General features: G+C 35.3%; 2 protein-coding genes across 2 annotated transcripts; both read right to left on the bottom strand.

Annotated features, from left to right (window-relative positions):
* Positions 1-10,884: 10,884 nt before the first annotated feature.
* On the bottom strand, positions 10,885-74,752 carry ASPM (assembly factor for spindle microtubules). The gene is given in 29 exon segments (XM_021682500.1): positions 10,885-11,151; positions 15,807-15,976; positions 16,904-17,080; positions 18,489-18,643; positions 18,797-18,989; positions 19,441-19,632; positions 20,488-20,637; positions 21,808-22,017; positions 23,140-23,236; positions 24,673-24,839; positions 28,266-32,555; positions 32,557-33,018; positions 42,401-42,595; positions 47,808-47,936; positions 48,038-48,180; positions 48,278-48,485; positions 49,601-49,822; positions 50,287-50,372; positions 50,463-50,608; positions 53,101-53,276; positions 53,778-53,908; positions 54,469-54,610; positions 57,093-57,160; positions 57,685-57,927; positions 59,078-59,224; positions 59,628-59,732; positions 68,950-70,432; positions 72,488-72,631; positions 74,459-74,752. Coding segments are annotated over 29 exon segments (10,428 nt in total). The 3' UTR covers positions 10,885-11,048.
* An 8,122-nt stretch (positions 74,753-82,874) lies between these two features.
* Positions 82,875-125,925, bottom strand: ZBTB41 (zinc finger and BTB domain containing 41). The gene is made up of 10 exons (XM_021682499.2): positions 124,691-125,925; positions 115,994-116,201; positions 115,205-115,274; positions 112,968-113,115; positions 109,098-109,227; positions 104,086-104,181; positions 102,612-102,718; positions 100,670-100,775; positions 95,237-95,325; positions 82,875-83,733 (listed from the first exon to the last, which is right to left on the bottom strand). The coding sequence occupies exons 1-10, from the start codon at positions 125,811-125,813 to the stop codon at positions 83,078-83,080; spliced, it is 2,733 nt and encodes a 910-aa protein (XP_021538174.1). The 5' UTR covers positions 125,814-125,925; the 3' UTR covers positions 82,875-83,077.
* Positions 125,926-130,135: the final 4,210 nt, after the last annotated feature.

Here is a 130,135-nt window from a genome sequence, read left to right as displayed (position 1 = left end):
GGGGGGGAAAAGGGGTAATAATGCATTTAGTGGAAATATCAAAAGATAATAAAGATGAAATTATAAATGTGTCATTCTCTCTAATTCTCTTTCCTTCTTTCTTCCTTCATTATCTCTCAAACTTACCTGTTGATAATAAAAATCTAAAATCTCTCTACTTCATATAGGTTTTGAATAGCCAACTATAACAACAGTTTCTTTTTAATTATATAACTGAGTATATTCTATGGACTACATACATACTTGACAAAATATCATTTCTACCCAACATTTTTCCAAAATTGGCACATTAGGGATAAACAACGAAAAGTTTGGCTCACTTCTCTTATTTGTATCTCCTGTAAAGTTTGCTTAATACATGCCAAAGTACACTTCCAAGACTTTAGGACACCGCAGCTCTTATACCAACCTAGATTTTACCCAGTAGATGCATGCTCAGAAAAATACAGATGTCAAAAGTGAATATCATAAAGCAGAAGCCACATTTATGTTGGTTCTACCATTTTGCCTGGTTTGAACAATCCTGGAAGCACATGGCTTTACTGAAACTGGTGCAGCAGAAGCCTGAGACTCTAGTATCTAGCTTCATGGATGTCAAGGGGCAGGTTATGCAGTATTTACTGTTGATAACAATTACAGTAAATATGGTATGGTCCTGACCCCAGCATTGTGCAGGTGTGTTCCTAATTCAACTTCAAGATCTTGGCAGAAACAGCACATGCCCAGGCCAGTTTTGTGGTGTGCTAGTAGGAGTACTGGGAGCATATATATATATATGTGGGGCAACATCAAAAACTATATCTTACATCTAATTGGAGCCTCAGTATAACACTGATGGAAATTAAGGGAAAGGGAAAATCTTGATATTATTAAGAGAAAAAAGTTACCTTCAAACAAGCAGTAATAGGACTGATGAACTTCTTAACATAAGTGATGAAAACAAGGAGAAAGTGGAATAACATCTTTAATATGTTAAATGAAAATAATTGCCAACCAAGAATGCTATAACTACTAAAAATATTTTCAAAAATAAAAGAAAGATGTTTTCAAATAAATAAAAATATAAAGAGTATGTCAATAGTAGAACTCTACCCAAAGAACGGCTAAATGGAGTGCTGTAGACTAAAGGAAAATGAAACATGAAAATTCAGGAAGGAAATAAGAGCAAAGAATAAGGGGTCGGGGAAGGAGCTTAGGTCTGTGGGTAAATATAAGAGAATATTAACTGCACAAAAGAAAACTAATAATGCTTACATAGCAAATAGATATGTAGAATTAAAATGCATGGCATCGGTAACACAGAAGCCAGGAGGGAAGAAATGGACTCAGTGTGCTTTGTTTCTAGGACTTTCAAAGAAGTTGGAGAAGTAATAATGTCTACTTAATTATCATTACTCAAGGTTCAGTATTAAAATTTCTAGGTTAACCACTACAGAATAATGTTTTTAAAATGTGTAATTTAGATTAAAGGGATAAAAATAATCACAAAAAACTCACACATGATAATCCTAAATAAAGACCAGAAAGTAGAAAGGAAGGAACAAGAACAGATTTCTGCCTATGGCTAAGATGGAGTAACAGGAGCTGGATATATCCTCCCACCTGAAACAACTTAAAAAAAAAAAAGACAAAATTTAAAAAACAGTAGTTTTTAATACATTGGAGATTAGTCAATGAGATGAACCCTGTGATCACCCCAGCCTAGTGCCTGAGGGTTTCTTGCCACACTACACAGTATGGTGGTCTTCCTGAGGTGAGGAGATAGAACTGAGAATTATGAAACCAAAGCAGGTAGGATTCAGAGTGCAAAGTACAGGAGAGAAGTGAGCTGCCCAGACAGATCTGCAGAGCGTCCACATTAGGTTTTTAGCTGAGTACTGACCAGAACATCTGAATGAAAAATGTATCAGAGGCCAAGAAAGGTATCACCTGGGAACGTTAAAGGGGGGGATGCCTGGAGTCCACTTGGGACTGGGGAGAATTCCTGTTCTCACAGGTCAGAGTGGAACTCTTCATGATTTACATGGCATTCATAGTGCTCTCAGGAGGTTTTTACCTTAGTAGTGGGGAAAAGCTGAGCTTAAAGCAATACCAGAAAGGATCAGTTCCCAAGTAAAGTAAATGAATTCCAGAACAAACTCAAAAGTATTTATAGGAGTACAAAATTATCCAATAACCAAAGAGGTAAGATTCACAATGTCCCCAAAGGAGAGAATGGGAAGGAAAGAAAATATTTGAAGAAATAATAGCTGAACATTTTCCAAATTTGAGGGAAACTACAAGAACATAGATCAAAGATGATCAAACACTAAGAACAAGAAGCATAAAGAAAACTAGAGTAAAACAAAAGATAACCAAATTGCTTAAACCTAGAGATAGAAAAATTTAAAAGCACTCAGAAGAAAAACACCCCAGAGGAACAAAAACAAGAAGAGAGTAGACTTTTTGTCAGAAACATTGCAAGTCAGAAAACAGTTGAAACAACATCTTTAAGTACAAGAAAAAAAAGAAGAAAGAAAGAAAGGAAACCTGCAACCTAGAACTCTATACCCAGTAAAAATACTTTTAAAAAATGAAAGCCAAAGAATAGATAAGCAAAATACGTTTTTCAGACATATAGAAGCTGAAATTCTTTACTAACAGGCCTGCATGATGAACCATATTAAAGGAATTCCTTCAGGCCCAAGGAAATGATGCCAGATGGAAATCTGGATCTACATAAAAACTGAAGAGCACCTTAAAATAGCACCTATGTGAGCAAGTTTAAAGATTTTTAGATTATTTAAATCTTTTAAAAAGATATCTGATGGTTTAAAGCAAAAATGATGAAAATAATAACAAACTATTGTGGGTTTATAATATACTAAAAGTAAAATGTTGACAAGAGCACAAAGATTGGGAAGGCAGAAATGTAGTATGTTACAAGGTCTTTATACTATATGTGAATTGGTATAATATCACCTACAGGTGGATTCTGATACGTTAAAGATATTTACTAAAAACCTGAAAGTAACTAATAGAATAACATAACAAGGAATTATAGGTAATAGCCAACAAGATAGATAAGTTGGAATCATTAAAAAAGAAAAAAAAGAACCTATTTAATTAATCCAAAACAGATCAGAAAACAAAAGGGTGGTAATGAGGGAAGCAGATGGGATGAATAGAAAATAAACAGCAAGAGGACAGATTTAAACTCAGCCATATCAGTGATCACATTAAGTGTAAAAAGTCTAAATATCCAAAGTAAAAGGCAGAGATGGGCTGACTGGATTAAAATATAAAGGCCCAACTATATGCATTCAACAAGAAACCCATCTTACACAAATATACAAATAGGTTAAAAGTAAAATATGGATAGATATATCATACTGTAGTGGGTTGTATTGTGGCCCAAAAAGATGTGTCTATAGCATAATCCCCACAGCTTATGAATGTGACCCTTTTTGGAAAAAAGGGTCATTGCAGATGTAATTGAGAATCTTGAGATCATTCTGGATTATCACAGTAGGCCCTAAATCCAATGACAAATGCCCTTATAAGAGTGAGGCAGAGGAAAATTATATAGAAGAGAAGACAAGGTGGCCACAAAGGCAGAGATTGGAGTGATGTGGCCAGAAGCCAAGGTACATCGGGAGCCACCAGAAACTGCAAAAAGCAAGAACAGATTCTCTCCCAGAGCCCTCAAGAGAGAGTGCAGCCCTGCCAACACCTTGGTTTCAGATGAATGGTCTCCAAAACCATGAAAGAATACATTTCTGTTGTTTTAAATCAACAATTTTGTGGCAATTGTTACAAAAGCTCTATGAAACTAATCCACATGCTAACAATGATCAAAAGAGAACTGGAGGGCGACTGGGTGGCTCAGCCAGTTAAGCGTCTGCCTTCTGCTCAGGTCATGATCTCAGGGTCTTGGGATTAAGTCCTGCATTGGGCTCCCTGCTCAGCGGGGAGTCTGCTTCTCTCTCTCCCCTTCCCCCCTGCTCGTGATCTCTCTCTTACTCTCCCCCTCTCTCTCTCAAATAAATAAATAAAATCTTAAAAAAAAACAGAGAAAGAGAGAGAGAACTGGAGTATAGAACAATGTAAATGTAATAAATACCAATGAACTTAAAATGATTAAAATGTTAAGCTTTACGTTATGTATATTTTAACACAAATATGTTTAATGTAAGACAGAGAGAACAGGAGTTGCTGTATTAAGTCAAGTGAAATGGATTTTACAACAAAGAATATTACCAAGGATAAATAAGTTCATTCTACAATTATAGAGTGATCAATTTATCAAGACAACATAATAATCCTAAAGATTTCCACAACTAATAAAAGAGCTAGAAAATTTGCAAGTATTTGTTATTTAAACACATGTATGGGGATGCCTGGGTGGCTCAGTAGGTTAAGGTCTGCCTTTGGCTCAGGTCATGATCCCAGGGTCCTGGGATTGAGCCCCACATCAGGCTCTCCACTTAGCAGAGAGTCTGCTTCTCCCTCTACCTCTGTGATCTCTCTCACTTTCACTCTCTCAAATAAATAAATAAAATCTTAAAAAAAAATAAACACATCTGTAAATAATCCATGGATCAAACAAGAGATCAAAAGAGAAAGTATTTTGAACTAAATGAAAATGAAAAACATAATAACAAAATTTGTGAGATATAGCTAAAGCAATACTTAGAGGTAAATCTAAAGCACTGACTACCTATGTTAGAAAACAAGGATTTCAAAACATTGACTCACCTTCTACATCAAGAATTAGAAAATGGGGGCACCCGGGTGGCTCAGTTGGTTAAGTGTCTGCGTTCGGCCCAGGTCATGATCTCAGGGTCCTGGGATCAAGCCCCACATCATCAAGTCTGCTCCCTCTGCCACTCCCCCTGCTTGTGGTCTCTCTCTCCCTCAAATAAATAAAATCTTAAAAAAAAAAAAGAATTAAAAAATGAGGACCAAATGAAATTGCAAGTAAAGAGAAGAAACGAATAACTGATCTAAATTTCATATGAAGATGCAAAGGAAATAGAATAGTCAAAGCTACTTTGAAAAAGAACTTGGAGGACTTATACTACTTTGATTTCAAGCTTTATTATAAAGCGACAGTAATCAACACAGCATAATAGTGGCAAAAAAAAAAAAACACACAACAGATCAGTGGAAAAGAAAATAATTCAGAAAGAGACCATTACTTATATGGTTAATTGATTTTTGACAAATGTGCAAAGCAATTCAGTGGAGAAAGGATAGTCATTTCTATAAGTGATGCTGGAACAATTGGTTATCCAGATGTAAGAAAATAAACTTTGATCCATACTTTGTACCATAGGCAAAAATAAATTTGAAATGGCTCAAAAAACACAACAAACAAAATGATACAAATTCTAGCAGAAAAACATAGTGGAAAATCTTTGTAACGTTGAGTTAAGTAATGAGTTTTTAGACACAACACTTTAAGTATAAAGAATAAAAGAAAAAATTGGTACACTAGATTTCATCAAAATTAAGAAGTTCTACTCTTTTTTTTTTTTTTTTAAGATTTTTATTTATTTATTTGAGAGAGAGAATGCGATAGAGAGAGCATGAGAGGGGGGAGGGCCAGAGGGAGAAGCAGACTCCCTGCTGAGCAGGGAGCCCGATGCGGGACTCGATCCCGGGACTCCAGGATCATGACCTGAGCCGAAGGCAGTCGCCTAACCAACTGAGCCACCCAGGCGCCCAAGAAGTTCTACTCTTCAAAAGCCACTGTTATGAGAATGGAAAGACAAGTAACAGACAAGGAGAAAATATTTGCAATCATTTATCTGATAAAGGCCTTCTATCCAGAATAAAGAATCCTCAAAACTTAGAAAAACAACCCAGTTTTTAAAAGTAGACAAAGACTTGGGGTGCCTGGTAGGCTCAGTTGGTTAAACGACTGACTCTTGGTTTTGGCTCAGGTTATGATCTCATGGATCATGGGATCGAATCCCCCAGGTCAGTCTCGGCACTCAGCAGGGGTCTTCTTGAAAGATTCCCTCCCTTTGTCCCTTTCCCCCACTTACTTGCACTCTCTAAAATAACAAATAAATCTTAAAAAAAAAAAAAAGTAGACAGGGTGCCTGGGTGGCTCAGTCGTTAAGCGTCTGCCTTCGGCTCAGGTCATGATCTCAGGGTCCTGGGATCGAGTCCCGCATCGGGCTCCCTGCTCCTTGGGAGCCTGCTTCTCCCTCTGCCTCTCTCTCTCTCTCTGTCTCTAATGAATAAATAAAAAAATAAATAAATAAAATCTTTAAAAAAAAAAAAAGTAGACAAACACTTGAACAGGCTCTTCATCAGACATATGGATGGCAAAAGAACGCATGAAAAGATGTTCAACATCATTAGAATTAGAGAAATGTAAATTAAAACACAATGAGATATTTTTAAAATTATGTCTGACTGTAGGAAGTGTTCCTGAGGATGTTACCAATGTATAAATATACAAAGAAACATATTGGGCAGACATACTGCATTGCTTCACCCGCTCAGAGCAGTGGTCTCATTGAAAATTGTAATGGACAATAAACCAGGAGGAGAAAAGATGTGAGGAGCTGACAAAGTCAATTAAGTGAACTTGTTCACACACTCAATATGATATAAAGAGCAAAGAGGAGACTCTACTGGAAAAGCATCTAGAACCAGAGGTGAAAATGAGAATGAGGGGTGATGGATGGAGTGATACCACTTTTTATTTTTTGTTCCTCACAAAATTTTCTTTTCTGTTGACTGACCCAGTTGTCTCCAGACCCGCACTGCACTGCTGTGTACTAGTGGAGCTCGCTATCAACGCACAAGATGCAACGTTCATACCATTAAAGTTGACAGTACGTGCTCCTAAAGGAATGTCAGAGCCATCACACATTTCCCTTATGTGGCCAAATTAGGGGTATCTGCTGTCCCATTACTGAGCAGCAAGGACAGTCCTATAATTCTTTATCTGTCAAATCTAACACTTCTCACTGGGAATAGGACAAATGGGAGGCCATGGTAAGATTGATGTTACTGTCTGCTTTACTGGTAATTAGTAAAGCTGAGCCAGGGGAGGAAGGTCTGGGTTAAAACAGCAGGCAAGAAAAGGAGCAGGAGTTCTGGCAAACAAGAGGGTTTTACCTGAAAATACTCTTAGCTGTCTCTCTCAGCTCTGGTGCTAATGGCTAATGCTAGAAGCCACTTGACCCCGTTTTCCCAGAGAAGAAAAATTGGACTCAAGCTGATTTATGAGTCTGCCCAGTCTCCACTTGGACAAACTGGAGATGTGATGCAACACTGTCTGGGATTTGAATACCGGTATCTGCCTGGAGCCACCTTTTGGCTCACCATTTGTGGTCTAAATTTCCTTGATTGGTTTCCAGGTAACCTGAAATTAACAGTATCCCCAAATTGCACAATATCAGAGATCTGCAGGCTGACAGTGAGGGTCTGAATCAAGACGAGTGTTTCCTGGGAAAGCTGCTTGGGCATGATGGAAAGGAGCTTGCTTCTGCTTACCAGTAGTCAGTACCTTGAACACAAATGGAACTGAAAGGTCTTTTAGGAAAATGGCAGTGGAATTCAAATGGCCTCAAGGAAAGTAACCGTAGAAGGAAGACCCTGAGCAACATTGTAAATCAATGTCTTCAGTAACACTGTGAAAGTAATTATGTTATTGGACTATTCTTTTGATGTACCTTGATAAAGATCAATCGTAAAGATTGATAGCAAGAAGAATTTATTTCAAATATTCAAACAATGTTCGGCAGATATGAAACTTAATGATGCTTTGGCAAAGCAAGGGCAAAGTTTAGATCAAATTCATTTTGTTTTCATTTAGATCATAATTGTAAAATTGTAAAAAATACCACTATTACAAAGAAAAATACCACAATTACAAATAAAAAGTTATCTGCAGTAATAATGAAATATTATTCATAGGATAAAACTCTATATTCTGAAATAGGCTTCTATAAATTTATTAGGTAAAAATGTGTCCTTAATTTATACAAGCTTCAGAAGCTGTTTTATTATTTATTTATTTTTTTTTTTTAAAGATTTTATTTATTTATTTGAGAGAGAGAGAATGAGAGACAGAGAGCACGAGAGGGAAGAGGGTCAGAGGGAGAAGCAGACCCCCCGCCGAGCAGGGAGCCTGATGCGGGACTCGATCCCGGGACTCCAGGATCATGACCTGAGCCGAAGGCAGTCGCTTAACCAACTGAGCCACCAGGCGCCCCTCAGAAGCTGTTTTAGGTGGTCCTCCACAAACATTTCTTGAAATGAGCAAGTTTTTAGAATATTTCCTTCTTCCTTTACATAGGTTGGAAATTTTAACGCACACTCAAATATATGTGCCCTCAAATGTAAATTGAAATAAATATTTCTCTGCATTATTTGAGAAATAATAAAGAAGTTATAACCAAAGTATTTTCATTGGGATTCTCCCTCTGTTGAAAACAGAACTATAGAAGATTATTATCACTCTTTCTTTACAATAAGAATCAATGACTGAACAATATGTAAGTTAAAAGCAAGCCTATTAGATGGGGCACCTGGAAGTCTCAGTCAGTAGAGCATACTATTCTTGATCTTGTGTTGGGATTTCAAGCCCTATGTTGAGGGTAGGGCTTACTTTAAAAAAAATAAAAAGCAAGCAAGCCTATTAGCAAATTTAGCTACTGGCAACAAGCAATCCAAAAGATAGCATTTTCTTATTCAGTAAATGTAAATGTACTAGGTTTTCATTGCTACAGGCAAAATTTAGAAGTTACAAAGATAATAAACCTGGAAAAAAATCACCTATTGAGAAAAATTCAACAATTTTGAATATAGAATGCCTAATGTGAATTTATTCCTCTCAAGCATGAAGCCAAAGTACAGTAGGAATAACAAGCTGTATTAGGGATATATAGATAAAATTTTCCAAGGATCTAAAAGTATGTATTTTATTTGCAAAAATCATAGCTATATAACAATATATTTATTTATACATTTAAAACTAAATTAAAAATGATACTGTATGGGCATAATGACATCTACTGGACATTTGGGTTAATAACAGTTAACAAGAAGGTTAATTTGAAACTCACCAACTTCATCATTAATAAAATCATGTAAAATAAAATTAGATTGCAGTTAATACATTTATTTTCCTTCTTTAATATAATGTAATATCTCTGTGGAAAATAGTTACTTCTAAAGTAAGAAAGGTTTAATTACTTCTCAACCAGTCCTCCCAACCATCAACACAGACACAGACAAGCCTTTTAGCCTTTAGGTCTTAGAATCCTGATATGGATTTATCACATAAATTTAGGAGGAATGTTCTTCATATAATATATGAATGTAGGCTATTATATAAAACTCATAAAAATTTAGTTTGGGGCGCCTTGGTGGCTCAGTCGGTTAAGTGTTGGACTCTTGGTTTCAGCTCAGGTCATGACCTCAGGGTCTGGGAAAGAGCTCCCAACTCAGTGGGGAGTCTGCTTGAGATTCTCTATCTTGCTCTCCTTCTGCCCCTCCCCTCCCGCAAGTACGTGCACGCTCTCTTTCTCTAAAATACATACTTTAAAAAATTTAGTCTGAGTTTCAACAATGGAAAATTTTTTAACATCTGGAAGTCATACTACTATATAGAAATACTTTTTGGTTAGAACCATCTTAGGCGTGGCTAGGTGGCTCAGTCGTTAAGCGTCTGCCTTCGGCTCAGGTCATGATCCCAGGGTCCGGGAATCGAGTCCCGCATCCAGCTCCTGGCTCCATGGGAAGCCTGCTTCTCCCTCTCTCACTCCCCCTGCTTGTGTTCCCTCTCTTGCTGTGTCTCTCTCTGTCAAATAAATAAATTAAAATCTTTAAAAAAATAAATAAATAAAAATAAAAATATTTGCTAAAAAAAAAAGAACCATCTTAAAGGAAACTAATACCAATAAACATTATATCCTAGTGGTATAATTTACCAAGGTAAATAGATTGCTTATACTAAGATTTTGTTAAATGAAAGAGAAAAGCAAAATATTTGGGAAAATCAACAAAAATGATGTTTGAAAAATACTGAGTATTGAGAATTCCTAAAACACTTTATTAGAAAGAAAAAAATGGCAAAGAAATACCAAAAATTCTACAGTTAATTTCAATGTATTCTAATACACCAAAACGGTCTTTAGAGCTATCCTAACCAAATCTCAGCCAATTTCAGACTAATTAGGTTTAATCCTTATTCTAACAAATTCGTAAACTAAGTGGTTAAATGATCTCTGCATTTTTAGCTACTCTTTATTCATTTAAGAGAGTTAAAAACTTTTATGGCTTCCATATATGAACAGACTTTGGGATGCGATCAGATTTCAAAGAGCCACTGGAATTAGGCTTCTGTGGTCCTGAAACCACATGGTTTAGTACTGGTAATAGTGACCCAAAGCTGTTGAAAATAACCAATTAGGTTTCAACACCTAATCATTATCAGGACTAGGCGACAAGTGTCTCTTGTAAGCAACAGCATGCTCTTTTCAGGTCAAATTATAACTCTAATCAGTTCAAAGTTAAGGGTTTTTAGTATATAATGGGCAGGTTGAATTTAATTTGCCTAGAGGAGCTCACTTGCCTATCTGGATGGTCCAGTCAGTCAGGGAGATAAATGGAGATGTTGTTTGTAGCATTTGTGAGATTATTTTGTCCTCTTGTCACTTCTAAGTGTGTTGGCAGAATCTTATATTTCCAAAATTAGTTTTAGAAAAATGCTTCACCTATAAAATGAGAGTAATAAGCTATTCTTTCCCCTTTTGGAATATGATTATATTCAGACTAACATAATATTTTTAAGATAATAGACATGAATAATAGTGTTAGAATCATTTTTATGACATAGTGGTTTCTTACATGCATAAAGCCATAAAATAATAAAAGAAACAACAAATATGAAAACAGTTTATTGTTACATATATATTTTTAAATTTTAATACAAAATCAGATTTTAGAAGTTGTACAAAAGAAAGCCAAAAACACTTTACACATTCATGATTAGCTTTAATATTTCTTTTTACTGTATATACTGAAAATGTTTACATTTACTAGTAAGGAATGCCAAGCGTGTCCATCACCATTTGAATAGCTTGTAGGGGATTTGTGATTTCTTCCATTTTATCTCTTCTCAAAACCCAATCTGGTTTAAGTCTGTGAAAAGAATAAAAATCTTGGATTAACAAAGTTCTTCTCTTAAAAGAGTTACCTTCACTATTTTGTCTTAACAAAAATGTGTCTCCTCCTGAACACATCACTTCCCTTACAACCTTCTCAAACAGGTGAGGGTTTATTGCCATTTACCACTGTCAGGCTATTTCTCACCATCCTTCCTCCTTTGAGGCTTATGCTATTTAGCTCACCACTGCCTTCTGGTCAACTATCAAACTCCCGGTATTTTGTTCTTTGTAAACTTGGTTCTTGGTCTTCTCTCAACTCCTGCCACCATTCTCAGTAACTTCAACATCCATGTAGCTAGCTGAAAATCCAACAATCTCATCTGTCAGTTTTGCACCCCCCTTCCTTCTGTACCACCTCAACCAACTCCTTCTTACATCATCACATGATAGCCTTCATCATCATCAGAAAGTACCCCACCACTGACATCTCAATTTGAGACTGCCATTCTCCCACCACTTCTGATTCATCCATGTCATTTGATTTAATACATCTACTGCACATATTCTTCCACCCCACTGAGATCTCTAATTCACTGACCTCAACACGTACCCATCATCCATCAGAATGCTGACCTCACTTCCTTCCTTGTCTAGCTTAGGTCCATCAATATAATCTCCTTGGCAAATTTCATTAATGCTACTGTTTCTCTTTCTTATTAATTTCTAATGGAAAGTTCTATTTGGATTCCAAGTTGAATCCAAATATCTGCCTTCTCCATTCCTATACAGCTGAACCGGAAGAAAAGAAAGATCGCAGAACCAGGCTGATTGATTTTACATCAATAATTACAGAACTAAATGGGTGCCTGAAATTGCCTAGTATGCTTCCTTCCTCTTTCCCCAAGATGACCATTTTATTCCTTTCTTCTTTTCAAATGACCTTGCCCACACCCTCTCTGGTCTGCTTTTGAACTGATGCTTATAATCTCATACTTCATTAAGAAAATAACATCCATTGGAGGGGAGCTCATACATCTTTCTCAAATAACTCCCTACTATGTTATGCATTTCCATCTTCTTAGTCTTCCCATTTGGTTAAAAATCCAAATATCTATTAGTTGGTAAATGGTCAAAGTGTGGTATAGCCATACAATGGAATAGTACTCTGTGATAAAAGGAAATGAAATTCTAATTCATGCATCAATATAAATAAATCTCAAAAACATTAAGCTAAAAAAAGAATCCAGTCACAAAAAGCTATATACTGTATGATTCCATTTGTGTAATAATATAAAAAAGACAAAGCTAAAAGTATTGAAATAAGATCAGCAGTTGCCAGAATCTAGGGGTTAAAAGGAGATAACTGATTGCAAACGGGTACAAGGTAACTTTGGTGTGATAGAAATATTTTATCTCAGCTGAGAAAAAGGGAAGCTGTTAATTCATGTTAATCACAGTTTTAAATATTTTATTTATTTATTTGAGAGAGAGAGAGAGGCAGAGCATGAGCAAGGGGAGGGGCAGAAGGAGAGGGAGAAGCAGGCGCCCCGCTGAGCAGGGAGCCCCATGCAGGGCTCGATCCCAGGACCCTGGGATCATGACCTGAGCCGAAGGCAGATGCTTAACCAAATGAACCACCGAGGCGTCCCATGTTAATTATAGTTTTAAAAACATAATTAGCATTAAAATTTCCCAATTCCTTAAATAGAAATCAAATGTAGAAATGGTACTCATTAGTAAATTTCAAGCAAGTAGGCTCTTTTTTATGTTATCCTGTGAAATATGTAAGCATAAAACCAATTTACAACTACTACATAGTTTATAATTATGAGTAATTATAAAGCTAACTGCTATGTAACCCAGGTCAAAAAATAGTGCACTGTCAACACTGTAGGATTTATGATTTGTAGAGAAGTGCTGAGTCATGGAGATGGAGATAGGCAGGGAAGGAAGGAAGTGGGAAAGGAAAGAAGGACATTAAACATCATCAGTTAACTTAGTTCATCAAAATCAATTAAATCTTTTATTAATAAGGTAAAACCAGAAAATGCTAAATTAATCATTTTTAAATAAAATTTTAATTGCCTCAGCAAAATATAAAAGTCATACCTGAAGTTCTAATGTTATAAATTTTGGACCAAAAATGAATTCATAAATAATAACAATTTTGTAGATTAAATCAGTATTACAATTCTAATTTATATCATCTAACTGAAGAATGTTGCTAGAGTTCTCTACAACAGAAGACCAATTTTTGTCATAAGAAAATTCATCAAATGTTACACTTAATAAAAAGGATGAATTTTACTTATGTAAACTATATCCCAATAAACCTGACTTTAAAAACTATGTAATAGCATGTTTAAATTACTATTTAAGTTTCTAAACGTTGACTCCACGCTTCTGAACTTCTAGCAACACAGAGCAGTAACTGAGTTTGCAACCGGGCATGGGTCCAGGGGTAACACTTAGAACAGTGCAAAAAGGCGTGAGGTGATTCAGGTGTGCTTTTGTGACAATAATCATATTCAGATACTCTTGTGTACCCAGAAAGACAATATATCGTGGTCTTATCTTTTTGTTATGTCAAGATTCATCAATAGATTTGATTATTGTCACCTACAAAGATCTAATTAATCTAAAGCTTTGTTATCAAACTTGCATGAATTGTGGCCTAAAGTAGACCTATTATTTCACTGGGGCTACAAATAATAATAGTTTCATATTCCTTCTGCATTTATTAAACAATTTTTTTAATAGAAAACTCCTACATCAGCCACTGGATTGCCCTAAGATACAGTATATATAAGAAAAATGGGACATACTTGATTTTTTCCTTTCACCCATAGTAAGCATCACGAGTTGTTTCTCTAGTATCCTTCAAGGGTAACCAATGATTTTTTTCCTTAGTATCATCATAAACTCATGAATTTTTCATATGATGTGGTCCATTTGTTTTTCAATCCTCTTTAATCTATACGTGTCACCACTTAACCACTAACCTCCATCTTGCCAAGTCCAACGGGCATTTTTCATACCTTATCTAACAACCTCTCGGCAGCATTCCACACAGTTGATGTGACACCACTTTGGAATATCTTCTAATTACCAATTCCTTTTCAGAGCTGTTGGCTGGTTCTTTCTCCGAGTTCTGGAGAAAGTGGGGTTACCCTGAGGTTCGGTTTGGGAATTTCTCTTCTAGGAATTCTCTTCCCCTGAGGTGATTAGATTTATTACCATAGCCTTAAATGTGATCTAATGATTCCTGAATCTAAGGATTACCAAATTTAAATCTCTAAACTGATTCTTCCTAGAACCTAGAATCAGGCCTAGAACCACAGCCCTGATTTTCTAAGAGCTTGTTTGTCTCTTAACTGTCACAGGAACCTCAGGCTTCCCAAAACAAAACTCATGATTCAATGCCCCTTCCCACTCTATCTTCTCCTGTCCTTTCTCACTTTTACTTCTTGTAACTACATCCCAGAGACAATTTCCCAGTTACACAATTTTAGCAGGTCCTCTGAGTTATTCTCTATCCTAGTAGCTACCACAATCTTTATTACTTTATTCACTTATTTGCCTATTTACTGTCATTCTCCTGAAGTATGTGGCTCCATGCTGTGTCATAATCACAAGTTCAGCACTTTAAAGCGTAGGGTGCAGCTCCATACCATACTTACTCTGACACTGATAGAGGTGTCTACTTGGTTAACCAGATAAGCTAATACCCATTTTTTAAAAATTTCTAAAGGTACATGTCTTAAACTAGTTAAGCTACTATTATCTCTATAGGTTTGCTGTTGATTGAATGGCCACCCCCCCCAAAAAAGGTATGTCCACATCCTAATCCTTAGAACCTGTAAATATTACCTTATTTTGAAAAAGGGGTCTCCACAGATATGCTTAACTAAAGGATCCTGAGATCAGCTCATCCTGTATTATCTGAACTGGACCTAAATCCAACACACGTCCTTTTAAGGAGGAGGGTGGAGGAGAAGAGGCCCATGTGAAGACAGAGGCAGGGAACGGAGTTGTACAGCCATGAGCAAAGGAACACCTAGAGCCACCAGAAACTGGAAGAGTCAAGGAAGGATTCTGCCCTAGAGCCCTCAGAGAAAGCAAGGCCTTGCTGACACCCTGATTTTGAACTTCTGGTTTCAAGAACTATCAGAGAATAAATTACTGTTGTTTAAGGCCACCAACTTTGTGATAATTTGTTACAGAAGCTCTAGGGAAACTAGTACAGGGTCTCATAAAGAACTTCTTCAGAAGGAGAAATTTCAAGTATCAGGATGATTAGGAGAAGAGTTGGAAGTTGATACTGTAGCCAGGAGGGATTTTCGGCAGCTTTCGAACAGTGTAGTTTGTTCTACATGCAAGGAAAAAAAAGTTTATACTGCAAAGCTTATAAAAAGCTAATTGTTACACTTAGTACTTAACTATTTAATTCAAGGAATTTATCAAATAACTATTAAACACCCAAAGCCACAGTGTTATTATTACTTCATTATTTCCTGAGATTGTCTACTTTAGATTTACCACAGATTCTATTTTTACTCATATGTTGTTTCTCCATTGTCAAGTACAGTATCTTGCTTATAGTATGTACTCAAAAAATGTTCGCTAAATGAATGAATGAATGAATGAATGAACAGTGACACAAAACTATAGAGTACATTTACTGCTTACCTTGAAACAATTCTGGTTCTTACAGGTGTTTCTGGAATAAAGGGGATACTTATAGAAGAATTCATCTTTTGTTTATAAAGTATTCTTTCAGTATTCATTTTATGTTTACGAGCTGTAAGCTTGTAGAGACTATAAATACGGTCAACAACTTTGGACCTACTTCGAACACCCTAAAAAAGAAAATATACATTTATTAAAACTAATAAAAATTTTGTATCCGTTCTATGCTAGTAAAATCAACCATAAAAACCACCATACAGTGAACTTATGAGTCTTTAACAAAAAAAGCCATGCTTTCCAAGTTGAGCAGTTAGACTGGTTTAAGTTATAAACTAATTTATAAGACAATTATAAAAAAGGTAAATATTTAAAGATTGTATACCTAGCTCCATACTGAATAAAAGGGTAAATATTATAGTCAATAGACCTATTATATCCAGTTGCCAAGTCCTGTGAATTTTCTCTAGATTTCCAAAGTTATCTACTTATCTCTAACAACCCTAGGTCAAGTACAGTTTTTTGCTTAGACCTCTACATATCTATACGTCCCTCCTTCCTGGATGGTCTCCCTACCTCCACACACACTTTCCCAAATCCATTCTTCAATCAGTAGCCAAGTCATGTTGGACCTTAAACTAGAACATACTCCCTCACGTAAAATCCTTTAGTGGTTTTGTTCTATCATAGCCTGTGGTCCGCCCATGTTTGATTGTAACACCTAGAGAGGTCTTACCATAGAAAAGCTTGAAATGTATTTATGGTTACAACAGGAGGATGAGGAGTCACATATATGTGGTATTCTACCTTGCTAGGATAATTTGTTACTTTCCTCGTAAATGGGAAATGGCTACTTATATAACTGTAATAAACTATTTTTAAAATTCAGTTTCTTTAATACATTAGAAAACCTCCTATATCAACACAACACACATAGCACACAACACAACACGCAAACAGCTCCTATATCAACAAAAAAGGCAGGTTTGAACATACACAAAACCCTATTTAAATTGTGACAATTACTGAAGGAAAAATGTAAAAGTCTTAAACCTAAAAACCAGGAAAGATAACCTCAAAGGAAGATAACTAATACTTACAGAGGCTCGATTTGTTGTTTTCAATAAAACAGCTAACAAACAACAAGTTTTTGTAAAAATGCTTCCACCCTTGTCTGCGACTTTGTCACCAGGCTTTTCTCGGTACATTTGCAAAAGGTCCAGCAATGTATCTATGCAATTTTCTACATCATAAACTGCTGCAGTAGTTTTCTCATACTTGAAGAGAACAGAATGAAAGCAATATAACAAACACATGTTAGCCTTAGAAATAGCCCAAGCAAAAGAAAAGCTTACTGCCAACTTTTTGGACTATTAATGGCAAGTCCAAAGGACTTCGGGAAATGACTTCTTGATATTACTATCATTTCTGGATCCATTTTATATGCATATCTGCATTTTAATTGTTTTCTTCCCAACTGACTTTAAAGTTCCACAAAATATGAATCAAATCTAAAATCTTTGAACATGAACTCCCTAAAAAGCTTAATGACAAGGCAATTTTACTGAGAACCTCGCAGGAAAAAGATAACTTATCTGTGGTAGTTAATCACAGGGTAAAATAATGATAAAGACTAAGAGTAGGATATATTTTTCCTGCTTCAAATACCTAATTGTATCACTAGATTCATACTGAAATTTGCATGGGAACAAATAATGCTAATGATACTAAGATAAAAACAACAATAAACAATATTAACAGTTAACAATTGGCACTTTTATGTATGAAGCACATTCTATATATTGACTCATTTCATTCTCACAATAACATTATGAGGTGGATACCATTACTATACCCATTTTACAGTTAAAGAAAGTAAAGCACAGAGAGGCTAAGTAACCTATAATAAGCTGCAGAGCTGTGATTCAAACCCAGGCAATTTGGCATCAGTCTGCGTTCTTAACCACCACTTCTCAGTAAGAAAATATCAGGTCAAGTGTTCTAAGTTGTGGCTAAGGGGTCGGGTGGGGAAGACAAATCTGTCATCTCAGTATTTTTAAATGCATGCACTACAGTTTATACAGATATCTGCTACCAGTCCAAAGCCAAAAATCTTAAATGCTAATACCTATATAGAGTCTTACATACAGGGTGACTAAGTGATAGCAATATCTTCATCATGTTTTGCCCGACATGATTATAAGAGGTTCTCTTGTTTTGATACAATGCAGTGGATAAGAACACCAGCTCTGGAGGTGGACAAAAATGGATCTGAATTCAGCTCCATCACTTATCACACTCAACTGTTTAGGCAGGAGACTTAACTTCTATAAGGATTATTATTCCTTCTCTATAAAATAGGAATAACAACATGAACTGCCCGAGAGGATTATTGTAAGAAAAATTAAATGATGCATGAAAAACACTAGCACGTAGGAGGTACTCAATAAATGTTAGTAATCATTGTTATTAATATCATAAAGACAGAAAAAATAAAATCATAAAAAATTAGTGTTTTTACGTACAATTATGTTAACAGAGTAAACATTTTCCCCCCTAAGACTCTTGTACATAAATGAATTCTAACTGGGCGATCTAAGTTCTAGTGGTGAACAAGCATGAACTTAATTTGCTGGGTCAGATTTCTTGACCAATGAAAAATTCATTATTAAAATGGAAAACTACCTTAGCGACATTAAGCAAGACTTGTACAGCGTATCTGATGACTTCCATACAAGGAACGCTGCGATTACAACTTCGGATCAAAACAAATATTTTAGAAACTGCTCCACTCTGGGCCATGTTCTCACAACAAAGTGGAGACAATCTAGTAACTACCTCTGAAAGGAGGGAAAAAAAAAAAAGAGAGAGAGAGATAAATTCATAGCAACAAAATGAAATTTTAGCTAATATTGTATTATAACATTCTTTGTACACTCAAAGGTAAAAATGCATTTCTAACCTTATACAAGCTATTGTTAAGAAAAACTAACCTAGGTGCTTTAAAGCCTCAAGAATAGCAGAAAGGTGCTTGTAGGTCAAAAGATAATGAAGTGCAAGTGCAGTTCTTTTGTAGAGTTTGTTTTCTTCTCGAATCTCCCTGTTAACAAGTTGAAGACTTAGTCGTATAGCTTTAATTTTTGTACAATCATTTTTCTTCCTCCAAGAGTATCCTCTCCATAATGCCTTAAGGAGACAAAACACAGTAATTTTAAGATTAACCCCATGATATTTTGAACTTATATCTACATCTATTTCTACAAAATAAGTATTTTCAGTAAATTTATAAGATATAATCAGACACTTTGCAAATAAAACCTCAATTCATGTTCTAATAGTTAAACCAATTTTTATAAAAAGAAATATATATAATATTCCTGTATATAACCTGAAGCATCACTCGTTGACCAAACATGTCTAAATCTATACAAAATGCTAAAATACTTTTTCACCTCAATCCTAAATGTCTCTAGGGAAATTTGAAAGTAAAGGGCTTAATAATGATATAGTATTTATGAGTTATTCAACTGGCAAACCTCAGCTTTTTAAAATGTGACTGTGTTTTTAAAATGTTAGATATCATGTAGGTAAATTATGAACCAAAGTCTGGAACTAACATCATAATATTTCCAGTTACCTGAATTTTACTGATTCCATTATTAAATTTTTCCTGTTTTTTACAGAGGAGAAAACGGCGTACTGCTTTCTGTATTACTGATGCAGCCCTATTTTGCTGGCTCAGACATTCTTGAATTTCATGCTGACTTCTGATGATGCTATTATACTTCTGAGCAAACCTCTTTTGCTGTAATTTTGTTCGAAACCAACTCTGTTTAAAACATATAGGAATTTTCTTTACTTCAGGTTTTTAAAACAAATAAATACATATATACACATACATACACAAACGAAAGAAACAGAACATTATATTGAAATGTCTTTCAACCCTCCCCAGTGGCATTACTTCTCCACTCCACTGGGTGCAAATCTTCCAGGCCTCATTGGGTATGTGTGAATTTAACCCTGTACAACAGAGCCTTCATTTCACAACTTATTCAAATTCTAGCAAGCTGTATGTGTCATTCTGCAGTTTGTTTTCTCACTCAGTATTTTACATATAAGTCTATGTTAATGTATGTAAAGAGAGTTCATATCCAAAATACATAAAGAAAGCTTATAAATCATAAGAAAAAAGAACATCCAAAAGAGGAAAGGGCAAACTGTATGAAAAAAAAACACACACACACAAACATTAAGAAAAAGCACACAATACACAGATAATAATTTGAATAGCCAACACATGAAACATTTTTTAAAACTGCTGGCAATCAAAGGAAATCCAAAGCAAAAATGAGATGCAATTTCCCATTCATCAAAATAGCAAAAATCAGAGTCTTTAACACTATGTGTTGGCAAGAATGTAGAGAAACAGGTACCCTCAGACTTTGCTATGAGTATAAATTAGTATAATTATTTCAGAAAATAATTCATAGCTTTATTCCTGTGCCTTAAAACATCAACCTACTTCTAACCCATCAAGCCATCCTAAATACGTCATCCTATAAGCAAAAGGCTACATATTATATGACCTTAGCATAAGGTATTTGGAAATTATTTATTAAGATAGAAAATTTGTAACAAAAATTATACCACATAGTTTCACTGCTGCAAAGGAAAAGCTAACCTGAATACAGATGACTGAATTAACTTGCTTGTTAGCATTCTTCAAAGCCATGTGAAGTTTATATGCTCTTTGAATTCTAAAAGCAGACAGGTGATAATATGCAGCCGCTGTGAAGTGAAGAAGCCTAATTCTGGTTTTCTGTTCTAAAATCTAAAAGAGAAATAAAAAATTAACCAGATATTTGACTCTTAAGACAATGATCAATGTTTATTTTTGTATTTCCTCAATACCAAATTATGTAAATTAGCAATAAGTTAACTTTTAATTATTAAGATTATTTACATTGTAACTCAAAGTGATTATAATCCTTTACTATACAATATTTCCACATGTGTAACCCCTAACTCAAGGTATAAAAAGCAAAATTATATTTTGGGCACCTTACTAAAGAACAGTATTTAATTTAACTAGGCTACACAAAACAGCTAATTAGAGCTTTGAATGTACTAACTATAATGAGAGAAGTATATGAATACTAAACTCAAAACAAATTACAGTACTGGAGATGGTCATAGTAAGTCAGACAAATTTATTCGAATTGATTTCTCCAGTTATTAGGCAGTCTTGCACAAATCTAGCACAAGACTCCTGTAGCAGAACCTCTCAATAGTGGGCCTTTAGGCTTCCAATTTATATTTAATGAACACAATATAAAAGATTTCCTTTTTCATTTCAAATTTTTTTTTTTTTTTAATGAGAGAGAGAGAACACATGAGAGGGGATAGGGTCAGAGGACGAAGCAGACCCCCCGCCGAGCAGGGAGCCCGATGTGGGACTCGATCCAGGGACTCCAGGATCGTGACCTGAGCCGAAGGCAGTCGCTTAACCAACTGAGCCACCCAGGCGCCCTTCATTTCAAATTTTTTTGTCTTTGCCAGTGCTTCATATATTGGATGCTAAAAACATCATGAACTCTCTCAGAGGATTCTCTCTTGCTGAAGATGTGGAAGTTATCACAGGAATGGTAGCTCACAACACCTCAAAGAGTTGCTTGGTGGTAGCATATGGCTACCTGAATCACAACCTCCTTCATGTGTGGAGCTCTTCCCTCACTCTTTTTTTAGTTCCTTTGTTAAGATTCATTACAAGAGAAAATTTAGTTTGCATTTTTGGTGAGCATCTATGAGAAACAGGCTCAAAGAACAAAACTCGATAGCAGACAGTGATCTTGTTACATGGCTCTGCAGAAGCTGAATAAATTCAAGTTAATGGTTATATTAGGTCTGAAATTATTCTCCAAAATCTAAAATTTCTTAACACAATTTAACATCAAATACTTTCATTTCATAGGACTGAGATATTCTATTTATAAATACTTACTCTTTTTCTTACTAACCAACCACGCACTAGGGCTTGCAGAACAACTGTAGATTTTTTTAATTCTACATATTTTATCCTTTCACACTTTCCGTCCTTCCTGGCTCGTATATATCTCTGTATGGTCAAAGCAGCAGACTTTTGCCGAAGAAAAGCCTGCCTTCCTTTGTATCTTCTAAAATTCGCTTGGATCAAACAAGCAGCTCGATGTCTCTATAAGGAAAAATGTGCAAGTGGCATTAATAGAAAGGCTTAATAATTTCAACCCACTGGAGGTTTCTGAATTTCTCCATGTAAAATGAGATGGTATAACTGTGATTTTTCCTTACATTTTTAGCTTAAGAATGTCATATTTCATATACAAGAAAAGGTGATGGTGTATAATTTCTAAACCTATATAGGTCTACAGCTAAAAATTAAATTTTTATGAAGGTGCAAGCCAAGGTCAATAGATATCTGGTGCTCTTTCCCTCTCATCTTCTTGATACCTCTCATTGTGAGGGAGAAAAGGACTAATATTACCTCAGGACAAATGCACTTAATAAAAGTGCTAGCAATGTAAAGAACAGAATGGGCATTGTAAACAGCTATCAGGGAAGCTGTTTGTTGCTTCAAGAACCATAGAGTACATCTTAGAACTAGCACATCTTAGTTTCAATTACATAACATCTCGACAACCAAATTCTAAGACACCTGAAGAAGTATATAAATTAAAATGGGAACTAGGTTTGCTTTAAAACATAGATTCCCCCGCCAACTGGCTGAATGACCTTGAGCAAGTCACTTTATCTCTCTAGACCTCAGTTTCCTCATTTGTAAAATAGGTATGCTAATAATAACTACTTCAGAGGGTGACTATGAGAATCCAATTAGCAAATACACACTAGTAGGTATAATAATAATGGCTATATAATAATAGCGAATATTACATGAATGTTGAAATTTATAAGTAGAATTTTAGTTTTGATTTCTTTAATAAAAGGCTATACGTACTGCAGCTATTCTAAACTTTGATGTTAAATGTTTTTAATAGATCACCAATTGTAGTTTAAAGAACATATTATTAAGGTTTGACTTCTAGTAGACAAAATATGCTACATCTATTAGGACTTCCTCCAAATAAATTATTTACTCTAAAATTAGTTACTTCAAACTTGGATTTGAGAATATTTTATAAATATACAAACAAAAGCATTCATAAAAAGTATTTTTATGAGTGAATACAATTTTTAATTAACTGCAATGATGTGTTTAAAATGTATAGTTAACAAAAAACAATTTTTGTTTCCTAAAATAGTTCTTTGCAAAGGAGCTATTTTTTCTTTCTGCACCTACTTTCATCATTAAGAAGTATTCACGAGCTATTCTTCCAGCAAGTGTAGCTCTCCATTTTCTCTGAATGATAATTGTTGATGCTCTCACATTCAGAAACCTAAAAAGTAGTTATTGGAAAGCAATTACAAATGTCTTTAATCTACTCAATAAATATGTATTGTACACCTCACCCCCCCACCCCCCCACTAAATATTAGAGAAAGAAAATATAAGAAAGATGAGAATAAAAGAAAGTGGAAAAGTATAATTTATATTTAAATTGTAGCCATTAGAATTCTATACATACACATACACACACCCTGAACTGACACAATGAAAAAGAAGTTTTGCAATTAGCAATATTGGCAATATTCCAGTGGTAAGAAATATGAGTTTCTAGAATGAGAAAGAATTCTGAACAGGATCAAAAGAAAGTACAATTATGTAGACCTAGACAAAGCCTAGATAAAGGGGGTGTGGGTAGAAATAATGGCAGAGTATAAAATCTGAGTCCATATTGCAATTGAGTCATTGAGCAGACGGGAGGGGGTCACAAAGAGAACTTGGGAGATTAGAAAAGCATCAGGCAAATGAGAAATGGACACTTGTTTGAAAGGAAAGCTAGGCATCATGTAAATATTTAAAAAGAAATATTCTGTAAGTAGAACTGGAGAAAAACTTAGAAAGTGAGGGCCAGAGATTAAACTTTAGGTGTCAACATGGTGTAATACATAAAAATTGAGAATGGATTTAACTTACATGTTGCCACATTTCTTAGAAAACAAAGCTGAGCATTAATAAGAAAAATTCAGCATTTTGGAACAGGAAACTTAGATACTGGTCCTTAACAGCTGATAGCAGCAACTATATCTTTATATGGTAAGCCCTGAGCTTCTACCCATGGAATCTATCAAGAAACTCTTCTAACACTAGTGTGTTCTCCTAAAACAATCTTTAAAACCACCACTGATACAATAATTCATCAATTCTGATAACTGAAGAAAAATTCTTACACTATGAAATAAAAAACAGTATCGATAATCTGGTAAGAGCTTTAGAAAAGGTGTTTCAAAGAAATGAACAAGGAATAGGAAAATACAATGAACATAAATTTAGGTCTTCATCATTAAGGTAAAAGAGTGTGGGGGCTAAGTTAAAAAAAAAGAAAAGAAAAGAAAAATGAGTGAGAAAACAAATTTTACCAGTAGCTAAACTGACAAACAAAATGGACTAAAATGCACTAATAAGGAAACCAATATTTTCCTGGATTATTTTATTCACTTCCCCTTACCCTCATCCCCATATGAAACCAAATCAACTTTAAGTAAGTACTTTTTACTGAATTATATCAAGGCTCTATCTCAAAAAATAAGACAGTCTTAGAGATATACTTTGTTTCATTAATGGCGATTAACACCAACAAAACAAACCATACAAGTTAGGCATAGCAAATATTTAAAAGAAAAATCAGTAAGCACTATTATTTTATATAAAGACTTGGCTACCACACACACACACTCCCCCCTGCCCCCCGCCAACAGCTATCACATATTACCGTGTTCTCTCCTGTTTGGTATAGAAGCAACCTTGAATGATTTTAACAGCTTTTAGTAGAGCTAGATATTCTTTACGTGCTTTCCAATACCTATACCAGGCTTGAATCTTGCAGGCAGCTTTCACTTTATGTAAATATTTTCTGGTTTTATAGCTCTTCCACATAGCCTATGAAACACATAAATATAACAAATATGCAATGAGATATATTTTCCTGTAAATTGAAAAAAAATCAGTATTAAAGACAGCTAGTGTAAGATTGGTTAAGTAGACAAAAATCAATTGCAGAAATATAGTCATACAATGACTCTTCTTTCGATTAGGCTCATTCATTCCTGACACCTATGAGCCCTCTGAAAACAGATGGGCTCACCATAGTGAACACCTACTATGTACTTTATCATACATAACCTGTGGCTGCCTGAGAGCTAAGACTAATATAACCCTAACAAATATTTCTAAATTGTAATATATGTACAATGTCTGAAAAGCCAGATATGTGCACTGTCCTCACTATCTCAATCCATTTGGAAGAACAGAAGGAAAAGGAACACACTGACTACTCTACTTCCTGGGAAGGAAAGGAATCCTTCCCACCTCCCAGTTTGCCTCCCTCACATATATCCTGGGTTTTGTGTCCAGGCTGCAGCAAATTCCTGAGAGCAACTCTCTTTCAGAGGACTATCAGTTTTTCCAATTTCTGTGACCTTGAGGCTGACTAAATGTTTAAGTGAAAATACAACTTATTAAGCCGTTAGCATTGTACTAAGCGCTGTAGGTCCTTACAACACCATAGGTAGATAATATCATTACCGAATTTAGTGATGAGTAAATCAAGAGAAATTTAGTAACTTATTGATGCACAGGTAATAAGTGGAAAAGGTATCTTATTTTTTCTCTACAAATATTTCATGAAATGATTAAGATCTCTGTTTTACAAAACAGAAACTGATGTTGAGGAAGAAGAGACCCGTTATACCACATGGCCAGAAGGCAACAGAGTCAAGATCCGAACCCGAGTCTTTTTGACCCCAAAATACCTAAAACAAATACTGCAGCCACGCCTTACATGGGGATCAGGATCCAAAGTCAGCTGAGAGGCAAGAATTATATGAATGTCAAAATTACTCTTGTGATGTCCTTAACTTCCTCTAAGTATTTATGTGTGGTTTTTATGTAAACTAATCTGAATATCAACATACTAGTATTCACACCGGGAGCCAGGCATCAGTATTTCTAAAAATTCCAAGTGATTCCAATGTGCACTAAAGTTTGAGACCACTGATTATATGTTAAAAACAAGATGTGTAAAATATAATTTTTAAATTTAATTATATACGAGAAAAATAGCCAAAATTTCCTAAGATTGTTATTTTGGCTTTTCTGTCATTTCAGTTGAATATAACCCTAACTAATATATCCAATTAACATACTTCAAACATTGACTTCTTGGCAGCTTTCGAATTTGAGCATTCTTTTCTTCCTCCCTCAATCCTTCGTTTCTTTTTTTTTTTTTTAAAGATTTTATTTATTTATTTGACAGAGAGAGAGAGATAGTAAGAGCAGGAACACAAACAGGGGGAGCAGGAGAGGGAGAAGCAGGCTTCCCGCCGAGCAGGGAGCCCGATGCGGGACTCGATCCCAGGACCCTGGGATCATGACCCGAGCCGAAGGCAGACGCTTAACGACTGAGCCACTCAGGCGCCCCCCTTCGTTTCTTGATACCATAAATCTTTCAGTTTTGCTTGTTCTCTCTTACTACCATGTTTTGGCTTCTCCTCTCAGTATTCTCAAATGTAGACGTTCTTCAGGGTTGAGTTCCAGGCAGGCTCTCTTCTTTTACTCATTTTCTACATTATTCCTGGCTGATCCCATCATCCCCACGACTTTAATTATCACATGTATGCCAATAATGTAGAAGTCAAATTCTGAAATCTGTACTACTCTCCAAACTCTAGACAAACACAGCCAACTGCCTTGCTAGACATCGCAACTGAGACATCTGTTAGGTACTTCAACCTCATCATGTACCCCAGACTGAACTCATCATCAATCTTCCAATCTGCTCCTCTCCTCACTCCCTGTGTCAGAGAACGGTAACATCTGCTGAGTTACTTAAGCCACACACATGGCTTGGATGCTTGTTCATGCTCTATATAATGCAAATACTACCCCTTCCACTCAAACCAATCCTCACAGTCCCATCGTCACTACACCTTACTAAACTATCTTTCACCTGACCTAATGCCAATAGCCTCCTGGCTGGTCTCCGCTCCCCTTCCAGTCCCTCCTCCACATTCCTGCCAGAGTCATTTTTTAAAAATAAAGATAGGATTCTGGTTTTCTCCTTTTTAAATTCTTCTAGAACTTCTTTTAATCCAGTAGAAGAGACTAAACTTGTGTCTATATCTTACAAAGCCATGCACGATCTCACTCCCGGTACTGCCAGCCTAGTCTCCTGTCATTCTCTATACTCCACCACACATACTCGCTCTCTCATTTCTGAAGTCTGTGTTATCGCTTACAGCTGCATACATGGGATACATTTTACTGGGCTATTTTAATTCATCCTTTGGCTTAACATCTCAACTTAAATGCCACTTGTCCTGGGAAGCCTTTTCTGAGCACTGGGACTAACTTAGGTTTCCCTTCTTTATGTTCCCAGCAACATAAACCTCTCATTTTGTTTTATAATTAAGCTTCCTTGCTCAGTTAAGTGCTTTAAGGACAGCAGCTAAGTATATCTGTTTATGCCAATCAACCATGATAGCATTTGAGCACATTGCCAGCACTGGACATTTATTTGCTGAACGAAAACAGTATATCTAAGTTCAACAGCAAACCAACAAGATACCAACATATCACACCAAGGTTCAAAGCCCAGGTATGAACAGGTAGAAAATAAATTGCTGAAGTACCTAGATTCAATTCCTGGATCTGCCTCTCCCTTTGTGACATTAGCAACTTATTTAACCTTTCTCAGTTCCTTCATATTTCAAGAGAGAGAATACTCTACACTTCTCACCCACTGATATATGTATGTGTGTAAGAAATGCAGATATAATATTTTTGTTATATAGAATATATATATTTTATGTATAACAATAATAATATAGTGAAAAAATTATATAAAATTGCTTTGGAAACCAAAAGTCTAAATGCTCTGAATAAAGTACACATGTCTATCTAGCTTAAAGTGGTCTTATTAACAGATTGGTAGGGAATAAAGTTATACCATTTGGCCTAAATTTTGCCAAATCTCCCTTTACCTTAGCGTATATTTCTCACTTAAAAAATTTTTTTACTCCGTAGAGAACTCCCATTTATCAAACTATATCCTCAAAATTAACACCTATTGAAATGCATCAAGCATAGAGTGATCATGTTCAAAAGAATTCCAGTTCTGTGTTGTATTAGCTGAATTATTATTAGTGCCCTTTTCCCATTCTCAAAAATGTTCCGTTTTGGAAGATAAATGAAATGGTCACATAAACGAAGTATTATTCTTTATGACCTGCTTAAGTTAATTTTACAAATTCTAACAAGTATTGGTTAAAGAAATAATTCAAGCTTTACATTTAAATATACAAGTACCTGGATTTTTATGGTGCTATCTTTAATTTTCTGAAACTTCCGTTTCTGTATAAATCCTCTTGTTCTAGCTTGAATAATGATAACGCTGCTCCTAATTTGTAAATACACTTGTCTTTGATGTTGTGCAGACAAGAAGGCTCTGTGGTGATTTTGTAAAACCACTGCGGCCTTCCTATACAATAAAAACTGCCTTCTTGTTTGCCATGTCCTGAAATACTGCTGGAGGGTCACAGCCGCTCTTTTCTCCTGAACAAATCTTCTCCGATACACTGCCATCTGAAGGAAGGACTGAATTCGCAGGGCAGCACACATCTGCGTTTCCAATTTTCTTGTGACCATTTCACAAAAAGCTTTTTGATTTGTTACTGCAGCCCCTCTTTGAGGATACTCTGCCTCCTGGGAACAAGCCACTAGAGAAGCTCTATGCCACTTCTGAATCCTTAGTGCCGAGCTGTGAACAGCTCCATGCGGAGTTTCCATTCTGTGAGGGCAGAATGCAGATTGCTGGGCAATGGCTGCCACGTTTGCCTCCGATAGGTTTCTCAGTGTCTGTCTAACTTTCATGCCTCTAAAAGCAGCCTGAATAATTAGTACAGATTTCTGAACTGCTAAAAGTCTTTTTCTTTCCATTTTTACTCTGACATATGACCTATAATAATTCTGTATAACAATAACGGCAGTTTTCTTTGCTTGATAATCAAGTTTGGCCCTGTGCATTCGGTAGACTGCCTGAATTAGTGTGGCAGCCAGGTGCATATGCTGGATATCCTTTCGCACCTCAAAACCTCTGTATGGAGACTGTAGACAAATGACTGCTTGGGTGCGCACTGCAGTTAGCGCTCTGTATCGTCTTTGAACAAAAACTACTTTTGCTCTCAAGTGGAGATAACGCTTCCTTATTTTGGAGGCTTTAAAATGCTTCTGAATAATAGTGGCAGCCTGATGCTGTTCCTGAATCTGTCTCCTCATGATCAAGTCCGGGAAATCTGCCTGAATACAGGTTGCTGCTTTCTTGATGGTATAGTGTTGAAGAGCTTTCTTTTTATTTGCTTTGTATCTTTCTTGTATTACTTTTGTAGCCCACTGAATCTTTTGGTAAAATAGATACTGTCTATACATTCTATATGTGCTTTGTATTATGATAGCAGCTCTGTGTTTTTCCCTTAAAAGTTGTCTTGCCTTCATTCCCTTATATGCGGCCTGAATGACCAAAGCAGAACGTCTTTGTCGGACATAATTTTCTCTTTGCAATTTCGCAGCCCTGTGTGTTCGGTAATGTTGCTGAATTAGAACTGAGGCATGTTTCCAAGTCTGAAATGTAACATATGTTCTGTGCATTCTGTAAGTGGCCTGGATGAGAACTGCAGCCCGGTGCATCTCCTCTAACTTCTTCTTTGCCACCAGCCTTCGGTAAGATGACTGGATTGTAATGACTGCCTTTTGTAATTTCAAGAATTGGTGCAAGTGATGCTTGGCACAAATGGTGGCCCGATATTTCCTCTGAACAAAAATAGCAGCTTTTTTGAGGGAAATGAATCTTTTCCTCATCACTAAAGATCTAAACCTGCTTTGAATAAGGGTTGCAGAGGAATGCATATTTTTCAAATGTCCTCTAGCTTTCATCCCCCTAAAAGCAGCCTGAAGGATCAGAGCAGAATGTCTCTGTCGGAGAGAACGTTGTCTCTGTAGCTTTGCAGCCCTGTTTGCTCGGTATTGCTGCTGGATTATGGCTGAGGCACGTTTCAAGGCCTCGTACCTCACATATGCTCTGTGCATTCTGAAAGCTGCCTGGATGACAGTAGCAGCCCTGTGCATCTCTTGCATCTTTTTCCTTACCATCCATCCTCTGTATGATGACTGGATTTTAATGATCGCCTTTTGTAACCGCAGGAATTGTTGGAAGTAATGCTTTGCACAAACAGTTGCACGATATTTTCTCTGCACCCAAAGAACAGTTTTCCTGAGAGACAGGAATCTTCTTCTCACCCTGAGAGTTCTAAATCTCCTCTGAATAAGAGTTGCAGCTAAATGCATAATTTTTAAATGTTGTCTAGCTTTCATCCCCCTAAAACCAGCCTGAATGCGTATGACAGAATGCCTTAATTTGTTATACTTTTGAAATTGTACGTTTCTTTCCTTCACTGCCTGGTACCTTTGTTGTACTGTTTTTGTTACCTTCTTTAACTTACTAAAATAGGTTTGCTCTCTGTGTCTTCTATAATATGACTGAATGAGTGTGGCTGCACTTTGCATCTTTCTGAGAGTCTGTCTAACTCTTATTCCTCTAAAACTTGCCTGAAGAACAGTAACAGCTTTCAAAATTGTCAAGTACTTTGCACGCTGAATTTTACCTTGACAATATGCTCTGTATCTTACCTGAATTATGACAGTGGCTGTTCTCATTTTATGGTATCTCATTTTTGCTTGATGCATTTTAAACATGGCTTGAATAACAGTGGCTGCCACATGCATGTGTTGGATTTGTCTTCTTACTCTAATACCTCTATAAATGGCTTGAATTTTAACTGCTGTCTTCTTGAAATTAAGATATTCCTTACGTTGATGGCTTGCAATTTTAATACCTCGATACCATCTCTGAATTATAACAGCTGAAGCTCTGCAGGTTGCATAGTTTTTTTTGGTTTTGTAAGCTCTATATGTGGACTGTATGGTGACTGCTGCTTTGTTGCACTCCTTTATTTTTTTTCTTACTCTCATACTTCGGTAAGCTGACTGTAAAATGACTGTAGCTGCTCTGGTTTTCAAATACAACTGACGCTGTTTCCTTCCAACACTGTAAGCCCTATAATACATTTGAATCAGACAAGCAGCTTTTTTCATGATTTCCCACGTCTTCTGTTGCACATACATTCTACAGTATGACTGTATGATGACAGCACATGCGTGTTGCTTTTGAATCCTCCTTCTCACTGTTTTTCCCTTCCATGCAGACTGAAGTGTCAGTGCTGCCTTACGGAGTTCGATGTACTCCATGCGTTGTTTCTTTCCCGCAGTCCATGCTCTCAGATGTTGCTGGATGACTAATGCGGCTGTTTTTAACAATCTAAACTGTTTCTGGGCTTTGGCCATTCTAAAAGCAGACTGAATCCTCACTGCAGCTTGATGTTCCCTTTTGATCTGCTTTCGAACTTTCCAGCCACGATAAGCAGATTGGAGAGAAATCACAGCTGCCTTGGTCTTTAAAAATTGCGTTCTAACACCACAAACAGTCCTGTATGTCCTGTACCATCTCTGAATCTTGATAGTGGACTGAAGCACATATTGATATTTCTTCCTTTTACTATAGCCTCTAAAAGCAGTTTGAATTTTAAGAGCAGCTACAGATTGTTGTTTGATTAGCTGGCGTACTTTATAACCTCTGTAAGCTGCCTGCAAACAAGTAACAGCTCTTTTGACTTGCAAGAAGTTCTTCCTCTGACTGATCTGTGCTTTGTGTGCATGATAGTAGTTCTGAATGACAACAGTTGCTTTATAAATTTCCAGGTATTGCTGCCGTGTCTTTCTCATTCTGAAATAAGACTGTAGTGAGATAGCAGCTTGTCTTTGCACCCGCATCTGCTTCCGAACCAGGTGACCTCTAACAGAAGCTTGCAGTTTGATACAGGATTCCCGCATCTGCGTGTATTCTTGTCTCTCTAGTGTGGCCATTTTTGTGGACCGGTACTGTCGCTGGATACATAGCGTAGCTGCTCTCAAATGTAAATATTGTTTACGAGTTTGTTTCATCTTGACAATTGACTGTAACTGTACTGTAGCACTTTTTAGTCTCAGAAATTTTTTTCTGGAAATATAAGCTCTGTAACATGACTGAATTTTTATAATGGATGTGAGGATGTGAATAAATCTTTTCCTGGCCTTCATCCCTCTGTATGCAGACTGTAGAACAATGACAGCAGAACGTGTTTTCTGGTAAGATGCTAGAACTTCCTTTGCTAAAACATAAGCTCGAAAATGAATCTGAATTACAAGGGCAGCTTTCTTTACCTTCGTATATTTCTGTAATTGTTGCTGTTTTCTTACTTGCGCCTGCAATTTGGTAGTAATTTTCTTAAGGTTTAGAAATCGAAATCTGTCTTGCCTCATCCTCCAGTAGGACTGAAAAACACAAGCAGCTCTGGTTTGTCTATGTAGATTGCGAGCTCTCATCCTCCTGAAAGCGGCCTGCAGTCGGATGGCCGCAGCCCGTTTCTGCAAATAGCTGGTGCGCTCAGTTTTTCCTTTCAGATAGGCTTTGTAGTACTTTTGAATGGTCAGTAGAGCCTCTTTTTTTTCTTTTATATAACTTTTGCGCTTGAAGACACCGGAATCTTGTCTGAATGATAACAACACAAGATCTAATGTGAATATATTTCCGTAATTCTTGGTGCATTCTATACCATGATTGTATGACAAGAGCAGATTTTTCTTCTTTAGCTCGTTTCCTGCCATGCCATTCTCTAAAAGCTCTCTGCAATATTATTGTAGCTTTTATTTGTAATTGCATTTTACGTTGCTTCCATCTTCTGAACACAGATTGGATTATGAGACATGATGACTTTAGCATCTTATACCTCTCTTGATCATGTTTTCTTCTTAAATAAGCACACCAATGTCTCTGAATTGTAACTGCAGCCCAAAGATGTCGTTTGTAAGAAGTAATAGCAATTATCATTCTTATCCTAGACTGCAGGATGATTGAATAATATTTCAATTTCAGAAACTGTTTTCTAGTGGAGTATCTTCTCCAATACCTCTGAAAAAGGTAAGAAAGGACACAAAGTAAAACACATAACTTTCTATACTCAACACCTCTGCAAGTATTAATTTTTCTAACCTTTTGCTTAAAAATAAACATGTTAAATTAAAAAACAGTATTATTTTTGGAAAATACTTGTCTCTTTTGTTTGTAGTTTATTTTTTTTATTGATATAGCTATAGCCAATTCAGAAATCCTTGTCTCAATCCTAGTGGTATTTATATTTGTATTTGCATTTGTATTTCAGAGAGAAAAGAAATATAAAGCAAGTTTATATTCTAATAGAATAACATATAAGAAAATAGTCAAAATAAAGCTATAGTAATATTCTGCTATCTATTGATTCTAAGTAATTTCCTATGAATGTATCTTTGGATTTTGTATTTTCCCCTTAATATCAAGGCTGCTAAACTATCTTGTAATGATTGGAGTGTTACGTGAGGGATCCTACACAGGTCCAATAATATAAACAGAGGAATCTGAGAAACAAGTGAGCTAGATCATTCTTAGTCATATTTCTCATTAAGAATTAAATTACTACTTCTTCATAAGTTTAGGAATTATAGACACATAGTCAAAAAGTAGAATTCTGAAAAGATATGAGAAGTGATAAACCATTTATCTCTTGAATAGCCAAGGTTGCTTTCTTCCCATACCACCCACATTCCCTAACTCCTTCGTTAGGGCAAGAGTGGGGGGAGAATTCCCTACTGCAGCTTACTTTCTCTTATAAAAGTGAAACAGGATAGGGGCTAGGTACGTCTGTCTCCTGGAGCCCTATACCCATTGTTATGCGCCTGTGCCTGGTCCAAGCACACCTATCCACAGGAGAGGAGAGTCAGGAACCCTCTAAGTCTTTCCTAACAGATATTGCCTTATTCCTTTACTATGTGTGGATTGTGATTTTGTTCCTACTCTTCAGCCTGATAAGAAATAATGAGTATATACCACATTACTACGAAGAGATGCACAAGTAATTGAAACATTTATCCAACTATATTTAAGCGTATTAATGCAAAATGGTGTTGAAAACTGTAAGCTTGATGCAAATGTGAAGTATTTTATTAAGCTGCCTCAAAAAAGTAGGGAAAAGTAAAGCAGATACTATTCAGAGTTGCAGTGGCCATTCTTTTTCTTTTCTTCCCTCTAGATGTTTGTTTGTGAAACCTTCAAACTCAAAAATCAAAGTGTCAGTGTGGATAGTTTATTCTACACTCTGATAATCATTTGTTCTGAATACTGTTACCAGTGGCTGTTACTGAAGCGTCAGTCAGTGTTGATATGGATCATGGGAGATAAGTTCATCCCCTCTCATCACAGTAGAGATTTAGCAGCACTGCCAGGGTCTATTAAAACTAAGTAGCTTTTACTAAAGAGCATTACATATAATTCTCTCATTTAATTCTCACAAAAACACAGTAAGTTAGCATTCTTTGTTCATCTAAAGAAAAGAAAACTTATGATGTAAAACTTTTTCCAAAGTCACATAGCCAATATCAACCAAGAGTTGATATTGGGGCCTAGATTTTAATATCTAATAAGGTGCTCTTTCTTCTCCACCACAGATATCTGTGGTAGATTGCTTTCATAGCTCCAATTCTTCATTTCTCCCTATCTCCACAATGTTTGCCATATTTTGTACTTCCTCTTACTAAAGATACAGAGTCTTTGCTTCATCTCAGCTAGGGTAGTCACAGAAAGAACACAGCATACCAGTGTAACCAAAGATTTAGCTTTCTCGCCAGAGAACCAAACAGGGCAGCCCTAAACACACCTGCAGAGTCCCAGGGAGACTGAAGAGAAGGGATAGCTCAGGAAAGCAATCCCTTAATGTTATGAATTCTTGGGTTCACCATTAAGCTGTGTACGTGTGGGTCTGACAGCAGACTAGCCTTTGAGTATTGAATTAAGAAACACAACACCACCTAGATCCCAAACTGGCCACTCGGTGACATACACATGGGACTGATACAAATATCACTGTAAACGCTTTAAAAAAGGAACTGATGTTGAAGCCATACCCATAGAAGGTTGATAAGAACTTGTGGCCTGAACCCAACAAGGCAGACCACCTCATAAAACTAAAATATCCACATTCACATAACTTTTAAAATATTCAAGATGTAATTAAAAATTACTTGGCATAATAAGAAAAGGAAAATTTCAACTTGCATAGGAAAAAATAATCAACAGATGCCAATGAAGATGACCTAGACATTGGAATTACCTGACAAAGACTTTAAAACAGCAGATGTAAAAATGTTCCAAAAGTTGAAACTAATGGGAGAATAGAAAGTCTCAGTAAAAACATCAAAGATACAAATAAGAACCAAATGGAAATATTAGAACTGAAAAACACAATAATCAAAATAATAAAAAAAAAACCCAACTCATTGGAATGGCTCAATATAAAGATGATAAAAGAATATACTGTAAGATCAATACAAATTATCTAGGCTGAAAAAGAAAAATGATTTAAAAAAGAAATACCTCAACAAACTAAGAATAGAGAGGAACTTTCTCAATATGATAAAGAACATCTATTCATACCTATAGCTAACATCAAACTTAACAGTGAGAAACTAGATGCTTTTCCCTTAAGATCTGGAATAATGCAAGGATGTACCCTCACCACTCCTATTCAACATATACTGAAAGTCCTGGCTACTGTATTAAGAAAAGGATATAAAAGGTATACAAGAGACAAAAATCATAAATCTTTCTTTGTCCACAGGTGACACGATCATCTACATAGACAATCCAAAGAAATGACAAAAAAACCTCCTGGAACTAATAAGCAATTATAGTAAATTTGTAGGATATAACATCATTAACATTATTAGCGAAAAAAGAGAAACACTTCAAAATGCATCTAAATATACACAGTATCTGTATGAGGAAAACTAAAACTCTAATGAAAGAAATCAAAGAAGATCTAATTAAATGGAGAGATACATCATGTTCATGGGTAGAAGACTCAATGTTGTCAGTTCTTCCCAACTTAATCTATAAATTCAAAGCAATCTCAATCAAAATCTTACCTAGTTACTCTGTGGATACCAGCAAACTGATTCTAAAGTTAAATGGAGAGGCAAAAGACCTAGAATAGCAAACATATTATTAAAGAGGAAGAAAGCTGGAGGACCAACATTATCCAACTTCAAAACTTACTATAAAACTATAGTGATTGAGACAGTGTGGTATTGGCAAACTAATAGACAAACAGATCACTAGAATGGAATAGGGAGCCCAGAAGTATACCCATGCAACACAGTCAATTGATCTTTGGCAAAGGAACAACCCAACTGAGTAGATAAAGGATAATTTTGTTTGTTTTAAAAAAATGATGCTGGAATAAGCAGACAACCATATGAAAAAAAAAATGAATCTAAGCACTGACTCTTTACCTTTCACAAAAATTAACTAAAATAAAGCATATATCTAAATGTAAAATGTAAAAATCATAGAACGTATAGGAGATAACAACAGAATATCTAAGTACTTTGGGTTTGGCAATGGATTTTTAGCTATAATGCCAAAAGTATAATCCATGAAAGAAAAAAAATTGATGTCAGGCTTCATTAAAATTAAAAAGTCTGCTCTGTGAAAAACTGTTAACAGAACAAAAAGATAAGCCACAGACTAGGAGAAAATATTTGCAAAATACATATCTGATAAAGGATTTGTATCCAAATATACAAAGAAGCCCTAAAACTCAACAAGAAATAAAAAATGGACAATAAGAATTAAAAAAATGGACGAAAGATCCAAACACATCATGAAAGAAGATAAACAGATGGTAAATAAGCATATGAAAAGATGCTCAACATCATATAGCATTAGGGAATTAAAAACTGACACAATGTGATTGATGCCAATATACATCTACTAGAATGGCTAACATCTAAAACACTGAACACCAAATGCTGGCCAGGAAGTAGAGCAACAGGAAGTCTCATTCATTGCTGAGGGGAATGCAAAATGGTACAGCTACTGTGGAAAACAGTTAGACAGTTTCTCACAAACCTAGTTTTATTGTATGATCAGGCAATCCCACTCCACGGTAACTATCCAAAGAAGCTGAAAACTTAGGTCCACAGAAAAACCTGTACACAGATGTTTATAATACCTTTATTCATAACTGCCCCAAATTAGAAGCAACCAAGATAGCCTTCAGTAGGTGAATGGATAAAAAAAAAATACTGAGGTACATCCTACAATAGAATGTTATTCAGTGATAAAAACAAGTTATCAAGCCAAAAGAAGACATAAAAGCAACTTAAGTGCACATTGCTAAGTGAGAGAAACCAATCTGAAAAGGCTACATACTGATGGATTCAAACTACAGGACATTCTGGAAAAAAAACAAAACTAGAGAGACAGTAAAAAATATCAGGGGTTGCCAGGAATTGTGAGGAGGGGTAGAATACAGAGGATTTTCAGGGCAGGATTTTGATCAAACACACATAATGACACCACATAAACAGTGAATCCTAATGTAAACTATGGACTTTAGTTAATAATAATGAATCACTATTGGTTTATAAATTGTAAAAAATGTACTACAAAAAAATAAAGCAAAGCAACAGAAATGATAAACGTCTGCATTAACAGCATAGAATATTATTCTCATCTCTTGTTTAAAATATTTATTATGGGGCACCTGGGTGGCTCAGGTCATGATCCTGGAGTCCTGGGATCGAGTCCCGCATCGGGCTCCCTGCTCGGCAGGAAGCCTGCTTCTCCCTCTGACCCTCCCCCCTCTCAGTGCTCTCTGTCTCTCTCATTCTCTCTGTCTCAAATAAATAAATAAAATCTTTAAAAAAAAATAAAATAAAATAAATAAATAAAATATTTATTATGATTGAAAGCAAAAAATTATAACATTCCCTGATGTGATTTGAATTGTATGTAGATGTAGTAAGCAAGACAACTAAACACAAAAGTGGGAGATGGGGCACAAAGGGACTTAGATAGTGGTAAGTTTTCTATATTCAACTTTAAGTAATAAAATATTAATTCTAAGCGGATTAAAAGTTACATATACTGTAACCCCTAGAGCAATTACCAAAAAACAAAACAAAACAAAACAAACCTGTACAAAGGGAAATAGAAAGAAAACAGACTAAAGTGGAACACTATCAAGTGTTCAAAGAATTGAAAAGCCAGGAAAGGAGAAAGGGAAGAATGAAAGAATGGAAACATTCAGAAACAATAAAAAGATAGACCTAAATTCACAAATATCAATAAATGCTTGAAATATAAATAGTCTAAACCACCAATCAAAAGAGATTTTCAAAACATAAAAACTAAATGCTGTCTAGATTTCATGTCCTACATAATCATGTAAGTAATTAACAAGTAAAAGGAAAGGAAAAAATATAACTTCCAGATGACAGTCAAGTCCACAACCAAGCTGGAGTAGTTATATTACAGCCAGCAAGGTAGACTTCAAAGCAAAGAAGACTATGAGGGATAAAAAAGAACATGACATAATGATAAAAGACTCAACTCACCAAGAAAATAGAACAATTTCAAATGTGCATGTGCCTAACAACAGAGCTTCAACATACATGATGATAAAAACAAAGAACTGAAGGGGAAAAACATATCCCATTACAGTTGGGAGATTCAAACACTATTCTTTTACTGAGAGAGCAAACAGAAAATCAGTCAGGATATAAAAGAACTAAATACACATCATCTCCCAAATAGATCTAACATTTAGAGAACACTTCACCCAACAACAACAGATTACATATTCTTTTTAAGTACTCAGACCATTCACCAAGACCAGGCGTCAGGAAACTTTCTGTAAAAGGCCTATAGATTAGGAGAAAATAGTTGCAAATCACTGACAAAGAATTTGTCTCCAGAATATGGAAAGAACTCTCAAACCTCATTAAGATAAGCAATTCAATTACAACAATAAGCAAAAGATTTCAACAGATACTTCAGAAAGAAAATTAAGCACTTGAAAACATATACATCATTAGTGATTAGGGAAATGCAAAATAAAACCAAGATTAGATACCACTACACATCTAACAGAACAGCTAAAAAACACTGACATCACAGTGTTGGAAGATGTGGAGCAATGAGAACTCTTATGCACTAGGGTGGGAATGAAAACTGATATAGGCAGTTTAGAAACCAATTTGCCACTATCTTATCAAGTTAAATATACACTTACCAAATGACCCAGCAATCCCACTCATAAATATTTACCTTAAAGCAATGAGATCACCTAAACCTGGGAACAACACAAATACCTTTTAACAGGTTAATGTATAATTAAATTGTGGTACCTCCATACAACAGAATACTACTCAGCAATGAAAACAAACTATTGATACATGCAACAACTTAAAGGAGCCTCAAAGGCATTATGCTGAGTGAAAAAAAGTGAGTGTCAAAAGGTTACATAGTATATGGCTCCATTTAGGTGAAATTCTCAAAAAGGCAAAACTATGGTAACAGAGAACAGAGTTATGGTCACCTAGGGCTGGGTGTGGGTGGAGGAATGACCACAAATAGCATGCAAAAGTTTTTCTGGGTGATGGAACTGTTCTGTAACCTGACTGATGTAGTGATTACACAAATATGTACAGGTGTTTAAGTTTATGGAACTGCACATCAAAAAAGGTCTATTTTACTGAGTGCTAATTTAAAAATTAAAATTTTAATTAATGTTAATCAAAATTTTTTTAATCTAAATTTTTAAAAATGTATCATATAGATAAAAACAAAAGTATTTAAGACCTCTTGCATCAAATCATAAAACCAAGTTAGGAGACATTTAAACAAGACCAAAATAAATAGGGAATAGATACCATGTTCAGTATTTATTAAATCTCAATCAAATTCCAACACTTTTAAACTTCAGATTCAAAATGTATATCAAAATGCAGAAGAATTAAAATAGCTAAAAACTTCTTTTAAAAAAACAAAGAAGGAGCGGGGCGCCTGGGTGGCTCAGTTGGTTAAGCGTCTGCCTTCGGCTCAGGTCATGATCCTAGCTAGGGTCCTGAGATCGAGCCCCACATCGGGCTCCCTGCTCCACAGGAAGACTGCTTCTCCCTCTCCCACTCCCCCTGCTTGTGTTCCCTCTCTCGCTGTCTCTCTGTCAGCGTCAGAATAATAAATAAAACCTTTAAAAAAACAAACAAACAAAAAAACAAAGGAGGAGGACTTATCTACTAGTTATTCAGATTTCATGTAAAGCTAGAGTACAAGGCCCAAAGAAAGACAAAAAAGAACAATGGAACAGAAAAAAATTCTAGAAACAGAAGCACAGATATAAGAATATTTGATGTATGCTAAAGGTGGTACAGTAATGAGGCAAGGATGGTTGTTTCAGTAAATCAAATGAAACAATTTGATATCCATATATAAAAAAAGAAAAAATAGTCCCTAATACAAATCAGGAGAGATCTAAATGTGAAAGATAATACATTAAAGCTTTTAGGATATAATGTAGAAGAATATCTTCAAGGCCTTGGATTATGGTACACAAAAAAACACTAACCATAATAGAAAATTAAGAATTTTCATTTCATAAAACAGTAAATCACAGTCTAGGAGAAGGTATTTGAAACACCCAAATCCAACAAAATTCTAATAACCAGATTATTCAACACCTCTTACAAATCCACAAGAAGACAATCAAAATGAAAAATTGAAAAAAAGAGACTTGAAATAGCACTTCACAAGAGAAGATTTCCAATTTAAAAAGGTGTCCAATATCATTAATTATCAAGAAAATGCAAATTAGAACTACTCTAGGATACTACTACACAACCACCAGAATGGCTAAAATTAAACAGACAATTTCCAAGTATTTATTTACCTGAACATGGAGTTACATGAACACTCATAAATAGCTGGTGTGTATTACAATTGCTTTACAAACTTTTTGGCAGTATCTATGAAAACTGAAATCTATACACTCAAAAAACAAAGAATTGTACTCATAGGTATATATCAAACAGAGTGAATACATTTCACACCAAAAGGTACATTCATAGAAGCATTCATTACTCATAATAACTCACAAATGGAAAGCCAAATGTCCATCAACAATAGAAAAGATAAATAAATTACAAATATTATAGACTGGAAGTTAAACCACAGTTACACTCAACACTGAGAAATCTCACAAATTTAATAATGTAGAATAAAGAATTTACATGGTTTGAACCTAGCTACATAAAATTCAAAAAACAGGGAAGACAAAATTATAGTGTTTAAAGAAGATGTATAGAAAAAAAGTATATATTAGAATAATGGTTATGGGTGGGGGAGGGAAGGGTTAATGGATTGCGAAATGGCTTTTTTTTTTTTTAAAGATTTTATTTATTTATTTATAGGACGGAGAGAGACACAGTGAGAGAGGGAACACAAGCAAGGGGAAGTGGGAGAGGGAGAAGCAGGCTCCCCGCTGAGCAGGGAGCCCGATGCGGGGGCTCGATCCCGGGACTCCGGGATCATGACCCGAGCTGAAGGCAGACGCTTAACGACTGAGCCACCCAGGCGCCCGCGAAATGGCTTCTGAGAAGCTGACAATATTCTATTTCTTGACCTGGTAGTGGTTACATGGGTATTAACTTTGTGAAAAACTATCAGGCTCTACATACGTGTTCTGTGCAATTTTCTATGTAATATTTCACATTAAAAAAAGGTTCAAAAAAAGATAATTTATTAAATCAGAATCTTTCACTTATCAATAGTAATAGCCAGACACAAAAATTTCCAAATTTATAAAATAGATAAAATTATGGGGTAAAGCTTCAATGACATTTACATAGGGTAAATTTAAATAGTACACCTCTCTGTTGTTATTAAAATAGGATCTAATAACATATAGATATAAAGAATATGTCTACTATGTAAAGTAGATATGTTAAATTTTTTTTTACTACATAGAAAACTAACATAGGCATTCTATAGATTATAGGTAATATTTTGTTATATGCCAACTAACTGTGCTACAGAGGAAAACGTGCACACATTTATCCCAAAATAAGTTTCCAGGACCCATAGTAGAGATTAAACAAAGAGCTTGGTTGAGTCTGTGGATATATAAAGTAAAATGATGCAGTATGTCATCATGTCCCATGGAGCATAAACCTCTAATATAAAACAAAGAAGACAGAAGAGGTAAAGAATTAGACTTCAGAGAAGAGGAGGCATTTCAATTTGTTTGAGCTTTATGCTGAATATAGTAAAGAGTTTTGGAAGTAGTAGGAAGGTATTTAATATTTGTTCAAGTACCAGAAAAATTTGAAAGCCTAAAATATAATTGAAAACTTTATATTTTACTTTCTTCCTTAAAAATGTCATTAAAACTTTTTAAATTCAAAATACCAGGATACTATACCTGAATAACCAATGCTGATTCATTTTGAACTTTTTCTAGTTTTTCCTTTTTTAACATTAATAATTTTCTCTGTGCTAAGAGTCTTCGCCAATATTTCTGAATGGTCAATGTTGCATTAATCTCCTTTTTCAATCGTTGTTTAGTTAGGAAAGCGATTATAGCTGATTGAATAATTCTTGCAGCTTTGTCTCGCTCCTAAAAAAAAAAAAAAAGCAAATATGAATCAAAAGCTTAATTACTTAAGTTTGTAAGAAAATCATCTATTAAATATTAATCAAATTGATCCTGAAAATAAAACATCCCCAGACTTAAGATATGCTTCTCTTTGGCGTATAGATACTTCCAGGAATATTGAAAGGTCTGATAGGTGGACATGCATATATATTTATATGATGGAACAAAAATTCCTAGGAATATAATCCTAAAATAAAGATCACAGACATGTTTGATTTATCACAGATCTTCAATAATCAATATAAAGGCAATTTAAATGTGGTATGTTTCTCAGATTACGGCCCAGAGAATTCATGCTTGATTTTGAAAAAAGCAGTGGGCCATATGGAGAAATAAAAGAAAAAAAGGAGACCCTAAAATAAACAAAATGCCTTACAATGTATTGCTTTGTAACAACTTGAACAAAGGAATTTACAAAAAGGGAGAAGCAGCAAAATATCTACTTTTAGCACAGAATAATTATGGCTTTAAGGCACAGACAATCAAGACGACAGAATATTAGGTTACGAGAAGTGGTAGCAGGACTGCTCGATAGCAGAAGTGGCCGAAGAAGAGCTACCTGCCCTGGGAGCACTACAGGCTGGTACCCTACATATCTCTATTTCTGTTACTTCTAATAATGAATTACCAGCAAAAACAACATAGGTCAAATACTTACTAGGCTTCAGACACCATTCTAAACACTTCATGAATGCTCACACAACCATAAGAACAGATGAACAGGTACCACTTTTAAGACTATGGGGAAACTGAGACAGAGAAGTCAAGTAGACTGTCAGTCCACTGGTAGGATAACCAGTGCTGGAACTACGCAATCACTTTGCCACACTCTCCAACGCCAGACTTATCATTTCAGTTATCTGAATTGGAAACTAGAATATAAGTTACTCCCTTTGGTGGAAAGAACAATTTATAGCATGTCTGATAACCCTTTATGCAGCTATTCGGGACAGCTCACCATCCAAGGATGGGCTCTACACAGACATTAGATTCTAATTATTAATTAATTATAATCAGGTGTTGGTATCTATGGGTGGAAACTGCACAGTATGGGAACACATTCAACTATGGAAGGGATCAAACAGCCACTCTAAGAAAGGAAAAATGTAGTTAATGGATTGAAACAAATACTAAGAAATGGTGAGAGTTATATATTAGGTCACTCCTAAGTGAAAGAAGACTAGACAATTCTAAAATTGGGCTGAGGAATTATGTCCAACAAATTGATGAAGCCATCTAACATCACTGTCAGTGCCCCTGTGAAGCATATGGCCTTTAAGACTGCAGATATCCAAATTAAAAGCATCCCCCCTCCCACCCACAATTTCAAAACATATTTCAAAGCTACAATAATGCCTGTGGTACTAGCATAAAGACAGGCATACAGACCAATGGCATAGAATAGAAAGCCCAGAAATACACCCTCATATACATGGATAAATGATCTTTGACAAGGGTGTCAAGAGCGATCAATGGAAAAAGAACAGTTTCTATAACAAATGCTGCTGGAAAACTAGACAATCACATACAAAAGAAAGAAGCTGGACCCTTTTCTTATACCATATACATAATTAACTCCAGATGGATTAAAGTCCTAAATGTAACAAAACTATAAAACTACCTACAGAAAACATAGAGAAAAATCTCATATTTAGCAATGATTTACTGGACGACACCAAAAGCACAAGCAACAAAAACAAACAGACAAATGAGATTACATCAAAAACTTAAAAAAAAATTTGTTTAGCAAAGAACACAATTAACAAAGTGAAAAAAATTTTTTTAAAGATTTTATTTATTTATATATATTTGAGAGAGAGAGAATGAGAGACAGACAGCATGAGAGGGAGGAGGGTCAGAGGGAGAAGCAGACTCCTTGCCGAGCAGGGAGCCCGATGCGGGACTCGATCCAGGGGCTCCAGGATCATGACCTGAGCCGAAGGCAGTCGCTTAACCAACTGAGCCACCCAGGCGCCCACAAAGTTAAAATTTAATCTACAGAATGAGAAAAAAAATCTGCAAATCATATATCTAATAAGGGAACTTCTAGAATATATAAAGAACTCCTATAACTCAACAATAAAAAAAAAAATCAAATAACCTGATCTAAAAATGGACAAAGGAATAGACATTTCTCCAAAGATGACATACAAATGGCTGACACACAAATGAAAAGATGCTCAACAACACTAATTGTCAGAGAAATGCAAATCAAAACCACACTGAGGTATCTCTGCACTATTAACAAGTATTAGCAGGGATGTGGAGAAGCTGGAATCCTTGTGCACTACTGGTGGGATTGTAAAATGCGACGCATAGTGACCAATTTGGAAAATAGTATGGCAGTTCCTCAAAAAAATTAAAAAATGAAACTACCGTGTATGATCCAGCAATCCCACTTCCAGGTATATATTCAAAAGAACTGAAAGCAGGGTCTCAAAGAGATACACCCATGTTCACAGCAGCATTATTCACAAGAACCCATAGGTGGAGATAATCTAAATGCCCACAGAAAGATGAACGGATAAACTAAACGTGCTATTTACATACAATGGAATACTATGCTGACTGAAAAATGAAGGAAATTCTTCCACATGCTACAACATGGATGAGCCTTGAGGACATATGCTAAGTGAAATAATCCAGTCACAAAAGGACAAATATTGCATGATTTCACTTATATGAGGTATCTAAAATGGTCAAATTGATAGAAATAGAAAGCAGAATGGTGGTTTCCAGGGCCAGGAGGAAGGGGAAATGGGGAGTTATTTAAGGAGCACAATTTCAGGCTTGCAAGTTAAAAAATTTCTGAAGATTTGTTTCACAGTAATGTGAATATATTAACACTACTGAACTGTAGACTTAAAAAGAGTTAAGATGGTAAATTTTATGATGTGCTCTTTACCACGATTAAACAAAAACTGGGTTAAAAAAAAAGCATTTCCTATTAGCTTAAAAAAAATAGTCAAAAGTTGCATTTGAGTCGAAAGTTCTAAGGGCAAGGGGCACTCCTAGATACAGTAGGCTAAGGTAAGTTGACACTTACCTGTTTGTAGACCATCTCAATCTCAAGCAAATTAAAATGGAACAATTTTATGTGACATTAGAGACGCTACAGATGGAAAATAGACAAATCCAAAAAGGCAAATGTACTACAAAAACTAGCAACTGTTTGAAAACTTATATAAACTGATGGTAAAAATTCCAATCCTGGAAGTCACTGTTTCTTCTCTAAATTAGACTGCATGTCATCATTTTTAATTCTATACTGTTGTTAAGCCAACCTATTACAAGGTTGTTTTATTTTACCTTGCATATGGGCCACATACAGGGATTTACTTTGCTTTACAGTTTATGCCTACTCTTTGACAGGAAGAACTAAAAGGTAGTATGTATCAGGTACCCTTGGATAATCCTGCTTCATTCATTAGATAATTAGGCCATTAGTCATTTTTCACTTGTCACTACAAGAACTTAAGCCAGTCTATTCTCAATAGATAGTTTATATGAAGTATAACAATGACATGAAAATACAACAACTGAAAAATTAGCTACCCCAAGGTAATATTTATATGTTTATTAGCTTATAATATTTCTATGAGAATATACAGGGGACCTACTGCTTAATGTTCCAAATAGCAAATGAAAAGACGTAATTGGATGCTAGTGTAATTGTATAAGAGATGGAGCATGGTCGCCTGGAGAAAGGAGAGAACCAGTGGTCTTCAAAAAACAACGAAATTTCTACTACCTAGATCGGAAAAATTTCTACTTCCTAAATCAGGAAAAGGGATCTCACCAGCAAAGAGCTAATAAGAAATCTTTCTAGTTTATATCTTATTAGTATAAGGTCGTCTTGAGCAGAAAATAAAGCAGATTTCATTTACTACCCTCCCCAATTCTGATAAATATCTGTTTCATGGGATTTTAAATCTCTCAATGTCATATAAACAGAATTAGTGAAATAATTTGAGGACCAGCCAGGAAAGAGTCTTTGCTGAAAACTCTCCTAAAGCAATTCTCCTATAAGCTTCCAGAAGTATGAAGTTATCCTCTAAGGAATATGTGGGCAAGGAGGCAGATTCTGAGAAGATAAGGGGCAAAAGAAGGCACAAAGAATATATACGGTAGCAGAAAAGACCATTTGTGAGTATCAGCCAGTTCTAGCCAGTACTGCCTAGTTCCCAAAAGTTATTACCAAGAGTTTGAGTGGGTAAGAGCAAATTATCTCAATTAGCGTTATTTCCGAGTCTGATAAACTATGACAAAATACATGGTATGTTTAAGAGTTGCCAAAATGTAGCTGTTTTATAGTTATTAAGAACTCTATCATAAATGCACAGTAACTCAAAACTGAGGAGGAGTATAAGGTGCAAAGTATTTCTGAAATATCTGATAAATTTATCAAGCATGGATGCTTATTTTGTTTCATTTTCCAAATAAGTGAATACAGGATCATTACAGGGGTAGGGAGAAAAAAGCATTAGAATAGTTTGTTCAACTTGATCAAGGAGACCATTTCACAGATGGTTAAAAATTGCATTTTTCTCAGAATTAAAAAAAAAAGCTTACATTAACGTAAAATTTTGTACTGTTGGGGTCACAAAAGGAAACGAAAAATAACATCACTATCCCTGTGCCCAGGTCCCAGAAATTTTGAGAAATAAAACAATAGAAACCAAATTCCACATTTAAACTAATAAAGGGTACACTGGAAAAGTTTCATGACAGACAAAATGAGCTGGCTAACTGAACTGCAAAATCAGACACTGACACCCAGACTCAAGGGGCACTCCAGCAGCAAGATCAAGCCTCCCAGAACACCGCATGAAAAATTCATGGAAAACTGCTCCCAGAGATAGGTTAGATTCCATGAAGAAGAAAAGAGCTGAGTCAGGTATCCTCAGTTCATTTTTACAAATTTACAAAGGGGGTAAGTTATTCTACTTCCCCTAGAGCAAGCGAGGGGACAGTGGTTGGAAGATACACCCAGTGAAGGAAACATCAGGAGTTAGGGAGAAATACCCATCCCTAACTCAAAACACACACAATTATTAAAATTATGTCAATAACTTCATACATCAGTAAAATGTAAAAATCACATCGGGAATCAATCAACTGGTATTTTGTGAAGTACAATTCACATTGTAGTGTTTTCATTTTGGGGGAGTACCTGTTGGCGTTTTAGATCTGTTTTTAGTTTGTATTTTCTCCAAGTTGTCTGTATAAGTCTAGCAGCTCTTGCTTCTTTACAAAGATCCAAAAGCCTTGCACAGAGAAATGACAAATAAGTGATAACCACCTAAGAGAAAACAGAAGAGATGAAAACAGAAGTTTGACAGAGAATATGCACCTTACTGTGTCACCTTCTGAGACTCTTGTTATTAGTTGAGAAACTCTTACCTTTTCGTCAGGAATTGTATTGGACATATCTGAATGATTAATCATAGCAGGTATTCCACCAAGGTCTCTAACTGCAGACCTAACCACTTGAAAATTTTTCTTTTCATTTTCTAGAAGTTCTTTGTATAGTTCTGAAGTGTTTTCTACTATGTAAATAAAAAAGAGATTAGACAGCTCCAGTCAAAAATCTGATGTGACAAAGAAAACACTTGAAAAGTTAATCAGGCAAAAGGGACTAACCATGATCAAATGCTCTGAGAGACAAATCCAGAGAACTTCCATCAGATTCAGATGATGAATTTAACACCACTGAACCAGTTTGTGTGCATTCTACGGTTTGAGTAGTACGCTGACATATAGCATCAAAAGGCACGTAGTAAGGATGGTAGTGATGGATCAGGTAACATAATACACGGCCATCTGAGAAAGACACTGTAAAATTCTCCACCTGATTGGAAATTGCAGAAAAATGATTAACTGTATTTAGACAGTAATATGGATATTAATGGTTTTGTAGTCTGTATTTCCTTTTAATAGCTATGAAAATCACATTAGTGGCTAATAGTACCTAGGATAACATTGTATTTATAGCCAAATTCTCAATTATAAAATACTCTTTCAAAAACAGAATTTGATTATTGTGCTAGGAGAAATAGGGTCTCTCAAAAAATTCATGTCCTTCCTAGAACCTCAAAATATCACATTATTTGGATATAGGGCCATTACAGGTTTAATTTTCACAGTGGAGTAGGGTAGATTCATTCTAATCCAATGTCTGGTATCCTTATATGGAGAGAGACACAGAGACACACAGGAAGATGTTATGTGAGGACAGAGGCAGAGATTGGAGTAAAGTATCTATAAGCCAAGGAATGCCAAGGACTGCCAGCAACACCAGAAGTTAAGAGAAAGGTATGGAACACATTCTCCCCTAGAGCCTTCAGTAGCTCTCTGGTATTTAGTCAAAACACAGAAGATTATCCATATATCTGACAAATTTTCTACTAACAATATTGTTCAAGGTGTTAACAGTTTACTATATTTAGCAACATGTACTCTATCATTTTTCTGGCTTCATATTCTCTACCATTATTTTATTCATTTTCACCTATTTACATTTAAAGGTACCCTTCATAAAGAAATACAGTATCAATCTAACAAATGATTACAAAACACTCAACTTAGATTTTTTTCCTCCTCCTTGTACCCAGTGGTCAGGTTCTCTATTGTCCCCTTCTGCACGGTGAGTTTATTTGCATTTATCTTTAAGATAACGGTGTGATCCTTAGGTGCCCCACTCTATACAAATGTCTCCTATTGAGACTCCTGACTAGGGCATTTTTTCTTTCTTAGTAATACATAAAAAGATTGTGCATTCTACAATTGTTGACAGATTAGATAAAATACAGTATGTGAAAACACCCTCACTCATTTGAGGAAAAGTTTGGTTATATATAAACTACATTATTTAAGAAATGCAATAAAATATTTTATGAATAAAGTTTGACTTTAACCAAAATGTACTTAAAAATAGTGAGCTAAAACAAAAACAAAGAAACTTACTTTTTTATTATAGAAAGCACAAACAGCATTTACCCACTCCATCAACAGCTTTATGCTTTCACTATATTGTTCAAAGGAACCACTATTTCTTTTGTCTTTTTTCTTATTGGTAATAGCATCAGAATGGCATGATCGTGCAGACATTGTTTTCTTCATACTCTGTGTGTGTTTTAAAAAGTCAATTTCTTCTTTTAACTGATCTAAATTAAGGGAAATATCCACCTGAAACACACACAAAAAAGGGTAAATACCTTTATGTTTTTCATATGTCATTCTTAACCCATAGAAGTTAGTCACTGTCATCGCTGTCTTCTTCTTCTTCTTCTTCTTCTTTTTTTTTAAAGGCAAACATAGTTCATGCAGAAGTGATAGAATGCATAGTGGCTAATGTATAGTGTGTCATGTGTAAGATTTGGGGTCACACAAGCCTGGATTCTCATCGCTGCGTCCTATAATGCTATAGCTTCTAGCTTCAGTTTCCTTACCTATGAAGCAGTGATAACACCTACCTTACAGGGGTATTGTGAAGATTAAATTGGAATATATATAAAGCAATTACCCCAGTTCCTGGGACAGAATAAACCCCAGTAAGGAACAGTTATTGTTAGTCTATTTGATGAAAAATGCTTTTATAAATCAATACTAAAATTTGATAAAAAGTGTAAAATTTACCAAATGTACAATACCTGAAAAGCAAATGCTATTTTCCAAAGTAATGCAAGAGTTTTTTCTCTGTGCCTATCCACAATATCCTTAGATAGGATTGTATTTCCTGTAAATGAAAAGACAATCTGTTAGCACAATATACGTACATATCAATTTTTGGTGAGAAGAAAAACTTTTATCTTTACTCAATTTTTACCATTCTCATCATTTAACTGAATTCCTTGTGATCTAAGAATTTGAAGAACAATGTCAACATTGTGCATCTTTTGAAGACGACTTATTGCAGGAATCCTGAGTTTCTTTGAGAGATTCCAGTCCCGTGTGAGAAGTTCCATGATTCGCCTAACAATAAAGGAATTTTCAGATGACACGGTCATATAAAAACATATATGAAAAGCTCCCTGCATCAAAAGGTGGGGCTCAAACCAGGCCCCAAAATATCATAAATATCCTGCCTTTACCCTCCCCACACTGAGACAGTAAGGATCTGTCAATGTATGATTGTCCTTATCATGTGAAGAAATAAACTTAACTTTCCTTTAAAAAACAAACAAAAAATGCAAGATGAACTTTATTTAAATACAGTTATCACCCACATAAATCCCCTAATTTAAAGGACTGTAGGTGAAAAAGATCCCAAAAAACTAACTGAAAACTGTTGCTCCATAATTGGCAAATAAGAGTCATTTCTCATTTTAAGCCTGCGGTTTGAGGTCTATGAACAGAATGTAAGAAAAAAAGATGAGACATACACAAATGCACACATGAACAAATTAACAGAGTTCTATAGGAAAAAAGAAAAGGAAAGGAAGGGAGAAAGTATATTTATGGAGGGGCTACTGTATTCTACACACCAAGCAAGTACTTTCTTTTCTTATTTTAGTCCTCATAGTGAGTCCCACAGTCAGGCATTATTATCCCATTTTTTTTGCAGATGAAGAAACCAAAGCCCAGAGAAATTTAGTAAACTGCCTATAGTCACACAGTTACTAACAGTCACACAGTTAGTAGTATGGACTAAAACTCAGATTTAACAGATTCAAAAGCCATTCTGTTATACCTGTACCAGATTATTGTAAAAATATTTGAGCACCTACCTTAAAAAGACATATATACTACAACTTAAATTCAAACCCCTAATATCATCTAGGTCACTAGTATTTTATCTACTAGACAATAATCGATATTTCTACAGAAAAAGCAAGCCCCAATGGATTATTGTAGATAGCTAAAATTTGGCAGAATTGTTTACAGAACTAAAATTTGGCAGAACTGTTTATATAACCATAATTTCTGAAGGTTAGAAAGTCACTTAAGATCATTCCAAGCTAACCACCCAACTGACATATGAAGTATTTCTGCAACAGGAGACCAACCCGTTACCTATTGGCATCAGTGGACTAACCATTCTCAAGCATTCTCAAATGACCTTGAAGATCCAGGATCATTTTGCTGACACTGAAGTAAGCGGAAATCTAGTATGCAAAATCAAGTCTCTTAACTAGTTAGAATTCCTGACCAACTAAAAAGCATCAACATCCAACACTGCTAAATCCTTAGTAACTATCCTAAAAGCCTAAAAAATGTCTTCCATTGTGGAAAATAGCACTGAACATAAAACCAATCACTGCCCCCCCCTTGGAAAGTGGAGAAAGTCTAAAAATGTGAATTCCTATTGGCCAGAAACAGATGTAGTGGCTTGGATTTATGAAATGAACAAATTAAACAAATATAAAAATAACATATGAAACATTTTCAGCAAATGCTCTAGCCTATATGGAAACTGCTCAAGTGAGAAATAGTTACAGTAAGGTTCAAAAGACTATTACCTTGTTGTGAGAACATATAATCAGAAAAGAATGTTCATGGAAATTTAATTTAGAAGGAAGCAAGTGACATGTATGTTGTTTTTGAAGAACTAGGGATTCATAAAGATCCAGAGATCTCTTCCTCACAAATGTCAAATGTAGTATCAACTGGTGAGTTTCCTAGAAACAAGACAAATGTCCCCCACGCAGATATCCTGAAGAGGCCAACTGCAGTACTGTACTGTGCTCATGGTCACTCCTTCCAAAGCAGGAACTGGTAATTCACTGGACTCATACAAAAGCCAATTTTGAGGATTTTAGTTTGTTACCGAGAAATATTATATGATTTGAAGCCAGACAACCTGAATTTATGTCCCAATACCATGGTATAAAACTTGGTATAAAACTGTTACTTCTCATGTTTAAAACAAGGTTAATAATACTACTAGAATTGGTTCCAAGTCATAACAGTACTTATGAAACCCTGTCAACATAATGTGTTACTTAAATGTTTGAATTTTAATTAGTTCCATGCTTGTCCCAACTTCTTTTCTGGGGCATCACTGGTCACTACTCACAGACCCTCGTCACTGTCAGCATGAAAAAAAATGTGCATAGGCAACAAGATTTCTGGACCTAAAATTGACACCATTTTACAAAAGTATTGCAGATACTTATTCCAATCTTTTTTACCCTAAAAAAAATTTATGGCATCACATGAAAGAGCAAGAAAGAGGGGGCACCTGAGTGGCTCAGTTGGTTAAGTGTCTAACTCTTGATTTCGGCTCATTTCATGATCTCAGGGTTGTGGGACTGAGCCCCATGTTGGGCTCTGTGCTCAGCAGAGAGTTTGCATGAGGATTCTCTCGCTCCCTCGACCCCTCCCCAACTCTCTCTCTAAAATAAATCAATTAATTAAAAAAGAAAGAAAGAGCAAGAAAGACTATGTAAATACAGAAAAAAAGTGTTTTCCAGAAAATTTTAGTCTATTCCATTAAGTAAAATATTTCTATTTCTTATACTTACACAAGACGCACCCCACATTGCAAGTCTACAGCAAGATTTGTAATAGCAAAATCAAATTCGTCAAATGGTGTCTGAATATGGTTAACAGGTAATCCCAATAAGCTAAGGTGACGGGAAAGGTCACCTTCACCACTTAGGAAGTCTCGTGAAAAAGCCAGAAGAATGTCTTTACTAGTCTGTGGAGAAACAAGTTGCAGGTATTAAATCCCAAGATTGTAATTTTGTTTACAATAACAACAAATTCTTATCTTGTGCATATAGAAATGAGGTAAAATTAATGGTAGCATAACAAAAGTCAGTTTCATATCATATGGTAATAATGTACATCTATTTCCAATTTAAGGCCTTTTAAAAAATTGCTCATAATTAATAACAGACTCCAAAAATTAGAATTCATTTGATAATATGCTAAATTAGGAAAGAAATTTCCCCTCCAGTTAATTCCTCAGAGTTCTCAAATCAACAAAACTTAATAGGGTTGTGTGCTGGTGAAAGGTCAACCAATAAGTTAGGCAGGGTTAGAACTACTAATAAAATAGACTAGATAGGTATTCCTATCCTATTCCACTCCAGAGTATTCTTCTTTGGGAAACTTAGAAGTTTTTAAAGAGAAAATAACAATAAAAACAAGTCAAAGTCTTAAATGTGAAATATAAAAGAGAAAATAAACACTATACCTTGAATTCAGCATCTTTACAGAAGAGACAAGGGTCATGATCAATAAGTTTGGATATTTTGGCATAATCAAGGAAACAAACCAACAGCAATAACTTTTTCAATGTAAACTTAGACAAAGCTTCTTCATGACCTTAAGTAAAAGTACAAAAAAGCATAGCAAGTTAATCTGTGAAAGACAAGTTTCACCTTAAAATATGATAACATACTAACAAAGAAAAGTAATAATAAGCACAAATAGAACACTATGTGCCTTTCTTAGTGCTTTAAATGTATGAAATTCATGTAATACTCATAAAACTGTATGTTTCTAATATTTCCAGCTCATGGAGGAGAAAGCACAGACACAGAGATATCAACTGATTTAGTCTGTCTCATGCAACAAATTTTTAATAAGCACCTACTCTATGCCGGTGGCATCCTAGATGCCACATTTATAGTAACAAGCTAAAAAAAATATGATCTCCACAGGGCTTACAGCCTACTTGTGAGGAGAGGGTGGGTAGAGACAACAAAAAGGTAAAAATAATTACAGTGATGGAGGAAGTGATGGGGAATGATGGGTGTAAAGAAAGAGAGAATATTTATACTGGCATCTCTAAGAAGGTAAAATTTAAACAGAGACCAGAAAGAATAAGAAGAAGCCATTTATGCATAGTGTGGAAAGAATGCAGTGGAGGCAGAACTACTCACCATCTCTATATAGATGAGGAACGGTGGGGTGTCTATACTCAGCGGCTATATCAGGATTCCAAAGTAAGCGATTCAGAATAAACACAGCCAACCCCATGACATCACTGTTGTCTTCCAAAGACAGAAGTTCTCCAAAAATTGTCTGAAAAGAAATTAAAGTCAAGACTATGTGACCTTTAAGAAGCAAAAGGATACAACAAGGGGAGAGCAAACTACAATCTTCTAAGGATTTGGCAATGTTCTATTTTCTAAGTAGTATGGAAATAACATGGATATTTGCTAAATAACCTCTTTAAACTTTATATGCTTTGTGCATTCTTTAGTGTATATGGTGTACGATGAAAAAAGGCAAACGCTCAGGACTAAGATAAATTCTTAAAAATCATCTGACAAACCATATTTACATTTTAATTTTTTCCTTCAAAGAACTATCAAATGTAGGCATGTTGTTCAAATTCAATTTTAATTATCCTACTAAGTATATCATGATGGTACAACAGAAACTTAAACATTAAAAGTTTTCTAATAGTTAACGGGTAGAAACCCATCTGCAAATAATCTAAAATGATAATTTGGGAAGTTCAGATCTGTTTATAATTGATTTTTAAAATTTTTTTTATTATGTTCAGTTAGCCACCGTATAGTACGTTATTAGTTTTTGATGTAGTGTTCAATGATTCATTAATTGCGTATAACATAATTCATTTAAATATGAAATTTAACATCAATATGCTTATTAATGATTTTTTTTTAAAAGATTTTATTTATTTATTTGACAGAGAGACACAACGAGAGAGGGAACATAAGCAAGGGGAGTGGGAGAGGGAGAAGCAGGCTTCCCACCAAGCAGGGAGCACAATGCAGGGCTTGATCCCAGCACCCTGGGATCATGACCTGAGCTGAAGGCAGACGCTTAACAACTGAGCCACCTAGGCGCCCCATTATTAATGATTTTTAAAGCAATTAGAAAAAACTAAAACTATATCAAATTATATTTTATAACTTTACATTGACCAAACGTAGAGATAAAAGCATGGAAAATATATGCCAAAATAGAAAAACTTTATCTTTATTTACTAATTTTTTTGCCTCTGATGTTTTCTTAAAATCCTCAAAGGTCATGACCACCACCAGAACCTTAAGGTATTCATAGTTACTCATCCCTCCTTTCCATCTAAAAGGATTATACATTCCCACCAACCGACATGGACTTGCTGTGTCTCTTGTGGGAGGATAATATTCCTACCTCATTTGTGTTTGGCCAGATAATGTGCTCTGGCCAGTGGAATATGGATGGAAGCGACATATACTACATCTAAGCAGAAGTTTTATTTTTTTATTTATTTTTAGAGACTTTATTTATTTATCTGAGAGAGAGAGAGAGAGACAGTGAGACAGATAGCAGAAGCCGGGGAGGGAGAGGCAGAGGGAGAAGCAGACTTTCTGCTGAGCAGGGAACCTGAGGCGGGACTCGATCCCAGGACCCCGAGATCATGACCTGAGCCGAAGGCAGACACTTAAACAACTGAACCACTGAGGCACTCCCAAGCAGAAGTTTTAAAAGGAATTACAAATTTCTACTAACTCTCTTGCTTTTTACCTTGGCCCAAATAGAGGGGTTCTACTCCAATTAAGGTTCTAGAATTATTTGACATGTGAAAGCAGAGCCAGCTGATATGTAATTTTCTGATTAACAAAAAGCATACTAAATTGAAATAAGAAAACTTAGCAATGATACTATCAAACTGTGTGACCTCAGTAAGCTTATCATTTGTTCTCTTTGGGCCTCAATTTCTTGATAAATAAAAGCCAAATTATTGTTAACAATTCCTTTCAGTACCAAAGATCATTCTATTCTAACACCTGGAATAAGCTGAAGAATAGAATATCCTACATGACAATGGCAAAAAGCCTAAAGAAAATGTAAAAGTATACTAGTAAAAGATGAAAGAAAACTGGAAACATAGAGCATTTTTAAAATAGAATCATATCTTTAATAGTCAACTACTAGTGTCTTTTTCATTCAGTTAGTTTAAAACTCTAAGTATTACTGAGCCATGCGCTAAGTGTAAAACTCAAATTTGACAACATTTTTATGAGAAGTGTTGCATCAAAATGGTTACAAGTTTAGGCTCTGGCATCAGATGGGTATAGATTCAAATCCTGACTAATAACTGGCATAAAGCATGTCACTTAAAATCTAAGCTTCAGTTTTGTCAGTGAAGTAGAAATAATAAAACATACCTCACTGGGATTTGAAGAGGTTTAAATTAGAAAATATATTTAAAACAGCCAAGTATATCATTTGTAAAACCTCAAAAAGGAGCTTACAATACTTACGATATCCAGTACCAAATTATATATATTTAAGAAAACAGGAAAATTACTATGTGATGATATGGCAATAATATATACTGGCAAGATCTAATTACCTACTAAGTATTTATTAAAGGACCTTAAATTTTATACTGAAAGACCAATGAAGCTAACAAAATGACTTTATAAGTGAAACCATATTTTATTAAAAAATCTATTAAAAATACATAATAAGTCTACTAAAGGTATATATAAAAAAAGTATATAATAAAAAATATAAAATTTCAAAAATTGAAGCATATACTTACCTCTAGGCCGATTCGTAGCCATAAAGGATTATATGACAACAGCCAATTCAGGACTTTTTGCCGTTCTCCTGAAATGCATGTGAAAAGCAAGTAAGCTCAGACCACTAATCAAATAGAGACAATAAATAAAATTTTATGGAGAGAAATCAGTGGAAAATAGGGATAATCACTTATACGAAATGAGTTAAATACATGCCATTCTTAAATATATATGATCATATTAACGTACATGAGATTTTAGGCAGCGAAGTCAAATCATGTATATATTTGACTCTGAAATATAAAATCTTGAGTGTTTTTAAAGAATTAATCTCAAGTGGTGCCTGGGTGGCTCAGTCAGTTAAACATCTGACTTGATTTTCGCTCAGGTCATGATTTCAGGGTCCTGGGATCAGCCCTGCATCAGGCTCTGCACTCAGTGGGGGGTCTCCTTGAGGATTCTCTCTCTCCCTCCCCCCTCTCTCTTTGGCCCTCCCCCAACTCATGTACATGCATGCTCTCTCTCTCTCAAATAAATAAATCTTTAAAAAATATAAATAATCACATCTTTAGATATAAAGAATCTTTATAGAGATTTCTATAATCTTCTTACCCACATCTTTCCAGAGGTGTCTATCTTTTCTAACAATTAACCGCCGAGCTTCAATTTCAATTTCAAGCTTCTTAATAGCTTTAACCATTTTTTCAGAAGTAAATAAGCGACATGCTGCACGACGTAATCTATTCAACCTGCACCGAGCAGTATAAGCTCTGAGAGACATTTCATCTTTTGTAGGAGCTCTAAGAACACTGATTTTATGTTGACTCTCCACTCCCAAAAGAGTAGCAGCACTTACTGGGCAAAAACAAAAGGAAGAATGTTTCTGGTTAAACAATATATACAGATGTCCTTACATCCAGCAATAAATGCAAATTTCAGATGGCCAAAACAGGGTCTATTCTCCGCCCCTTCCAAGCTTGCTCTTTTCTTTCCTATCTCAAAATATGGGTGTCACCATTCACTCAGTACCCTAGGCCATTCTATCTTTGCAACTTGGGGCTCTACCTGCAAAATGGATCTCAAGTCTAACCACTTCTCACAACCTCTATCACTATTACCCAAGTTCACATACTATCATCTCTAATCTACGCTAATGAAATAGTCTCCCAACTAGTTTCTCTGTTTCAATCCTTTTTAATAAATTAAAAAAAAGAAGTCTCTAAAGAATGTGACTTTAAAAAATCAATTAAATCTTGAAATGCAACTTGAATTTTTATAAAACATATTTTCTCTCAAGAAGAAAACTAAAAATCAGGCTGTGTTTACTTTTGGAGAAAAAAGAAAAGCTGCCTTAGAGACTGTCTTGCCAAAGGGCCTTTTAATGTAAACATGCTATACAGTATTCTCTAACAAATACAGACAGGCCTCTGAACACTGCAACAAGGAGAAATTATGTTTCCTTAGCTTGAGTCGAACTGATCCTGTAATTTCTATGCAAGAATGTCATAAGTGAAGTTTCCTTCTCTCTCAGGAAAAAAGCCTTCAAATGTCTGAAGGACAGCATGTTTCCATCTTGTTCTACACCTGAGTCTCCTCTTTTCCAGAACATGCACTGAGACGTTTGCCATAGAAGACTGTTAGATTTATTCACCAGGACATTGTACTTTATTAATGTGGTAAAGAGTGAATTGGATTTCTTAGTAGCCATGTTTCACTCTTAACTCAGACTGAATCTATATTAAAATAAAACTCATTCCCCTGAAAGGCTGGAATTGCACTGGCTGATGAACAAGAATGGAAAGCAAAAGGAAAAAGCAAAGTTTAGTACCTTCAGTAAAGAATTCCCTACAAATTCTCACCTACACAATCTTTAGCATTCATGTCAATGAATTAGTGAACCATGCCATTAACTATAATATATATGCATAATTAAAAAATGACAATTCATATTAAGAACTGTTAAAACAAGAGCATTATTTAATTTAAACATTAATTTAATGTTTACCTTCAGAAATATTTGTTTTTACAGTGAAGTCATCAGGAGTTAATACAAAATTTAGCCACCAAGTAAAGCCCTGCTCCTGCTTTTCCTTCCAGCGTTCATCATAAAACATGTTTTTTGCAGCAAACGGCATTGGGTGTCTAGGAATATCTAAGAATACAGTTGGTTTATTGTGTAAGAAATTCTCTTTTAAATTATCATGCAATATATAGCAAAAGACCATTTTTCACTAGCAAAACCACCTTTAAAACACTGAACAATATTTGCTTTTCCACTACTTGCTAAAAACAGTTGAAAAGGTTTTAGGTATAAAATATAATCAAAGTTTGAAGGAAAAAAGTACCACTGTACCTCCTGGTTATTTAAAAATCCTAGTCACCATGAGTTAATTTCACCGAAGTCTAAGGAAATATCCTGTTATTTGAATACACATATTTACAATTCTCCAAGGCTTTAATTCAATAAAAAGTATCAATTCATTTCTACTTGAAATGCAATTAATGCTTCATCCCATGTCAGTTTTTCAGTTACTTAAAAAATAATGGACACTTACCTGTTTTTAATGGTTTTATGAAGGTCAAAGTAGACTGTGCCACAGCAACAATGGGTTTGGTCCTTTTGTTTGTTTTAGAATTAGGAGTTCTGTATACTAATGAATCTAAAATAAATTAGAAAGCAGAATAATAGCATTAAAAATGAAATACATTCCATGAATGAACTGTTTTAAAGTTGAATTTAAGTTCTTCAATATCACATCCATTTAGCAAATACTTAATAATTACTATGTGTCTGGTACTATGCTATGAACTTGGTGGTCAATAAAACCTACATCTGGGGTGCCTGGGTGGCTCAGCTGGTTAAGCGATTGCCTTCGGCTCAGGTCATGATCCTGGAGTCCCTGGATCGAGTCCCGCATCGGGCTCCCTGCTCGGCAGGGAGTCTGCTTCTCCCTCTGACCCTCCCCCCTCTCATGTGCTCTCTCTCATTCTCTCTCTCTCAAATAAATAAATAAAATCTTTAAAAAAATAAATAAATAAATAAAACCTACATCTGGAAGTTACAGACCAGAAGCTACACTTTATCTTGTGTCTGCAGAAGCTATGATTCACATTCAATCACCATTTATTGTATGTATATATTGCAGATTCGGTGCTAGGTGCTGAGAATGCAGAATTGCAGATATGGTCCCAGCCCTTGGAAGCTGTCAGGCTAGTACAGAAGTTTAAAAGAAATTATAATACACTACATAAAGAAGAAGTACATTTAAGCAGCTATGAGAACAAGAAGGGAGAGTTAACTTCACCTAGAAGGGTAGGACAGCCTTCCTAAATGCGAATATACTTGAGCTGACTCTTAAAGTGGAAGTCAGGCATGAGGAATGTGACCTGTTGACAGAACTGCAATGTGGCTGGAGTAAAAAACACCTATCAGAAAAACAATAGAAGAGGTTGAAAAAAGTAGAAAAGAGTTAAATCGTAATAAAAATAGTGGCTAATGTTTGAATACTTTGTTGCAGGCACTATCACAGTCTTTTAACATAGAATACCTCAGGTAATCATCCTGGCAAACCTCTCAGAAGTGTACTATTATTCTCCATATTTTATATAATTAGGATACTGGAGCTTAGAACAATTAAGCTACTTGGTAAGGTCACACAAGCTAGTAAGTGGCAGAGCTAGGCAGTATAGGCCCAGAGCCTGCACTATTAATCAGTTTGATGTACCTGGTATGCCAACAAAAGATTTAAATCTAGGAAGTAACACCATCGTTTACATTTTAGAAAACAGTGGCCAATGGAATAAAAGCGGTTAAGACTAGAACTAGAAAGCTAAGAGGAAGCTATCACAGTGGCCCAACTTAGCTATTATGAGAATTTAAATTAAAACAGACGCAGTGGAGATAAACTAGAAAGAAGAGTTATTTTAATAGTAGAACCTACAAGCCTTAATAATCACTGGCTAGGCGAATGGTAAAGAATGAGAACTTCAGAGGATTTCCAGGTATCTAACCCAGGTGACTGAGGGAGATAGCATGTGGTATCTACAAAGGAAACTGCGATAAAAGTCACAGTGGCAAAGTGATATAGTTTATAGGTTAATATAGGTTATATCAGAATAGCAGTTCACTCCCTCAAAAGCAGATTTCATACCAGATGATACACCTACTAAATATAAACAAAGAGCTAAGAAAAGGCAGAAGAGAGCAAACTATGACCCACAGGCAAAATCCAGCCCACTGCCTGTTTTTATATGGTCTACAATCTAAGATTAGTTTTCACATTTGTAAATAATTGGGGGAAAAAATCAAAATGATTGTATTTTATGACACATGCAAATGACATGAAATTCAAATTTCAGTGTCCATGAATAAAACTGTATTGGAACACAGCCACATTTATTCATTTACACATTGTTTGTGGCTCTTTTTCCTTCTATAGTGGGGGAGGTTCAGTAGTTGTGATAGAGATCATTTGGCCTGCAAAACCTAAATATTTATTATCTGGACCTTTAGAGAAAAAGTTTGCTTAGTTTTGATTTACTGGGATTGCAAATCTACGTCAATTGTGAAAGTAAGGAACACAGTCAAATTGTGACATATTTATGAGGTTATACGTCTCTTTGTATTTGAACCTTTTAAAAATAAAGAGGGAAAAGTCCTCATTCCAAAACACCACAGAATCTGGTACCTCTGCATGGAATCATTTTATTCTGTGGGAATGCTTTCGTGGGACCATCTCACAGCTCCTTACCACTCAGAGAGGCCAAGTAAAGTGCCTCCCTTTCTGTGCTTCCATGATTCCCTGGGCATAGCTCAGTCAGAGGACTGAGAGCAGCTTGAAGACAGGAATTATACCTTTTTTCCTTGTATCCATAGATCCTAGAACAATGCATAGCACACAATAGGCCCCTTATCAATACTGAATAAATGTATCTTGGAAAATTGACTTCTTTCTTTGCTCTCATGGGTTTGCCAGAATGCAAAGGGTCAGTATTTCTTAGTGAGTGTTACCATGCTTTCATATGGGCTCATAAGTCAGATACTTAATGTGTCCAATTCTCTTTAAACCTCACAAAGAGGCCCAACTAGGTGGCCACCTTAAAGAAACTGTCATTCATTCATCATTTATTGTACATCTCGTAGGAGATCACAACAGGTATAGGTATGTTCTTTATTCTCAAAGAACTTGTTATCTGGTCAGATAATATCTATAGGAAACAAGAAATACAAGCAAAGAAATAGAGTTAACATACGAGATGTTACATATGCTGAATTCAAATTTGCTTAAGGAACATACCTAGAGGGAAAGCCATCAAGGAGTTAATAAAAGTTGACTACAGTACTTGAAACAAGTGAAAGATTTGAATTAGTGAGAAAACAATAGGTAAGAAAGTTAACAAGAGGATACATGGTCAGGAATAAGACACGGATGCCCACTCTTGCCACTTTTATTCATCATAGTATTGGAAGTCTGCACTAGAGCAATTGGGCAAGAAAAAGAAATAAAAGGAATCCACATTAGAAAGAAGTAAAAATGTCACTACTTGCAGATGAAATATTATATATAGAAACTCCTTAAGACTCCATCACAAAACTGTTAGAATAAACTAATTCAGTAAAGATGCAGGATACAAAATCAATATACAAAACTACAAGACACTGATGAAAGAAACTGAAGACACAAATAAATGGAAAGATTCCAGACTCATGGATTTAAAGAATTAATGTTGTTAAAATGTCCATACTACCCAAAGCAATCTACAGATTCAATGAAATCCCTATCAAATTTCCTATGGATTTTTCACAGGAATATAACAAATAGTCTTAAGATTTCTGTGGAACCACAAAAGCCCCCAAATAGCCAAAGTAATCTTGAGAAAGAAGAACAAAGCTGGAGGCACCACACTCCCCTGATTTCAAACTATATTACAAAGCTATAGTAAACAAAACAGTATGGTAGTGACATAAAAACAGGCACACAGATCAGTGCAACAGAATAGAGAGCCCAGAAATAAATCCACACATACATGTTCAATTGATTTACATTCAAAGGAGGGAAGAATATATAATATACAGTCTCTTCAATAAATGGTATTGGGAAAACTGAACAGCCACATGCAAAAGAATGAAGCTCTACTACTATATTATGCACAAAAATCAACTCAAAATGGACTGAAGACTTGAATGTGAGACCAGAAACCATAAAGCTCTTAGAAAAAAAAAACAGGCAGTAAGCTTCTTGACTTGGTGATGATTTTTTGGATCTGACATCAAAAGCAAAGGCAACAAAAGCAAAAACAAACAAGTGAGACTATATCAAACTATAAGCTTCTGCACAGCAAAGAAAATCATCAACCAAATCAAAGGTAACATACTGAATGGGAGAAAACTCTGATGGGGGTTAATATCCAAAATATAGAAAAAGAACTCAAACAACTCAATAGCAAAAAAAAAATCCCCCAAATAATCCAAATAAAAAATGGGCAAAAGATCTGAATAGACACGTCTCCGAAGAAGACATACAGACGGCCACCAGACACATGAAAAGATATTCAACGTCACTCATCATCAGGGATATGCAAATCACAACCACAATGAGCTGTTATCTCACACCCATTAGAATGTTTATAATCAAAAAGAATTAATAGTGTTGGCAAGGAAGAGGAGAAAAGGGAACCCTGGTGCACTGTTGGTAGGAATGTAAATTGGTACAGCCAATGGAAAACAGTATGGAGGTTCCTCAAAAAATTAAAACTAGAGCTACCATATGATCCAGCAATTCCACTTCTGGGTATTTTTATGAAGAAAACAGAAACACTGACTCAAACAGATACATGCACTCCCATGTTCACTGCAGTATTACTTACAATAACCAAGATACGGAAACAACCTAAGAGTCCCTTCAATGGGTGAATGGATAAAGAAAATGCTATATATATATATATATATATATATATATATGTATATATATACACGGAATATTATTCAGCTATAATAATGGATGAAATCTTACCACTTGTGACAACATGGAAAGACCTTGAGGGCATTCTGCTAAGTGACATAAATCAGACAGAGAAAGACAAATACCATATGATCTCACTTATATGTGAAATCTAAAACAAAAACAAAAACAAAAACCAAGTTCATAGATACAGAGAACAGATTTGTAATTGCCTAAGGTGGGGAGGAGTGGGGGTGAGGGGGGTCAAAAGTATAAACTTCTAATTATAAAATACCTAAGTCATAGGGATGTAATATACAGCATGGTGATCAGTTAATAATACTGTACTGCCTATTTGAAAGTTGCTAAGAAAGTAAATCTTAAAAGTCCTCGGGTGCCTGGGTGGCTCAGTTGGTTAAGCGACTGCCTTCGGCTCAGGTCATGATCCCGGAGTTCCGGGATCGAGTCCCGCATCGGGCTCCCTGCTCAGCGAGGAGCCTGCTTCTCCCTCTGACTCTTCCCCCTCTCATGTACTCTCTCTCTCTCTCATTCTCGCTCTCTCAAATAAATAATCTTTAAAAAAAAAAAAGTCCTCATCACAAGAAAAAAAATTATGTAACTATGTATGAGGTTAACAACAGCAAAAAAAAAAAAAAAGAAAGAAAGAAAGGAAGATAAATGATGGAATGACAGGACTAGCATGGCAAAGAATGTTGTGGAATATAAGTTAGCAGGCAGGCTGGCTACATAGAGGTCGCATGAGGACGACCTTAAATGGCAGAATAACAAGCCTGGAAATAATCTGATAACAGCAGAGAGCCACTCCAAGTTTCCTGAGCAAGGGAGTGGGAAAGCCAGATATTGGATACCACTCATTGCCTCCATCTATTTTGGCACATCAGAAATTTGAGGCCAGTGGATCCCAATCACTATCATCTTTGGTCAATGCCCAAAATAAAATCCTTACATTTACCTGTTCCTTCTCTTACTTAAACCATAACAGTATAGCAAAATATGGTAGAAAAAACATTTACTTTGTAGTTAGGGAGACTTGAGTTTCAATTATAAACTTAATTTTAGTAGCTTCTGTGACCTTGGGCAAGTTAGTGACCTTTTTGAGTCTGATATAAGGGAGTTGGAGAAGGAAATCATTCTATATAGATGGGACAATAAACTTGAAATACCCTAAGGACAGAGCATGTTTGAGGATTCAAGGATAACAAGGAAGCCAGGGTGGTACAAGCAGAGTGAGCAAGGGGGAGAGAGGTAAGAGTGAAGTGGGGAGATGGGTGGTAATACAAATCTTACAAGGCCTTGTACATCATTGTAAAAACTTTGGCTTTCAGTGAAATGGGAAGCCATTAGAGGGTACAGAACCAGAGAACATCAGAATCCAACTAATTTTTAAAGTATTACCCTGGTTGCTATATGGAAAATAGACTATAGAGAAGCCAAAGGTGAAAGCAAGATCTATTAGTAGGCTCTGCAATGAGAGACTAAATCAGGTGCCACTGGAAATGGTGAGAAGTGATCAGATTCTGTATTTAGAAGAAAGGGAAGATAGGATTCATCGAAGGACTGAATTTGGAGTCAGACAGACTGAATTTATAAAGAGAAGATTGGAGAGAAATACACTTAAGGACATTACAAGGTTTGGGCCTGAGATGAGAGGTCCCAACAAGAAGTATTGTGATGGGAATGACATGCCAGGTAGGAGTATCATGGTAGAGGGGACAGCAAAGGTTTGGCTTTGGACAAATTAAATAAAGATGTTCACTAGACAGTGAAGCAGAAATGTTATATGTTGGATAAAATAAATTTGAGGTCCATCCTAAAGATACAAAATTGGGAGGCCTCCATGTATGGATAGCACTGAAAACTATGAGATGGAATGAGATCACTAAGGGAATGAGTAAGACTCTGAATATGAAAAAGGGGGACACCTGGGTGGCTTAGTTGGTTAAGCGGCTGCCTTCGCCTCAGGTCATGGTCCCAGAGTTCTGGGATTGAATCTTGCATCCTTGCTTAGCAGGGAGCCTGCTTCTCCCTCTGCCTGCCGCTCCCCCTGCTTGTGCTCTCACTCTCTTTCTGACAAATAAATAAATAAAATCTTCCAAAAAAAAAAAAAAAAGAGTATGAAAAAGGGTCAGTAACTAAGCCTTCACTTACTCCAAGATTTAGAGGTTGGGGTGATAAAGAGCACTCCACAAGGAAAACTGAGAAGCAACAAGTAGGAAAAGAACCAGGAGGGAGTGGGGATGGCAGCATCATGTGTTCCAAGAAGACAGAGGTTCAAAGTATCAGTTTGTAATAGTTCAAGATGAAGATTGATAAATATTTATCAGATTTAATAGTGTGGAAGGAGGTTTTAATAACCTCGACAAGAAAAGTTTCAGTAGTCAAAACCTGACTGAAGTGGGTTCAAAAAAGTGGAAACAGCTAATACAAGCAACTTTCTAAATGATTTTTTTACATTAAAAAGCACCTTTTAATTCAGGTAAATGTTTACACATAAAAGTATACATATCTCAGTGAACAATGACAAAGTAAACACTTAGGTTCTTTCAAGGAGTCTTGCTCAAAAGAAAGCAGAAAAATGGAGCAGGGGCTAAAGGAGGGATAAATGGTATTAATAAGTTTTCGTTTTTTAAGGGATGGAATAACAGCATATTTGTATCAGAAATGACTCAGTAGGGAGTAAAAAATTGGAAGATATGGGAGAAAGAAGACAATCACTAAAGCAACATCCTTGGGTAGAAGGGCACAGGATCTCTCGTACGAGTAAAGAGCCCAGCCACATCGAGTGCATAGACACTTCATGCTTTAGTAAGTGGGAAGAAAGCAGTGGATGAAACACAAGTAAGGGTGGTAAATGTTGAGTGTGTTAAGGTTTTCTTCAATACTTCTACTGACTCAATGAAGCAAGAAGCAGATCATCAGCTTACACAAGGTTCAGAGGATTATCTCTGGAGCCTAACTGCCTGGGGTAGAACCCTAGCTTTATCATTTACTACCTCTGCGATCTAGGCAAATTATTCAACTTCTGGGTGCACTGATTTCCTTATTTTGAAAATGTACTGATAACAATTATTTTGTGTGATTGTTATTAGTATTAAAGGAAGTAATAGCAAAGCACTTACAACTGGGTCTGACAGAAGACATGCTCAGTAAGTGTTACCTACTATTCTCAATCATGGGAGAGGAGGAAAGAAAAGTGTTAGAGGTTTCAGGAGAAAAGAAGGGAGAGATGAGACAGTCTGTAGCAAAGTGTAAAAGTCAATAAATCCAAAAAGACATAGTCAAAAAGAGTTAAGGGCTTACTTGAGATTTGTGGTCATTAATTTAAAGAGCAACCAGCAAGATTCAGGCACAGAGCAGGTAGAGTTGGACTGGGATTGGAATTTGCTAGACAAATATAATGAGGGGAAGAGAGTTGAATCGAATGATCATGAGTTCTGTAATCCAAGCTGTAGAAGTAGGAAAGTAAGGACATGTCAGAGTGAGGGCTGCTGAAACCATGATGGATTAAAGGATTGTATGTGTAGGAAGGGGAGAAAAAAATGTTTGAGTTGGGTTTCTAGAGAAAATGCTAAAATCATAGAGATGGTGATTAGAGATGGAGATGTTTTTAGGACTAAGTACGTTGGAACTAAAAGGCCCAGATATTGGAAAGATCCTACAAGGATTTTGAAATGATAAAAAATAATGATGGTTGTTTTGGAGAAGCCAAATGAACCAAATGTAAAAATCTTGAGAGTAGTCTTTCATTATTACAAAGAGGAATATAGGTGGAAGAGAATGAAAAATGAACTTCAAGCTGTTTTGTTGCTGTTTGTTTTCTTTTCGTTTGTTTTCAAGGATAAAGAAGAAAAAAAATAGTCTAGAAGTAGATGTGAGAAGGAAGGTGGACCACTAACCCATCAAGAGGTCCAGGGTCAGAGGAATAGGAAAGAAAACAGACACAACTTGAGAGGGTTGCAATGAAAACAGTGTTTTCAGAAAAGCCAGGTTTCAGCAAGGTAACAGAATGAGGGAATGTTTATAAAAGACAATGCTAATGAAGGACCATGAGTTCAGAGGGCACAGACAGTTTAAAGAGCTGGAGATTAGGGGATGTTCAAAGAGAAATGAGATAATAAATGAGAGGATGTTCAAATTAGGGGGATGTTCAAAGAGAAAGGAGATAATAAATGAGAGGATGTTCAAATTAGGGGGATGTTCAAAGAGAAAGGAAATAATAAATGAGAGAAATGAGATGTGTGATACTTCTTGGGAGTTCTAGGATTCATTTAAATTATCTGCTAAGTAAGTAGTGTGATTCATTTTCCTGCCTGGAACTTGACTGTCATGAGGTAATTTGGGTTAAAAGGGCATGATGGAATTAGTCCTGTTTTTGAGGCAGACTTGATGGTAAGGCTGCGAGTAGTGGGGAAGGAACAGTGATGTTTTTCCCAAAGGAATGCAGAGCTCTGGGACCCTATCTTCATTCCTAATTAATGGCTAAGTAAAGGCTGAGGGAGAATAATGTCAGGAGGTGCACAGAGTATGCAAAGGCCTCTTTTGCATTTTCTCAGATGGTATGATGGGGGCCAGGCACATCACTGGGTCTTCCAGTCAGGGCTTGGACCTTAGTGAGGCAAGTAAAGTACTTCCCCTGGGTATAAAACTTGAGGGGTGCCAAGTAACTCTGTAATCAAGATAACTATTTTAATGCAGTTTTTTTTTTTAACTGAAATAATGCAAAATATCAAAGTTTCATTAAGAACAAGATCAAAACTATTTTAGGATTCGGCCCCATCTTCTGCTAAGCAAACTGGTAAATGAAAAGTGCAACTTAATTCAAGCTTATCAATAGGAAACTTACTAAACCAAAAGAAAGAGCAAATATGCACCCTATAGGTATAGTTTCATTAAAGATTTTATAAACGAGACTCACCAGTTTTCTTCTTCAGGTTTAATTTCTCTCTGTTCATATGTTTTGAGATGGGTATTACCAGTTTTTTCGTTTTTTTAACAGTTGATGTTTTAGATTCCACAGGAGAAAAATGGATTCTTTTGATTTCTTGTACCTCTGTATGTTCTGTAACTGTAATTCTAACATTTGCTTCGTCCCTGTCTCCCTCACTCTTTCTTTTACGGGCAACTAAAGTGGTTTTTGAGGGAGGAGTTATTACATTTTTATAACTTACAGATTTATTGCATACTGGATCTATAACTGGAAGACAAGATTGAAAACCATCTTTCTCTTTTTGATTATCTGTTACTGTTTCAAATTTGCCTGCTACACTGTTGAGACATCTTTTTGCCTTTGGTTTATTAGTCTCTTTTTGGTTTTCTCTGGTACAAGTGGGTTTACTTTTAGTAACAGTAGCAGAAAGTATTGGGCGTCTTTTAAGTTTATCATGGCTGTAACTAGAAATATCCTGAATTGCAGAAAATTTAGGTTGATTTTTTGTAGAACTGTAACAATTTGACTTCATTTCTAAAGCTTTGGGTTCTTCAAAAATAGCTTTGGGAGATTCTGAACCCTGACATTCAGGAATATGAGGTAAAACTCCATTTGTTCTCTGATCTTGAGGAGACTGTGAGAACTGAGAATTTTTATTTGATGATGGTGATAATTTACATGTTTGCTGAGATATACATATATATGCCATATTATCTTTTACAAATTGATTTGGAGATAGAATTGGATTAATTGACTCTGATTCTAGATCCTGATTTAGTCCATAATTATCATTTATGAAAGAATCAGGACTTAAGATTGTCCGGTAATTGTCATGTACAGTTTTTGATTCCAAATGCACATGCTTTGAATTATTATTCATGAACGTATCTGATGAAAGACACGCCACCACCTCTAGTTCATTATTAGCTGCACGGCTGTTATTTACAAATGAATCTGGACTTAGAAAATTTCCTTGGCTTTGTGTAATGTTCAAAGTGGAAGAACAGTTTGGGGTAAGAATAAGTTTACTATTCTCTTCAATTTGGCCATTAATACTATTTGTGGAGTTAAAGGAAGTTTCATTTGCAACTCTCTCACTAAAATTAAAATCTTCCAAAACGCCGGCACCTTCTACTTTCAACAGCTCCCCATTTTCACAGGCATGAAGAGATGTGTATGTTGTAGATCGACGTACAGAAAGAGGCAAGGAAGTCTCACTATGGCATTCTTTGAAAATGGGACTAATAGGTGATATTGGTATTTTATTTTCTTCAAGGATTAAAGAACTGTTTTCTCTTGGGGAACAGCCTTCATTCATAGCCAAATTTTCACAAGCTTGTAGTGGGTTCCTAACTCTGTCAACATTTTGTGAAACACAAAATGTTTTGTTAACATTTTGAATACAGGAAATCCTCTTATTACTTGAAGAGGCTGACATTTTCTTCTTATTACTCGTATTCCAAAGACTCCTCTGCAAAAAATAAGCAAAACATACAGGTTAAGTTGATAGCTACTGAATATTACCTTTAAATTAGCAATATTATATATGTTACCTCAAGACTTATCAAAATAATCTTTCAGAGGAGTTAAGATGATGGAGTAGTAGGGGGACCCTATGCTTGCCTTGTCCTTCAAGCACAGATAGATAAACAATCATTCTGAACACCCAAGATATCTAGAAATAAACCTAATCAAAGAGGTAAAAGATCTGTACTCTGAAAACTATAGAACACTTATAAAAGAAACTGAAGATGACACAAAGAAATGGAAAAACATTCCATGCTCATGGGTTGGAAGAACAAATTTTGTTAAAATGTCCAAAGCAATCTACACATTTAATACAATCCCTATCAAAATACCACCAGCATTTTTCACAGAGCTAGAACAAACAATCCTAATATTTGTATGAAACCACAAAAGACGTGAATAGCCAAAGCAATCTTGAAAAAGCAAAGCAAAGCTGGAAGCATCACAATTCTGGACTTCAAGCTCTATTACAAAGCTGTAATCATCAAGACAGTATGGTACTGGCACAAAAACAGAAACATAGATCAGTAGAACAGAACAGAAAACGTAGAAATGGACCCACAACTATATGGTCAACTAATCTTCAACAAAGAAGGAAGGAAAGAATATCCAATTGAAAAAAGTCTCTTTAACAAATAATGCTGGGAAAATTGGACAGGCACATGCAGAAGAATGAAACTGAACCACTTTCTTCCACCATACACAAAAGTAAATTCAAAATGGATGAAAGATCTAAATGTGAGATAGGAAACCATCAAAATCCTAAAGGAAAACACAAGCAGAAAACTCTTTGACATTAGCTGTAGCAACTTCTTACTCAAAGGTCTCTGAAGGCAAGAGAAAGAAAAGCAAAAATGAACTACTGGGACTTCATCAAGATAAAAAGCTTCTTCACAGTGAAGGAAACAATCAATGAAAGTAAAAAGGTAATCTAAGGAATGGGAGAAGATACTTGCAAATGACATATCTGATAAAGGATTAGTATCCAAAATCTATAAAGAGCTTATCAAACTTAACACCCAAAGAACAAATAATCAGGAGATGGGCAGAAAACAAGAACAGACATAACAGACAATTCTCCAAAGAAGACATCTAGATGACTAAGAGACACGTGAAAAGATGCTCAACATCACTTATCATCAGGGAAATATAAGTCAAAACCACAAAGAGATAGCACCTCACACCTGTCAGAATGGATAAAATTAGCATAGGAAACAACAGATGTTGGCAAGGGTACAGAGAAAGAGGAACCTTCTTACACTGTTGTTGAGAATGCAAACTGGTGCAGCCACTTTGGAAAACAGTATGGAGGTTCCTCAAAAAGTTAAAAATAGAACTACCCTCCGACCCAGCAATTGTACTATTGGGTATTTACCCAAAGGATACAAAAATACCGATTCAAAGGGGCACATGCACCTCAAAGTTTATAGTAGCATTATCAACAATAGCCAAATTATGGGAAGAGCCCAAATGTCCATTGACTGATGAATGAATAAAGAAGATGGGTATATATACACAATGGACAATTACTCAGTCATCAAAAAGAGTATGTTGCCATTTGCAATGAGGTGGATGGAGCTAGAGTGTATTATGCTAAGGGAAATAAGTCAGTGACAGAAAGACAAATATCTATGATTTCACTCATATGTGGAATTCAAGAAACAAAACAGATGAACATAGGGGAACGGGGAAAAAAAAAGAGGGAGACAAACCTTAAGAGACTCAACTATAGAGAACAAACTGAGGGTTGCTGGAGAGGAGGTGGGTGAGGGATGGGCTAAATGGGTGATGGGTATTAAGGAGGGCACTTGTGATGAGCAATGGGTATTATATGTAAATGATGAATCATTAAATTCTACTCTTGAAGTCAATATTACACTATATGTTAACTAGAATTTAAATAAAAATCTGAAACAAAAAAAACACAAACAAAAGACTTCTCAAAATTTTTACATGTTATTTCCTTAGAGTAAATCACAGAATGATTAAAACTGATTACCTTTTTCTTTTTCTGCTCTTCTGCATTTCCTAGTAATATAGCTTGGTGTTTCAGAACATCATTTACAAGAAATGTCACAATCTCTCTTACTCGGCCTTCTTTTAATGGTGTCCAATTAACAGAAATAACTATTTTTTCTTTAGGCTATAATCAAAGAACACATTTTGAATGAGTATAAAATAGTGATGCATAATAATCAAAACATATTATGTACAGTTTAGAATACAGTAGATGATTAATAATTGTTAGTCACCAATGCTCTACACCCTAATAAGTTTAATAAGTCAAATATATTTTCTTACCCTATCTAATTTCATTATAAGGAAAAAAGCCACTAATAGTAACAAGGTTCAACAAGAAAATAAAATTATAATAAAATCTTAATTGCATCTACACCCCATAGCCTGGCAGGAATTTGTCAAATGCAAAACCCTGACAATGACAAAACAAACTGTGTCCATCGTTTTTCAGAGGAAAAAAGACAAGTTTTGTTTTAAAGTAGAAACCATAAAACATCATAAACAGCTAGTTTTACGGACTCCAGGAAACAAACTGAGGATTTCAGACGGGAGGGGGGTGGGGAGATGGGTTAGCCTGGTGATGGGTATTAAAGAGAGCACGTACTGCATGGAGCACTGGGTGTTACACGCAAACAATGGATCATGGAACACTACATCAAAAACTAATGATGTGGGCGCCTGGGTGGCTCAGTCGTTGAGCGTCTGCCTTCGGCTCGGGTCATGATCCCAGGGTCGTGGGATCGAGTCCCGCATCGGGCTCCCTGCTTGGCGGGAGGCCTGCTTCTCCCTCTCCCACTCCCCCTGCTTGTGTTCCTGCTCTCACTGTCTCTCTCTCTGTCAATAAATAAACAAAATCTTTAAAAAATAAAAAAATAAAAAATAAATTAAAAAATTAATGAGGTAATGTATGGTCACTAACATAAACAAACAAACAAAAACTTTAAAAAAGTGAACTGTTTTATAAAACAGCAAATTCTAACAAAATAAATTGAAAAACCCCATAAAACAACTCTAGTCCGCATAATAAAAAGAAATAAAAAGTATTATATAGATGGAAAAAAAAAATCTATCTTCGCATAGAATGAAAAGCAGGCACTCCTAAAGTAGAGGGGAGAGACAGGTACTTAAAGTGTAACTGAACCACTGCTGGCTCACAAGTTAATGGACCTCAGATTAGAGCTCTTCCCACTACCTTATGAAGCAGTTGTATAGACTAGTCAGACTCCCTCAGCTAATGGTTTATTTTCACACTTTCAGAGGTTCTCAATGGGAAGGCCACAGCAGTCAAATAAGAATATAAATTCTCTAGCTTTTGGTAAGAGGGATGGGAACATTACTATGGCCAACGCAATGCAGAAAAGCTACCCAGGTTGTTCTTGAAGCAACAGTTGTAAAATTAAATTTGATTCACCATTAAAACGACACTGTAGCAGAGGGGGAAAAAAGGAGTATGATATTAAAACTTACGCACCACCCATGCTTGTTTTTTTGCTGTAGACACATTCAGCCAAAACAAAGCTCACTATTTCTCCTGCATAAGTAGTTACCCTGACTCTATTTGGAGTTAGTTTCCCTAATACATATGGACACTAAAACGCATATTAAGATGACTGATAGGAAGCAATAATTTTTTAAAAAGCTGCTCTAACCAAGTTATTCCTGGCAATCCTAAAAATAAATAAATATATCTATTAAAATGCTTCTGAGGATGCACCCCGCACGCGCGATGATGTGCTGTCACCGCCCAAATTAGCACTTACCCTAACCATCTATAGAGCAGGTGGGATAAGGACTAGCCCAGAATCAGTGAAAAGGAGCTAAGGCGTCCTTCGTTTGTGGGTGTCTTTTCCAAGTCGCGCCCCCCGCCCCGCCCCGCCCCGCCCGCCCAAAGAGGGCACAGGAGAGCAAGGAGCGGGGGCCCGGGCCCGGGCACGCCCCGCCCACCACCTACCTGCAGCTCGAACCAGCGCTGCGAGACGCTAAAGCCCTGCTCCGCGGCTGGGAAGTGGGAGATCTTCACTTCAGCGACCTCGTCGTTAGGGTTGTCCAGGACCAGAGGCAGCGTCCGCGAGGCTCCCAAGCGCACATCTCCGAAGCAGAGGAAAGGCGACCTGCAGAAGTGGCTGAGAGACAGGACCGGCGGGGAAGCTGCCGCATCCTCGGCCGCGGTGCCCCGCAGCCCAGCCGGCGGCCTCCGCTCGGTGGGGCTCACTTCCCAGCTTCGCCCCACACGCCGGGTCGCCATGGCAGCTTCGAGACGCCGCCTAGAGATTCTGGCGCAGCTCTCACAAAGCTGCTGCGGAGCGGGGACCCCGGCCGCGGCCCCTCGGAGGCGGCTTTGATGGTCGTACAGCGAATTCTAGCCCCTCTCGTTTCCAGTCGCCGACACGCCGGAAAAAAAGAAACAGACGCCACAAATTCGCACACTCCAAAGAGGAGCAAAACAAGTGTGGCCCTAACCTCCGTTTAAACTTCTCGCCTCCACCAATGGGCGCGCCCGGGAACCGCCCACTTCCTGACAAGGCCAATCAATGGGCAGCAGCCTCCGGCCAATGGGACGACAGCGCCTTATTTAAACAATTACAAGGGCAGCCGCTCGCTCTGCGTGAGGAGGGCGAAAACCTTGGTGGAGTCTTGGCGACACCCCAAAACTCGTGGTTTAGAATTGAAATTAGCTTATTTGTAAACAGGTTGGGTTAAAGGGAACAGAGTAACAGCATTTCCACAGTAAATGTAGCAATCATTGCGGGTGCCCGAGACAACCTTAGGTAAAACCGTTAAGTAGGCAAAAATTAATTTAAATCATTCCTCTCATCTAATAGACCCCACCCATAATTATACTAATTAGCTTTCCTTTTGCGGTTTCCTGGGGAGAGATGGGAGAAAAATGAAGAAAATTAAATTTACAGTTGTGTGAACGTGCTTATTTCAGTGACTGACCATACAAGGGCTCAGTAATTTTCCATGCTGGTTCTTACCTCAGGATTCAGGGAGCAAAACTAGATAAACAAAGAAAACCGAGATTCCCAAGAATTCGTAAGTAATGGTTTTGACAGCCAGTGCCCTTGACAACTTCTTGGTTTTTAACTGTAGGTATCTAATAATAATGATTATGGCTTGCATATTGCTGTTACTATATTCCAGGGATTGTTTAAAGTCCTTTACACATTTACCTCAACTTTCACTTCAACTCTGTGAAATAGCTCCTATTATTTGTATTTTACAGATGAACAATACAGAGCATACAAGACAGCAAGTTGCAAAGCTAGGATATGTACACAGGCAGTTTTTAGTCTTGCTCTTACCCACTATACCATACTGTCTCTAAAGATAGTAAGAAACTATAATGTATGGATGTGTGTATGGGTACACGAAGTATATAGAAAGCAAAGTCTGAGTAGAAAAATGAGAAAGGGGAGATATTAAATTATATTCACTGATGCCCAACATAACCTGAAGTTGAATCCTGTTACCTTAACAATTTTTAAAAAAATTATTGAGGTTTTTTTTGGGGGGGTGGGGGAAGCCTTTAGGATTGATGCACAATAAGAACACTACTAGTTTTTTTAAGCAAAAAATGTTAATATTAATTACAATGATTTTCAGGTACACTTAATTTATATTATTTCATGTTATTGTTATTCATCAAATTAACATTGCAAATATAAGTCCTCTTATTAAAGCTTAAGTCACTGAAATGTTTGGTTCAACTCTTTTAACATGGTGATAGCACATTCTATGTTTTCCCTTCATAGTTTTTCATGAACAAATGCTATTAACACAATTTTTTTTTAAAGAAGCACTATGAACTGTACTGGATATTTTTTATTTGCCCCTTCACTTCTACTCCCCACTGTTTTCCAGACTGTTCTTTGCTGTGGGATTCTGATCTACATTCTGTATATGCTACATTAATAGCCTTTTTACTCTGTGGCTTCTGTTTTGCTTCAAACAGGGAAGTCACTAAAGAAAAAGAGGGAGGGGAGGGTACTTACTTCCTCCCCTCTCCCACCTTGGGCTGACTACATCTCAACATTAAGAGCGACACATAGCTGAACAGGTGCCCTCTCCACATGGGTCTTTCCCCTCAACCCTTTGGATCTGGGGGAGGGAATACCATAGTTAATAGTTCCTGGGTATTGCATTATTGCTTGTTTCCCTACATACCAGTCACATCTTTGCAAATGCAGGTGATCTTAGAACAACATGGGTTTGAACTGCACTGGTTCACTTACAGGACTTTTTACAGTACTGTAAATGTATTTTCCTCTCTTATGATTTTCTTAACATTTTATTTTTTCTAGCTTACTATATTGTTAGGAATATAGTATATAATACATATAACATGCAAAATATGTGTTGTTTATGTTATTGATAAGGCTTTTGGTCAACAGTAGGCTATTAGTAGTTAACTTTTTTTTTTTTTTAAAGATTTTATTTATTTATTTGAGAGAGCGAGAATGAGAGAGAGTACATGAGAGGGGGGAGGGTCAGAGAGAGAAGCAGGCTCCTCGCCGAGCAGGGAGCCCGATGTGGGACTCGATCCCGGGACTCCAGGATCATGACCTGAGCCGAAGGCAGTCGCCCAACCAACTGAGCCACCCAGGCGCCCCAGTAGTTAACTTTTTGAGGAGTCAAAGTTATGCACAGATTTTCAACTACACCAGGTGTCAGCTCCCCCAACATCCACATTATTCAAGAGTCAACTGTATTTCGCAGCCTCTCTCTCAATCTACACCTTGGGAAAATTGGGGATTTCCTTATGACCATTTCGTAAAGGAAGGAAAAGCCTGGTTTATGGACAGAACTGTATGGTAAGCCAGATGTTCCATTTGTTTATGGTCTTTGCATTCAATTTTTAAGGAGGCATGCAGAGTATGTTCTGCATTCCCATGCTGTTAAAATGTGTTCAATAAAACCTAGATATGCTTTATTAGGACCAAAGAACTTTATATTTATTTTAAATATCAAAATAACACAAAGAACTAGTTCAATATACAATACACTTCCTAGTCTTCACAGAGAACTGAATTTTTCTATACATTTGTACTTATGAAACGAGACAGCTAAAATATCTATGTAACTCACAAGATACTTCACACAGTTGACAAAATAATGAATTTTGATATTTTAGATTTTTCTTTGTAATTGCTTTTAAGTGTCCTTTAATGATTAAAAACAAAACTTATGATTTGAGACTGAAGGCTAAGTTCAAAAGCATTTCCACTTTAATGTACATCATAAATTCCTTTAATTAGAACACTTACTACACAACATGGAGCAGCTAAATGCCCACCTCTGTATTCATTCTTTTTGGCAGCCACACTCATCTATTGTAATACAGTTGTATCTATAGGGATAAGAAAAGTCCAATTGTTGGAAGAAATAAAAATTTTGTAATTACACCACAGTACACTGTCCAACTTTAACGCAAGCAGGAATACCAAGCAAAGAGGCAAAATAACAATGAGTATACATGCTCTTCATTCAAGAAATGTTTTAGAATCTCCAACAATAATGCAAGCACTGAAATTACTTTTTTACTTAAGATTTAAAAAAAGATACGTCCATCTTTATATAACCTCTATTCTCTGAATATAATTCTTATTTTCTCTTTGTATAAATGGCTGCAGAGGCTAAATTTAAATTGTCTTGGGCTTCTTCAATAGTCATAGATTTAAGATCAATACATAGCAAGTTGAATGAAACATGAAGAGTAAATAAAACATAGTCACTCTACCAAGACCTTCTTTCTCTCATCTTCCACACAACCTAATCCTATTATTTCTATCTTATTAATGCTACTTCCAAAGAGAAGAGCAGAAAGCATGCTAATATTCTAGGATAAAAGTATCTTTAAGTTGAAATAACATTAGAGGAAACAAGAGGGTGATCCCCCAAAAGAACACTACAGATTTACCAAGAGAGGAATGTGTAAAAGAAAGGGGGAGGATCTAAGGAAGAATTGCCTATAGTTCCTAGAAATTATTTAGAAAATTATTCTCACATTATCCATTATTCACCCTAATCACAAGTAACATTTATCATAACACTATTTAAAGTTTTAGAAATGCTACTTGTTCCTTATTAAAGAATACACTTTTAGTTACTTCAAATTTGGCACTGAATCTTAGAATAATCCAAGTATGAGTTTAAAAGTCCTAATTTTTCCTGAGTTCATCAACTCAATTGTATGTTGGTTGGAATGTTGCTGCTTCTAATGAGAAACTCATCTCAAACCATCACCTCTAGTTCAGTTTTAGGCAAACTGAAATGAGAAGCCATTCAATGTAGAGCTGTGCAGTTATGGGAACTGATTACTTTTAAAAAGGGAGGGGAGGGTGAGTGGGAGGAGGAGACAGAGAGGCAGACACACTACTCATTTTATTTTATTTGTCAGATTCCTCTAATAAGCATCTAGAGACAGGCCCTGGAGTGGCTTCACAGTAACTATAAAGGCCACAAAAGAGATTTTAAAAAACCAAATGTTCACACTTGTACTTAGTGCCATTTTCCTAAATAATCATAAAATAATCTAAAAAAAAGTGTTGCCTGACCAGCAGGCAGCACAAACATAAAACCCATAACAACAACAACAAAATCAAAATCATTTATTAACCAGTACAATCTAGCCAGCAGAATCAATTTTAAGCAACTACAACACAGCGAAAAGGCACAAAGCATTCAATTCAGAAAAGACTGGGTATAAAAAGGACACTGTCAAAGAGCTAATGCTCTAAATCTGACTTTTCATCAATGATATGTTAAAATGACCTGGTAGGAAAAGAACTCAAACTTATAAACATACCAGTTTAATTGTGTTTTTGTTTGCAATTAAAGAGTGAAAAGCAATGAATGATATTTAATTACTTATTAGCCCTTAACAGTTTATAGTCACTCTGCAAAGATGTCTTGACACTTTTAAAGTTGACGGAATATTAGTGCACCTATTTCATGACCTACAATCACTTAAAAGGAAGTCACTTAATAAAGCACCAGTTTAAAACCCTATTTATGCTACTCCTTTTGTCCCAGCAATAAATGACTAAATTACTTAAAAGTACGCAAAGATCATTACCTTTACAGTTGTTGGTTAAATCTTGCTGGCATGAAGAACAAACCCTAAACTTAAATGGTACTTTAGGCTGCAAAAAATAGGTGGGGTTTCTTATAAAAATAAGTTCAACTTGTCTTAAAAAAAAACTCTAAGGCAAAATTATTTTAATAGTGTAGTGTAAAAAATAAGCTTATTATTTAGCATTTAATAGTGTCCACTTAAAGATAACATTTAATTAATTAAACTGAGGAAAACTGAGTATTCTTACTTGTAATTGGTTTGTCAGTATGACTATTCCCAGAGTGTTTTCTTCTGTTTTTATTTTTATACATATAAACACAAACACTTAATCTTAGTATTCAAACTAACGATTTTTTAAAAAAATCCATAATCCTAGGACTTCAACTGTGCTTCTTTGGACAAATATTTATTCAAACAACAAAGAATTTTAATTCTTTTAAACTATTTTAATACCTACTAAAAATCTTTGGTGCATTTAAGTAAAAACTGATTAGGTTAACAAATTTCTACACTTCATAAATTATTCAATTTACATATTAAGTGCTAACTGCTATCAGCTAAAAAATTAATTTAAAACAATAAATTATGTTCATAAAATAAAAAATTCTGAATGAGGCTAAACTTAGTTGCAAGATTCAAAATTTTAAGTATAGTTACAAAATTAATGGACTTTAGAGTTAATGGAACATTTGTCCAAATACTCCAAATATTACAAAAGGTTAACTGAAAAGAGTAGGCCTCATTACATATTTTTTGTGCCAACTTCAACAACTTATATACATTCAGTTTGCCCAAATCCATGAGGTTTTCACAATTTTAAAATTCCCTACATTCTAATTTTGGAAATTAGAGGCAGCAGATTTGTGTGTGTTTGTCCACCCGCTGAGATAATTTCTTCGTAAGAATTATACTATCTAATTCCCAGACTGTTTAAGATTACATGAGAAAATATAGTGCCTGGCACATAGTAAGCATTTAGTAATGCTGGCTTTCTTTCCCTATTAGTAGCTCTGACATTTATTAATGATATGAGCTTAACTGAGTCCTTTATCTTAACCTCAGATTCTTCATCTCTAAAATGGGAATATAGCATGTCCTTTCTCTTTCAGAGCTGGTTATGAGGTTAAACAAGATAACTGAAAGCATTTTATGAAAGAGTAAACCAGTATTCAAGTTTACCTACAATAATAACTAAATATAATTCTATTTCACTTTACATTAAGAGATGTATTCCAGAAAAGTTTTATACTGTAAACCAATCCTACAATCAAATTATATATTTAAAGCATTAGGAAATTATTATTAAAATAATCCTAAAGTAAATACCTTCAAAAAGCAAAGTATTCTTTTCAATGTGAAAATGCAACACCTTCTTTCTTTCTTGCTACCAAGCATACAATATACCATACAGACACATACATATCATCTGCCTTTTTATAAGTCCAAACTTTTCTATGATGGTTTATATGTAAGGCAGGGTATACTTTTAGGTATTACTTCGTCTCATTACAGGAAGTTTTTTAGTTAAAAGTATTGCTGGTCTTTATGATAAAAATCATAAAAATCTGTATTTTTAAAAGTCAATTTTAAAGACTAACAGACTAACAATAGTACCTCATATAGTCAAGTTCAATCATGTAAGTACCCCAGATATAACATTTCCACACAAAAGTAAGAACCTTTTAAAAAGAAGAATACATTAATTATATCTACTGGTCCTAGATTAATTACAACCAAACCTTGATAACTGAGGCAAAATTCAGGTCGGTTTTGTTACTTATATGAGCTACTTTGGTTAACTGCCTCAATCTCAACATTTTTTCTTCTTTTGTTTTATTGCCACTAGTATGGTGAATGTTCCTCTAAAGTACCTTCATTTCTTAAGTGCTTCAGCAAACAAGTTTCCCCATTATTAAGTGGTTAAATTTTATTCATTAAAACTTCATTATTTTATTTGTGATTTTTTTCACAAGGGCTGGGCCAGACTTTACAGTTTACACACAAAAAAAAGTGCTTAAAGCAATTAGGAGTGTAAACAAAACTGAACTAGAAAACTCTTAAAATTGCTATTTTCCAGTAGTTTACATACAAATGACATGCTAATAATAAATCAACCCTGCCTATTCTAATCCTTCAAGCAGCTCTACTAGGAAACATTATCCTAGCTTAAGTTTAAATTGACTTGAAAATATGGAAAGTGCACATCTTTAAAGGTATTTTATAATTTTGACTGACTTTTTCCTCAATTAATTTTTATCAGTGAGGTTTTTGCTCTAACTGCTATTTCCTTTCACCAAGTCCTCAACTTTTATCTCCTACAAAAATAAAAATCAAGGATAATTACAGACATTAGGCTTCTGTGAAAAGCAAAATAAAGATCTAGATTACATGTAAATCTGTATACAAATAGTGGTTCCCTTTAATTAAAGTAAACATTAAGTTTAGTTAGGCATGAATTTTATAATTTGTTTGGCACCTTCCCTAACAATTATATATGAAATACCTAGGTTCTATTTCCCACAATTTTGTTAGCCAAAGTAAATGAGACCAAAAGTAGCGTGTTAATTAAATTTCATTGATTAGTTATAATTGCCCCTCCTTTAGTGAGATGAAGATACCTGGTATGATGTATTTTTGATGTTTCTTAAATGACAAAATGTAAAAGATGAACTTACCTTCAAAGCTATCTAGTTAAAACTGTCATAATTTGTCTTTAAGACATTTTCAACTTGTATAATTTAATGCCTATACATTAAAAATTTGTATTTCTTACTCATAATAATTGAAGCATAGGCAAAAACCAATCATTTGGAGAATTATTTCAATTCTAGGTTTCATTTAACAAGCTAATCTTAATTAAGTTAGCTTTCTGGCTTTGAGTTTGTCAAAAGACCAAAGGATTAATAATAACCTAAAATTAGGGCCACATAAAAAATAAAAAACACAGAAATACCCAAGACTTCCCTATAAATTTAAATTCCTAATTTCAGTTTTTTAAAATGTGGAAGAAACAATAATGAATCTTAAGTTAGGACAAGGAAGAGTTGTAATTATCAGTGTACTCTTATATTCTTTCTTAAAGGCTACATGGTCCTTAAGCTTGTTTAGAAGATGGTGAAGGGAGAAAAAAGGATCGAAACTAAATAAGAATAAAAATTTCCATGGATAATTAAGAACAAAACCAAAAACAAAACCATAAAGTCAACAGCCAGTAATTTTGAAAAGTTTGAGAAACCATTAAAAATTAGCACTAAGTCATCTTTAAAAATCACAGAAATGTCATTTCAAATATTATACCTCAAAATGTGTCCAAATATTCATTCATATGTTCAGTAAACAGATATACATATTTTTCTTGATTTGAAATGGTTCTGAGGACTGGAGAAACTAGAGAAAATGAAAAAATAGCAGCCTTACTAATTTAAAAGCCATCAGTCTAGGCTACCATTAGCACATAACCATCAAAAAAGTCTGTGGAATGTTTAGATTTACTCATGAATGATGCTCATTATTAGAAATACTTTGTACAGCAGTAGCATTATCAAGGCCTAGTAATGTTCCAAGATAAGACTGTTCTCTAGGATCTAGCATTTGTTCAGGTCGTACTGGATGAACTATATTTGCAGGTTGAGGAGTGAGAGTATACTTTTCCAGAAAAGCTAAATCAGCTGCTCGGGGGTAATCAGTTGCTTGTGGCTGCGGCGACAAGATCTCATGAGAAGGTGGTGGCAGCGTGGTTGTATGACGCACCAGATCACTCTGAGTGTCCGGCATCTGAACTGGAACCAATGTTACTGGAACACACACTTCAGCAGACACGTTCTGTAACAAAGTCTTGGCTTCTGACTGATAAACTTTGGGCTGGTCCATATATTGTTTTGTTTCTGTTTGAAAGATTTTATCATCAGATGAGTATTCTACTGGCAAAGATACAAGTTTTTCCTCAGAAGTACTGAGAGGATCGTCAGGAGATTTTATGCCATGAACATGGTCAATGTGGTATTTCAGCTTGTCTTTCCGCTTAAATGTTGCATTACAGTGCTGACAGTTGAAAGGTCGGGCATCAGAATGAATAACCAGGTGTTTTGTTAAAGTTTTCTTAATTCTAAAAGATTGATTACAAATTTGACACTTGTATGGTTTTTCACCTGTATGAACAAAAATGAAATTAAGTGTAAAATGCATTCGTTTGGTAAGACAGTGATTTAAAGTAACACATTTTCCACACGAATACTCACAAGAACTTAATAAAAGCAGTGATATTATATGTTATCACAATGAAGAGAACGGGCTCAAACATTAAAAAGATCCGGGTTTGAATTCTGGCTGTACCACTTCCAGTCAAACCTGGAGCAAGACAGTTTCTAAGCACTGTTTCTTCGCCAGTAATATGGAATAACAATAGTACCTACATCAGAGTTGGTAAATGGATTGAATGAGAAAATGAGTAGTGCTTAGATCTGTACCTGGCATAAGAACTTAATGGACCCAAACTATTATTATTGCTTTCTTTTACTCCTACTACAGCCCCTAAAAAAGTTGTAAAACCAAAACATCTGATTTCCTCCCACAAAAGAAGGCCAAAAAGTAAAACAGCAATTCTGATTAACCAGGTTCTTAGAATCAGGCTAAGAAGTAGTTATACTTATGTCTAGCCTGAGGTTAACATAAGGAGAGTTGATCAGGGTAAAGAACAAGGAAACTGGACTAGTTTTCACTTCTTTCTGAGTCAGGTTTCCACATTGTAGTTTTGGGTTTGTTTTTGTTTTTTTAAAATATGAAACATTATAAATTCCTACGTTAGCCAATGTGATAGGCAGAATAATGGCCTCCCAAAGATGTACACATTCTGGGAGCTATAAATATGTTATTTTCCATGGCAACAGGGACTGTGCAGATCTGATTAAGATTAATGACCTTGAAATGGGGAGATTAACTGGATTATCCAGGTGGGCCCTATTTAAACACATGAGTCTTCAAAAGTGGCTGCTAACTGAAGAAGAATGGGTCAGAGAGATGCAACAGGAAGAGAATTCAACCCCTGCATTGCTGGCTTTGAAAATCGAAAAGGGGCCAGGACCCAAGAAATGTGGTGGCCTCCAGAAGCTAGGAAAGACTCTCAGCTTACAGTAAGTAATAAAACTAGAACCTGGGTTTTGGTCCTACAGCTCAAAGAATCAGTTCTACCAATAAGACAATTGAGAAGGAAACTGATTCTTCCCTAGCGCTGCCAGAAAGAAATGCAGCCCTACCAACAACTAGATTTTAGCCCATGTCAGATTTCTCACCAACAGAGCTATAAGATCATACACAATTATACTGTTTAAGCCACTAATGTCGTAGTAATTTGTTACAGCAGCAATACAAAACAAATAAATCCAGACACACAACTGTACAATAGACACAAAGGCACATATTTTTAAAGCTAAATGAAAAGATTTTATATTAATTGTTATATTGGTTTGTTGATAGCACTGTTTTCTTCATCTTTCCATTTAAAACAAGGCCAATTCTAGAAAATTAAGAGAACTGCATCTTCAAGTTGAGCCACTAATATCAAACAATTAATTATTTGTTAAATATTATTGCTTAATTGTTATTGTGTAGACCATTAGAACTTTCAAATCCCAGTGAAGAAAATTTATACAGACTGGGATGCTGGTTTCTGGTACTATTAGATTTCTACTAGTTTCTAGACTAATATCATTACTGATGTTACTAAAGAAGAAGTAAGACATGAAGTAATACATTATATAAAGGGTTAAGATTCCTGAAAAGATAGTATTTGCAACTGTGTATAGAACACACTGTATCCAACATTTGATTTCACCTGAAATACCTAGAATCAGGGACAGTATGAAAAAGCTTATAAAAGACTGTCCTGAAAAACAAAATTACACTTCCAAAATGCAAGAACTATAAAGTTCTTTCTATAATTCCTGGCATCAAAATCAGTCACACCAGGAGCTTTTTACCTAGCACAGCATTATTAACACCACCACCAAGCACAGAATTTATTTTTAAAGATAAAAGTATTGGTTTTAAGTGTTCTCCTTCGGCACAGTACTAACCATGATAGTTTCTTAAGCACATTCATTAAGAAGCTTTCATAAAGGACTTAAAGTCCTAGTCAGTTAGTTCCAGTGTCCCACAAATACTTTTAAGAAACTGGGACCCAAACAGGCATATTTCTTTGAGAAGTTTCTATGATCATTTTAAACAAATGTCATTTTCCAATATAAAAATCAATTTAGGTTTGTAAAAAGATAAAGATCCACAAAGGAAATGTTGATATTATTATATTTAAAAAGTAAATCTAGAGTGCTTAAAGATACATAGTGAAAAGGGTCAACAACTATGAACTTAATGAAAAGAGGAATACATATTAAAGAACCATACTTTCTACAGCAAGTCTTTCTGTAGCAAAATTACCTATTTGATAATAATTCAAGCTAGATGCATCTCAATTTCATATATCAGAGACCTAAGGAAACAAAGGAAATGTCTCTTGCAAGATATATAGAAAGGAGTCTATTTTTTAAGAGTAGGAGTAGATAAAACAATGCTCAAAGAAATGTAATCTATTTCTCAGCTAAAATCATAGTAACTTATGAGTTTTTAGAATTAAAAACTGTTGGGGCGCCTGAGTGGCTCAGTCGGGTAAGCATCCGACTCTTGATTTCGGCTCAGGTCGTCATCTCAGTCATGAGATTGAGCCCCACATCAGGCTCCGTGCTCAGCGCAGAGTCTGCTTGAGATGCTCTCTTCTTCTTGACCTTTGCTCCTCCCCCCACTCATGCTCTCTCTAAATAAATAAATAAAATAAAATCTTTAGAATTAAAAAAGTCTTCCAGTGGATCAGTTATGTTTAGATTTTAAAAACTAGTATACAAAAATAGAACTCGAGAACTTTCATTCAGATTTGATGGAGTAGTTTATGTCACACTATGTCTCTTGCTGGTGAAGGGGAAAAAACAAGATTTTTAAAAACTCAAAACAATCTACTCTTTAGAGGCACTGAAGTACAAACAAGGCAGCCAGGACGTAAGAGGCCAAGGTTCTGGAGACACAGGAAGATATGGAGGTGTTTTCTTTTCTCAGTGCACTTTCAGACTTAAAGTATAGGGAAACAGAGGCCAAGTGGCAGCCGAGGGCTTGATGACATTCCCCTGGAATGGAAAGATAAAAGCTGGAGTTTGGAACTACCAAGGATTTAAGGGGTCAAGAGCCTGGAAAGAACAACAAAGAAATGAACAAAAATGCCTCTATTTTTCAACTCCCAAGATGAACATTTGCTGGATAGACAGCTAAAAACCAGAGGCTGGGATTACTGAAGGTTTGAACAGATACTGCAGCAATCCCAAGGGTACTGCGGAGACAAAGATTGGAGTTTAAGTCTCACCAAAGTGGGGAGACTCTGGTACAAACATCATACTTCAGTTGAGACCCCAGAATGATGATGAACTAGAAGAAAGGTAGAGTAGAAATAGACCAGAAAAGATCAATGCCATCTCAGTCTATCTGCTTGTGAGAAAATTAAATATATCTGGGAAAAAATACAACTTCAGGGGCTTCTACAATTTTTCATTCACAAAATCTAAAGTTCAATTCAAAATTGTCAGGCATATCAAGAAACAGAACCAAATGGCCAAACACCAAAAGAGGGAGGAGGAAAAAAGATAACAGATACACCTAAAGGTAAAGAAAAATTATGTAAGACCTGAAATATTGAGTATGATTAATATGTTCAAGAAAACACAGAAAAGAGAATTTCACCACAGAATTGGAATCTATTGGAAAAAAGAAATTTCTGGAACAGATAAATAACTGAGCAATTCAGTAGGTGGATTCAGTAGCAAATTAGACACTACAGAAGAAATAATCAGTATAGTGGAAAATGGATCAATAGGAATTATCCAAATAGAAGCACACAGAAAAATAGGATTGAAAATACAGAAATATGCATGGGTGGCTCAGCTGGTTAAGCATCTGACTCTATTTCAACTCAAGTCATGATCTCAGGGTCGTGAGATCAAGCCCTGTGTGGGCTCTGGGCTGGGCATGAAGCCTGCCTGAAATTCTCCCTCTGCCCCTCCCACCAGAATGCACATTCTTTCTCTCTCTCTCTCTAAAAAAAAAACAAAACAAAACAAAAGAAAATAGAAAGAGCATGAGATATATATATATAAAAGACAAAGTAAAATATCTAACATACATAAACTGGAATCCCAGAAAAAGGAGAGAGTACAGAGCAAAAGCAATATATGAAAGACAAAATGGCTGAGAATCTTCTTAAACAATAGAAAGACATCTCAAGTCACAGATGCAGTAAGTTCTACAAACCTCACAAAATACGAAAAAAAAAAAAAACCCTAAAGCCAAAAAGCACATCTGGGCACACTAAAAAAAAACTACTAAAAATCACAGATAGAAAAATCTTAAAGAACAACCAATTAAAAAGAGACATTTCTGGGGTGCCTGGGTGGCTCAGTCGTTAAGCATCTGCCTTCGGCTCCGGTCATGACCCCAGGGTCCTGGGATGGAGCCTCACATCGGGCTCCCTGCCCAGTGGGAAGCCTGCTTCTCCCTCTCCCACTTCCCCTGCTTGTATTCCCTCTCTTGCTGTCTCTCTTAAAAAAAAAAAAAAAGAGGCATTTCCTTTAAATGAGGAACAATAAGAATAACAACAGTATACTTTTCAACAAAAACAAAAGAAGTTCAAAGAGGAAAAATGACATATTTACAATGTTGAAAGAAAATTAACTACTAATGTAAATTCTATAGCCAGGAAAAATATTCTCCGTAAAGAAAAATAAAAACATTTTCAGATAATCAAAACCTACGAGAACTTGGTGCCTAGGCACCAAAGGAGTTCTTCTTGCATTAGGAAAAAATTCCAGGTGGAAAAATGCAAATGCAGGAAGTAGTAACAGTAATGGGCAAATATATGGTTAAAAATAAATGAGTTATTTAAAACCAAAAAATTATGTCTTATGTAGTTTAAAGTATATGTAGAATTAAAATACATACCATGCATAAAAGGTGAGAGCTAAGGGTATTGTAAGGTCTTTGTATTGTCTAGAAATTGATAAAGAACTAACAAGATAGACTCTAATAATTTATGAATACACATAGCAATCTTTAGGGTGACTACTAAAGAACAATGCAAGAACATACAACTGACAAGCTAATTGAGGGGAAAATGTATAATAAAAATTCTTCATGATTACAGGAAGTGAAGACAAGAGAAAGAAAGCATCAAGGAACAGATGGGACCAATAGCATGATGACAGATTTAAACCCGAATAAGTATCATGTAAAATTTTAAAGACTAAACACATCCCAATTAAAAGAGATTATCATAATAGATAATAAAACGATGCTCCAAAGACACACATCTTAAATACAGGTCCACAGAGGGATTGAAAGTAAAAAGAAAAAATATACATTGAGATCAGTAACATAAAAATACTTAGAAAAACCCCAAATATTTAGGAATTAAGTAATACAATTCCAAATAAGCCACTAATGAGAGAATAAATCAGAACAGACATTAGGAAATACTGTAACTGAACTATAATGAAAACATGAACCATAAAACAAAGTGTGGAATCTAACTAAAGGAATGTTTAGAGGGCAGCTTATAACTTTAAAATATATAGAAGAAGAAAAAAGAAAAAAAAAAAAGAAATGCTAAAATTTAATAAGTTAGGCATGGATATAAAAAAGCTAGGGAAAAACAAATTAAACTGAAACAAAATTTAAAAAAAAGAAAAAGCAGAAATGAAATTAAAAAACATGTATAAAGAAGGGAAAAATCAAAAAAAAAAAAAGGGAAAAATCAACAAATTCCTAGTCACTGAAAAGATACATAATATGGTAACTTGAATTCTGCCAATAGATTTTATATTTAAGATTTGAGTTCTTTAAAAATAAAAGATAAATAAAAATTTGACAGCTCTGTAACTATTAAAGAATCTTTTATTGAAGTTCAGAGGGACTTATCAGTGAATTCCTCCAAATATTAATAAGGAAATAATGCCAACTTCACATAAACTCCTCCATTTCATTTAAAAAGATGTATTATTTCCCAAATAATTTTTTGAGGCCAGCAGAGTCATAATAACAAAACCTGTCAGGGACATTACAAGGGGGGGGGAAAAAAAGGAATATGTCTAATTAACATAGACAAAAAAGAAAAAATACAAAATACAAACTAAATTCAACTATATAGTAACTGGAAAATAAATAACCCCAATATGTGTTTATTTCAGGAACACAAGATCTAATATTAAAAAATCAATCAATGTAATTTATCTCATTAATTAGGGAAAAAGATATGATCACCTCAATAAATGCAGAAAAAAATCTGATAAAATTTAATACCTATTCATGACACTCTAAATAATTTAGGAATGGATGGTAATTTATCTGATAAACAGTATCTACAAAATATATAGAAAACATACTTTTTTTTTTAAAGATTTTATTTATGTATTTGACAGAGAGAGACACAGCGAGAGGGAACACAAGCAGGGGGAGTGGGAGAGGGAGAAGCAGGCTTCATGCAGAGCAGGGAGCCCGATGCGGGGCTCGATCCCAGGACCCTGGGATAATGACCTGAGCAGAAGGCAGACGCTTAACGACTGAGCCACCCAGGTCCCCACATCATACTTTTTTTTTTTTTTTTAAGATTTTATTTATTTATTTGAGAGAGGAGAGAGAGAGAGCATGAGCAGGGGAAGAGGGGCAGAGGGAGAGGGACAAGCAGACTCCCTGCTGAGCAGGGAACCCGATGCGGGGCTCGATCCCAGGACCCCAGGATTATGACTTGAGCAGAAGGCAGATGCTTAACTGACTGAGCCACCCAGGAGCCCCAGAAAACATCATACTTAATTATGAAATATTGAAAGCTTTTCCCTGAAGACTGCGAATAAGACAAGGATGTCCACTATTCAGTATTTCTAGTCATACACCACTGGTGATGTCAACCAAAGCAATAAGGCCAAGAGGGAGAGAAAAGGATTTAAAAAGGGAAAAATTAAATTGTCACTATTCACAGATGGCCAGTTTGTATGCTTGGAAAATCCAAAAAGAGCTAAATTACAAAAATTAATAAGAGAACTTAGCAAAGTTATTGGATAAAAAGTCAATATACAGGGGCGCCTGGGTGGCTCAGTTGGTTAAGCAACTGCCTTCGGCTCAGGTCATGATCCTGGAGTCCCAGGATCAAGTCCCACATCGGGCTCCCTGCTCAGCAGGGAGTCTGCTTCTCCCTCTGACCCTCCCCCCTCTCATGCTCTCTATCTCATTCTCTCTCAAATAAATAAAATCTTAAAAAAAAAAAGTCAATATACAAACTCAACTGCATTTCTATACATCAGAAACAAATACAAATAAAAATACAATTTATAATTTTGCACAAAAACATCAAACATCTAGATATAAATCTAATGAAAATGTGTGAGATATCTGCACTAAAAAGATATAACATCTTTTTTTTTTTAAGTAGGCTCCATGCCCAATGGCAAACTTGAATTCATGACCCTGAGATCAAGAGTCACATGCTCCACCAAATGAGCCAGGTACCCCCCAAAAACTATAACATCTTTGAAAAACATTTAAAAGAACTTAAGTTAATGTAGGGATTGTTCATGGATTGGATGATTCAATATTATAAAGTAATCAATTAAGGAAAAATTGACTATATATTCAATGACATTCTAATAAAATTCCGAGCAGGTGTTTGTGTTTGGAAATAAGATGTTTCAAAATTTGTATAAAAACATAAAGGAACAAGAATAATAAAGACACCAAAATAGAATAAAGTTGGATAATTTACAGTACCAGATATCAAAAGCCATAGTAATTTACGTATAGCAATGGTGCAAGGGTATACAAATAATACAAAAGAACTGAGCAAAGCCCCAAAACAAACCAGACATATATGATCACTTAATTTAAAACAAATACGCCAATGAAATGCTGTTAAGGAAAGGATGGTCTTTCCAATAAATGGTGCTGGGGTAACTAGATAGCTACATGTAAAAAGAAAAAAGTAAAAAAGGAACTTTGACCTTTACCTAATAATGAACACAAAAGTAAATTACAGAAGGTTCATAATCTAAATATGTAAGTTAAAATAGATCTTCTAGAAGGTAACAGAAAAAAATATTAACAATCTTGGAACAGGCAACAATTTCTTAAAGAGGATATAGTAAGAAACTAACTAGAAAAAAAACCCTGATACATGACTTCTATAAAATTCAAAAACTTCAGTCACTGAAAGATACCATTACTAGAGTGAGAAGAAAGCCACAGAGTAGAATGAATCTGCAATTTAGATATCCAACAATGGACAAATTTCTAGAATACAGACATAACTCCTACAAATCATTTAGAAAGACAGACAATCCAGTTTAAGAAAATCAGCAGAAGAATGAATCAGGTATTCCAAGAAAGAGGATATTCAAATGAGTATATGGGAATGTGCTCAATAGCATTACTTTCACAGAGATGCAAATTAAAGCCACTTTGAGACAGTGCTACATATCCATCAGAATGGCTTAAAAAAAAAGACAGTGTCAAGTGTTGGTGAAAACATGGAGCAACTGGAATTCTCATAAACCATATACTTACTGGTTGGAATGCAAACTGGCACAATTACCTTGGAAACTATTCAGTAGTGTCTACTAAAGTAGAACATATGCATATCTTATCAGCCAACAATCCCGTGGCAAGGCATATACACAAGAGAAATAAATGCATATGGATAATGAAAAATCATGAACAAGAATTTTCAGAGCTTTTATTCATTATAGATCCAAGTAAAAACAAACCAAGTGTCCATCAAAGTACAATGGATAAATTGTGGTATAGTCCTATGAAAATTAAAAGAAACAAACCATTTCTATGGATGAATCTCATAGACATCATACTGAGTGAAGTAAACCAGACAAAAAAAAAAAGAGTACATACTGTATGATTCCATTTATATCAAGTTCAAACAGGCAAAACTAATGGTGATAGAAGTCAAAATAATGATTATTTTGCAAGGAGGTTATCAACTGGGAGGGACCGGAGAAGATACTTCTGCAATTTTGGTACTGGTAACATATTAATAACTTTATATTAATCTGAGTGGTGTTTACACAGATGTATTCATTTATAAAAATTCATTGAGCTGTTCATTAAGATTTGGGTACTTTACATACAGCTTAGAAAATTCTACCAAGTCTAAAATCAGGCCCTAAATTTATCAGCTTTAATGCCTATTTTAAATAAATGCACTACATTTCAACAAGACTACTGCTAAGAACAGATGTAATCACTACTCTGAGAATTACAACAAGCAAAACACATAATGGATGAGAGTAAGCCATTTACGAAAGAAAATCTTGTATCTCTATTCCAACCAATTTCCCTAATTGTGTGGTTTGAAAACATCAGATAGATTAGAGGTTAGTCAAAGGTAAACATGATAAATTAATTCATTCAACAAATACTTATTAAGCACCTACTATTTGCAAGTCCTGGGCTAAGCACTGATCATATTACTCATTTGAACCAATTAAGTATACTGACCTGGCCAAAACTGAAACCAATCCACTAGTTATAGCTCGCCTAGAGAAAGAATATATTACCAGAAAAGGAAAGGTCTATATGGAATCTAGTTAAGGGGATTCCAAAAAAACATGAATCTGTTTCTTAAAAAAAAGCAGTACAGATAATGCACTAAGGGTATCCTGGCTAGGGAAAAAGAATCTGGGGAGCAAAATTATTCTGGTCACAAGAGAGGTACACTATTACAAGGGTAAGGATGATTCAGTATCCTTCACCATTTCCTTGATAAACTATTCCATAAAATTACTACCTAATTTTACTCTATATTTTTCTGCTTAATAAATTTAGCAACTTTGCTTCCTTGATTAGAGAAAAAGGATACCTTGGCTAGTACACTATTCATTCTCTAAAAGGTGAATAAAAAGCTGACATTCTCGTGAATCTATTTCCAGTGGTTATTACAAAGAACTCCTAAGAGTATTTATAACTCTCAGTGTACAGACATAAAAGTGAGTTTCTGGACCTATAAATCTCAGGAATGGACCGGGAAATATGGAAACCAGTTTGTCGAAGGGCCACACTGTGAAGTCCTGTCTGGTAGCCTGCTGATTACTTTAGATTAGAAGTTGGCAAACTATAGCCCGAAAGCTGAATACAGCCTCTTGCCTGTTTCTGTAAATAAAGTTTTATTGGAATGTGGCCATGTTTATTTGATTACACATTGTCTACAGTTGCTTTCATGCTACAGAAGCAGAGCTGAGTGACAGAGACTGGCCCACAAAGCCTTAAATATTTATTATCTAGCTCTTTACCAAAGAAGTTTACTGACCTCTGCTTTAGGTGATTTCTCCCTCTCATTTCATAACTGCCATAATCTTTGTCTTATTCTGTAATAGAGCTCATTTCTGCAATTTTCAATGGGCAGAGTGACTTGTCCCTAATTCCAACTAACTGAGATATTCAGAGATGGAAATTCCACATTGTCATTGGTCATTGACTAATTACTATAAATCAATGGTTTTAAAAACTGAATGCAATTATAAAGCCAGCCCTTATTAAGTTTCTCCTCTAAAATAATTCCTGCAGTTTTACAATTCTTAAATCATCAATGGTCTTGAATTAACTTTCTGTAAGTTCATCATTTCTTTCAAACTATGAGTTTATTAAGCTTATTATTTATAAATAATATGGAAGATAGCATTAATATGATTTCCTCATTTTATATTCCTATGTATGTACCCCCAAATTATGACCTTTTCCTTTGGAGGGGGTTGTATTTTATTTTTAACAGCAGCACCGTATAAGTAATAAATTCTTTGGTATTGACATTTCCCAAATCCAGTTATTTTCCATTCTGATATTTATGAAATCAGTTATTTTTCTCTTCTAGAACAGCAGCTTGACAAAATCCAAATAAATATAAAACAGCCATAAATGCATAAATAAGTTTCTTTTTTAAAAAGAAAGAAAGGAAAGGTTTAAGAATTGTTAATTTCTATGGGAAGTCAAACAAGGACTATGACAACATATAAGAAAGAATCCAACAGAGTCTATATTTCAAAATATGGCAGCATTACCAAGGGGGAAAAAATAAAGGTTTAGAAAATGATTATCTTCTGGAGAGCAGCTGAAGCAAATCATTCTACTGTAACTACCCACAAATCACAACTGACTATGTGTAAAGGAAAGTATACAAGAGTAACTTGGTTAAGCAAGATAATCAAATCCTATCTGATTTATTCTTTTAAAAGAGGAAAAAAAAAAAAGGAATGTCTTCAGAGAGTTACACAGATACAGAGCAAATATAAACATCCAGAAAAGGGGAAAATTAGAGCTAAACATTGAGTAAATTCCCTATGAAGAAAAATTTGCCCCAACTTTACAAAATAATATTAAAAAATATTGAAGCTTACAGAGAATCAAAAGGCAGAATATCGCTCATTCATGACATCAATTTTAATAAAATAAGTAAAAATCGTATGGGGAAAAGACAAAAAAATTTAACCAAGAACAACAAAGTTTAAATGTCCATATTTTACTCCTGAATAATTACACAAAGATATAAATAAAGTACCCATTAGCTTTTACCTGAATGCGTCCGAAAATGCATTTCTAGACTTGATTTGCCTTTAAAAATTTTCTTACAAACGTCACATTGATGAAAGGTTGCTTTGTATCTAAGAAACATAAAAGGGTTGAGTTTTCAATATAACTTTAATAACATAATGAAAATAGGTTACATTTACAAAATTTACATATAGTTCTCACATTAATAAAGCATAGAAATCCAAAGGAATGTGGAAATACTTTTAAAGTACCAACCTTACCTCTGGCTCTTCCTCCTCCAGTTACATTCAACATACAAATTTGTAAAAAGAGGTCCTTAGACTTTTAACTTTAAACCACTTACTTTTAAGATTTAAATCATTGGACTTCTGTATTATTATTATTTGCTATTAAAAATATCAAAGGAAAAATTATAGGGACAGAAACAGATCAATGATGGGTTGAAGGAAGAAAAAAGGAGTTGAACAAAAAAGTCTGGTGGAAATTTAGGGGTGATGGAACTATTCTGTATCTTGACTGTGGTAATGATTACATGACTACATGCATCTGTCAAAACTTGCAGAACCATACACTACAAACAATGAATTTCTCTGCATGTAGAGTATAACAATTAAATTTAAAAAATAGATGCTGGGGCTGAATGAAGAGAAACTACAGCAACCTCAAAACGTGCCTTCATCAAAAAGGTGACACTGCTCTAATTGGTTCACTTAATAACACAAATAATAAATACTACAAACTTGAACTTAAATTTTATACCTAAATTTTAAAAGAACAAGATACCAGCCCTTTATTTTTATTACAGATTAATAGACATAAAAAGCTATAAAGTACTCAAAGCTACCTTATCACGCAGTAGAGAGCAGTACCTAAGAATATGTGTTTGTGATTTAAACAATCCTAGACTCCAATTTCATTGTGAAGGATTGTGAGGATTAAGATATTTGTAAAATGATTCGCATTTAAGTGGTGGTTATTAGGAAAGCCTACCATCTCACCTTGGAAATAATTCATATCTGATGAGTACATGCCAAATAATTAACTCAAATATAGGCTACTATAATGTTCTGTAAGACAGTTTGCTTTTAACAGATCTACTGAGTCTTACTGGAATGTTTAGCATATCGTTACCAATATTCAATAGCAATAGTACGCCTAAGGTTTCAAATGCCACTCATACTTTTCAAGTCATTCAACTCAACATTTACAAAGTGGCTACAAAAACTCCATGCAAGGCCCTGTCTTCCAGAAACTTACTTCTACTTGATGAAACAGACATTTAAAAAGATAATCTAGATTTAGTGACTTGGGAGTGTCACTGATAAACTTAGCAAAAGACTTGTAACCAGTATACTTGGTTTGTCTTATTCTGTTCATATCCTTAGTAAATACAAACAGAGATACAAACAGGGTCACCATGGGCACACACATAGAGACACAGAGGTACTCAACTAGGGGCAATTTTGCCCTGCATGGGGTATTTAGCAATGCCTGAAGACATTTTTGGTTTTCACAACTGGGGGTAGGTAGGTGCTACTGCCATCTACTAGATAGAAGCCAGGAATACCAATAAATAAACATTCTAGAGTGCACAGGACAGCTCCCCAACAAAGAATTATCTGGCCCAAAATGTCCTCCCCTTAGCTATGGCTAAGAAATCATGGTCTATACCATGAACGGAGTGAAGTTTTAAACATATATATGCTCACAACACTTTAAGTGTCTCACAGTGAACATAGGATAAAGATAAAATGTACAAAGACCTCGATGGGTCAGGCCCTATATATGTACCTCTCCCTTCTCACATGGATGCTAGAGTATAGATTTTCCAGGATAGGAGTGATAAACAGTTCCAAATGAAGGTGAGATGCCCAGTGTGAAAAGGACCTAAAAATGTCTATTGGAGTTGGCAATAAGGAACTTATACTGACAGCAATTTAAGAGGTAAAGTCAGAGGTCATATTGCAACAGCTTATTACAGTGAATGGAAAGTGGAGAAGTAGATAAGGATACTGAAATAGAGTCACCATTTTAAAACGTTTAAAAGGGAAGAAGAAACATTAGAAAATAATGGGTACGAGGAGGGGTGCTAACCTTAAGCACTCCACATTCTTTCCCTGGATAATCTGCTTTTATGTATTCACATATAAATCTTTATCCACAGGTGAGTCTTCACTCCTGAGATTTAGACTTACATTTACCTATCACATTTTACGTTTGAGTTTCCATTAAGCAGCTCAAAGTCAATACACACCAAACAATTCATCATCTCCCTCTGTAAACTTAGTCCATCTTCTGTTTTCTCTATCTCACTGGCCAGTTTATCACCCACCCACTTGAAAAGTGGAATTCCTTGAAAACAGGAATTATCCATGACTACTCCCATTATCTCAAAAAACTAAGTATTTTTCAAATAAGTACCTTCTACTATTTATTATTAATGCTACTCCCGAGATAGGCCCTCACCATCTTTTTCCTAAATTCTAGCAGCTTTCTAACTGGTTGATTTACTTGCCTCGATTTATCCACTACAAATCCAGCCTCCCTACACCAATAAGAGTGATCTACCCCAAAAGAAATCCAACTGTGTCACCCTCTTGTTTAAAATCTTCAGTGGCTGTTTATCACATAGGAATAAGTACTGGTTCCATAAAGGCTTCATATTCTAGATCCACCATTAGCCAACCCTTGTAGAAAGTGGAACCTACAGCTTCTGGTTCCATAATTATCTAGGCCAGTAGATAGGCCCACAGGCTCTTGTGGCAGTGAGGGAATCCCAAAATTCTTTCATAGGGTTTATAAGATCAAAGTTATTTTCAAAATAATACCATAACATTATTTGCCTTTCTCGTTGTGTTGACATTTACACTAATGACATATACAAAAGACATGGGAGGTAAAAGTGCCAGTACCTCAGCTCTAAACAAGGTAGCGGTCCCAAAATGTACTAATCGTCATTGTGCTCCTCACTGCCAGGCACTCACAGAAAGAAAAGAAAAATGTGGTAAAGGAGTTAAATTACTAATTTTTCTCAGTTTCAACCTTTCAGACTGTGGCCTTTGTAATGTTCTCTGCGATGGAGTGGCAACGACACAGCACTTCCACCGCACACCGAAGTACCTGAGTCTGAGTGGTGGGCTGAAGGAGCCACTCCTTCACGAAATACCATTTTACTTGAAAGAATAAAAGACAAGAAAGAAAAAAAGACAAGCCACAGTTACAGACTTGAGTATTTGGCAGATACTTTCTTGAAAATTAAAGGAAGTAAAACTGTTACTTCAGTATTTGTCATCAATGATAAAGTTTGAGCTTTCAAGCTAGTATAAAAATTCTGGAGAACTTGCAGCTGCCCTTGTGATGTTGACGCTTCCCAAAACTCCTTTCTGAGAGACTAGAGCAATATTAACAAATGTGATTTGTTGATCCTGTACTGTGAAATGTGCTAACATTTAGAAAATTGGCATAATTTAGTGAACCCATATTTTCCAAATGACAAATGCATCATATTACAATTTATGCATAGGTAAAAAAATTCATTCAAGTACAAGACCAATAGACTGTAACAGAGTATGAAAACTTCATTAATCTTGTTTCAGATTGCACCGTGCAACTACCTTTAAGAAACTAGCACTTAAACAGTTTTAGTGTAGTAGCAAAGACTAATAACCACAATTATCTAAGACTGCTATCATAATACTCCTTCTTTTACCAACTATGTATAGAGAGGCTAGATTTTCTTCGTTTACTTCAAATAAAATAATGCATGGCAGCAGATATGATAATCCAACTGTCTTCTATTAAGCCATTAGAGAGATTTACAAAAATGTAAAACATGCCAGTCTTAATATTTTTAACTTGTTTTGTAAAGTAGCTATTCTTCACAAATTGCTTTTTATGTGAGCATGCGATGTGTATATTACTATTTTTAACTGAATTAATAAATAAGTACTGAATTTTTTCTCAACTGAATTTTTAATATGATTTATATAATTTATTTAAACAATAATATAATTTTTATATTGTAATTTATGTAATAAGAGCTCCTGAGATACTGAATAATTTTTAAAGGTATAAAGGGGTTGAGAAAAAGTTATAGACCCTCAGGAACAAGTGAGTCTGCAGTTCAGTCTCTTTTCCACCCATTCATACAATATGTTGAAATTCTTATTTCCTCTAAAAAAAAAAAGATTTTATGTATTTATTTATTTGAGAGAGAGCACACACAAACAACAGGAGAAACAGAGGAAGAGGGACAAGCAGACTTTGAGCTGATCACAGAGCCTGATGCTGGGCTTGATCCCACGACCCCGAGATCACCTGAGCCAAAATCAAGAGCTGGATGCTTAACCGACTGAACCACCCAGGTGCCCCCTTATTTCCTTTTCTATACAGCATCATGTATATCTTTCTATCCTAGCACTTAGCAGGATTCCTATTATCTCATGAATAAAAGAATTCAATGACTACAATGAATACATTGATTCAATGAGTGAATCACTGAACAAAATCAGTGAAAGAAAATATAAACCAGTATGTGAAAATACAAAAAATGGATACAAATCAGTACTTCCTACTCTTCTTCAAAGTGGTCTATCACTTACTACATTTAAAGATACTATGTATATTTTGTTGATGATGCTCAGTATATTAACCTAAGTTTCTTGGCACCTATTACTTAGCATTTGTTCCAAACACCTAGTCCAAGAACATGGATTCTCTGAACATTTTACACTCAACAACTCATCTCAGTTAAACCTGAATACTAAATTTTATTAAAAAGCTGGTGTTCAAAAGAAAAAAAAGAGACCAAAAAACAGACTCTTAGAGAATAAACTGATAGTCACCAGAGAGAGGTGGGCAGGGGGAATAGGTGAAATAGGTTCGGGATTTAAGAGTACATTTATCATGATGATCACTGAGTAATGTATAGAACTGTTGAATCACTATATTGTGTATCTGACACTAATATAATATTGTATATTAAATATATTGGAATTAAAAAAAAAAGTTGGTATTTAGGATAGCACATGCCCCCTTCAAATAAAATACCATTTTAAATGCTCAGTCTGGTTAAAAAGAAATCTAAATTCTGACTAGAAACATGTCCCAATAATTGCTCTTATTAAGTATAATATATAAGGCAGCACATTTATACTTTTAGGTAAAAGCCACAGCAACCAAAGATAAATGAAATGCCCAAAGAATTTCATGATTTTATATTAGTCATTAACTTCAATGTCTACCACCTCTAGCCTTAAGTCAACTGAAAACAAGTAAAACAAAAATGTTTCACTGAATTCCGTTAGGTCAGCAGAGAAGCTATAGAAGCCAGAAAAAAGAGAGCTAGTTAACCTATCCCCAATTAAACAAAATAAACTATGAGACAAGTTATAACTTTCCTCTAACCTATACTTATCCAATGTAGTAATTATGAGAAACTGCTTTTTCACTTACTTTTGCCACACTTTCTCTCCCAGGTGTACACTTTTGTAATGAACAGTGAGATGATCCCTACGACCAAAACATTTTCCACATTCTTCACATTGATGAGCCTTCTCACCTTAAAGACCCAAATATTTTGATTATAATATGCAATTCAGTTTTCCCCCAGAAATATATTATCAAACAGTAAGATAACATGATGGGAAATATACCAGAAAAGTAAGGCCACCCTTTATTCTGGGCTATTTGCTTTATATTCCTTACTCAAAAACCTTTCTTCAGTGAACCCATGCTTATTTTAATGGATGTGAGCCCTTTTCCCTCACTTGGAAAAGGAACGAATAGGGTTTTTGCTGTAGACTTCAAATCTTACCTTTCAATGTAACAGGACAAAATAAATGAAATTACTTCAAAACTCAGTAATTTTTTAGGAATATAGTAAGTCTAGATGTCAAACACTTCAAATGAAAATACACTGAATCAAGAAGAGGCTGTTTTACTGTTAATAAAAAGGACCTGAACATTTTCAGATCTTTGTACTTTATTTTTATTTTTTTAAAAAGATTTCATTTATTTATTTGAGAGAGACAGTGAGCGAGAGAGCACAAGCGGGGTGGAGGGGCAGGGGGAGAGAGAGAAGCAGACTTCCTGCTGAGCAGAGCCCGACAAGGGGCTTGACCCTGGGATCATGACCTGAGCTGAAGGCAAATGCTTAACCGACTGAGCCACCCAGGCATCCCTTTTTGTATTCTATTTTTAAAATATTTTTCATCTATGGGGATTTCATACATTTATTTGTAATGAGCCAAAATACAAATATGAAGTAAAATTCTAGATGAGTCCCATTTCTCATCTCTGTTCTTCAGTTTCAAAGGCTTGGCCTTTAAAAACCACTGTCTCAACTTAATCCAGATGCAATTAAAGCATATCTCTAGAATTAGGAATTTAGAATTCTCCTCCTAAAAACGAAAATGCATAATTTCAGTGAGCATCTCTTAAAGTGTTGATAACAACTGCATCCTTCAACCTCACTGGGATCATTTAAGAAAATAATTATATCTGTTGCATACTTTATACTTAGATTATGTTTATAATAATAATAATCACCTGTTCTACTGTGCTCATAGAGATGGCTCTTTCCCATTATTGTGCTCATATAGTTGGCTCTCTTAGCACTTCCTGAACATCAATCTGAGAGGAAAATATGAAAGAAAGCCCCAGAATATGAAAATTATAAATATGGTATAAAGATCTGAAATTGATCAGGATTATTAAGGTACTCTTTTCCAAAGATAGAGTTTCAAAAATTCACTATTACATAAACTTTAACACCCAATTATAATCATTTCTCTTCAAATATGTTTTGCTAACTTCTTTCAAATCCAATCAAAATGAGCAATGTTATCTTGGCATCTCCATTTAGAGAAATGTCAATATCAATTATTGAATACATCCACATAATATGCAAAATGCAAATTTTGACAATTTTATTAAAACAAACATCAAAATATAGTCTGTAGTCATAAAAGGCAACCAAATGATTAAAATTACAGTGAACAAAAACATGTCATAAAATTATGCCCCTTTCAGATATTTAAAAAAAAATTTTTCAGAATCAGCATTATCAATGTCAAATTATTAAAATTATAGCCAACATAAACATGATGTAGTATGTCCTCTAGCAGGTGCTTTTTAAAATTTTTTTTTTTTTTTTTTTAAGATTTTATTTATTTGCGAGAGAGAGAATGAGAGACAGAGAGCATGAGAGGGAGGAGGGTCAGAGGGAGAAGCAGACTCCCCGCTGAGCAGGGAGTCCGACGCGGGACTCGATCCCGGGACTCCGGGATCATGACCTGAGCCGAAGGCAGCTGTTTAACCAACTGAGCCACCCAGGCGCCCCTAGCAGGTGCTTTTTTAAAGGCTTCTGTAAACATCATTACAAAGTACACCTTACCCGAATGTATTTTTTTGTGCTTTGTAAGATGGTCATGACGAATAAACGTTTTCCCACATTCATCACATTCATATCTTTTATCATCGTGATGTACTCGTAAGTGAAGTCTATAAAGAAAAAAAAACAACTGAAGACCATAAAAACTGGTGACACCAAAGGTAAAATCCTGATTAACTCTAAATGGGGAAACTGGACTCACTCACCCTCACACATTATTTGCTCCACTTCTATGACTTTCCTCTTTCCCCACTCTTTCACTATCTAACTCCAGGGTTCCTACTCAGCTCTTTCAAAAAAACACCTCAACATTTGCACATACACTACGTCTACATGACCTTCCTTCCTGACTTAAATCTACTTCACTGAACATACTAAATGTCTAGGGTTGTTATCTATCTGACTGGTGGAATTTCAGAGATAGCAAAAGTAGGAATGAGTCAGAAGGAATTAGAATCAGACAAATGGGGTGACTTAAACTCACAATACAGCAAATAATTAAGAATTAACCCTTTTCTGGATGACTGATACCACTTACAAATCGATAGATGAGAATTTAGCAAATTTTATAAGTAATCAACTTTCTGACAATTACATTCTGCTACTTTTCTTCACACTGACCAAAGTTAGTTCATTTTATAGTCACCCATAGACAGATTATAAAAGCTTTAAATTACTAAAATTCATTTAATTTGAATTATTTTTAGCACCATAATCCTCCCATCTATATATATCCCAGTGAAATGAATAGCTTTCCCATTCAAGTTGCCAAAACAGATATTGATTCCATAACTAAAACCAGTAAACCAACTGAGCTGCATCTAAAAAGGACCCATTATGTTTAAAATTTTTTAAAAAGAGGTAAAAGAAGTAAATAATAAATGAAAGTGTAAAAATTAAAGCCTTAAGATTAAAAACCCTAGGAGCATTAATAAACATGTAAAATGTACACATCTCACAGTAGGCAGTCACTTAATCAATTATTCAGGAAAAAGTCAACTTTTCATAAACTTCAAATGTGGTCAAGGATTCAGCTATAAAAACAGTTACACAGGTTACAACTAATACACAGAAGACTTTCCAAAACTGAGAGTCCTAGAGTTTTCAATTTTGCCATATTTCATACCAAAATATTTTTTTGATAATCAAGAGTAATGAAATACACTAAGGTTAGAATATCAGAGTTTTAATGAGTTTTGAATCAAAGAAAAGTAATGAAATAAACATTTAAATGACAGTGACTTGGACAGTAAAGCATTTAGCAAACTTGGTGATGAAATATTTAATATTTTGTACTATAGAATAAAGACTAATAAAAGTTGTAATGTGGGGGAAATGTCTGTAAAGTTTTTTTGTATAATTTTGTTTACTGTAAGTGCTAAGAAATATTTTAATTCAATAAACAACTAATGCAATGATAAAACAGAATTAAAATAATTTATCTTACCTAATATAGGGGAAAAATGGCTTGACTTACCTGTATGAACTTCCATGACGGAAACTTTGCCCACAAATACTACAAAGATGAGGTTTTTCTCCACTGTGGATTCTCAAATGTTCTTTCAAAGTAGTTCTGTGTTAAAAAATATACATTTATCTAGAGACTTTTTTAATGTCATTATTTATATTAAACATAGGTTTCCAGGAGTGCCTGGGTGGCTCAGTCAGTTAAGCATCTTACTCTTGATTTCAGGTCAGGTCATGATCTCAGGGTTGTGAGATCAAGCCCTGCACAGGGCTCCATGGTGGACGTGGAGTCTCCTTAAGATTCTCTCTCCCCCTTTTCCCCTGCCCCTTCCCCTGCTTGCAATTTCTCTCTCTCTCTCTCTCAAACACGGTACTCAGAAAGCTTACTAGAAAGGTATTCAAGCTAACAGATATTATGACAATTTTCCCTTTCTCCTACAGTATTTTTGCTTTTTACTGGATTAGTCTCACCAGCATATAATCACGCCTGCTTTGTTTCTCTTCTTTATTTTTTTTTATTTTATTTTTTTAAAGATTTTATTTATTTATTCATTAGAGACAGAGAGAGAGAGGCAGAGGGAGAAGCAGGCTCCCAAGGAGCAGGGAGCCCGATGCGGGACTCGATCCCAGGACCCTGAGATCATGACCTGAGCCGAAGGCAGACGCTTAACCATCTGAGCCACCCAGGAGCCCTGTCTCTCTTCTTTAAACACACACCCACACACACACAAAATTAACTTTGGCTTCCTTTGCCATCAGTTTGCTCAAAGATTTAACTATATAGCTTAAGCAGCTATCAAGGAGTACAATGAAAAATGCTCAATTGTTACTACTGCATTAAGTAAAACTGATGTGAATTTTAACAGAGAAAATTTAATAATATATAAGCCACCCCAGTTTATCAGTACTATTCCTTTCAAATATGTGCTCAGTATCTGTGAAAAGAATGTTTTAAGGCAAAGAAAGCTTTACAGGTACTTGTAACTTCCAGATGCCAATGTGAAAAGGGGAAACCATATAAAGAATACAATTACGGTCATTCCTAAATCTTCCAGTCCTACTGACCTGGGATGGACTTGTTAAAATAAAAAACAGAGACCAGGCTTGAAAATTCCCCAAACAAACAAAACCAGTTTAGTCCCATAAACAAAGCCTAATGTAGCTTATTTTGCAAGGATAACTTGTCCTGGGTCATTTGTTTATGCCTCTGAAAATCATAGGCAAAACTTAAACTGTTTCCCAAGGTTGATGTGAGGTAACCATTTACCAATTCCCTATCACTTAAGAAAATCCTAATGTCACAACCAACTACTGTGAAGAATAAACAGTCACTGCTTTCTCATTTTTAAGCTGCATATAACAATATAGCCGAGTCTCATTCTGTGTTCTGGTTTGAGTGCTTCTGGTTTGCAAACTGTCTTTTTACATATGCACAATAAGCTTTTACTAATTACTACTTTGGTGATTCATTGGTTTTGCTTCTGTTATTTCTGAACTTTTGGCAGGCTATTGTATAACCACTGCTGCTCCAAATACATAGCAGCATTTCCTATAGTTCTAACACTCGGAGATTTCCTACGTATGTAAAGTGCTGAGTAAGGATAGACAAAGTTATTTTGGGAGGAAAGAAAGAAAAGGCAATGCGTCTGACCTTTGCAGGCTTTTGACTGTTTCTACTACTTGGTTTTTATTTTAATCCCACATCTAGTGAGTGTTAAGGCTGAACCTGAAATGAAGGCAGATCTACGCCAGTAGATGGTGCTCTTCTACAAGGCCCACCAACACTGGACAGGTGCGTCTGCAGGTATATTCTGCTTTGTGGAAATTATCCCTAAAACTATTCCGAGACCCCTACCTACTAAGTAATTTAAAGTAAAAAGATGGAGAGATTGTTTTAGTTTTTGGTTTGCTTTTTGTTTTTATAGAAAGACCTTTAAGAAAAAAAGAATGTATAATGCATAAAATAAACTGTATCCATCTGTAGGCTAAGATCAAGTGTAGCATATTGGTTTTCCTATTTTACCATCATATCAATTTGATATTTTAAGAATGTGGCATTTCTAATGTTTTAAAATTATGGAACTTTTATATACTGAAGGATATAAAATGTATACATATTGTTTAAAGAATGCTATTATTACACCTAAATGCAGGATAGGACCGAGAATATTGCTATACCTTAGAATGCCTCTACATGTTCCTCCTTCATCTCTCAGATAACCATTTATGTTAACTATTCCCTTTCTTCTTTGTTTTACTACTTAGTAGTATATATCACTAAACAATATACTGTATATTTTTGAAAAACCAAGTAGCAAGCACAAATCTAACAATATTGCCACTATTAGCTAAAGAGCCCACAAGATAGTATGAACATGGTCTCTTTATCAAAGTCTGGCTGTAGCTTGCCTGAGCATTGGCAAGAGTCCTTTCCAACATGTCAACGGGTAAAGTCATAAATAAATACTGGAAAAGAGGGCTCATCACAATCTGAGCATCTGACAATCTCGAATGGATCAGGTACTAGAAGTCTGGCAGAAATACAGCCAAAGTAAAAAGGCTGATGTATATATTTTGCTTCTAAACTTACTATGAACTACCTCTAATTCTCACAGATAGGTCAAAAAAGAATATTTCTGTGAAATGAAACAAGTGTCCTCAGTTAAATCAAGTAGCAAGGCAAAAATATAATAGTACAATGGTGTATGCTAGTATACTAGCATACAGGTACTATACAGTGGCAGAGTATAGATAAGAATTTGAATCAGGGAGAGGGAAACAGGGAGCTGCTATTCAATGGGTATGAAGTTTCAGTTATGCAAGATGGGTAAATTCTAGAGGTCTGCTGTACAATATTGTGCCTTAACACAATAATAATACTGTATTAATAACTTAATACTGTATTGTAACTTAATAACAATACTGTATTGTGCACTTAAACATTTGTTAAGAAGGTAGATCTCATGTTAAATGTTCTTACCATAGAAAATAAAAAATAAATTTTGGGGTCAGACCTACTCTCACATTCTATCCCCTAGTTAAAAGAGGAAACATGCCAGCAGGGATCTTAGCAGTGACAACCCTCAATCTGTCATGGGGCATTACTACTACTAGTGCGGACTGACTACCCATTGTTACACATATATTGCACATCTCACAACCTGGAAACTTCATGCACCTCCTCCTATGAATTCCTTTTGCTCTTTCCAGTATCAGAATTTCTATTTCCTGTAGCCCTTGTCTTCCTCTTCATCAGTTTACTTTCTCGTTCTGGTGAAGCATACCCTTTAGTTGCTTCATGAGAAAGAGTACATCAAAGGCCAACTTTTTGATATCATGAAAAATGTCAATGATCCTCAGACTTGATTGTTAGTTTGACTAAGAACAGAGTTCTAGGCTGGAAATAATTTTCTTTATGAATCTTCAAAGTAAAACTGTATCATCTTATTTCTAGTGTTGCTGTTCAGAGAGATGTCCAAGTAATTCTAATTCATAATTCAACATATGTAATTTTCCTTGAACAATCAGAAGCATACAGAAGCTTCTCTTTGTCCCCAGTGTTCTGAAATATCACAGTGATGTATCTTGGAGTAGGTTTATTTTCATCTAATGTCCTAAGCATTTGATGGGTAATTTTAGTCTGGCAACTCATGTCCTTCAGTTCTGGGAAATTATCTTGAATTATTCAGTGACGATTTTTTCCCTTGCTATTTTCATTGTTCGCTCTTTCTTTCTGGACCTCTTGACTGGTTCTCTAATGTTCTAATCCTTATTTTACACTTCTGTACCTTTTTGCTCTACCTTTTGGGAGATTCCCTCAACTTTGTTCTTCAATCCTTCCATTAGGATCTTTACTTTGTCTATCATGCCTTGAATTTCTGGGAGCTCTGATTTGTTATAGCACCCTGTTCTTGTCTAAGGGATTCTAGATCTTCAACTGGGGATATTCATAATATGAATATTTCTCATGAAGCAACCAGTTGTTTATTTCTTTTTTTGAAAGTTTTCTTCTTTCTGAATAATGTTTCCTTCAAGATTGTTTTTTCTTCCCGAATTGTGTTAGAATCTAGCTTCCATGTTAAATGATTTCGTTCTGTGTTTAATTCTTCTGTCCATGATTACATGTGATAGACTAAAAAGTAGATGGCACAATCAAAGAGCATGCATAAGTGGGCCTTGATGACTAGGCTTCACAGTAGGTGACCTGAGTGTACTATTTGTTATGGAATATATTCGCCCTCTGGGTGCTCAGATTTTCAGGGAATTGTTCTCTAATCTAATGCCTGGGGGGGTAAAATCTAAAATCCAAGACATCAGCAGGGATAAGGCCTGTGGCTCACTGCTTTCAGCATTCAGAATGCATTCATCATATAACAACATGGTATACTCCAGTTCAGATATCTGCTAAATAGGGATAGGGGTAGGTGCTCAGCAGCAATGACCTGTGTGGGTGGCAGAAAAAAATCCAAATAATCTAACTTCTAAAGAAGTTTTTACTTAAGTGCTCCCTGTTCTGCCTCTCCTTTGCCCTAGTTCCAGAGGTATCTGATACTGCCCACTCCTACACCTTTTGTGGATTCTATGATGTAAACTATGTTCTCGATTTCTCCATTGCCACCTTGGGATTTGTCTTTCTTAGATCTGCTAAGTCAGTTCCCACTGATCCACCTGCTTTCTAGCTCCCGAATCTGTGTTGCTCTTGTCACATTTCTGTTCTTCCTGTCTTTGTAGCTTACTGTCTTTTAAATCAATCAATAACCTTTAATGTAGTTTTAGTGGGGTTTCAGAAAGAGACAAAGTTGTATCTATGTGAAATTTACCATCTAAACCTGCAAATCCTGACTTTATATCATCTTCTATCGCATTTTACATAATTTCTTCTTCTGTCCTTAAATTTCAAATTAAAGTATAATTTTAAGTATCTTATATCTTGTATTACCCTAATCCTTATAAACTATACTCGTTAATTATTTCTATATAACAGTTACCAGGATTTTTCTGGGTGTGTAGTAAATTCCTCACCTTTCTCGTACTGATTTTCCACAGATAAAGCAAGTCCATTTTCTCTTTCCACCATGGGTACATTCTATATGGCGTTTCAAATTTCCAGTGTCATTAAACTGGCGACCACATATATCACATGGAAAAGGACCTAAAAAGGAAAGAATATATATTTAAAGTTTAAAGAATAGATACTAAATTAAATAGGATAGGTATGTTATGAATATATATCTACCACTGTAAGTGCATATATTATAACACAATGCAGTTACTCATTTATAGTTTTCTCTTCTCTTCTAGATTATTTATTCCTAGAAGGCAAGTTACACTGGCCTTCTTTATCATCCCTATATGCCTAGAGCTGAGTTTACAGTGTGGCATCTAATATAGTAATGCTGTATAATCTAATGGGTTAATAAATTGAAATGGCCAGTTCCTAGTTTGAAATCAGACTGGAACAAAGTAAAAAATGTTATATACCAGATTTCTGGGAAAAGAAGGTACTGAGAAACTTTGGAAGAATAAACAAAGGACTTCAGAGAGTTCATAAACTGGAAATGAACTGTTGTTCCCCAAAACCACAAATTTTTAATGATGTTGCCTAGGTTGAAAATACTGTAGACTCTACTGTGAACTCTAGTGAGAAATTAATTATAACAGAACAATGGAAAAAAATGGCATTTGGACACTGAAATTCAGAAGCATATCTATAAGCAGAATTGTTCAGTAGCCACAGTAGTTTTGGGCGAGTTTCAACATGTTTTTGAGATGACCTCAAAATGTATTAAGTATCTTTAACATACTCTCATTTAAAATCTCTAATATTTCCTCTTTCATGAGATCTGAGCCTTTTATTCATTTATTAACTAATTCAACAAGTATTTATTGATTCTTAATTCATATCTAACACTGGGTTAAGTGAAGCAGTGCTATGGAAAATCCCTCACCTCCTTACATCCCTCCCCCCCCCAAAAAAAACCTCCAAGAAGGTGGAAAAAAGGAGATTCAGCATTTGCACAGCTAAAGATAAATAGATGAAGCAAATAAAAGCGAAAAGTGCCAAGATGAGTACATTATGGCAAGTGTATATTAGGCAAAGAGTGAAATAACTATACCTATTTTTGAAGGCTCCAGCTGAGTGAAGAAAGAAAGGAGCATTCTCCTTCATGTTCAGTTACTTACCAGTTTTCCAAAGGAAATACCTACGTTCTTTCCCCTATATTAGATACCCAGTTTTGCATGCAGCTAAACCTCCTTGAACTTGTATTTATGAAGCTATGCTGGGAAGGTACTAAAGCAGTTTTCATGCCAACTCTCTAAATAGGATAAAATTAGAAGATTTGACTTTAAAGCCAACTATGATTTTTATACTTATACACAGAAATATATTATTCTTCTACCCTAACTGTTCAGAGTATTTCTTAGAAATATCTCCCTCTGATTTACAGAATATATAATCCTAATGTAGGTAGTGTAAGTATGTTTTTGAATAACCTAAAGCAGTAATACACAGGTGTGTGGTATGTGGACCAGCATCATCAGCATCAACCTGGGAATGTGTTAGAAATGCAAATTCTTGGGCCATACCTCAGACCTGAACCACTCACCTAGCATACAGTGATTCAAGTAAACAGAAGCATAGAGGTGTGATATGTGTATACATAAAATGTATATACTACATATTATATATATATACATATATTATACATATATAAAACATATGCACACATAGTTCTAATTCAACCATCTTTTGAGGAATGCTTTCTTCAACAATTCTGTTATCAGTTCAAGGATCTGCTTGTATAATTTTAATGACAGGAAAATAACTATTGTGCAAGATAAGTTACTTCAATTTATAAGTTCCAATACTTTAAAAAATTTCTAAATTGAAACTAAACCTATACCTTAGGATATCCACTTAATATTCTTAGAATGCCTATGTATTTACTAAATGATGTATTTAACAAATGTTGAAAGAGAAAATCAGGAACAGAAAAAGAAGTGGAAGCAACTATGTTAACCATAAAAATTATTATATTTTGCTATGATGTTTCTATAACATGGGACAAAAAAGATTACCTATGGTTTTCATCTCAAAAAGGAAGAAGCCCACCAATTTCCCAGGAGAAATTCTTTTTCCTGGAACTAATGTATAAAGAAATTTCTCACATGCCTCATGCGATCATGAACATGTCTCCAACTACAGTTCTAGTAAGTATAAAAACTGCCTCATATGATGGCTTCTTAGAAATGCTGATGAAATACTCTGATAGAACAACTTACTAAAGGCAATTCAAAAAGTACTAAGAAAATAATCTTCCAGCATACATGTCTTATATACTAGAATTGCAAAGATTAAAGGTTCCTTATTGCACAATTGTTCTATCTTTCCCAGACAAAATATTTCAAGGTTCTTTCATGTAATTTTAAGACCCTGGGTCACTGTAATTACCCACCTCTTGAGAATGTACTTGTCAATATCCATCTTGAATGTGTTATCCAGAAATGAATGCAATATTACAGATGAATTTAAAATCAGTGAGATAATTACCTCCCTGATTTTGAACAACAGATTTTTATTAACATAGTTTAAAACTATAGTGGTTTTTGTCAGTCATATGATATTATTGGTTCAGATTGTGCCTAAAAAGCTTCTGCTTTTAAGTCCATCTGTAAATAGAAGAGTTTGGATTCTGTACCATTTTACAGTTCTGCAATCCCCAATGACTAAAAGTCAGATAATTCCCATGTTTATGACTTTGTATTTACTCTTAATTTTAACTTAATTTGTTTTAACCTTTTCCATAGCACAAAGATTTTTTTTTTACATTTTTATTTCCTGCCATATCAACTACCCCTGCCAGCTTTATGTCATCTACAAATTTTATAAGCATTAAGTATCTATTTTCATCTGTCAATGAAAACATTGATCAGGACAGGGAAAAGGCTGCCTTCTGCTTGGAAGGCAGCTATGCTCACCACTATATCACCAATGCTGCAGAGCAAATAGCCTCTACTTTGGATGACAGTAATTCCCTATCAGTATTAACTGTCACAAATGTACCTAATTGTACTACCATCTAGCACACAAGTTTCCATCGTGACCATAAGCATTAGACAGAGGATTTGTCAAATACAATACTGAATGCCACATATACTAGGTTCATTTCATTCCCTGAAAAATGAGTTTTTCCAAAACAAAAATGCTTTATTCAAGCACTCACAGACCTACCCAACAATCAACTGTGAATAAATGCAGTTTATGACCACAGACACATCTGCCACCAAAACAGAAAATAAACATATTTACTCATCTGCAGGAATAGCAGCAAATCCAGTGTTCCTCCCAATTTATCTGACTTCCTTCTCCTAAAGTGGTTCAACAGCAGCAGGCTCCTCTAGCATGATGTGATAATCAATAATTGCTATGACTGGGGTGCCTGGGTGGCTCATTCAGTTGAGCGTCTGAGTCCTGATTTTGGCTCAGGTCATGATCTCAGGTTGTGAGATGGAGCCCCATGTCGGGCTCCGCACTCAGCACAGAGTCTGCTTGAGATTCTCTCCTTCGCCCTCTGCCCCTCCCCCGCTAAAATAAATTAATAAAATCTTAAAAAAAAATTACTTAAAAAATAACTTCTATGACTGCTCTTAGAAAAAGTAATTTACGGGCGCCTGGGTGGCTCAGTTGGTTAAGCGACTGCCTTCGGCTCAGGTCATGATCCTGGAGTCACAGGATCGAGTCCCGCATCGGGCTCCCTGCTCGGCAGGGAGTCTGCTTCTCCCTCTGACCCTCCTCCCTCTCATGCTCTCTGTCTCTCATTCTCTCTCTCTCAAATAAATAAATAAAATCTTTAAAATAAAAAAAAAAAAAAGAAAAAGTAATTTGCTTACCCAGATGGAACTTTTCTTGATGCTTTAACCGTGCAAATCGTGATTTGAAATGTTCTTCGCAATAGGTACACTTAAAAGGTTTATCTTGAGAATGTAGAATCATATGTTCCTCCAAGTGTGGTCTTCGAGTAAAAGATTTCTTACAAATCTAATAGAAAATGTACACAAAATGTAAGGGAGCCTGAATTAAAAATTAAAATACCAAACTCATGATGTGAAATAAACATATAAATTCAAGTAGTTAGAGAGAAATTTCTCCCAACAGAAAAGTTACCAAAAGTATAATCAATTTCTCATTGTGCAGAAAAAAATGCCTTGGAGGAACTATAGTATGGAATTATTTTAAATTTGTACTAAAGGTAGCTGAATTTCAACTCCTTACATTTCGAATAGGCTAATTTCTAGGATTACACAGCAATCTTAGTATCTTAAGTCTAGTCAACATTTCTAAAATCCATTAAATTTGTATTTTAAATCACTTATATGTCATGAATAAAATGTTTTATTATTGTTGCCATATATTTAATTAGGAATAAGAATAAGAAACCACAGAAAAATAATTTTAGCATTTATCTCTTAAAGTGGTCAAAAGGAAGAGATATAACTTTTTAAAGAAATCTGGCAGACATGAGATTTAAAAAGGGGGAGGTCAACGTAGGTTCATCACTGTAACAGATATATCACTTTGGGGGGATGCTGATAATGGGGGGTGACTGCATTTGTGGAGGCAGGGGTATATGGGAAATCACTATCTTTCCTCAAAAATTATGCTATAAAACTTAAACTGCTCTAAAAAATAAAGTCTTAATTTTTTTTTTTATTAAAAAAGTTGGGGGAGAAGGGGCTGCTATCACAATGACAACGACAACAACAACAAAACAACAATAATTATAGCATGTACTATATACCAGGCACAACGCTAAATAATTCATGGTTTATTTTACTTCTCACAATAATCCTATGAGGTAGATATAATTATTATAATCATTTTACAGCTGAAGATGATGAAGCTTAGCAAGGAGAAGAAAGCAGCTTATGTAGATTCAAATAGTTAATAATTAACTTCAATCCCTAGAAGCTGAAATCAGAGAAATGGTAATAATTTTGTTGTATACATAAACTGAAGCCTGAAAATAAGGAAGACAAATGATAGCTTGTGACTCCCTCAAACAATATTTACCTATATAATGAAAAAAGTACTAGGGGGTGTGGCAGGATATCTAAAAATTCTTTGCTACTACTGGAAAAAGAGAAACTAATCCCCATCCCCTTAAATCTGACCTGGCTGTAGTGGCTGTTTGAACAATAGAATGTGTTGAAAGTGATGCTGTCTGATTTCTGAAGCTAGGCCATAAAAAGTCTGATAGTTTTGGGGTGCTTGGGTGGCTCAGTTGGTTAAGCATCTGACTCTTGATTTCAGCTCTGGTTGTGATCGTGGGTCATGGGACTGAGCCCCACGCCGGGCTCTGTGCTTGGTGGGGAGTCTGCTTGAGATTCTCTCCCTTCCCCTCTGCTCCTCCCCCTCTACTCACACGTGTTCTTGCTCTAAAAATAAATAAATCTTTTAAAAAAAAAGTCTGACAGTTTTTATCTAGGCTTCTTTGAGCTTAGCTACCATGACAGAAAGAAGATTAAGTAGCCTCATGAAGAGACTACTTGTGGAGAAGAATCAAGGTCCCTAGCCAACTGTCCTTGCTGAGCCCTTTGTCAGCCAACACCAAGTTCCAGTCGTGTGAGTGAGACACTTGGAAGTGGCTCCAAACCAAACCAGACCACTTATATCAGCTGAAAACAACTGAGTGACTTCAGTTGACACCATGTGGAACAGAATTACCTAGCAAAGCTGTGCTCCAAATGTAATTGTTGACCCACAAAATGGTGGGATATAATAAAACGGTTGTTAAAGACCACTAAGTTTTGAGACAAATAACCAGAAGTGGGGGGAAAATTCTAACATTTTAATTCCTACTTACACAGTAATGTCAGTTTATATACACAAATATAAGCACATGGTATGGTAGTTACATTAAAAATAAAAACTAAGATTTCCATCAGGTCCACCATCTAAAAACTAACCTCTATGGGGCTTAATTTACAAATATTAGGATAACTTTGTATAAAAGAAGGATTCTAAAAGTGAGATAAGCTAGGTTTATATTACTCTAAAATCTAATTACTTTACCCAAAGGTAACATTTCATTTATTTTGGTTTTCTACTACAAATTCAAAGCTCTTACGTCACATTTCCAACTTTCACTCTTGGTCTTCTTAATGGAAATAAATTCTTGTGCATTTTCAGGGTGAAATCTACAAGAAAAAAAAGACTATTAGGAAAAGATTATATTAGTTAAGTCCATATTCCATATGATCTGTCAACAGTGATTATAAGAATCAGGTACTGATTCCTTTCATAAAGAGACAGGCACATGTAAATACCTTAAGAATATAGGTATTGCTAACATTTAAAAATGTGTATGTCTAAATTTATGCAGAAAAAGTCAAAGAAAAGCCTAATATTTTAAATATATTCAGGAACCTAGCTATTCACAGATAATCTTCAAGGTAATTCACTTGATTTTTTTTTGATCCAAATTTCAGTAAATTTCCTTTCTTAAAATTAAATATGCAATACTGTACTAAACATGCATTCTTTCACAAATTTTTATACACTAAAGACAAAGTTGAGCATGAGGAGTAAGTTTCCTAGAGTTCTAAAACCATATATTTTGAAAATATCCTTGTCAAAACCCAAAATAAAAAACAGGATAACCAAAATGCTGTCTTAAACCTCTATAGTTCTTGTTTCAACATCAAAAAACTTCATCTCAATAGCATTAATAAAAAACGAACTAACATTTATTGCTCTTAATAAATCTGTAATCAAATATATTTGCAATAAAAATTGTTTGGAAAATATTAAGCAAAGAAAGAATCGGAGACAAGCACTCCATGGATGTTTTTAGCTTACTCCATATTTAAATTAGAAGGCACAATAAAGTATATTATGGAAGCAAGATAATACTTGCCTCTTAACATGCTTGGCTAAAGTCTTCTTGCTTGCATGAAGTTTATTACAGTAAGGGCACTTGTGCTCCTTCTTATGAAATTCTGTTTCATTACTGTGCTTCTTTCTGTGAACAGTTAGGTTAGACTTTGTTGAATAGCGCTGGTGACAAATATCACACTCAAAGGGCTTCTCACCTGTGTGAACACGTGTGTGGCTCTCATATTTCCCTATAAAAAGAGATAAATTAAAATTAAATTCAGTACATTTAGTACACAGTGACTGAAATTTGACAGTTGAATAAAATTTCATGATTAATAACATATTTAATACACACACCCACACACAAAAGTAGAAAAAAGTTTACCTAAATATGTATCTCTGATAAACTTCAAGACTTACTACTTTGATCTCACTGCTTTCCTTGAAAACTTGGGTCATTAAAAAAAAAAATTACTCATGTTTACACATTTTAAAAATCAAGACTTTGGTTGCCTGGGTGGCTCAGTTGGTTAAGCAACTGACTTCGGCTGGGGTCATGATCCCGGAGTCCTGGGATCAAGTCCCACATGGGGCAACCCCTGCTCAGCGGGGAGCCTGCTTCTCCCTCTGCCTCTGCCTGCCACTCACTCTGCTTGTGCTCACTCTCTGTCAAATAAATAAATAAATCTTTAAAAAAAAATCAAGACTTTGGGTAAATTTGCTTAAAATTCTGTTGGCAAATTCTCTGAACTTACTGAGGGTTCTAGAGGGGTGGGAGGTGGGAGGATGGGTTAGCCTGGTGATGGGTATTAAGGAGGGCACGTTCTGTATGGAGCACTGGGTGTTATACGCAAACAATGAATCATGGAACACTACATCAAAAACTAATGATGTAATGTATGGTGATTAACATAACAATAAAAAAGAAAAAATAATCAAATATATATATTTTGGGGGCGCCCGGGTGGCTCAGTCATTAAGTGTCTGCCTTCGGCTCAGGTCATGATCCCAGTTGGGCTCCCTGCTCGGCAGGGAGCCTGCTTCTCCCTCTCCAGCCTGCTTCTCCCTCTCTGGCCTACCCCCTACTTGTGTTCCCTCTCTCGCTATCTCTCTCTATCAAATAAATAAATAAAATCTTTGAATAAAATAAAATATATATATTTTTCAATTTAAAATTGACTTTGATCAAAAGTTCTACTCATCACTTAAGATTACTGTTTTTATACTTCACTTTTACTATGTATATGCATAAATAGAAAGAAATTTTCAGATTTGACAGTCCTTTTAAAAATACCTTAAAAAGGCAAAATAATATACTTATGTTTCTCATAATACGTAACAGTTTTATCTATCTTCCCACAGAAAGTAATCTGGAAATGGTACCACATATCTAGATTACTCAACAAAACCTATACTTCACTACAGCATATTCATGTAAGATCTCTCCAACTTATAAGACATTAGAAAACAAGTAAATCACCTGTACTTGATGCATGCTTAACGCTAAACTGCTAAAGTCAACACATACAGGAAGTATCAAAGAAAGCAGGAAAAGGAAAAGATGAACTGGTATAATGCATAGACATCCAGAGTCATACTAATATGAGATTTGTATTATAATCTGAATACATATCTAAATTCTGTACAAATGTTACAGGTTTCTCCAGCAGGGAAAACAAAAACAAACAAACAAAAAAAATCAAGAAATTTTAACATGGACTTTCCAGGGGAAAAGGTTACGATAAAAAATGAAATAAAAGGATGTATTTTGGCTTAATTTTAATTTTTTTCCTATTTAGACTAAAATTTTTTCACATCATTATTTAGAATAGAAATTTCTAAAGTCCAGAGACAGAACAGCATCACAGGTAAGGGCACAGACCCTGGGTCCATGTACCCAGATATAAATGCTGGCTCTTAAAATAACAGGCTATGGGACCTTGGACAAATAACCTTTCTATGCCTAAAATCTTTCTCAAGTGAAAATACGAAATGAAAATATTTACTACATAGGATTGTCATAGGAATAAATGAATCAATACACATTAAAGCACTTCTAACAGTGTCTGACACATTGTAAACTATCAGTTAATGTTTGCTATTATTACTCTGGAATGAAAGTTGTGAATGTGCACATCTAGAGTAGTAGAAATTTCAACGAAGGACACTTCTGAGCAAAAAGCAATAAAAATAAGAAAAAATATATTGGTAAGAACAGCAGTTTTCAATTAAAAGCTTAGCTTTGCTCTGCAAAATAAGTGTATACATTTTTATTCAGGCCAAAGCTAATGTAAAAGTGTAGCAGCATTTCAGTCATATACTTAGAAAAAATTCTATATATGTCATGGAAATTAGAAAAAAAAAAAGTTCCAGACCACTAAAGAAAAAAGATAATCACAATTATTTCTCTACTTAGTAAAATAATTTACTTAGTAAAATAAATGAGTTCACCAATCTATTACATATATCTATGTATGATTAAATTTATTAAATTTAATAAACACACAGTATATTACCCAAAATTAATTCCACTGCACTTACATAAAGAACACCTAGGAAAGGGAACCAAAGTATTTTCCTCAAGGGAGGGGGAAGGCTGACAATTACAGGCAAAGAAAAATAGAAGTATGATGAAAATCTATTAGGTATTTATGTATAGACCACATAGATGATGTCGATGCATTATTTACATACATGTAGTCAAAAAACTCAATGTTTGGTTACCTGTTAAATTAGCTATGTGATCTTAATTAAGCTAATAATTTAACCTCTCTGAGTTTATTAATACTGCATGGGGTTGTGAGAAGTACACGAGTTAATATATACACAACGCTTAAGACATTCTAGCACATAGTAAGCACTAATAAATATTAGTCATTTACTACTACTATTACATGGTTACTAGTCATGGTGCAGACATGTAGGTATACTTCAAATATAAATATGGATATAGCTGATTTATGAATATACATTACAATAGATCAAAGTGGGGTTTCAGCTGAGAACACTGTAAGAACTTCACTTTTTCCTCTTGCCATTGTTAAAATGGCCTTATTTCTGTCCTCTCTCTGCCACTGCTGGGGCATACTCTCCATTTACACATGCATACACATACCCTACCATCACCACTTCCTCTGCTGTGTTCAAGGGATGAGATTTAACACCGGCATTTATTGAGGGAAAGGTGTTCTTGTGTGTCCCCAAGTGAAATCTGAAACATCACAAATAAGTAGGTTCTATAGAACAAGAGCTGAGCTATGTTATGGTTTAAATCAGTGTTTTACAAACTAAAGGTCATTAGTGTTCATGAAATAAATTCCTTAGGTTGTGACCTGGGCGGGGGGAGGGGGGGGTGGAGAACAGAGTAGAAAATACGAGTAAATTCACATTAGTTTTGTGCAATTTTTTGCTTCAATTTATGTATGAGCACATGTGTAAATACGTATATTATATAATAAAATATGCATCTCTGACCCTGAACTATCCAAAACACTGATTTCTTTTTGCAGGGTATAACCAGACCATTACTGTTATAATATCTTTGAGAAAATATTTTCTGAGTTGATCTTATCCTTTTTCTGTTATTATAATAAGGCATGCATGTATTAGATTTTTTAACCTTTATTACACATCAATTAGATATAAAGTACAGAATCCAAACATTATTAATATGTACTAAAATCCCACAATTTTAATTTCGAAAAGATTGAGGTCATTGCATGGAATTAAAAAGTTTTCCTTGATTGTGAAAGTTTCCACATTTCATTTTTATTAAACTTGCTTTTCAAATTATGTAAGTGACACACACTTGTGGTAAAAAAAAAGTGTAAACAAATCAAGAGTATATAGTGTGATGTTTAAGTGATTAACTTTTAAGTATTTTTCTTAGAATAGGCCCACTCTTAACTGCACATTAACTGTGTATTTAGTTAAAAGAAAACCAACCATCTAATGCTTAAATCTCATTTTTATACCCAAGTGAACAAAAACAGCAACTTAATAAAGTCTTAAAGTGTAAGAAAATTTTTTCACCAAATTTTGTATTTCTAATGAAAATGGCTTTGATGAAAAGATGTTAATCATTAATAGCATTTTCCTTTTAATTAAAGAAATTTTTTCTTGCTTGCAAATACAAATTAAGTTACATGTAGTTGAATAGTAGAACCATCAAAATGACAGTTAAATTAAAAATCAAAAGCACTTTTAACTATTAAACTTCCACTCTCCTACAGACAGGAAGACTTAAGATTTAACCAAGAAAAAAAATTTTAGCCAGAAGAGCCAAAATTAAAAAAAAATTAATTTAAATAAATTAAGCAGAGTCCAAAGAGACCAGTGAAAATACATAAATTTGAACGATTCACTATGACATTAAGAATCTCTAAGGTGAAAAAACTTTTTTGTTATTAATTCAATTTTATGCACACAGGCATTGCAAGGCCAGTCACCTCTATGGATTTGATTTTCTGAATAAAAGAGACACAACTTCTGTGGAAACACTGAACCCATAAGAGTCAGGTAGATCTCCAGGGAATTTTTTCCCCAGTGGGGAAAAATTTTAATCTCTAAAGAAATTCCATGTTTAAAAAAACTGATAGCAGTGTGGGAGGTATACAACATAAATACAGTCAATATCTACATCTGTTTCTTCTTTTCTTATGGGGTGAGGGGAGATTCAACAATAAATCAAAATGTGCATTTCAAATAAGTTTTCAATAAAAAATCATATTCCTTCAGAGAATAATATACTACGTCCAACCATTCTTGATTACCAAAAGAAAACGCGTAATATTAACAAATTTCATCCACAGAATTTTTCTGAAATGAATCCCAATATGAACTGTGTCCCAAACTAAAGAAATTTTCACATGAAAAAACTTGACCTTGTGCTTAAAAATTTATTATTCCCCCATATGGGTTATGCAAAATTACCAGTCAGATTTTGTGAGCAGTTTTCACAAAGAGAAACATTGCCAAATTAGCTCATTATTTATTTGATATTGCTAAATCTTCTATTATTCCTTGAATTTATTCATATGGCATACTCTAAAAAATACTTAACTAAAATACTTAACCTTAAAGAATTGTGTCATTGTTATAACTCTTCTCTATTAAGAACAAAGTGGAATCTCTGTCAGGTTGGTCTAAAGAGTCACATTTTTTAAAAGAGCTGTAAAGCATTTTCTACCTCTAGAAGAGATAATAAATTTAATCCAAGGGAAGATTTTAGTTCCCAGTAGGAACAATAAAAAAGATAAATTATCCAAATTTTCTCTCACCCCATCTGTCATCTTTTCCCTATTTTTGCCTTTTCACCCACTAGGTTTTTTCACCCACTTTAACCTTAAGGGGGAAAGGTCAAAGGACTCTCTTTGCATGAGAATACACTAAGGGAAGACAGCTGGTAGCCTAAGGAAAAATGTAACCGGATCAGGAGTCCCACTCCAAGCAACTATTAAATACATCAGAAAGGGTAAAAGATCCAAAGTAATGGAATCAAATTAGTCGACTACATATCATGGAGCTAATGGTTCCAGCAGGTCTCACAGCTTATTCATTAATTCTCATAACCCACTCCAAGACACCAAAGTTAGAAGCTTATAAAGAAGCCCAACTGGCTTCTTACAAGTTCAAAGTTAAGTCAGACACCAACCTTTCAATTTAGTTCACTCAAATAGGAGCTTACTGAGCACTTGCTTTTTGAAATGACCTAGGGTATCAACAGGGGACAGTAATCAAAAGACACAAAATTTTCAGGCTTAAACTCTAATGAGAAATAAATAACCAAAAATCTAGGTAGACATTTTTACATCATATGATAGGAATATGGATGCTATAAGGCTTACTGGAAAATGGTCTTTAAACTGTTTTGTTGTTTTTTTTTAAGAATAAAAAGGACTTCTGATGGAGATGAGAAAGGAGGACATTTAAGAAACAGAGGTCTTCTCCTTCCACACATTTACATTCTATCCATCAACCAGTCCACTTAGCCTATCTATATTCAGTGCAACTCTGATCTACCCTCGTCCTACAGCCCATTCTCAACGCTACTCATCTAACTAGTCCAAGCCTACAATATCCTTCTGGTCCTTGCCAATTTCATTCTCTGTGCTGAAGCCAGCATGACCTTCCTAAAACTTCAATAGGCTGTCATTTCCTTTGTCAAAGTTTTTTCAAGTTTCTATCACTCACTGGATAAAATCTAAACTTTCTATACAGCACAAAAACCATGCAAAATTTGACCTCTGCTTACTTGTCTATCTTCATCTATCATTTTCATTATACCTCCTTGCCCATCTTGAAATCACCCACCCCTCAGCAATTTCCAGATGTCTTTGTACATGTTGGTCCTTTTGCCATGTAAATTCTTCCCTATTCTTTAGTTCTCAGCTCTAATGCTATCTGCTCTATGAAATCTACTGATTCCTTTAGTCCTTTGTACTTTTTCTGGTAGGATTATCTACACTACAATATGATTGTGTTTTTGCATGTACTCATTAAATTTTAACATTCTTGAGAACACAGAAGATATAACTTCATTACCTGTTTATTGGTATTAGAGATACTCAGTAACTATATTAGATTAACAATATGAGCAGCTAGTATTCCTTGAACACCTAAATTTCACACAGCATTTTGAGTGATTCACAAGACTATCCCATTTAATTCTCATAATAACCTCCATGAGAAGGTACTATTAGCATACATTAGCATCATCCCACTCTACCTATGAGGAAACAAAAACACAGACAGGTTAAGTAACCTGCCCAAGACCTGGATTCAGAAATGCAGGTGGTCTGACATCACTATAGCTCATGCTTTTTTAACCAATATGATATATTCTCCATCTTCCTCTCTCTCAGTACTGGGGAAAAGCAAGCAGCCCCATGGGAGACTTAAACAAAAGAGAAGGGTAGATAAAAGAGAGGTATAAAGTCCAATGCATTCAGAAAGGCTGCAGGTAAGTCTACAATGTGACCTATTGATTCTCACAATTATTTGGGCTGCCCTCGGTTAAAAAAGCTGCAAAACACCTTCCTCTTAGTATATCAGGAACTTAATCTTGAGCAGTGTTTTCCTAAATTGTGTGCAAGGAAATGTAGTGGGTTTTTTGGACATTAAAAAAAGTACCACAAAAATGTCTTACGATAAAATTATTTGAGGAAATACCAGACTAAATGAAATTACCAAGTTTCTTTACTAATTTGACAGTTATTACAGACTATGAATTACAGTATATAGTTTTTCCAATCTTACTTGAACATAGAACTCTTCTCTCTTAAAGTATCTCACAGCCCTAGTGTTCAATAGGACAGTTCAGAAATCTCAGTGTTGGGGGGCTACAATGCCATTTGTGACCTGACCCCTGCTCATTCATCTCAAGTCAAATTAGGTCAAATTAAGGCAGAATAAAGAGGCATGTACTAAAAATATAAAGTTGAAGAAGCAGAATCTACTGAAAAGATAACGTGCTCTCAGGTATCTGAATCCAAAAATATTCTCTTCTCACAGTACTTGTTTATAGCTCTACGAGAGACAGAGCATTTATCCAGCCTGAGTGTAGCAAGTTCCTTGTATTCCTATGCTCTTCCGAGTTACTCATGAAAAGTTATTTTATTCATGTTTGTACAGACTCTCAAACACAGTAAAAACACTGATAAGGAATTATTAAATTGGACTGTCAAAATATTCTGATTTGGATTCAAAGGCATAATAAAAAGCAAAAAGAGGTTACCACTTATGCTATAGTATGTACTGTCCCATATTTTGAGAACAAATGATTACCAATACCTTATAAAATCAATTTCCACCTAAACCAATAACATTAGTAACTCAACACTGCAAAATACATGGGGATATATTAAACTGCATAAATAATATTACAAGGTCAAACTGCACTTAAATGTTCCTTTTAACATTATATGTGGTGGAACATATTTCACAATTTCATAACTTTGATTTATATAGAAATAGTTTAATTGCTGCAATTTAAAAGTTCACATTAGAACAAGTTCATGTAAAACACCTCCCAAAATTATTTTACTAGCAATATTAGACCTCCTGAAATTATATGTTCACTGACATTTTTAACTTAAGGTTATAGACCACATTTCCTGCATATACTTTTTTCTAATAAAGGAAAAGCTGATTTATTAGTTATTATAATAACCAAAGACTACTACTAATCAAGACGTTTCCTGGAGACTCTACCTACAGAATTATATCCAGTTCAGTTTTATTCTTAACTACAAGCCTAAACTGAAACATTCCAATTCTAAACAGTACTAGATATAGAGAAGTGACTGTATTTCTAACTCAGATATAGCCATGTTCAAGGGGAAATAGTATACAAATTATTAAACTGAATTAATATAATGTAATTTTCTATGACTCAAAAATAGCACTTATCTATGAAATTAAATCAACATATAAATCAAAGCACTACATTCATAATTATTAAGTCAGGAGTTTTTTCATACCAAATACGTGAACTAATGATCTGTCACCTTTTAATGGGACATGAGGTAGGGAAAATAAAAGCTAATAAAAACAGTTAAATTCCTGAATCAAACAAATTTAAAACAACAGGATAAAATATGTATTGACTATCAAATACCCACCCTAGTTAAGTATTCCTTTCAAAAGTTACCTTCAAAGTTTGGTTTTTCATTATAACCTTTAAAATACCAGGAAAAATTAAGTTATTAGAGACAGAAAACAATCTTTCTTTTCTTACCTATGCGGTCAAATGTTTTATCACATTTAGGACATTGCAATATTTTTTTGTTACTGTTCTGAATGACTACAGGAGTTAACCCCTCATGAATATTTCCTACAGAATCACCAGCCTCAGGTTCCTCTTCTGCATCATTATGATCTTTTTCACTTTGTTCTTCAATGTCAGAGTATTCATCTGACATTTCCTCCTCTAGTTCATCTTCTTCAGCATTATATTCACTTCCAGGGTCCTCAGAATCATTTCTGTCTGACTTTTCCTTATCAAAATTTTCTTGATTCAAATTGTCTGACCCATCACCACTTTCTTGTTCATCATCACTGGTGTCATCAAACTTAACAGGACACTTCCGATTCCTTTTCGATCTTCTTGTGGAAAAACTTCTCTCCAGCATTTTTAACCCATGTTTTTTCCCTAATAAAAGGGACCTATGAGTTTTAGCCAAATGATTCTCTAAAGACTTTTTATAACAAAAATGTCTACTACAGAATTTACACTGATGATTATTTGATAGTCTTCCAGCTAATTCACTTAGTGTTTCTTCTGGTGATGACTTTTCAGCCAGCTCAGACTGAAAAGTGGCAACATTTTCATTATTTAGCAACTTAACTGCATCTATAATGTCCAGAAATTTTGCTGCCTCTAAAACAAGAGGTATTTCATATTTGTACACAAAAAATTCTGATGTGTAAAGAAATTCAAGCAAATGCTGAAAAACTGAGTGTGTTACGTGATCCAGGGTGACAACATCAGTGCTTGGATTTTTGCTCAAACACGCGTGAAAATAACTACTGCCAACAGCAACAACAACTTTATGTGCACTAAATTCTTTGCCTTCTACTATGATAAGTAAGTCACAGAAAGATGGTTGCTTCTGCCTATCATCATTTAAATACTTCAGCAAATTCTTGTTATACTGCAAAGAACTCAAAAGTTTTCTCTGATCTGGAGAAGGAGGAAGTTCCTGGTAACAGTGAAGAGCTTCAGGAATTGGTCTTTCTGTGGAATGAGTATAGGTTACTTCGTCACACTCCACTGCAACATTGCCTTCTGAAGAATCTTTATGATAGCCTAGATGGATCTTCTCGTCAAGATTTGAAGTATCCTTTCTCCTTTTCTTCATTGCAGTACAACAATTTCAGAACAAGAAACTTCATAAGTGTCTTAAAGGATTTATTTAAAAAAACAAAAAACTAGATTGTCTTGGTTAACAGCTTCTGGAGGGGCGTGCCCGAGGGTTTCATGGTCTGCAAAAGAGTAAGAACCACGTAAAAAAACTCCAAGGCAAAGCAAATCTTAAATTAATTATTCACGGCATTCGTCTACTAATCCTTTCTAAATCAAAACTAAATTATGATAAAGTCACACCTCCTACTCGTGGCTAAGATTTTAGCGTGGAGAACAAGGAAGGCCGGGTTAAAAGACAGCCAACAAAAGAATAATTTTAAAGGACGCCGGAGCACACCTTTCAGGCCTGACTGACGAACGGGGTGGGAAAAAGAGGGGCCGAAAAGGGAGGGATCCCTCCAAGATCACTGAGGGTGCAGGTTAAGGCGCGGACATTCATGGTTTAGGGGCGCTGGGCTGGTGACAATAAGGCCGTCGCGGCCGCGAAATCCATGTCTCTCCATTAACATGCCTTTTTCCAGGGCGGGCAAGGCACACCTCCTCATGGACAGTGAGTGTCCCACGGCCAAAATCACCCCGCAGGAGATGGCCCCAGGAGGGGCGCAGAGCAGAAGGAGTAGGGTCAACCACAGGGACGACTAAAGGAAGCAGAAGAGCCTTCCCAGGCCCTGCCCAGGCGGAGACAGCGCTCGCCGACGCGAACCCGCTCCCCTTCCCACCCCAGTTTCCCTGGGCAAACGCCCCACAGATCCATTACCGGGAACCCAGGGCTCCCCCGCTGGCTCCCAGCCGCTGAGCTCCACTGTCGGCGCGCTCGCTCCAGCGCCTACCCACTTCCGGGTTCAGCCCCCCACCTCACCCTCCCTCTCTCTGCTCCTTCCCCTCCCAGAGCCTCGCCGCCTCCACAGCCACGGAACACGTCAACCGCACGCAGCCTCCGAGCCTCCCGGAGAGACCAGCGCGCGGCCCTGCGCCGACCACTGCGCATGTGCGCGCACCCGTCTTTGCGCATGCTCTGTAAATTCTCCTTGCTCCCTAGAGGACCCTAGCTACGCCCCAAATCCGTTACTCCGGGTTTTCGCGGTGGTTTGGTGGCTTACTGTGATTGAACCAGACGAAGCTTTGCAGGAAGCCTCGCTGGGGAATGGCGGGGGGTGGGGTGGGGAGACTGATGAGGAGTTTAGTACAAACTGGCAGAGGCACGACAGCACGAACGGATTTCATCCTCGCCGATATATTTAATAATTTGTGGTCAACCACGCAGCAACGGACAGAAGCCAGTCTTAGCAAACACAATGCATCTAAAGAACAGATGTTGATGTCCTTTCGGTTTTGTTCTGCGTTAAATGGCTAATGCGTTTGCTCCTAAAATTATTTTTTAACTTCTTAATGTACACAGAAAACATTGGGAAATGTACATGTAAGTATACAGCTGTTAGGACAGGAAAGGCAGCCAAAACAAAAAGAAAAATCCCCAAGAACAACTTTTGAAGCCGGTACCTAAGATTTTGCATTTCTAACAGAGTCCCAAGGGATGTTGGTCTGAGGACCACATTTTTAGTAGCAAGGTCCTAGATCAGGTGATTTTACAGAAGCAAGGAAAATAAGAGACTGAGGCCAAATAGAATGGGGTAACCAGACTGGTGACCCCCACGCCTTCTCCCACTCCACCCATCACCCTTCCCCCCCACCCCCCACAAGGTATAGCGGGGAACCTAGAAGGGCCACCTCTCTCAGTGAAAGAACTTGGGGGGTGGAAAGTTTCTCCTACGAAAAGACGGAAACTTGACGAAACTTGAGGAAACTTGACTGACTCAAATTTTCTTTGATTTGAAAATGGTTAAAACTTTTAATGAAAATTCCTAGCAAAAGCACTCACACGAATTCCAGACAAGGATTCCTATCACCTGGGTGACTCATTCCCACAAAAACCAGCTGTCTAAAATGAGAGTAAATAAAAAACAAGAGAGTAAAAGAACTTTAAAAACAGTGTCTACAGGCTTCAGATACTGGATTTTTCAAAAACAGAAAATAAAGTAAGTATATTTAAAATATTTTTAAAAATAAAAGAAGGAATGGAAAGCAAAGTGAATAAGAAATTACTAAAAATAACCAGTTTAAGAAAATAATTTAGATATGAAAACTATCATTATATTAGTACTTAGAACATAGATGGAAATGTATAATTATGAATTCTTTTTTTTTTAAAGATTTTATTTATTTATTTGACAGAGAGAGAGATAGCGAGAGCAGGGAACACAAGCAGGGGGAGTGGGAGAGGGAGAAGCAGGCTTCCCGCCGAGCAGGGAGCCCGATGTAGGACTCGATCCCAGGACCCTGGGATCATGACCTGAGCCGAAGGCAGACACTTAACGACTGAGCCACTCAGGCGCCCTAATTACGGATTCTTATATTAAAAGAGAAGAAAGGTTAAAACAAAGTAGGAAATGAATATATCCAAAGAAATGGAAAAACAAAACTTTACTGAAATGTAAGAAACAGAGCAAAAATCTGAATATTAGAATACTTGAAAAGTTGAGACATTTCTGGCAAGATTTGGTTATTAAGAAAAGAGAAAATACAAATATAAACCCAAGAGTTTATTTTCTTAACACTTTTGTAAGTCCTGTGGAATGTACATACTGTCACTGTTAACAAAGTGACATTCAGATGAGTTTTTTAGAATTGACCTTAACAATTCCAAAAACATTCCATTATTATTATTATTTTTAAGATTTTATTTATTTGACACAGAGCAACAGCGAGAGAGGGAACACAAGCAGGGGGAGTGGGAGAGGGAGAGGGAGAAGCAGACTTCCTGCTGAGCAGGGAGCCTGATGCGGGGCTCCATCCCAGGACCCTGAGATCATGACCTGAGCTGAAGGCAGTCGCTTAACAACTGAGCCACCCAGGCACCCCTAAAACATTCCATTATTAATAATGTCTAAAAATGCAAAAGAGTTTAGCTGTTCCGACAGAATTTGCTAGTCCTTAACCTGTTATTCCCTGCATGCTTAACTGAATGAGCTGTAAATCTATTTGATGGATCGCCAAATCTTAGGAATGTAAAGAGAATACAACTGAATGCAATAGTGATTAAAATGATGGATGTAATGCTCTAACAAAATATCAACCTGTACTTTAAAAATTGTCAGAACTGAAATGAGAAAGACAAATCTAGATTCATATAATAACTTATAGTAACTGATTAGATCAGAAGATAAAAATTACTAAGAAGGATACCATTTTTTTAAAAATTTTTAACAAAATTGACCTAAATGATCCACATGAAATAGTGCATCTAACAGTTAAAGTATATATATGGAGCACTTACATAAATTGATCAGGTAAAAAAAAAAATGATTAGGTATTAAGCCATAAAGGAATTATCAACATATTTCAAAGAAATGTAATGAGATTATGAATGAATAGCAACAATAATGATGATAATTTAAAATTTTCCATATAATGGAAACTAATTTAACTTACAAATAACCTATGATTCAAAGGAGGAATCACAATGGAAATTACCAAATAATTTGAACTGAATGATAATGAAAATGCAACATATAAAGTTTATATCTTTAAATTAACATTACCAAAAAAAGCTGAAAATTAATGAGCATCTAAGTTCTCAAGAAGTTAGAAGTTAGAAAAGTAAATTAAACATAAGAAAAAGAAAATCAAGAAAAAGGATAAGATAGGAATTAATGAAATAGAAAGGAAACATACTTAACATATCAGCAAAGCCAAATGTTGGTTCTTTCAGGGAAAAAAAAAATTGATAAGCCTGTAGCATAAATGACGATACACACACACACACACACACATATATACACACACACATATATACATACACCCCCACACACACCTATATCAGAAAGGAGGAGGACAGGGGCCCCTGGGTGGCTCAGTCTGTTGGGAGTTGGACTCTTGATTTTGGCTCAGGTCATGACCTCAGGGTCCTGGGATCAAGCCCTGCATCAGCCTCCTCCCTCAGCTAGGAGTCTGTTTGTCTCCCTCTCCCTCTCCCTCTGCCCCTCCCCCAGAAAAAGAAAGGATAAGGACATTACACATCCTACAGTTATTAAAAGTTAATAAGAATGCTTTTCCAATAAATTCAATAATATAAAATGGACAAATCATTCAGAAACCAAAATTTATTTGGTTTATTAAACTCTTATTATTTTAAGAGACTTATATAATTGATAAGTTACCAGAAAGAATAGTCAACAACAAAAGAAGGAACAAATAACATGAGGTACAAAAAAAGGTATTGTTACAGATTCTAGTCACATTAAAAACATAACAAGAAGG

The sequence above is a fragment of the Neomonachus schauinslandi genome, chromosome 6, assembly GCF_002201575.2.
Source record: "Neomonachus schauinslandi chromosome 6, ASM220157v2, whole genome shotgun sequence".
Classification (NCBI taxonomy): Eukaryota; Metazoa; Chordata; class Mammalia; order Carnivora; family Phocidae; genus Neomonachus; species Neomonachus schauinslandi.
The sequence above is the reverse complement of the archived record's forward strand: the minus strand, read 5'-3'. Positions and strand labels throughout refer to the sequence as shown.

What these genes read in the sequence shown, in the direction of transcription:
- ZBTB41 (XM_021682499.2), bottom strand. Translation starts at nt 125,813, where the DNA reads ATGAAGAAAAGGAGAAAGGATACTTCAAATCTTGACGAGAAGATCCAT. An exon ending in TAAAACATTTGACCGCATAG is followed by an intron (nt 116,202 to 124,690) that starts GTAAGAAAAGAA and finishes CTCTTTTTATAG; the next exon opens with GGAAATATGAGAGCCACACA. An exon ending in GGAAAATCAGTACGAGAAAG is followed by an intron (nt 104,182 to 109,097) that starts GTGAGGAATTTA and finishes TTTTTAACACAG; the next exon opens with AACTACTTTGAAAGAACATT.